Raw genomic sequence first — 133,504 nt, forward strand, 5'->3', positions numbered from 1 at the left:
GCTTCAGTTCCTTATCTGTAAATCAGGATGATGAGCGTGTCGACACACTTAGACGAGGCTTAGACACTGAGGTTGTAATTACCAGCTCCATCACACCCACATGCCCCCCACCCTGGTGCACTCATTCACTCCGTTCACTGACTTAACTTCCATCCAGCAGCTATCTGCCAAGCACCAGCTTTGTGCCAGACCCGGAGGTGGAGGGGTGACAGAGACGGCTGCTCTCCTGGCTCTTAACTCAGCTGATCCACTATCTCATGCATTCATTCATTCCTGGAGTATCCATTTATTTATTGAGTGTTCCTTCGTTCTTTTTCAGACTCACTGAAATTCCTTTTTCATTCATTCATCCGTCCCTTGGTTATCACATTGACACATCCATTCTTTCTTTATTTTTTCAGGCAATTGTTGACTCCCCGCCCCCCTTCCTCCTTCCCTAATTCCTGTTTTGCAAGCATTCTGGAAGCACCACTCAACTCGAGGCCAGGATTAGATGCTGGCATTCTGGCTCAACCCTCCTCCCAGACTTGTGGGTAGGCAGATGGTGAGGACACGCTGTGCTAACTACCATATGCCAGCCATCAGGACCCAGAGCAGGGAGAGCACCAAGAAGGGAGCAACTGACTGCCTGGAGGAGGGAACAGGGGGGCAATCAGAAGAGGCTTCGTGGAGGAGTTAGCATTTAAACAAAGTTAAGAAGGGTGTAGGGCAGTTCTCCAGGGAGGGAAAGACACTCCAGGTAAAGTCTTTTTGTGTGTGTGGTACGTTTGGGGAAAAGTGAGGTACCTGGGTGGCTGGAGTATATGATGTAGGTCATGTGTCCATGACAACATCCAGGTCAGGCTCTCCCTAGGTTCCGGTGACAGTCATAGGCCAATCAAGGACTTATAATCCCTCACCCTTGGGCACTGGAAAACCACCCACTATCGGGGGGGGAGGGGGGCAGGAATAGCTTTAAGGCATTAACAAAACACCCTGTCACCGGGGTCACCTGGCTGGACTGGGACACTCAGTGAGAGAGCCGCCTGGATGAGCAGGCTGTGCAGACAGCAGCAACATTAGTATCTGAAGTGCCTGGCCCCCAGGATCCCATGGTCATCAGCAAAGGTTAACTGTGTCCTTCGTTGTGAGCCAGTCCTTGCCCCAGATGTCGAAATACAGCAGTGAATAGAATGCCCAGCAGTGAATAGAATGCCCATTCTTTAGCTGGTGACGAATACAGGAGAAAACTAGCAAGTGTGAGGACCAGCAGAAATACACCTGCAGTTGAAAAAACAATTGGGGTCTGTTGCCTCTTTTAGGAAAGGAGACTACACTGACTTCAACAAGAGGGTGTGAAAGAGGACTTCTTGTAGCACTTGTGCTTGGGTGAAGTGATTTGGGGGAGGGTTCAAGTAAGTGGATTTAACTCTAGGTGCTGTCAGGAAGCAACACAATTCCATGACTGGCTGTCTTAATATTTAAAGAGAACCGGGGGGGAAAAAAAAGAAAAGAAAAGAAAGAAAAAGGAAAAATAGAGAAAAAGAAATAAAGTGAACCGAGGCTAATGCTTTAAAGAAGCAGTAGTTACTCATAAGAGCCAGAATGAGGTTTCAACAATATTCCTGTTTTCATCTACTTTCAAACATGATTACAGAGCAGTCTTGTTTATGCCTTGTGTGAGGTCGGTGTTCTGGGAAATTGTTTACGTCCAACAGGAGGACATCAAGGTCTAGCTGTAAGTGCCAAGCCAGCTCCCAGACGGGAAGGGCCCTTTTCTCTTTCTCATAAGATTGTCATAAATGGGAGAGTGGACCAGCCCCGAGGAACGGCCAGGACAAAGGCCCGGGGGCAGGAGGGGATGCTGAGAGCCATTAGCAGGGCTCCCGGCGGCGCCACGACACGTACGCGGACTGGAGAGGGCGACTGGGGTCGCACCCTCGGGCGTGCAAGGCCACCTCTCGCATAGGAACTTGGGCTCTCGGCTGCCTCGATTTGTACAAACACAGGAAACGAAAGCAAACAGCTTTGATCAAGACAACCTACTCGGCCACGAGCTCATGAATATTCAGCAGGATGCTTCCGGCTTGCGACTCCGCCCCAGCCCCGCCCTGCGAGAAGACTGCGCTTGCCCCGCTTGCGCGCGGCTCTGTCGTCATAAGTACGCGCCGCCACCGCCGCCGCTCGCCGTGGGGAACTGGAAAGCTGTCATGGCGAGTTCGGCTGCTTCCTCGGTGCGACCGCCGAGGCCCAAGAAAGAGCCACAAGCGCTCGTCATCCCCAAGAATGCGGCAGAAGAGCAGAAGCTCAAGCTGGAGCGGCTCATGAAGAACCCGGTGAGACGAAGCATTGGTTCGACTCCTCCTCTGAGTCCCCTTCCGTTACGGCGCTGCTGGGGACCCACGGGCCCACCTCTCCCACCTCCAGACTTAGGAACTGAGTACCCGAACCCCAGGGCCAGCCCTTAGGAAGGAGCAGGCTACCTCGCAGACCTTGAGCTTCTTCTGTCCTTGTGTTGGAGCCCAGCCCGGATGAGGGTGCTTTTAGACACTTCGAGTTTAACCTTCTGTGAACAGAAGCGTTGACTGGAACGATAGCATTCATGGGTTAGCACAAGGGTTTATTAACTTCTAAACAGCACTGATTGTTAGAAAGGCTTTGGCTGAGCCACCCGGAGCAAATCACTCCCTCAGTCATAAAAATAATTGGGTGAGGTCTCTTACACCTTTGGCTAGAAAGGGTTGACTCCGCATGTAGTAGAGTTAGGGTTAGAAGTTTCCAGCCATAAATGGTGAGTTACGTTTCTGAGTTTTGTTTTGGAAAGTTAAGTGTAGCCCTGGCAAGGCCACGGGCTGTGGTAGACCCCAAAGATGTATGGGATGAAGTAAATCTAAGGCAGCGAAGAAAATCGGCTTTAGGTCCAAGGAGCAAAGCAGCCTTTCTTCACCAATCCAGTTAAAATGCCTTGGTTTTAAGAGATGTGATTGTCAGCAGGTTTGTGCTTAAAAACGCTTTTGTGTTTAAATGTTGCAGGACAAAGCAGTTCCGATTCCAGAAAAAATGAGTGAATGGGCACCCCGGCCTCCCCCAGAATTTGTTCGAGATGTAATGGGTAATGTCGTGTGTGTGTGTGTGTGTGTGTGTGTGTGTGTGTGTGTAAATATAGTTTTTGAAGCGTAGATCTAAAAATCCTGCAGTTAGCATTTAATTAAATCTATAATAGGAAAAAAAAGTTCACTGTTTCAGTAACTTTGTACTTACAGCAAAGGGGTATTGTTGCTTACAGTTTGGCATTAGAGAATTTTCTTCTGCATTTTAAAAAAAAGTTTATTTACTTTGAGAAACAGCGCAAGCGGTATGAGGCACAGAGGGAGAGAGAGAAATTCCTAAGCAGGCTCTGTGCTCAGACCTAGGAACTGTGAGATCCAAGACTGAGCTGAAATCAGGGTCAGGTGCTCAAGCCACCCAGGAATCCCTTCTGCATTGTTTAAATAACATATTTTTTTTAATCTAACTGGAAATAGCTTTATTATTTTGGGTGGTTGTAAATTAACATACTGATTATAAAGAGAACTAAGTAACAGAGGTCTGAAAAATTTTGAACCCCCATAATTCCATCATTCCTCTTGTAGCATGCTGCTACAGCCTTCTAAACTCCCCTAGTCAAAATCACTCATGTGTAAGAAAAAATGATTTTTATTTTATTTTATTTTATTTTTTAATTTTTTTTTAACATTTTTATTTTTTATTTATTTTTGAGACAGAGAGAGACAGAGCGTGAACAGGGGAGGGGCAGAGAGAGAGGGAGATACAGAATCCGACACAGGCTCCAGGCTCCGAGCAGCCAGCACAGAGCCTGACGCGGCACTCGAACTCATGGACCGTGGGACCGTGAGATCATGACCTGAGCCGAAGTCGGATGCCCAACCGACCGAGCCACCCAGGCTCGCCCCGGAAAAATGATTTTTAAAAATGTGGCCATTCTACACATACTATTTGGTAACCTACCTTTTTCCTTTAATATACATGGACATCTTTTCAGCTCAGTAGAAATTTAGCGTGTCAAGTGTGAAGTCATCTGGCAGGGGAGGGAAAGGTCTTAAACGATCTTCTAGGTTTCTGGTCACTTAACTGCAGACTGTTTCTCCTCTTACTACTGTGTTAGGGTGGAATTTTTAGTGACTTCCCCTTCAACATTCATGCAACAATTCTTTAGTGATGCCGACACTCTGCAAGTCACTGCTAGATTCTGGAGTTCAGTGGGGCATGGTCCTTTCCATTACTTCCAGTTTGTTTTTTTGGTCCTTTTGATCAAGGGTCACCCGTGTCGGTAACTGGATTTCATTAAGAACTCTGGACTCTCCTGGCTATAGGTTCCAGCGCTGGGGCTGGCAGTGGAGAGTTCCATGTGTATAGGCATCTACGCCGGAGAGAGTACCAGCGACAGGACTACATGGATGCCATGGCTGAGAAGGTCAGTGAGTGACAAGGCTGGCTGAGCCCTTGGGTTTGGACAATGTACACTTGGGACTTTTAGGAAAAAGCTGCTGCTGCTGTTTTTGGCTTTTTTTTTTTTTTTTTTTTTAAAGAAAGAGAGAGTCCCAAGCAGGCTCTTGCAACACAGAGCCTGATGTGGGACTCGATCTCAGGAACCATGAGATCGTGACCTAAGCTGAAATTAAGAGTTAGGCGCTTAACGGAGCCACCCAGGCTCCCCAGGAAGAGGCATTTAAAGAAGAGAAGATACACCTGGTGTGAAGGCTGCCTTCTTAAGTCAGCATGGGAAACAGACGTCAAGTAAATCCAGGTTAGTGCTAGGTCAGATTCAGCACATCAAGATGCTCCCACTGGGAGATATATGAGAGAAGGGAGACTTCCAGTTGGGGAGAAAGGACAGCAGAGGCCTCTCTCCCTTCCAGGCCATTTGCTGTGAAATGGAATAGAAAGCAAGATGTCCTGCATCACTTGAGTTATTATTTCTAATTCTGTTGTTCTCTTTTTGGCTGAATGCCTATAATTCCATTCAGCTATGTGTTTAGCGTGGATAGTGTGTGTGCGTGTGTCTACTTTGAGTTGTCTAGCGTAGAGACTGGCGTTTGTTCATGACAGGTGTCAAATAAGAATTGGGAGTGGCTTTAGAAATTGAGGGGCACCTGGGTGGCTCAGGTGGTTAAGGATCCTACTTTGGCTCAGGTCATGATCTCATGGTTCATGGGTTCCAGCCCCATGTCAGGCTCTGTGCTGACAACTCAGAGCCTGGAGCCTGCTTCAGATTCTGTGTCTCCCTTTTTCTGTGCCCCTCCCCCACTCATGCTTTGTGTCTGTCTCTTTCTCAAAAATAAAATCAGAAATTGTATCATAAGGGGTGCCTGGGTGGCCCAGTCAGTTGAGTGTCTGACCTTGGCTCGGGTCGTGATCTCACAATTCGTGAGTTCGAGCCCCACATCCGGCTCTGTGCTGACATCTCAGAGCCTGGAGCCTGCTTCGGATTCTGTGTCTCCCTCTCTCTGTCCCTCCCCCACTCATGCTCTGTCTCTCTCTGTCTCAAAAATAAATAAACATTAAAAAAGATTTTTTTAAAGAACTATTAAGGTTTTTGTTACCTGACTGGAAGGGCCAGACACCTCTTTTTTATTGCTCTTTAAAAATGCTCTTTGGACATTTCGCTTATTTTATTTATTTTTCAGAGAGAGTTTTGCAGTTATTTTATCCACACCAAAAATTGTGTTGGATTTTTTTTTTACTAGAATTGAGTTGAATCTGTCACTTAAATTGAATGAGAATGGATGTTATAGTGTTTAGTTATTCCCTCTAGAAACTTTTATCTTTTTTTGTTTAAAAATTTCTGTGTCTCTCAATGATGACTTATGGAGATTTGACACTTATCTCACTGTATTTGTTCATAGATTTTAAGTTTTGGCGGGGCTTGTTTTTAGGTAGGCTCCATGCCCAACGTGGGGCTCAAACTCAAGACCCTGAGATCAAGAGTCGCGTGCTCTACTGACTGAGCCAGCCAGGTGCCCCAAAGATTAAAATTTTTTTTTTTTTAAGTTTATTTATTTTGAGAGAGAGAGTGCAAGTTGGGGAGGGAGGGAGGGAGGGAGGGAGAGAGAGAGAGAGAGAGAGAGAGAGAGAGAGAGAGAGAGAGAGAGAGAGAAAGAGAATGAATCCCAAGCAGGCTCCACACTGTCAGTGCAGAGCTTGGTGCAGGGCTCGAACCCATGAACTGTGAGGTCATGACCTGAGCCGAAGGCGGACACTTAACCAACTGAGCCACCCAGGCGCCCCCAAGATTTTAAGGGATTTTTTTATTGCAGTGGTGCTAGGTGCTCCTTTATATTTTATTCTTGACTATTAGTAAAAATCAGAAAAAATCCTGATGTTTTAGGGCTCTTCTATTTTCCAACCTGGCTATTAATAAAAACCAGATATTATTTGGCAAATTCTTTGTGATTTCCCACATTTGATTTCTCCTTTTTAAATATTTTTTATTTTTTATTTAAAAAAAATTTTTTTAATGTTTTTATGTATTTTTGAGAGAGAGAGAGAGAGACAGAGCACGAGTGGGGTAGGGGCAGAGAGAGAGACACACACACACACACACAATCCGAAGCAGGCTCCAGGCTCTGAGCTGTCAGCACAGAGCCCGACACAGGGCTTCAACTCGTGAACCGTGAGATCATGACCCGAGCCGAAGTCAGACGCCCAACCGACTGAGCCACCCAGGCGCCCCTGATTTCTCCTTTTAACACGTATTAGAGATTGCCTCTCATTCTTAATCTTACAACATGCAATGTAGGACCTTTTCCTCACTCTGACTATGGTGCCTATTTTTTCATGGAATACGTTTGTGTGTTTTAGAGATTCACATGCTTTATTTTTTTTTTTTAATGAAATTTATTGACAAATTGGTTTCCATACAACACCCAGTGCTCATCCCAAAAGGTGCCCTCCTCAATACCCATCACCCACCCTCTCCTCCCTCCCACCCCCCATCAACCCTCAGTTTGTTCTCAGTTTTTAACAGTCTCTTATGCTTTGGCTCTCTCCCATTCTAACCTCTTTTTTTTTTTTCCTTCCCCTCCCCCATGGGTTCCTGTTAAGTTTCTCAGGATCCACATAAGAGTGAAACCATATGGTATCTGTCTTTCTCTGTATGGCTTATTTCACTTAGCATCACACTCTCCAGTTCCATCCACGTTGCTACAAAAGGCCATATTTCATTTTTTCTCATTGCCACGTAATATTCCATTGTGTATATAAACCACAATTTCTTTATCCATTCATCAGTTGATGGACATTTAGGCTCTTTCCATAATTTAGCTATTGTTGAGAGTGCTGCTATGAACATTGGGGTACAAGTGGCCCTATGCATCAGTACTCCTGTATCCCTTGGATAAATTCCTAGCAGTGCTATTGCTGGGTCATAGGGTAGGTCTATTTTTAATTTTCTGAGGAACCTCCACACTGCTTTCCAGAGCGGCTGCACCAATTTGCATTCCCACCAACAGTGCAAGAGGGTTCCCGTTTCTCCACATCCTCTCCAGCATCTATAGTCTCCTGATTTGTTCATTTTGGCCACTCTGACTGGCGTGAGGTGATACCTGAGTGTGGTTTTGATTTGTATTTCCCTGATAAGGAACGACGCTGAACATCTTTTCATGTGCCTGTTGGCCATCCGGATGTCTTCTTTAGAGAAGTGTCTATTCATGTTTTCTGCCCATTTCTTCACTGGGTTATTTGTTTTTCGGGTGTGGAGTTTGGTGAGCTCTTTATAGATTTTGGATACTAGCCCTTTGTCCGATATGTCATTTGCGAATATCTTTTCCCATTCCGTTGGTTGCCTTTTAGTTTTGTTGGTTGTTTCCTTGGCTGTGCAGAAGCTTTTTATCTTCATAAGGTCCCAGTAATTCACTTTTGCTTTTAATTCCCTTGCCTTTGGGGATGTGTCGAGTAAGAGATTGCTACGGCTGAGGTCAGAGAGGTCTTTTCCTGCTTTCTCCTCTAAGGTTTTGATGGTTTCCTGTCTCACATTCAGGTCCTTTATCCATTTTGAGTTTATTTTTGTGAATGGTGTGAGAAAGTGGTCTAGTTTCAACCTTCTGCATGTTGCTGTCCAGTTCTCCCAGCACCATTTGTTAAAGAGGCTGTCTTTTTTCCATTGGATGTTCTTTCCTGCTTTGTCAAAGATGAGTTGGCCATACGTTTGTGGGTCTAGTTCTGGGGTTTCTATTTTATTCCATTGGTCTATGTGTCTGTTTTTGTGCCAGAGATTCACATGCTTTAAAATGATATATATTTGTATTGTGAAGTCACCACCTTGAGATCAAGACCTAAGCTGAGATAGAGTCAGACACTTAACTGACTGAGCCACCCAGGTATCCCTTATTTGCTTTTTATAAAGGAGGAAACCACTTTGGGCAACAGCGTGTGATTTTCCAATAATTTGCTTAAAAAAAAAATAACTCACTGTAGAACTTCTTCCTATATAAAGGAAATAAAATGCTTTAAAAATTTAAAATAATCATTCACAAGGGGTACCTGGGTGGCTCGGTTGGTTAAGCGTCCAACTTCGATGCAGGTCATGATCTCACAGTTTGTGAGTTCTAGCCCTGCATCAGGCTCTGCGCTGACAGCTCAGAGTCAGGAGCCTGTTTCAGACTCTGTGTCTCCCTCTGTCTCTGCCTGTCCCTAGCTCATGCTCTGTCTCTCAGAAACAAACAAACATTAAAATAATCATTCACAAAAATAGAATACTACTTAGCAATAAAAAGGAATAAACTATTGATATATACAACAGTGTGGATGATTCTTAAAACATATGCTGAGTGAAAGAAGCCTTGCATAAAAGAGACCACACTGTAAAATTCCATTTATATGAAGTTCTACAAGAGGAAAAACTAATGTATGTAAAAAAAAAAAAAAAATCAGGGGCTCCTGGGTGACTTAGTTGGTTAAGCGTCCGACTCTTGATTTCCACTCAGGTCGTGGTCTCAACAGTTTGTGGGTTCAAGCCCCACACCTGACTCTATGCTAACAGCAGAGGCTGCTTGGGATTCTCTCGAGCTCTCTCTTGAGCTCTCTCGCTCTGTCAAAATAAACATTTTTTAAAAATCAGAATAGTTGTTTCTGAGAGTTGGATAAGAAAAGGTACGAGGGAACTTTCTGGTGTGATTACATTGTACACTCTAGATTTGATCGTTGTATGTATTACCTTAAGTGGAAGAAAACAGAAAAACCGTTAACAAATATTAAACTCTAGTTGATGATATGCATGCTTAAATCTTTAGAGGTGAAATGTCCTGGTGTCTGCAACTTACTTTGAAATGTGTTAAAAAGAAATAAGATGGATTGACGGAAGGATAGAGGGATAGATAGGTGGACAGGCGTGTGCTAAAGCAAGTAGCAAAATGTCTGTAGGACTTAGTAGTGGGTATACGGACTGTATGATTCCTTCAACTTTTCTATGTTGGAAATTTTCCAACGTAAAATGCCAGGGAAATTATTAAAGGGATAGATATGATACAGAAAAAAATATGTAAAAATTTACTGGAATGGCCAAAAATTGAGTTTGAAAAATACCTTTATGATTTTGGAACAGAAGGGAATCATTGCCGTGGTGGTTTTCACCTGCTGTTTGCTTGTCCTGCGTCTCTTGGCCCCCAGCTGTTGGTGGTTCTTCTCCAGCTACTGCCGTCCTCTGGATGCGGCATTCTCAATTCTAGGGGGGAGTTTCTGGTGGCTGGTCACACCTCTACCTGGTCACTATAGTGGGTTTTCCACTACCAAGAATAAATAAAACTCTATGTAGAAACTATCTGAAGCTACTTTTGCTTCATTTTGAAACTGCTTTACATATTGAAACTACTTTAGAGGGAAGGAAACAGCAGGCTGTTGGCTCAACTACCATCAGCTAGTCTGGTTTTTATACATCGATTAAAGACCCAGGGAAAATACAGAAAAATGTTTCACAGACCTTGAATCCACACAGACACGCAGGTTCTTATTTCACACGGCGAAAGACAGGCTCTGAAGTTAGAAGAAACAAAGAGGCAAGGGTGTCCTCACCTTTCACGGTGACTAACAGGGCATCGCCACTGGAAGAGCTCGTGGTGAGCTCAAGTCCTGCCAAGCCCGATGGGGCTCCGGTGGGTCACTTGTTGGCTGCAGCTGCTCTGGCAGCAGAGTGAGTTTACGGTCCAGCTGTGAACAGACCACATGCTTTTCCTTTTAAGTCGTTTGCTTTCTGGTGCTCTAATCGGAACTGAGTTCCTTGAAAGGAGACCCTTCTCTCTTTTTTTTCTTATTTACTTATTTATTATTTTTTACTTAATATTTTAGAGTGTGAGTGGGGGAGAGGGAGAGAATCTTAAGCAGGCTTCGTGCTCAGCGCGGAGCCCAACTCGGGGCTCCATCCCACAACCCTGGGCCGAAATCAAGAGTCAGATGCTCGACTGACTAAGCCACCCAGGTACCCTGTTTTATTTATTTTATTTTTTTTAGTGCTCTCTGTACCCAGCGGGGGGCTGGAACTCGCCACCCCGAGATCAAGAGTTGCACGTTCTTCGGACTGAGCCAGCCAGGCGTCCTGACTCCTCTTATTTCATGATCTCTACTCTCAGAGTTTCTGCGTCACTCTAAGCAGAGCCACACAGCCCTGGCAGTGCAGGCCAGCAGAGGGGTTGAAGCCACCTTGTCCTCTGCTGGCCCCTTATTTACTCTGTTGACCTTTAAGGCTTTGACTAGAAGAAAGAGATGGCATTTTATTATTTTTTTTAATTTTATTGTTTGAGAGGGAGAGAGACAGCGCAAGTGGGGGAGGGGCAGAGAGAGTGAGACAGAGACTCCGAAGCAGGCCTCCAGGCTCCGAGCTGTCAGCACAGAACCCGATGCGGGGCTCGAACTCACGAACTGTGAGATCATGACCTGCACCGAAGTTGGACGCTTAACCGACTGAGCCACCTACGCGCCTCAGAGACGGCATTTTAGATCATTGTATCTTTGTGGTTTACAAGTGCTTTCTAGTAGGTTATCGTATGTTATCCTTTCTAAAGGCTCTGGGAGAGAGGAATTGGTCTTTTCCCCATTTTATAGGTGAGAAAACGAAGGCTCAGAGACAGGGAGCTGCTAGGAAGGGATAATACAAGGGTTGGCTTTGTATGGACGTGTGTACACTCACGTATTCCTGTGTGACACATGTATGTGCTTAGTAGCAGTGATGGCACTGGGTGTTGTCTTGCTGTGGAATCAGTCACCTGATGACTGTCATCATTAGGACTTGAAAATCCCATGGTTCCACCTCTCTGGCTGTTCCATCTAATGAGCCCAGGTCACCGTAAGGAAAAAACGTGCTCCTGTGTGTCTCCTCTACTCTCAGTTCTCTGCTTCTCTTCTGACACTTCTGGTCACCAAGTATGTGGGGATTTCTCTCACACCAAGCAATTCTGTGACGCTAGCTGAGCATCCTACAGTTTAACTCAGTCCTGATGCCATCCACCAGGCAAGAATGTCCAATGCCACATGTTCAACGGGCTCAGTCCCATGAGACTGCCTCCCCGCCCCAACCACCTCAAAGGCCAGGCCCAGGCCCAGGTGTTGTCCCCTGTCCTTCTGACCGACTGGCTGTGGATTAGAGGTCCCCCACCACTCCCTCCTCAGGTTCAATTAAGTTGCTCAGAGGGACTCACAGAACTCAGGAGAAGCCAGGTGGAAGAAGGGGGCACAGAGTTTCTGTCCCCTCCCAGCCCCTCCGCATGTTCACCAACTCGGAAACCATCTGAACCCCATCTTTTTGGGGTTTTGGAGGCATTACTACTAAGGCACAATTGATCAACTCATTGGCATTTGGCAGTTAGTTCAGTCTGCAGCTCCTCTCCCTCCCTGGAGCACAGGAGGTGGGGCTGAAAGTTACCCCGGTGACCAGCCCTGCTCCTTAAGGGCTTTCCAGAACTCACTCGTTAACTTAAACTCCTGTGGTTGAAAAGGGGCTTGTTATAAAAAAAAAAGACACCATTTCACCTTTCTCTTGGGAGCTATTTCAGAAACTGGGAACATAATTAAGTATTATAATAAAAGGTACCCCTGTGGCTCTTGAATAGGAAATTTATAGGAGCTTTTGGAACCACGTTCCAGAAGTAATGGATGAAGACCAAATACAGTTGACTATTAGCAGGTGATTAGGGGCACCAACCCCTCCACTATGCAGTAAAATCTGTATATAACTTTTGACTTTCCTAAAACTCTAATAGCCTTAACTATTGACCCAAAGCGTGATAATGTAGTCAGTTAACATATTTGGTTACGTGTATTATATACTGTATTCTTCTAATAAAGTAAGCTAGAGAAAAGAATGTTCAATAATAAAGTAAGCTAGAGAAAAGAATGTTTCTCTTCCCAAGGAAGAGAAAATACAGTACTGGACTGTATTTATCGAAAAAATCCGCATGTAGGTGGACGCGCACAGTTCAAACCTGTGTTGTTCAAAGGTCAGCTGTATACGTTTCTTACTATAAATCACAATGTCACACTAGCCAAGGCCCTGGCTACGTAGCCGGTAACTCTTCCTCTGCCTTCAGGGAATACACAGTGTGCACCTTCTCATGCTCTCGTATTTTGTGTATGACTGCCACCCTACGGAACGAAGTAACTTTCGCCATCGGAGAACCAGATACTGGGGGCATCCTCTTAATGGTTACAGTGGCCCCAGAGACCCAGATGTGCCTATGGCACCCCCAGTGGTGTGACTTCCAGAGCTCCCGTACCCAGCCCAGAGTGTGTCTAAATGATGTGTTTTTTCACAGCAAAAATTGGATGCAGAGTTTCAGAAGAGACTGGAGAGAAATAAAATCGCTGCAGAAGAGCAGACAGCAAAGCGCCGAAAAAAGCGGTAAGGGCTTGTGACTTCTCATAACCGATGAAACTTAAAGGCAGAAATGTGAAAGCTGGAGAATGAGTCGTCCTTGCGGTCAGAAGTTCACCTTATGACCTGTCAAGGTCTTAGGTGTTACCCAGTAGAGGCATGGCCTTTCTTCCAATAACCGAGAAGAGATTAAGTCACTTACTACCACTACATCCCCCTTCCCCCGTACAGATTCTCCATAGCTCAGGTCAGCTCTTTGGTGCTCACATGGATTTCTGGGTCTCCTTCCCTTCTGTATTTTAACACCAAGTTTAACAATATGCTGTGAGTAAGGTTCCCTTAGCTTGTTCCTTAAATTAGGGTGTGTGACCTCCCTCAGTGACATCATGTGAGCATGTAGACTGCATGTGTGTGTGTGTGTTTTAATAAATACTCCCTCGACCTTTAAAGAGCTGAGCAGGATTCTGAAAACAGTCCTTAATTCTTATTTATTTATTTACTTATTTAAGTTTATTTATTTATTTTGAGAGAGAGAGCACGAGCAGGGTAGGGGCAGAAAGAGAAGGGGTGAGAGAATCCCAAGCAGGCTCCACACTGTCAGTACAGAGCCCAACGTGGGGCTCGAACTCACTAACCATGAGATTATGACCTGTGCCAAAATCAAGAGTCAGACGCTTGACTGACTGAGCCACGCAGGCGCTCCTGAACGGTCCTTAATTCTTAGTCTGTTTCTGGCAATCTGTTCGTGTAGTGGGATAGTTCTTTTTCTTTTGCTTTCCAATAGGCATAGTAAAGGTAGTTAAAGAGCACATCTGTATGCTGCAACTTGATTACATCTTTTTTTCTGTTTTGTATTTTTTCTTTTATCATGTTCCAGTTTCTGCATGTAGAATTAAATAAGAAACAAAACCTGTAAAGCTGTAACATTTCACATGGAAATGCTGCCCAGCCTTCACCAGCTTCGGAAATCTGACCTTTGCTGATGGCTGCAATGAAGTGCCACCTAAAAAAATAAATAAAAATAAATAAATAAAAACAGTCCCTAAACATCTTGGAATGAAAAATCTCTCCCAATATTTCTGAGATGGTTTTAATCACCTCAAGACTCTGAAAGGTTGTTTCATTTTGATTCAAGAAGAAAACAGCTTGATAATGTTGATGGTGTTGGAGTAGCAGAATCATGAGAAAGTATTTCTTCCATTTCATTATTGTAGTGTTTGTGTAATCGTAAGGTCTTTAAACATTCCATAAGTAGTTATTTGTTTTCTAAAATATATAGTAAGGTAGTGGGGGAATTAATAGATTTATTTTATATTTGTAGCCAGAAGTTAAAAGAGAAGAAATTATTGGCAAAGAAGATGAAACTTGAACAGAAGAAACAAAAAGAAGGTGAGTGGTACCTGCTTTTCTTGGTTGGGATCTTTCTCACCTATCAGGAGTGAGATTTAGAATTTGGAGCTGGTTGGCTGGCCACTGAAGACACGAGGACTTATTTCCATTACTTAGGACTCATTTAATTGCAAGTGTCAGAATGTTAAACTGGTGTAAGCAAAAAGAAAGATGCTGACTGGCATTAAGTCAGGACAGACCTCCCTTCAGGGATGGCTAGTGAATGAGCTCAGTGATGTTACTGGCCTTCTTTGTCTCCCTCTGTCCCCTGGCTCCTTGTCCTCAGGCAGGTGCATGTCCTCCCTGTGGTTGTGGGGTACCTGGGGCTGCACCGTGCCTCATTCTTGTCCAGTAGGAAAGACTGAGGGGATGTCCCTCGCAAAAGTGCTTTTGTGTTTTTTGGGCCCTGATGGAGTCACTTGGCAAGTCAGTTAAGAATGCTTTGGGTTATAAAAAAAACAAACAAACCAGAAAACTAGCAGTAGTTAAACAAAGAAGAGTTCATTTCTCTCACTTAATAAGAAATCTGGTGGTAGGTGGCAGCCTCTTGTGGTTCAGCAGCTCAGGAGTGGCAGGCCCAGTATCCCCTGCACTTCTCTTGGCCTTTACTTTCTGGGTGTGAGATGGCTGCTGTGGCTCCTGGCATCATACCTGTGTCCAAAGGGGAGAGAAGTGCAGGGGATGCTGGTATTTTAACAGAAGAGCAGAAGATCCCCCAGAAGTGCCCAACAGATGGCATTTTATATTTCACTGGTCACTTTGCCATCCCTTGCTGCTATTAGGCTAGACGAATAGAAAACCGAACTGTTGTGACCGTGTTTAACCTGTCATGATTTATCCCTGGGAGCCGGGTACATTGCCACCCTGGACTGGGATGAGATTTCGTTAACGAGGAGGAATAGGGGTGAGTCACGTGTCAGTGTCCCACAGTGCTACCAGTCCTGTCCACCTCTGAGCATTCCACATGGCCAGAGGTGCCAGCCGCTCCCCTGAGAGCCCCTGAGCTGAGAACCCGGGACAGAGGGGCCTCAGATGGAAAGGACCGAAGATGCTAAGAGACCAAAAAACGACAAGTGCGTACACATTACTGAATTGGTGGTTGTTCCCTGATTGACTAGGCATGGTTCCTGGTTAGATGGTTGTGAGTTTTGGTCTTAAGATAAAGTCAGACTTTCACTGACACACTAAATATGATTGGTCCCTTCCAGGATCAGTTTCCTTATGGTTTGTAAATATACTGCGTGACACCCTCTGTATGGTATAGTCTTAGACTCTTCCTCCCCATTTCTTAGAATCATTTCTTTTATAACACTGAAATGTGATTGCTAGGACCTCATCCCTGAAAGAAACCACCTCATTACTTTCCCAGCCCTCTTCCTCCCCCCACACACAGGAACATCCAGTACTGATCCAAGGGCTGGAGGATTGGGCACAGGAGCCAATCTCACGGTTTTTGGTTTTTTGTTTTATTTATTTTAGAGGGAGCGAGCGCATGTGTGAGTAGGGGAGAGAAAGGAGAGAGAATCCCAAACGGGCGTCACACTCAGTGCAAAGCCTGATGCAGGGCTCAATCCCATGACCCTGGGATCATGACCTGAGCCAAAATCAAGAGTCGGACACTGAACCGACTGAGCTACCCAGGCGCCCCGAGCCAGTCTCATGTTATATTGAAGGAGGTATTGTAACTTGGACCCATGACATCAGGATATAGAAAGGTCCTTGGCTCTAGGTGATTTATTTTTTCTTTGTGTTGTCATTGCTATTATTTAGTGTTTAGTGAATTTCCTGAGCTAATTTTGTAAAGCCTGCATTCTTTATCGAGTCTGCTTTGTTAGCTTAGTGGTCAGCTGAAGAGTAGAGATTTCTTTGAACTTCCAAGTCTCACAGCCTTTGCCGAGGGGCTCTATGTATCTGTAGGAACATGCCTTCAACATGTTGGCAGGCGGTTCACAATTTGCTTTAGCCTTCATGCCCTCCTTGCACAGAGCTTCAAGGTCAGCCAGAGGTGAGATTAGGACCATCACTTGTCTTTCTTAGACATGTACACAGCTCTGCATGTGGCTGTCTAAAGTCCCAACTTTTCCTCAGGTTTTGATGGATTTCTTGATTGCTCCAGCTGTTAATACCTTAGGCAGCTGCAATGTTAAACAGTTGCCACTGGTTGTTTTTGACGACCACCCTTGAGAAAGGGCTGTTTGCACTAAGGTTGAATGAAGATAAGCCTTGGGAGTGGAAGTTTCTGGGGAGCAGCTAGACAGCTCACATAGGGACAGTGCTCTGAGTATGGAACTTCTGAGGACCTTCCAACAGTTTTCTTCCTCCAGTGGCTGCCAGGCGGTTGGCTTCCACAACTGCTGTGGTGATGAGGGCTACCTTGGATATGGTGAGAGAGAGATGTTAGAATGCCACAGAACTTGCTGTACTTACCAAGGTTCAGCCGTTTTTCTTGAACAATCCAAGGAGCGTTTCCAGAGTTCTGAAAAAGTTGGTTTTGACAATTGTTGATGTTCTTAATTATTTTTATGGAGGAGCAGATTTTTAGAGATCCTTACTCTGCCATTCTGAAAGTGCTTCCATCCTTTTGGACTTTACCCTGCCTATATTTGAAATGTTTCTTGGGGGCATCTGGGTGGCTCGGTCACTTGGGTGTCTGACTTCAGCTCAGGTCATGATCTGACAGTTTGTGGGTTCGTGCCCTGTGTCAGTCTCTGCGCTGGCAGCTCAGAGCCTGGAGACTGCTTCAGATTCTATGTCTCCCTTTCTCTCTCCGCCCGTCCCCTGTTTGTGCGTGTGCCTCTGTCTCTTTCAAAAATAAACATTTAAAAATAAAATGCACTAATAAACTTAAAAAATTTTTTCTTCTGAATAAATATGTTTCATGTAGATATCAGATGTTTGAGTCATGGGTTTTGTTCCCCCCCATTCTTAGAGTCTCTACCTTTTTATATTGATATGTTTGGATTTTAGGGCTACCATTTTATTTGGGGGTTTTTCTGTTGTTCCTTCTGTATTTCTCTGTTTCTTTTTCTCTGTCTTTTGTATTATTTGAACATTTTTTTATCTCACTTTAATGTATTGTGTTTTTAACTATATCCCTCTTTCTAGCTTTTTAGTTGTTCCTCTGCAGCTTGCTGTATATGTACTCCTTTCACAGTCTACTTAGAATCGGTATTTAAGTGGAATGTAGAAACTTGTCACCATATAGGTCTCTTGACCTTTTATGTTGTGGTTGTCTTAAGTATTACATCTACATACGTTGAAAACCCTAGTGGATAATGTTATTTTTGTTTTCAATCATCCAGTACATTTTGAAGATCAGGAGGAGAATTGTCTAGAATAATAATAGTAACCAGATAGTTAGATTTCTGTTGTTCTTCCTTTGTCCGTGATGTTCCAAGCTTACCTCTGGCATCATTTCCTTTCTGTCTGAAGAACTTCCTTCAGTCATTTGGTTAGAAGAGGTCTGCTGGCTATGAATTTTCTTTGCTTTTCTTCACATGAGGCTGTCTTTATATCACCTTTGTTCCTGAAGGACATTCTCACTAGATATAAAATTTAGGGAGCACCTTGGTGGCTCAGTCGGTTAAGTGTCTGACTCTTGATTTTGGCTTAGGTCATGATCTCACTGTTTGTGAGTCCGAGCCCCACATTGGGTCATAATCTCACTGTTTGAGCTCCGCACTGTCATTGTGGAGCCTGCTCTCTCTCTCTCTGCCCCTCCCCTGCCTGCACTCGCTTACTCTCAATCTCTCCCCCTACCCCTCTTTCAAATAGATGAACTTAAAAAAAAAATTGGGGAGGGGCGCCTGGGTGGCGCAGTCGGTTAAGCGTCCGACTTCAGCCAGGTCACGATCTTGCGGTCCGTGAGTTCGAGCCCCGCGTCGGGCTCTGGGCTGATGGCTCAGAGCCTGGAGCCTGTTTCCGATTCTGTGTCTCCCTCTCTCTCTGTCCCTCCCCCGTTCATGCTCTGTCTCTCTGTCCCAAAAATAAATAAACGTTGGAAAAAAAAAAAAAATTTAAAAAAAAAAAAATTAAAAAAAAAAAAATTGGGGGTTGGCAGTTTTTTCTTCCAGCACTTTAGAAATACCATGCCACTTTCTGTGGCCTGCATGGTTTCTGATGAAAATTTTATAACTATTGAGATTGTTCTATCATTATTTTTATCTGGCTGCTTTTAATATTTCTGTCTTTAGATGTCAACAGTTTGATTATGATGGGTCTGCACATGGATTTCTTTGGTTTAATCCTGTTTGGATTTCACTGAGCTACTCCAGTCTGTAGGCCTGTTTGTCTTTTGTCAAATTTGGAAAATTTTGGAAGCAAAAAGAATATAAAAACAGGGAGGGGGACAAAACATGAGAGACTCTTGAATATGGAGAACAAACAGAGGGTTACTGGAGGGGTTGTGGGAGGGGGGATGGACTAAATGGGGAAGGGGCATTAAGGAATCTACCCCTGAAATCATTGTTGCACTATATGCTGCAAATTTGGATGTAAATTAAATTAAAAACAAATTTTTTTTGGAAAAATTTTTATTCAATCGTTTTTGTTTCTGGTCTTCTTATTGGATAATTCCTACTGATCTGACTTCAAACTATCTCTTTCCTATGCCATCTATTGTGCTGTTGATCCTTTCCAATGGATTTTTTTTTTTATCTCAGTTACTGTGTTTTTTCAGAAAAGTCCTGAAATTTCCAGTAGATTCTTCTTTATATGCCTTCTATTTGCTGCAATTTTCTCTCTTTCCATCATTTCAAGAGTGTTCACTCTTCCCGGAAAGATTTCTAAGCAACTGCTTTAAAGTATTTGATACTCCAGCATCTAAGTCATCTTAGCATTGGCATTTGTTGATTGTCTTTCCCCGTGCAAGTTGAGATTTTCCTGATTTTTCATATGTCAAGTAACTGTCTACTGTATCCTGGGCATTTTGAATATTCTATCATGAGGCTTTGGTCTTGTTGATACTTATTTTAGCGGGCAGGCGGCCTGGTTCTCGCCAGCCTTCCGTAGGTTGTGGTTGCGGCTCCAGTGTCGGTTGGGTTCTCAGAGCATTTGGTATGAGACTAGGGCCGCATCCATACGTGTGCTTGTCAGCGTGAGCCCAGGGATTCGGGAGGTTCTAATCTTTTTCTCCGTGACTGCTCCTGTACTCTCCGGATCCCTAGGACTCTCCTTTTCAGAACTCCAGGCAGAAAGCCGGGGCTTTAGTTACCACTCTGGTTCGTCCTTCCTCCAGTTGCGCCTGCATCCAGGGCGGAGGGGGAAAGCGGCAGGCTTGCCCGGCTATCTTAGGACCCACAGCTCCTCTGATGGGAGAGAAAGGCTCCCCTCTTTTGAAACGTTTGTGCCAGCAGGCCCCCGTTGCCGCCGCAGTTGCTGTTGCCGCTGTGACTCCGGCAGAATGGCCTGGGAGCTAGGGTGTGAGAGAATGGAGAGCAAAGAAGCACAGAATTTCCCTTACTCTGAGCATCGGGAACCCCCTTTCTTACTCCTCAGACTACAAGCGGAGGGTTTCTTGTGTTCTGTCTGCGCCCAGGCTTCACTTCTGCGTGTTGAACATCTGAGTCTGGACTGAGGGATACTGGAGTGGGGAAAAACCCTAGGAATTCAAAACTGTTCCAGTGGCACTTTGTAGGCTGGTCTTTTTCCGCAGTCTGCTTGCTTCTCAAGAGTCCATCATTCTGTCCAGGTCCTGTCACTATATTCAGTGGAGAGAAGGAGTCCGTGTGCTTGCTTTATCTTACCTGGAACCTTCTATTTGTTTTTTGTTTTGTTTTGTTTTTAATTCAAACACGGACTTTAGCTCTTTTGCATTTTAACTTGGTGCTCTTGGCTCTGTTGATTCAGGTTCCAAAATCCTTTTGAATTCATATCCTGAAATCAGCATGTTGCCTACCATGTCTTTCTGATGTTGTCATAGGCAGATTTGATAAACATAATTCCCTTGTCATTGATAAAAATGTTGAACCAGACTGAGCCTGGGTGGGGGCCAGAGCCCTTTAACATCCACAGGAGAGTTCCTCCTTGTAGGCTGGCAGGAACTGGTTTGTTAAAACTCTTAGTGTGGAGTTAATTCTCCCACTAAGAAATCCACCAGACTCCCTCTTCTTTCCTCTTACCAACAGACGTGGCATAAGAAACTAAGTGGTAATATGAGATCATGGAGTGAGTACAGTAGAGGTAAGTTCTAGAGTTAGCTCTCCCTCTGGCTCACCCTGACCTCAAACATCTGGGTTCTCTTATTTGAAATTTCTTTTTTAGCTTATAACTGATAAGCTCTTTCTCGATCTAAAATTCTGTAGTTTGATAACTTTGCCAAATGCCTTGCTGTAATTACTATATTTGGGGGCGTGGGGTGGTCCCTCACCAGCGAGTCTAAAAACTCTTTCAGAACAAGAAACAGGTGTTAGTTTGCACTTAATGAACGAACCTGTATTGGGTCTTTGGAATGGCATATAAACTTTTTAGTAATCGGTTCTATAATTGAAGGGGACCAGTGGCACCATCACAGAGCTGGGGCCTCTTGAATCCTCCTTTTCTAACCTCTTCTAGACATTTGGTACACCTGACCGTACAGTTTTCTGTCGCCTTTCTTTAATTTGCCCGAGGCTATGAAGTGTATTTGAGATCTTACAGCAGGCTTTAGTGTTTTCGGGGAGATTTCATCTGGAGCCTCCAGCCTCTTTATAGCAGCCTTGTGCCCTCTCCCTGGGTCTCCGCCTGTCTTAAACTTCAGTCCTATCAAAAAGACAGGTGTTTGTCATAATGCCACATCCTGGAGTCACACCACAGTAACACGGTGTTTTCTCAAGCCGAGGGTGTGATCTTCACTCGCTATGTCATGCAGTTAGTTTTGAGGCTGCAGCTGTCATTTTTCCAGACATCAATAGAACAGACTAGAAATTGTCAGAGTGCATCACACTCTGGTTAAGTATTTGTGAAATTTTCTTTCAGATTCTGAAAGAATAGTGTCAGCTATGGGCTGCAGACCAACAAATTTGAAAATCATTGTTCAGATTCATGGGCCCTGCTCTTACGCTTAATTGTGAAGTTAGCACCTGTACGTACTAAACAGTGATCAGTAATAATACATGGTTGTGTGTGCTTGGTACCAGTGAGCAGGATAGAGTGCTGGTCATAAAGACAGTGTGTGTGCCTTTTACTGTGCCTTCTCAGTTTCCTTCCTTATTTTTCATATTGTGAAAGAAAATAGATCTTCTTGTCTGATTGAAATGAATAGAAACTTAATGTGGTGATACCGAGTTGTGCCACAAGGTGGCTTCTGTGCACCGCTGTGTTCTTGATGGGCTTGGACTGAAATCGTTCCAGCTTTTTAGGCCCTTCTAAAAAGCAGCAAGGGACAGCTGGTTACGAGTTCCATTCTGTTGTTCACGAGGAAATCTCCCCATTTGTTGTCCTTGCCGGTCCAGTAATTCAGTGAAGACACCCTGTAGTGCAGTCTGAACAACACCACGGGATGGCATTAAGCCAATCTGGATTTTTGAAACCTTGAACTCCTGGAACGATGTGTTCTAACACCAATGTTACTTGTCCTGACATAGGCCTCCCTATCAAAGAAACCCAGGGTGGCCTCAGGTGATTTGTTGTTAGGTATGTCAAGAGCAGTTTCTCATCCTCTGTGCTATCCTGCTATCAACATTTTGGGCTGAAAAATTCTTTGCTGGGAGGGACTATATCCTGTTCACTGTGGGATGTTTAACTCTACCTGCTAGAGGCCAGTAGGACCCACTGTTACCTAGGTTACTGACAATCAAAAAGGTCTCCAGACTGGGGTGCCTGGGTGGCTCAGTCGGTTAAGCATCCAACTCTTGATTTTGGCTCAGGTCATGGTCTCACGGTTTGTGAGTTCAAGCCCCACATCAGGCTCTGCACTGCTGGTGCGGAGCCTGCTTGGGATTCTCTGTCTCCCTCTCTCTGTCTGCCTCTCCCCCACACGCTGTCTCTTGAAAATAAATAAAACTTAAAAAAAAAAAAAAAAAGGTCTCCAGACATTGCCAGTGGGGAAGGGGGGACAAAATTGCCCCGGTCAAGACTCACGTCAACTGGTGTGTTCAGAAGGAACTCAGTATATGTTTTGGATTGAACTGTTTGTTTCAGTGCCAAAATTCTTATACGCGCTATGTTGAGAAACTATTCGTACTGTTTGTGTCTTTTGAGAATAAAGATAATATATGGTCATTTTAGAAATTTTTGGAATATGCAGACAGTTCCTGATCTCAAGGTTTGTGAGCTCGAGCCCTGCCACTTGTGCTCACTCACTCGCTCTCTCTTTCTCAAAATTAATCAATCAATTGATTAAAAAAAAGAAATCTGGGGGCCTGGGTCGCTTCATCATTGAAGCGTCTGACTCTCAGTTTTGGCTCAGGTCATGATCTCACAATTTTGTGAGTTCCCCCACATCGGGCTCTGTGCTGACAGTGCAGAGCCTGCTTGGGATTCTCTCTCTCTCTCTCTCTCTCTCTCTCTCTCTTTCTTTCTCTGCCCCTCCCCAGCTCACACTGTCTCTGGATTTCAAAATAAATAACTTTAAAAAAATAAAAATTTTTGGAATATGCAGAAAAGAATAAAGTCAAAACTTTAATCCTGGGGCTTCTGGGTGGCTCAGTTGGTTGAGTCTCCGACTTTGGCTCAGGTCATGATCTTGGGATTTGAGTTTGAGCCCCGCATTGGGCTCTGTGCTGACAGCTCAGAGCCTGGAGCCTGCTTGGGATTCTGTGTCTCCCTCTCTCTCTGCCCCTCCCCCACTCACACTCTGTCTCTCTTTCAAAAAGTCAATAAACATTAAGAAAACACACACAAAAAAACTTTAATCCTTACTGAAAATAGTGACTTTAACACTGTAATGACATGTTTTTTTTTGTTTTGTTTTGTTTTTTTGTTTTTTTTTTTAATTTTTTTTTTTCAACGTTTATTTATTTTTGGGACAGAGAGAGACAGAGCATGATCGGGGAGGGGCAGAGAGAGAGAGGGAGACACAGAATCGGAAACAGGCTCCAGGCTCCGAGCCATCAGCCCAGAGCCCGACGCGGGGCTCGAACTCCCGGACCGCGAGATCGTGACCTGGCTGAAGTCGGACGCTTAACCGACTGCGCCACCCAGGCGCCCCTGACATGTTTTTTAATCCCAGTTTTTAAGTGTATATTATATAAATCCATTCATATAAATGCTATATTTATAGTTATTCTAATTTTATCACATAACATTGTCTCATAAATATTTTCCCACATCCTTACAATTCAGTAGTACAAGGAAGGATTTTTTTTTTCCTAGTCTGTTCTTTCATTTGTTCTTTTAAAAAGTTAATACTAGTTTTGGGGCACTGACTGGCTCAGTCAGAAGAGCCTGTGGCTCTTGACCTCGGGGTCATGAGTTCAAGCCCCATGTTGGGTACAGAGATCACAAAGACCCATAAACTTTAAAAAGTTGGGGCACCTGGGTGGTTCAGTTGGTTGAGCATCTGACTTCGGCTCAGGTCATGATCTCATGGTTTGTGGGTTTGAGCCCCGTGTCAGGCTCTGTGCTGACAGCTTGGAAACTGGAGCCTGCTTGGGATTCTGTGTCTCCCTCTCTGTCTCTGCCCCTCCCCCACTAGTGCGCTCTCGCTCTCTCTCTCTCTCTCTCTCTCAAAAATAAATAAAATGTAAAAAAAAAATTAAAAAACTAAAATTAAAATTTTTAAGTAAAAAATAAAAAGTAAAGAAGCAAAAAATAAAAAGTATCCGTTTCAGTTACACTCAATGGCATTTACTTAGTATTCCTAAAATATGTGAATAAAGTCAGATTCCTGGATTTTAAAATGTTATGTAAACAATAGTATAGCACTAATGGAAACAGCTCAAATGTTATCCTAGTAAAGTCTCTTTCTGTTCTTTTGCTTCAGTCTCTTGCCACATGCACGTGTCATTTGTATGTAGTTACAGTTTTCTGTTTTGCTTATTTTATTTAATATTGTGAGAATTTCCAGTCCTTCCTAATTTTTTCAGTGACTGATGACATCCAGCAGTTGACGTGCTGTGATACGTCTAACCTTTTTCCCTTTTGTTAGACATTAGCTTGATTTGGTTTTTGTCTTCTTTAGAAGACACTTTAGCGACTATTATATACCTGTCTCCCTTCCCCCTTTATGGTTTATTTCCTTAAGATCCATTTCTAGCAGTGGGAATTACTAGATCATCGAATCTAAAAAGATTCCGTGCCTCTTGAAATACGCTACTTTCCAAAGGAGTAGTTCCAGTTGTTACTGTCACCCACAGAATGCAGTGGGGTACACTTCTGCCATATCCTTGCCAGCGCTGGCTTTTAAAAAATTGTTCCTCCAGGGGCACCTGGGTGGCTCAGTCAGCTAAGTGTCTGCCTGTTGCTTTGGGCTCAGGTCACGATCTCACGGTTTGTGAGTTCGAGCCTCGCATTGGGCTCTATGCTGACAGTGCAGAGCCTGCCTGGGATTCTGTCTCTCCTTCTCTCCCTGTCTCTCCCCTGCTTGCTCTGTCTCTCTCCAAATAAATAAATAAACTAAAAAAAAAGTTTTATGTTCCTCCGCATGGATAAGAATGTGACTTCAAACAAAATTCATCTGAGTCAATTTGAGGATCAAATTGGCTTAATTTTAAGCGATTCATGAAACTGACACCATCCCATCTAGCAAGTGGAGAGATGCCCCCAGGAGGTGTACAAAATGGAAGGTTTTTATTGGAAGGAGGGTCAGGCAAGAAGATACAAGCAAAAGAAAAGAAAGGATTGTTTCAAGCTGGGAAATCTTTGTGGGGAGGGCAAAAGGGAATGGCAGGGTTTTTATCATTCAGATGACCTCTCCCGTGTAGATCTGGAAATTTCAGGTCCACTGTTTAAAAGTCACATTCGTGGCATAGGTTGAAACTGTCATTAAGTCTTGTTTGCTGGGGGGGGGAGGGGGGGGCAAATGACTCAATTTTGGGCTTCTTTTTTCTTTTTTAACATTATGTAATACCAGGGGCACCTGGCTGGCTCGGTCGGTAGAGCATGTGACTCTTGATCTCAGAGTCATGAGTTCAAGCCCTGGGGGTAGAGTTTACTTAAAAAAAAATTACAATAGCTAACGTTTATTTAAAATTTATTATGTACCCCTGGCTGTACGAGCTTTGTGAATATTAACATGATCCTCCCGACGACCCTGAGAGACAGGCACTGTGGTATCCCCAGTTTACAGTTGAGGGACCTTAGGCACCAGACAGTGCTGGCACCCACAGAGCCGGAAGGAGGGAGGGGACAGGGCAGGATTTGACCCCAGGTGATGCGGCTCCACGTTCCGTGTTGGTTTTTTTTGTTTTGTTTTGTTTAATTTTTTTTTCAACGTTTTTATTTATTTTTGGGACAGAGAGAGACAGAGCATGAACGGGGGAGGGGCAGAGAGAGAGGGAGACACAGAATCGGAAACAGGCTCCAGGCTCCGAGCCATCAGCCCAGAGCCCGACGCGGGGCTTGAACTCACGGACCGCGAGATCGTGACCTGGCTGAAGTCGGACGCTTAACCGACTGCGCCACCCAGGCGCCCCTTCACATTCCGTGTTTACCCACGAGGTGACCCTGCTTGAGATCTAGTCAGCAGCTCCTGTGTTCCCAGCTCTTCCTTTCCAGCCTCTCCACCAGTTGGGTCTGGCCACTCCCTTCCAGCGGTTCTCTGCCCTCGCCAGGTGTACCCCTCTGTTCTCCACCTCACTTCATGCGCTCTGGGCTCTGCGCTCTTTCCTTTTTCCCGCCCCCTGAATCCCCCTCTGCCCAAAGGGCTTGTAGTCATCCCCCACCTTCCTCTTGCCATGTTTTCTCTCTTTGTAAAGCCTTACCTAACCTCGCTCCTCAACCTAACCAAACTGCCCCCTCCACCTTGCTCCCAGAGGGTGCTGCACATGCTTACTCGGTTTATAGAATCTGCTAAATCCTGTAATGTAGTTGTCTATTGAAGGAGCCAGGATCGGGCTGTCCCAAGATGGGGCATGTTGGCAGGAACATTATTTTGAGTTTGTTAACCTTAAAAATAAAAATTGCTAGTAATCTGGGGCCCCTGGGTGGCTCAGGTGGTTGAGCGTCTGACTTCAGCTCAGGTCATGATCTCACAGTCCATGAGTTTGCGCCCCACGTTGGGCTCTCGGCTGACAGCTCAGAGCCTGGAGCCTGCTTCAGATTCTGTGTCTCCCTCTCTCTCTGCCCCTCCCCTGCCCATGCTCTGTCTCTCTCTGTCTCAAAAATAAATAAAAACATTAAAAAAAAAATTGCTAGTTATCTTAGCAGCCAAAAGGCGGTTATTTGGAAATAGGAAAGAACCGCAGTCGGGGCAGACAAGCTGCAGAAAACCATAGGCAAGTCTGGGGAACAAAGGCGAGGTAATGCTTTTTTAAGAGGACAGGGGTAAGTTGGGAAGGCCGTTACAAACCGGAAGTCCAGTGGAGTAAACTGAGAACTCAAAGTATGGTGGCTTCTCAGTGGCTGGGCTTTTGGGGGAATACACAGTAAAGCATTTCTTCCTCTGCCTGGGATAGAAGAGTAGTAACCACGTGCAAAGTCAAGCCCATCTCTCCCTGTTGGGTCTGCAGCTGACCTTGAATGGTAGGGTGTGAGACCTCCGCCTGCCAAAACCCCTCAACTCCATTTTGGTGAGGTTTCCCGTTACTAGTTTTCATAAGTTAAAAGCAACCAAAACCTAGCAGATTCAGGAAAAGCTCTGTACCTCCCCCCTCAACTGCCTGCTCTGTCAGGAAGAGAGCTATTAATAGAGATTCCTCATTACCTAAGAAATTATCTGCACAATAGGACAACCTGTGTTTTCCAAACATCTCCTATCACCTTCCTGCTAACGGTTTTCCGCCTCTTTGTGTCCTCAGGCTCCTGCCCTCTCCTATGCTCAGGGTGTCACTCAAGCCTTCATGTTGCGTGTTCTTGGAATTTTGTATCTGTCTGGATTCCCCATACATACGAAACTAAATTTGATTTTCTCCTATTACTGTCCCATGTCAATTTGATTCTTAATCCAGCTAGAGGGACCTTGAAGGGCAGAAGAAATTCTTCCTCCCAACACTATTCAGCTGTAATCCCAGTTCCATGAATGTGGTACAGTGTCCTTTTTTTTTTTTTTTAATAAAACCTTTTTAACATGGTTTTAGATTTACAGAAAAAGTGCAAAAACAGTACAAAGGATTTCCATATACTCAGCTTCCTTTGTTATTAACATCTGAAGTTAACCGTTCCTTTGTCACAATTAATGAACCAATTATTGATAGATATATTAGCTAAAGTCCATACTTTATTCAGACTTCTTTAGTTTTCACCTTTAATGCCTTTTTCTTGTTCCAGAATCCCATCCAGGATATCACGTTACATTCAGTCACAGTTTCTCAGACTTTGCTTGTTTTTTGCCTTTGAGAGTTTTGAGGGTCTGGTGTCCTGTAGAGTGTCCCTCGATTGGGATTGGTCTGATATTTTTCTCATGATGAGACTGGAGTTACTTATTTTGGGGAGGAAGGCCAAAGAGGTGAAGTTCCATTCTTAATGACATCATGTCAAGGCTGTATACTGTCAAGATGACTGGCCCTATTGATGTGTTGACCTCGATCACCTGGCTGAGGCAGTGCTTGTCAGGATTGCCTACTGTAAATTCACTCCTTTCCCCTCCTTCCCATACTGTACATTTTGGGAAGAAGTCACTATGTGCAGCCCGCACGTATGGAGTGGGGGATTATGCACCCTCTCTGTGTGGGTGGGAATGCTATTATTGGAAATCCTTCACAGATTTGTCCCTTCTCCCCGTTTGTCTATTTATATCAATATGGACTTGTGGATATTTATTTTATACTTTAGGTCGATTCCAGTACCACTTTATTTATTTTGTTACTCAAATTGTTATAGCTTTGGCCACTGGGGGCACTTTGCTTTGGCTCCTGTGTCCCTTTTACATACTCCTGTTATTGTGGGATTTAGGTGGGGTTTCCTTCCTTCCTTCCTTCCTTCCTTCCTTCCTTCCTTCCTTCCTCCCTCCCTCCCTCCCTCCCTCCCTCCCTCCCTTCCTTCCTCCCTCCCCTCCTTCCTCCCTCCCACCTTCCTCCCTCCCCTCCTTCCTCCCTCCCCCCTTCCTCCCTCCCCCCCTTCCTCCCTCCTCCCTCCCTCCCTTCCTCCCTGCCTGCCTGCCTGCCTGCCTGCCTTCCTTCCTGCCTTCCTGCCTCCCTGCCTCCCTGCCTCCCTGCCTCCCTGCCTCCCTGCCTGCCTGCCTGCCTGCCTTCCTTCCTCCCTCCCTCCCTCCCTCCCTCCCTCCCTCCTCCCTTCCTCCCTTCCTCCCTTCCTCCCTTCCTCCCTTCCTCCCTTCCTTCCTTCCTTCCTTCCTTCCTTCCTTCCTGGCACTACAAGCTATTCCAGACTTACCTCATGTATTTCCTGCCCCAGACCTAGAAGCAGCCATTTCTCTGAGGAGTCTTGGTTTGTTTTATTGGGGAACGGTAGTACAAACCGAGATCTGGGGGTTAGGTGTGCTCTTCGCTACTGGGGTGTGGTTGTTTGTAGGCCAAGGAAAAGTGCACGTGTACTGACCAGTGTATAAGTGCATTTTTATAGTTATTTCTATATATAACCATCCGTATTAATCTATATTTCACTCAAGGTGAGTTTATCTCGATGTCTCCAACCCTAATTCATTGCCACATGGATCATCCCAGCCTTCTCACTTGTTTGCCTATAACCTCCCACTTGTGACAGTGAGTAACCTGGCCCCTACTACCTACCGTTCAGTTATTCAGTTGTTCAGTTCCGATGGACGTGGATCGTGGCTCAGAATTGGTAACTGGTTACCCGTGCAACACAACTTTTATCAGCTGGTACAGTGTTACGCACAGTTCCTTTGCCTTTGGTCTTACAGACACCGCCGTATCCAAAAGTACGTCGGGGCGGCACCCCACCCCCTTCACAGAGGTTGTTTCCTCCATTTGTTATACAGTTGGATTCATGTGCCACTTTTTGCATTCATCCTGGGATCCTGGACATCCTAAATAACTCTTTACATTTGCACACGTTAAGATTGATTCTTTGTGCTGTGAAGTCCTGTGAGTTTTGACGAAGGCACGACGTCACGTGTTCACTATTACAGTATCACGCGGAATAGCTTCACTGCCTTAAAAAGAATCCCCTGTGCTTCACCTCTCCAGCCTCCTGCCACCCACAGTCCCTGGCAGCCTCGATCTCTTCACCGTGTTCCACAGTACCAGATAGCCGGGGTCCCGCAGCACGCAGCCTTCTCAGACTGGCTTCTTTCACTCAGAGAAATACGTTTAAGATCCATCCATGCTTTGGCCCGGCTCTATAGCTCATTCCTTTATTGTGGAATAATATTCCACCATTCCGTCGTACGGATACACCATGGTTTCTTTGTCCATTCGTCTATTAAAGGACATTTTGGTGGCCTTCTGTTTCTGGTGATCGTAATGAAAACCTCTACAAACACTTCTGTGTGACTTTTGTGTGGATGTGTTTCCAGGTCAGTTGACTGTGTACCTAGGAGGTGATTGCTGGGTCACATGATAAGCGCGTGTAGCCGCATAAGAAACTGACGGACGGTCTGCAGAACAGCTGTTCCGTGTCGCCGTCCCTCCAGCAAGTGAGAGCTGCCAATGTTGCACATCCCCGCCAGCAATTGGTAGCGTCAGTTTGCATAATTGAGCCATTCTGAGGTGTGTGTTGTGGTGTCTCGTTGTTTTCATTTGGGACAGCATCTTTCTGAATTCTTAGGTCCTAGATACTAAACACAGTAGTAATGAGCACTTCGTTTTTTATTTCTTTACTATGTTGAAAGATGGAGCGAGTGAAATAATTTTATTGAATTACCAAAGGACTCGAATGTGCACCAGACTCCTAGGTTTCTCCTCTTTGAGAGCAACGCTTCTAGGCCCTGACATGTTTCCCACACATAGGAATCAGTTGTGTTTACTATTAGGTGAGGTACCACATTTTCAGGGGTTTTTCTGTCACAAGGGATGATTCGAGCCCTCCTCTTCTTGTTAGCATCTCAGGCTTCCAAAACATCCATTGCACAAACACCCAGGTTAGTCAGCATCTCACGGTTTCTTCAAGATCAGAGTTGAAGGGACACCTGGATGGCTCAGTTGGTTGAGCATCTAACTTGATTTCAGCTCAGGTCATGAACTCAGCAGGTAGTGAGATCGAGCCCCGAGTTGGGCTCCACACTGACAGCACAGAGCCTGCTTGGGATTCTCTCTTTCTCTGTCTCTCTGTCCCTCCTGCATATGTGCGCTGTCTCTCGCTCACTCTCTTAAAATAACTTTAAAAAATAATAAAAAGTAGAAATAAAATAGGTTTAAATAGAAATTTTTAAAAAAAGATCAGAGTGGAAGATCAAATCCTGTGCTCCTGTCCTGTGTTCAGACCTGTGCAGGGGTGGTTGGTGGTTCTTAGCCTTGAGACAGACAGAATATGGGCTCCGCGTTGGAGCCCACGTTCTAGAGCAGGACTCCCAGCTGGTATGTGGGGAAGGGGCTACAAGCGGCAAAGACTCTGCCTCCTTGTTCTTCAGGGTGGAGACCGAGTGCCCAGGGTCTTGTAGGCATTGCGCCGTGTGCCATAGAAATAACGTCCTTTTCCGTTGAGTGCTGTGCTCAGAGAGCTGAGGGGTAGCATCTGGGGCTCAGAGCCAGGTTTTCAGTCCATCTCTAGCTTTTCATCGTCTTTCCATGGTATGCGTCTCTCCCTCTTTTTTTTTTTAACTGTGGTGAAATAACATTTACCTTTTTTTTTTTTTTTTTGAGAGTGTGCAAGTGAGTGAGGGTGGAGAGAGAGAGAGAGAACCCCACGAGGGGCAGAGAGAGAGAAGCAGGGCCCAAGCTCACCCAATGTAGGACTCGAACTCACAAACCGTGAGATCGTGACCTGCGCCTAAGTCAGATGCTTAACTAACTAAGCCACCCAGGCGCCCTTAACATTTACCATCTTAACCAGTTCAGTGGTGTTAAGTACTTTCTCATGGTGCCGCCATCCGTCTCCAGAACTCTTCATCTTGTGAAACGGGAACTGTATCTATTCAACCCTGACTCCCCCTTCTCCCTCCTGCCAGCCCCTGGCACCACCCATTTACTCTCGTCTCTGAGAATTGGACTACTCTGAGCACCTCACAGAAGAGGACCCAGAGGTATCTTTTTCTCTGGCTTATTTCACTTAGTGTCGTGTCCTCAAGTTTTCTCCATGTGGTGTCTGTCAGGCATCACGATGTCCCTTTCTAAGGCTGACTGGTATTCCAGTCACAGACCACAGACCACAGACCACACCCTGCTTATCCACTCAGTGTGCTCACCTCACTCCTGTCTCCTTCTCGTTATGCTTTTGCCTCAGTTTCCCTGTGCACTTGCACATGCAAGGTAGGCCGAGTCCTAGAGAATCAGTCAGGTTAGAGGCCTGGGTCTTACCGATTATGACACGTTGAGTAGCAGCTACTTAATCTCTCTGAACCCCGCTCCTCATCCGCGAACTGGATCTCTTGTCGTGGGACTTGTCCAGAGACTTCTGTTAGAGTGAAGCAAGGCGCTGCGTGGAGAGGTGTTCAGTGCTCACTGTTTGTACTTTCGGCAGGAGGTTGAGGAGGAGGAGAAATACCCGAAAGTCATTAAATCTGAGAGGTTTCCACCCACTGCCGTGAGTGCTCTTTAGTGTCGCGTCCCAGGGTGTGCAGGTGAATCGTAGGCTCTGCTGTGTCCTGGGCACCCCACACCTCCTGCCTTGAAGCTCTCTGATACAGTGATGACAGCGTAGCAAAGCTCCGGGTGCCTTGTGCTCTGGGGGTGCTGGACTGAGCTCCTGTGTGTCTGCTGGGAGGAGGTCCGTAGGCGGGCCCGGGGAGCCCACTGTGCCCGCAAGGGGCTGGAGGACCCGGCTGCTTTGGCGGCTCTGGCTCTGCTGTTCCAGCTCTCGCCCACTGCCCTGCTCCCACGGAGAGGGGAGAGGAGGAGGAGTTGGGAATAAGTTGTCTCTCTGCTCTGCTGTCGGCCAGCTCAGCTGCACTGTGGGTACCGGCAGTCGTGCCGGGGAAGCACTGGAATTCAGAGCTGCACGTGGAGTGTCAAGAGAGAAGGTTTCTGGGTCTGTGGGAAGAGCGGGGAAGCTGGCCTGTTTGTTGTGGGCAGAGCCCTCTGCTACACAGTTTTCGAATCCTTTTGTGCACTGTAGTGAGAGCTTGAGACCTCCACAGGAGCATTGTCAGCCTAGTGTTAAATGCTGAAGGGCTGGCCGGGGACATCGCGCTGCCATGTTGACAGACCTGGGTGGCGGGGGGGAGGGGGCATATAAAAAGGCAGACTTCAAGCTGTATTACAAGGCAGTAATCATCAAGACAATATGGTACTGGCACGAGAACAGACACTCAGATCAGCGGAACAGAATAGAGAACCCAGAAATGGACCCACAAACGTATGGCCACCTAATCTTTGACAGAGCAGGAAAGAATATCCAATGGAATAAAGACAGTGTCTTCAGCAAGTGGTCCTGGGAAAACTGGACAGCGACATGCAGAAAAACGAACCTGGACCACTTTCTTACACCAGACACAAAAATAAACTCAAAATGGACGAGAGACCTCAATGTAAGACAGGAAGCCATCAAAATCCTCGAGGAGAAAGCAGGCAAAAACCTCTTTGATCTTGGCCGCAGCAACTTCTTACTCATCAACATGTCTCCGGAGGCAAGGGAAACAAAAGCAAAAATGAACTATTGGGACTTCATCAAAATAAAAAGCTTCTGCGCAGTGAAGGAAACAATCGGCAAAACTAAAAGGCAACCGATGGAATGGGAGAAGATATTTGCAAACTACATATCAGATAAAGGGTTAGTATCCAAAATCTATAAAGAACTTATCAAACTCAACATCCAAAAAACAAAGAATCCAGTGAAGAAATGGGCATAAGACATGAATAGACACTTCTCCAAAGAAGACATCCAAATGGCCAACTGACACATGAAAAAGTGCTCAACATCACTCGTCATCGGGGAAATAAATATCAAAACTACAAAGAGATACCACCTCATGCCTGTCAGAATGGCTAACATTAACAACTCAGGCAATGACACATTTGGCGAGGATGCGGAGAAAAGAGGATCTCTTTCGCATTGTTGGTGGGAATGCAAACTGGTGCAGCCACGCTGGAAAACAGTATGGAGGTTCCTCAAAAAATTAAAAATAGAACTACCCTACAACCCAGCAATTGTACTACTAGGTATTTATCCAAGGGATACAGGTGTGCTGTTTCGAAGGGGCACATGCACCCCAATGTTTATAGCAGCACTATGGACCGTAGCCAAAGTACGGAAAGAGCCCAAATGTCCATCGATAGATTAACGAATAAAGATGCGGTCTGTATATACAATGGAGTATTACTCGGCAATCAGAAACAATGCGATCTTGCCATTTGCAACTACGTGGATGGAACTGGAGGGTATTATGCTAAGTGAAATCAGTCAGTCAGAAAAAGACAAATATCATATGACTTCACTCATACAAGGACTTTAAGATACAAAACAGATGAACATAAGGGAAGAGAAGCAAAAATAATGTATAAACAGGCAGGGGGACAAAACATAAGAGACTCTTAGATATGCAGAAAAACAGGGTTGCTGGAGGGGCTGTGGGAGGGGGGGATGGGCTAAATGGGTAAGGGGCATTAAGGAATCTACTCCTGAAACCATTGTTGCACTATATGCTAACTAACTTGGATGTAAATTTAAAAAATAAATTAAAAAAATACTTTATGGGGCGCCTGGGTGGCTCAGTCGGTTAAGCGTCCAACTTCGGCTCAGGTCACGATCTTGTGGTCTGTGAATTCGACCCCACATCAGGCTCTGTGCTGATAGCTTGGAGCCTGGAACTTGCTTCGGATTCTGTGTCTCCCTTCCTCTGCCCCTTTCCTGCTCATGCTCTGTCTCTCTTTGTCTCAAAAATAAATAAATGTTAAAAAAAATTTTTTTAAATGATAATGTGCAATTAACTTTTTTTTTTTAATTTTTTAATGTTTATTTATTTTTGACAAAGACAGAGAGACAGGGCATGAGTGGGGGAGGGGCAGAGAGCGAGGAAGACACAGAATCTGAAACAGGCTCCAGGCTCTGAGCTGTCAGCACAGAGCCCGACTCGGGGCTCGAACTCACAGACTGCGAGATCATGACCTGAGCCGAAGTCGGACACTCAACCGACTGAGCCACCCAGGCGCCCCAAAAATTTTTTTAAATAAATACCTTATAATACCTTAAAAGGAATTGCCTTTCAAAAAAAGACAGTGAGGCCCACTAGATGGGGTGTTGGGCTCTCTTTATGGATGCTCCTGGACCTTCTTCACAAGGATGAGATCCACCTGCCAGCAGTGGAAGAGTAGTTCTGTGACTGACCCTTTATACCCGAGAAGTGGCGTGAGGGACTGATGGACATGAGGACCCCCTCTGGCCCCTCGCTCTACTGTACGGGAACAACTACAGCTGACCCTTGAACAACCTGGGTTTGAACTGCGTGGGTCCATGTAGACATGGATTTTTTTTTTTTACAGTACAGCACTATAAATGTAGTTTCTTAATACCATTTTTTCTCTCTAGCTTACTTTATTGTAGGAATACAGTATACAATGCACGTAACATACAAAATTTTTTTAAATTTTTTTTTAATATTTATTACTTTTTTTTTTTTAACGTTTATTTATTTTTGGGACAGAGAGAGACAGAGCATGAACGGGGGAGGGGCAGAGAGAGAGGGAGACACAGAATCGGAAACAGGCTCCAGGCTCCGAGCCATCAGCCCAGAGCCTGACGCGGGGCTCGAACTCCCGGACCGCGAGATCGTGACCTGGCTGAAGTCGGACGCTTAACCGACTACGCCACCCAGGCGCCCCAATATTTATTACTTTTGAGAGAGAGAGACAGAGAGCAAGCAGGGAAGGGGCAGAGAGAGAGGGAGACACAGAATCCGAAGCAGGCTCCAGGCTCTGAGCTGTCAGCACAGAGCCTGATGTGGGGCTCGAATTCACAGACCCCAAGATCATGACGTGAGCTGTAGTCGGCCGCCCAACCGACTGGGTCACCCAGGCGCCCCAACATACAAAATATGTTAATGGACTGTTTACGTTATTGATAAGGCTTCTGGTCAGCAGTGGGCTGTTAATAGTTACATTTTGGGAGAGTCAAGAGTTATACAAGGATTTTTTACTGTGGGGGGTGAGGGGTTGGTGCCCCTAAGCTCTGCATTGTTCTAGAGCAAACTGTAGATCCTAATTTTTCCTCAGTGCTCCTCCATTTTTAAAGTGCCCTTTGCTTCTCTGGGTGAATTTGTATGTCTCTAATCAAATGTCATATGATTACAGGATCTGGTCAGTCCCAGGAGCAGCCATCCAGTAGCTCCGAGGAAGCGTCTGGAACGGAGGAGGAGGAGGAGGAGCAGCCCAGCTTCATCATGGGTCGATGACAGTGTTTGCTGTAGCAACTCTCTGCGGCCTAATCCATCCTGTGACCAGGACCTCAGGAAACTGTCCACACAACCCGAGGGAAAAGGAATGTGTGTTTCAACTCAGTTTCCCTCCCAACGCTTTGCTGGAGAGAAGCAAGTGGGATCCCCTCCTGATCATTCCCAGCCCCACCTGTGAGCAGGACTCTGAGCCTGTGGGACAGAGAGGACCGTCTGTTGGACACTGTCTCTTGGACACTCAGGGCTGCCAAGCAGAGTTCATTCATGTTCCTGCTGATGGGGAAGATGTGTAACCTTCTGCCCCTGATCCCTGTTCTGCTATTTGGACAGTGATGAGTTTAGGCTTCTGTGAAAGAAATGTTTAGTAAAGAGCAGAAACATCTTAGATTTTGTTCAGACCTGTGAAATGTTGTTCAGAAGCTATAGGGAAGGCTGGGACATGGTGTGACAGGGATGGTCCTGTAACATGGACCTGTTTTCCACACTGAAGGAAATGGCCTTGGCTCTGGGGCCAACGGTGCACCGCAGGGTGCTTGACCGCCATTTCCCTCAGCTGCGGGGCAGACTGTACCCTGTGATTCGTGCTGCCGCCCGGCTGCCCCCTGTCCACAGGTGTGAATCGGGAAGCCCTGCACGTGTGGCAAGGGGAGATGGGGGGCTTAACCAGGGGGCCGAGCCATAGGAAGGGTGACTTAGAGTGTGAAGAGAGCTTTGAGGAAAACAAGAAAAATAAGCAGGTTGAGAATCCAGGCTGGGCTGAACCAGAGCAGAGTATGGGGAGTCCTGGCACAACCAGAAGTGGCGGGGGGGGGGGGGGGTAACCAAAAGCTGTGTCTTCATCCTGCAGAAAAGGGGGGCTAAGTAAAGTGGGAGGTGGCCAGGGGCAGCCTTTCAGGCCAGCGGGAGGGACAGAGATAGTGTGAATGAGAGCCTTTGCTCACTTTGGATGATTTATCTCCAATTCCAAGTTTCTAAGTATATTTTGTGCCTTTTATGGAGTTTGATAGAATTAAAGATACAGTGGTTTTGAGTGAAGGGAAACTAAGAAACATTCTACTTGTTTTTCATTTCTGCGGTATGGATTTCCCGGCCCCGCCCTGAGCCGGGCGACATCTGTGATAACTTCTGTCCTTTAAGCCATTCAAGCCACAGGAATTTTTCTTTCCCAGGAAGCTGAAATGGAAAATCAGCCCTAATAAATGGGCACGCCCCGTGGCTGTACGTTTGGAGCCTGTGTTTCTCTCATCAGGAACTGGCTGGTTAGTTCTGTGCTGGTTTTTTGTTCTGCTGTCTTTGAGCCGTTGGTCTCCTTATCTCCCCCGCAAGATGTGTGTCACAACTCTCGCTTTGAATCTGCAGCCTGGATCTTGTGGGTGTTCGCTTGCCCTGGAGGCTGTCGAGGGTGCCAGAGCTTGGAACCCAAAGACCTAAGGATTCCAGTTCTGACACCACCTCTGCCCGGTTCACCTGGTCAAGAGCTTAGTGACACAGCAGAGCAGATTGTGTTGGATGGGGCGGCATGTGCCAGAGCAGGTAACAGGGTGCCAGACTGGAGGTTTATGTTCTGCACCTTTACTGCATTTCAGAAGAGGATGTTTAGCTAGGAAATGTCTGTGGCAATTTCTGGTGATTTTTAAGGTGCCGTCATACCTTCGGTTGAATGACTCTTGGTCTTCGGTGTATTGTTCGAGAAAAGAGGACAGTTAGGTGTCATCATTGAGAAGGGAGTGGGAGATACAGAGAGAGACACCCCCCCCCCCCCCCCGCCTCAAAAAAACCATGATGAGGGGAGAATCATTCAGTAATGTCCTCGTTCATTGACTTGTGGGTGGAGAAAACTCTGGAATTGATCGACACAGGTGTGCATAACTTGGTCATGTCAGGAAACCTCAGGTACAGGAATTCGGACTTCCTCCCCACACTTATTGAGCACTTAACGAGACAGCCCTGCGCCAGCCAACGTACTTGTATTAGAGTACTCTGTCCTTCGATTAGATGGCCTTATAGGTTTACCAGAAAAGATTCATGAACACAGGTCTGGAAACTTGCCCAGGTCACCCAGCCAGTAAGTGTAGAGCTGGCATTTGAATCCCAGCAGTGTGACTCCAGAACCCACCATTCTAGCCCCTGCACCACAGCACTGTGCTGCTCTGGGGAGACGCTGTGTGCGGCCCGGACCTAGTGACAAGGGGTGCCCGTGCACTGCTCTCTTAGTGCCAGAGCTATAGGCTGAAGGCCGCTTTTTTTTTTCTTTAATATGAAACTTATTGTCAAATTGGTTTCCATGCAACACCCAGTGCTCATCCCAACAGGTGCCCTCCTCAGTGCCCATCACCCACTTTCCCCTCCCTCCCACCCCCCATCAACCCTCAGTTTATTCTCAGTTTTTAAGAGTCTCCCTCTCTTTTTTTTTTCCCCCTGGTCTTCTGTTAAGTTTCTCAGGATCCACATAAGAGTGAAAACATATGGTATCTGTCTTTCTCTGTATGACTTACTTCACTTAGCATAACACTCTCCAGTTCCATCCACGTTGCTACAAAAGGCCGTATTTCATTCTTTCTCATTGCCACGTAGTATTCCATGGTGTATATAAACCACAATTTCTTTATCCATTCATCAGTTGATGGACATTTAGGCCCTTTCCATAATTTGGCTTTTGTTCAAAGTGCTGCTATAAACATTGGGGTACAAGTGCCCCTGTGCATCAGCACTCCTGTATCCCTTGGGTAAATTCCTAGCAGTGCTATTGCTGGGTCATAGGGTAGATCTACTTTTAATTTTTTGAGGAACCTCCACACTGTTTTCCAGAGTGGCTGCACCAGTTTGCATTCCCACCAACAGTGCAAGAGGGTTCCCGTTTCTCCACATCCTCTCCAGCATCTATAGTCTCCTGATTTGTACATTTTAGCCACTCTGAGCAGCGTGAGGTGGTATCTCAGTGTGGTTTTGATTTATATTTCCCTGATGAGGAAGGCTGCTTCTTTAGTAACCTCCTGGTGCGTGCCTGCACATGCGTACATGTGATTATATATGATAATTTTAAATACAGTTGCCCCCCCAGGGGCGCCTGGGTGGCTCAGCCAGTTAAGCGTCTGACTTCGGCTCAGGTCATGATCTCACAGTTCGTGAGTTCAAACTCGTGAGTTCGGGCTCTGCTGACGGCTCAGAGCCTGAAGCCTGCTTCAGATTCTGTGTGTCCCTCTCTCTCTCTGCCCTTCCCCTACTCATGCTGTCTCTCAAAAATGAATAAACGTTAAAAAAAAATTATAGTTGCCCTTTACCCACTCACAGGTTCTGTTTGTGAAGTCTCCTGTTCATTAACACTTATTTGTAACCCTAAGATCAGTACTCATGGTGCTCTGTGGTCATTTGCAGGCACAGAGTGGTGAGAAATCGGAGTTGCCTAATGCCCTGTTCCCAGCTGAGTTCAAGAAAAAACGTTGTTTTTCTTGTTCAGCTCAAACACATCATTTAGTAACAGTTTTTTTGGCTTTTTCTTGATTTTGCCTTTTTTTTTTTAATTTTTTTTAATGTTTATTTTTGAGACAGAGAGAGACCGAGCATGAACGGGGGAGGGTCAGAGAGAGGGAGACACAGAATCTGAAACAGGCTCCAGGCTCTGAGCTGTCAGCACAGAGCCCGACGTGGGGCTCGAACTCACGGACCACGAGATCATGACCTGAGCCAAAGTCGGATGCTTAACCGACTGAGCCACCCAGGCGCCCCGATTTTGCCATTTTTAAAATGGCCCTGAAGCATAGTGCTCAAAGTATTTTGTCTAGTGTCCTAAGAGCAAGAAGGCCAGGATGTGCTTTCCTTACGTAAGCTTTGTCCGGGCATGAGTTACAGTGCTGTTGGCTGCAAGTTTGTTGTTAATCAATATAAACGAAACCTTTTTTAGTTTTATCTTTTAAAGAGTTTATTCTTAATCTCTTCAGCTAGTGTGGGGCTTGAACTCACATCCCGAGATCAAGAGTCGCGTGCTCTGCTGACTGAGCCAGCCAGCCACCCCCAACCAGGAGTGCTTTTGAACAAACACATAAAACAAGGTTATGTGTTGATCAGTTGACGTGACCAAGTCCCATGTTTCCCCAGATGGCAGCGGCCGGGCAGTCACTAACACTCAGTGCTCACAGTGACTTTGCAGAATGGAACTACCAGGAATAATGAGAACCGGCTGTGTATGTGTCAAATGTGAGCGAGCCTGGGCTTCCAGAGAGTGGTGTTTGCTAATGCAGGGGATTGGACTTGACTGGTGTGTTCCCTGCGTGAACGGTACTTATCTCACTGGGCATCAGGAGCTGAACCCCTCAGTCCCGCTTGGCATGCAAGACCACAGGTGTCACCTGGGAACTGGCACCCCCCCACCCATCCTTAGGTCTTCCTGAACAGGCTCATCTCCCACCATCTGAAAGGTGCTTTTACAGCACCTCCCCCTTCAGCGAGTAGCTCTCTTAGAGCAGAGAGAGCAGGAGTTCAGGCCAAGCCCTCATGCCCCAGGACTTCACACACCTGCCTTGGTCGCCCTCCCTGTCGCTGGAGCCACTGTCCCCCCACCCCACCCCACCCCCGCCCCAACAACCTCCAGCAGTCATGGGGTCTCCCATTTGTGGCAACAGAGCAAAGCTCCAGGTTCTCCTGCACCTACCACGCCATTTATCTCCTCCCTTCTCAGCCCAAATCCCAGAGTTCTTCCGCCTCTGCAAGGTTTCACCCCCAAACTGAAAGCCTTCAGTTTCACCACATCCAGCCCGTGGAGGCATCTGCACAGTAGAGAAGCCTGAACTCTCAGCATCTCTGACAGTGCTGCCTCCTGCCTTTCTTCCTGCCTTTCCCTGGCTGGCTTCTCTGCTCAAACTCTAAATGTTTGGGTGACCCAGTGCGCTGCCTTTTGTCATCGACACCCAGGCCCCAGGAGATCTTAACCTGACCCGGGCTTCAAATACCATCCTCGCTGATGTGTTCTGGGTTTGTGGCTTCAGGTTCCCTTTGGAGCCTCAGCCCGGGTCCGTACCCCACTCCCCTCTCGCTCTGCCTCTTCCTGTGCTGTCGGACCTCAGCTTTCCGCCCACCCTGTTCTGTTCCATTCTCTTCCTAGCATCCATCTCGTTGACTGGTCTGTACCCTGCCCCACTAGCACCCCTCCCCTCCCCACCTCAGAGCACCACGAGAGCAAGGACCTGCCTGTTCTGTCCTCTGCTGTACCTCTAGTGCCAGCACAGTGCCCGAGACACCACGGGTGCTCGATAAATGAGGGGTGACTGAGCAGATCTGTGACGGAAAGCAGGCAGGGAAGTTGCTCATACCGGAAAAATGGCTGCTACGGCAGGAAGAGCCTGAACAGGCGCACGTGGTCGTGTCTGCCGGAGGCCACTGGTGCCATGGCCCCGGCCACCGCGGAGCCCACCTCTGACATCTGGACTCCCCGACCGCGCCCCAGAGACCACCTCGTGGCAGCTCAGGCATTTGGGACAGGCACCCCAGCAGATTCTGCCACAGGCCCCCCTTCGGAAACACTGGTTTAACCTATCAAGGACTGTTGCTAGCTTACTCTCCTGTTTTCAACATTAACCCTTCTGGAAAAAGCGTGTTACTTAATTGAGTTAGAGGAGCGATGTTGCTTTTGGGAATGGGAATATCGCTAAATCAGTTTCGAGGCTGCATGGAAGGAGAGTTGTGAGGACAGGTGTGCCTTCTCCTCCCCCGTGGAAGTTTATTTATGTTTAGTCTTTGGCACACTTGATTAAAGTGAGCTACCGTTACCGTATTTTAATATATTTCAGTCAAGAGAACACCCCGGCGCAAGTCCTGAAGTAGTTTTCTTTTTCCACAGAATATAGCAAATTGTTGAACACGACTGAAAGCTTAATCTGAAGGTTTCCTGAGTGTACCTGGCTCAGCAGTGGGGACGATGGTGAGCAAGACACAGGCCTTGCCTTTAAGGAGCTCCAGATCTGATAAGACACAGACAAGAAAAAGGTCAGCACAGTTGCACACAGCACAGGGTACAGCGTGGCATGTGACCCAGGCCTCGGGGATGAGGGCAGGTCTGAGCTGAGCTCCTGGGTAGCCCAGTAATGCAGGAGTTCTAAGAAACCAAGCCGAGGAGAAGCAGATGCCCTGTCATGGCCCTCAGTCACTAGGTGAGGGGACTGGAGTTGATCTAAGGCCCCAGGGAAAACCGAAGGGCTCAGTGGGGGCAGGGGAGAGACGGGAATCTTCCACTTTGTAGTGTGCAGATTAGATGGGAAGGGGACAGGTGGAAGGCACTTGCAGTAACACAGTGCAGAGGTGACGAGGGCCTGAATTAGTCTGAGACCTGTGGAGACAAATGGGAGACTTCACAGGACTGGATGGGGATGGGAGTAATCATTAATGACAGATCTGTAATGTCACCAGCTGCGTAGCTGCTGGGACTTCCTGACACAGGTAACCCAGGGCGTAGAGCAGGCATGTGAGGGAAGATGGGGAATTCAGCTGTGAGCATGGTGAGGTGGGGGCCCTTGGGCCACGCCCTGCCGGGCTGGGGTGACCATTTGGAGTCAACAGGCTGCTTGGCACAAGGGGAATGGATGAAACCAGTCAGGGGAAAGTGGAGAGACATCCACATCTAGGGGACAGAAGAGGAGGAGACTGCACAGAGGTTTTAAAAAAAAAAAAAAAAAAAAAAAAGGTGAGGTCACCAGAACAAGGAAAGAGATGTTTCTGGCTGGAACGACGGGTTCCCAAAGACAGAAAAGGGCACGGCTGACATCTGTCCCAGAGTCAGCACCATGCTGGCAGGCAGCTGCAGAGGGGCCGAGAAGGAGATGGTAAGGAGAGGTCACTTGAGAAGTTGGGCATGAAGTGGAACGTGGTGGAAGGAGAGGTTGCGAGGGCTCAGGCTGAGTCAGAAAGGAGGCTGGGGGCAAAAAGCGGGTCTCAGCAGAGTCCAGGAAGCGAGGTGGTCGGCTGAGCACTGGGTGAGAAAGGGTCAGAAAGTGAGAAATGGGAACTGAAGATCTCATAAGGGGTAGTGACAAGGACTCAGCCATATGGCCAAGGGGACAGAACTGTCCGGACTGGTTACATAGTCCAGGGCAGCTGAGAGGCCCTCTGGATGAGAAGACTCAGGGAAGGGGACAGCAGGGCCACAGTCTTAGCTGAATAAGGGTATGCATTGATGGGGAAGATGAACGCGATAGGCCCCCGGGATGTGCCTCCAAGAATTGGTCTTTTTCAAACTGAGGCCTTGGGCAAGGGAGCAACTTGCCATGGCCAAACAGCTAGGGAAATCGCAGCCCAGACTGTCACCCAGACATCCCAACTGGGTGGCTGGTCCCTGTGGGCCTTTCCCTCACTTCTGTGTAACTCACGCTCAACTACCTGTGCACCTGAGGGGCCCTCCAACTATTAGTATTGTAATTTGTACCACCTTTCAGCATGGTGCCAGCACCTTCCTTACTCGTCTAGGCGGGGGGTGGGGGGGGAGCCATTTTCTGTGTTTGGTTAGGAAATGGACTCTGAAAAGCACAGGTAATTATGACTTAGATTTTCCTTTTGTCCAGACATGCTGGATAAATGTGCTTGAGGGTGGAGGCATCACTGACTAGTACCGAAAGCCTTCTAAAGGATGTGCAGTCAGATCGGACTCCAACGGTGAAAACTTAAGCAAGTGACTCTGTTGTGGAAAGAATGTTCATCTGTGATGCAATTACTCTAGTTTACCAAGTGTCGTCTTCCTGTTTTCCACATCATTTTACAAAGAGCTATTGCTTTTTGAGGATTTTGCCCTGTGAAATTCAGATGATCCCTTTCCTATAGCCATCTATAATGTGTGTGTTGATGGGGGAAGGTCGGTAATCAGACCCTGGGATTTCCCTATGCTGTGGTCTGTTTTTAAGTGTCTTCCTGGATTAAAAGGTGTCGTTCTGGCTCTCAGCAATGGCCTCTAAAATGCGCCTTGAGAGATTAATGGATTTGGCCTGACATCCGTTAACCTCTCCTCTTACAATTGTCAGAAACCTTGGACTGGTTGACACGAGTGGAATTTTTCTTTCATTTGGATAAATGTGTCACTGTCAGATGATGTTGTGACAGATGGAAAAATCCTATGTAGGGCACGCAGGAAGGACTGTGAGGAAGGACTGTGAGGGGCCCTCTGGCACAGGGGTTGATATGAACCCATCCTGCCTCTTATCGTGTGCACTTCCTGAAAAACGTTCCTGTTTTAGATCTCAGTATAACAGCTTGGTGGAGGTCTATCAGGGGCCCAGCAAGCTGCACCCAGCCTAGGACCCCAAGTGTCTCCCTGGGCCTGTGGGTAGGGGGTGCGGCGGATGACCACCTGACCAGCTCCTGCACCCTCTACGGAGTGCCACGGTCCACCCTGGCGAGCGGGTGTGGCTGCCTGAACCCTTACCAAATAGAGCCTCACCTTCCAGCCCTTTACCGCACTCACCTCACACCCACCCGCCCTGTGGCCTGGTAATGGCATACCTGTCCCCTCTCCCCACGGGGCGTGCCCTTCTGGTCTCTCCCCAGCCCTCCACCTGGCCCACAGCCAGTCCTGGGCATCCTTTGCGGCTCACCCTGGGGATTCTGTGCTCCTTTCCTCTACTCAGACCCACGCACTCGGGCCGAGCAGGGCTCTCACCCTGTCCTGGACCTGTTGTCCAGATCCAGGGACCCAGAGAAGCGCTACCACATCGTCCTGTGTTCCATCGTCAGGGCCGGTCGCCCGCGCGGCTGGGGGGAAAAGGAAGGGAGGATGGTGAAAGCGAGGGATGCCCAGGCTTCCGGCCCCCTTCGCGGCAGCGCCAATCCGAGTGCACTGTGGCCCACGGCACGCCCGCCGGGGAAACGGGAGAGATGCGCACCTTTTACCGGTTTCCGCTCCCCGGCTTCCGGCCGGGTGGTCCTGGCTAGAACGGATCCCCGAAGCCGGGGTGTAAGGCAGGAGGGGCAGCGAGTCCCGCCCCTCCCCTCCCCTCCCCTCCCCTCCCGGCCAGCCAGATCACGTGGTCCGTAGCGCCCCCAAGGGCCAGCCACGTGACGGCGGCTCGCCGTTGCCTTGGCAGCGGCTGCGGTGGCCTGCGGGGGTGGGGCAGCCCGCGGGGGCGGGGCCGGGGAGGGGGGGACCCGGCGGGACGCACGGAAGGAGGGAGGGGGCCGTGCTCAGCGCCCCGGCCGGGCCACGGGGCCACAGGGCAACACGGCCACGCCGCATGCCACAAGCCTGAGTGGGAGCGGAGCCGGCCGGCAGGCAGGGCAGCTCGGTGAGTGCTGGCCGTGGGGGGCGGTTGGCGGAGTGGGGGGGGAGGTACCCCGCCCTGTTGGGGGACCAAAATTGCAATGGGAGACTCGACGCGGGGGAGGGGGTGGGCTTTCTCCTGGGCTGGTTTGGGATGGGGTGGCTGCGGATTTGGAGGGTGGCCAGGTGACCCCAACCCTAAGGGATCCTTGGGAGGAGTGCGGCGCTGAGAAGACTTGGAAGTCCAGAACAGGGGCCGAGTGCGGGTCCTGCTTCTATTGAGGCTTTCCTAGGGGAAGGGACAGAGATACAGGTAGACGCTTCTGGGAGAACCCTGTGGAGGCTGCGGGGGCCCCTGCGCCCCCGCCCCGCGCGCGCGGGTGTGACAGAGTCAGACTCGCCATTGCTCATGCCCCAGATGTTTAAAGGAAGTTAGGACAGGCAAACCCCAAACCTACCGCCTAGAAATGTTTCAGGCAGGCCTGCCAAGGAGAATAAATAGCTCATCTTTAGAGACACCATTATTCTTCAAGAGCTTTTTTTTTCTGACTGCTCCTTACATATAAAAAACAAACAAAAAAGCCTCCGTGAAGTTTAGCCAGGAGGGCATCCTTTGAAGCCTCTGTCACCCGACAGAGATGTCAATTTTCATCTTGTCCCACCCCACCGCTACCCCAGCCCAGAGTGTGAGAACTCTGCCTCTCCTGGGGCAGGGGGAGGAGGCCTGGCAGAAGGTAGGACACCTGGACTGGGACGGTTAGGTGGGATATGAATCCGGTCCAGGCTACTCCTTCAGCAGGAAGTGGCCTCTCTATCTCCAGGACCCACAGGCCTGCCTCAAGACCCAGGCTCCAAGCAGACGGACAGCCTGCCCTTCCTTCCACTCCCTGCCACTCAGAGGACATCTGCAGGGCCAAGACTGCCCGGGCACTACCCAGAGGCCAGCGTCAGCCCTCATTGCCCCCAAAGCCCTCCCTCTCCACCCTCCAACTTGAGCCCAGCCCAGGCCCACTGATGGCCCCTGGGCTTGTCTTTTCACCCTTTGGAGGCAACCAGGTCCTCCTGCTCCTCCCAGGCAGCCAAACATTTCAGCGGACAACCACCCAGACCACACCGACCCCAGGCTGCTGCTCCCTTCACTAGCTCCTTCAAAGCCCCTGCAGCCTGGCACCACCGTAGAGTCCAGCACGGTCACACTGCCTGGGCTGCCTTGGGCTCCACACACTTACCACATCCTGCTTTCCACCTACATTTCCCTGACTCCCTCTGCAGCCAGCCTTCCTGCCACGTCCCTTGCCTCTCAGAACCCTCCCATGAGGGCAGAATCTCGTCTTTGAGGGAGGGTCCCTCTTTGCAAGTACTGCCTTTACTACCTATGCCCTTGACTCCTGTCCTTGCTCCCTAGCAGGGACCTTCTCCCTGCCCAAAGTTGCTCCTTTGTCCTCACACCCCCTCCACGAAAGCAGCATTTAGCTCATTGGGTGAAAATCCCCCCCCCCCTTATGTTGCTTCCCCACCCAACTCACAGGATCCTCACCGTTTTCATCTCTGATGCCTAAGTACCAAATGCAGTCTGACCTTAAAGCCCAGTAAGAAGTGTCTTTTGGATGGAGAATGGAGAGATGGATACTCTGTGAGGGCAAAGGTTGTGCCTTTCACCCATCCACCTGCCATATGCTGTCTTCCTCATACCTGTTGGCTGGCTTCTGTTACGTATGGATAAAGAAAAGAGGAAAAGTCAATTTCCAAATGATGCCATTCTAAATTATTTGGTGCTAACCAATGGATTAGTTAGTGAGCAACGTTTCTCTTAATTCTCCCCGAAGGAAGGGACGGTCCAGTGATTGAAGAGCTGAAAAGCAGTGCTTCTGGCTGCAGACAGGGGCATGGGGGGCAGTGACCAGGGCTCCCAAGCCAACTTTCCTAGAAACGACCTAGTAATTGGTATCCCCAGGGTCCTGTTGGCCAGTAAAAGCTGTACCTCTGCAGCCTAGTAGAGAACAAAGAGGAAGGCACCCAAAAGAGAGAGCTCTTCTCCACCTCTAGGACCCTCCCATAGAACCCTTTCAGAGACTGGTGTGGATAGATCAAGTTTGGGGCATTTCCACAGCCACTGACCCTGGCAAACACCCCTTCTACCACCTACCCACCCCCAGCTCTGCTCCCTAGGACCTAGAAACACTGATCTGTTTGTAATAGCCTTAAGTTGGCTTTTTGTGGGGCCTATGCGGGCCTGAACATACAAGTTCACATCTGATGCCAAGTGAGCTGCGAGGTGCCGATGCCCTTGAAGTCTGCCCTGCAGATTAATTAGAACCGATCCTGGCGTGCTGCTGCGCGGGCCGGTCCCTTGGGCCACATGAGACCGCCAATCCCCTATTTGGATTAGTGGAGATTTGGGTTTAAATTCACAAGTCTTGACAGATCGGCCCTTCTGATCTTCATTCCGTGTTATTGTCAAACCTGGTATCTACCTGGGATGACCGCAGAGGTCTCTGGTCTCTGTTTCTCTGTAACATGTGCTCATGTCAGTTGGTGGATTCAGCTTTTCCTTTTGCTCAGGGTTTCCACCGCAGCCTGGATGTGGCTTTTCCTTCAGTTATATAAACCAAGTATTTTGGGGGGTGAACTGCGCTGATTAAAATTTAAATTGGATTTGAGAAATTAGCTGCTGTTTGGAATTATTTTTTTTTTTTCTTGTGGTTGGACCCTAGACACTGAAAAGCAGTTTTGAGTCTTTGGGTCTGTTATTTTGTTTAAGAGCCTTGTAAGGGTGGGGATGTCCCCCATCTGAAGATGCACAAGGTCAGAAAGTTCAGATGTCGTGCTCAAGATCACATGGTAGATTAAAATCCAGGCCTAGCCACTAGGTCCTAGGGTCTCTGTAAATGCTATAGCTCCCTATTCCCTGAGGATAGCAACAGATTGGAAGGTTCCTTAGGTGCTTTGGGGCTGACCTTAGAATTCCATTTACCCACATTTGACTGGAGCCTTTCTAACATAGGGATGGAAGGCCGGATTCTAGCTTTGTGGAGGGAGGCACAGTGGACACTGTGGTGGTTCGTGGAAGTGTACTCCTGACCCTCCTCTCCCACAGATGGTCCCCACGGTCCTGTGTTAGGGGTCAGGGTCCCATACTCCCACTACCCCCCAGTGTCAGGTATAGACAGCAGGTCCCAGAGAAGGTCAACTTGCTTGGCTTCTGGCTTTTCCAGGTCCCGGGAACCCTCTGGGATGCCTGAGAGTATCTGCCTCCTGCCCCCAGCCTGGCTCCCACCATGAGCGCCGAGCTCAACGTGCCTGTGGACCCCTCCACTCCTGCCTGCTCTGAACCCGGCCACAAGGGCATGGATTACCGGGACTGGGTCCGCCGCAGCTACCTGGAACTGGTCACGTCCAACCACCACTCTGTGCAGGCGCTCTCCTGGAGGAAGCTCTACCTGAGCAGAGCCAAGCTGAAGGCCTCCAGTCGGACCTCTGCCCTGCTGTCAGGCTTCGCCATGGTGAGTGCAGACACGTGGTGGGGAACGCGGCCTGCAAAATGGGCTTTTGCTGTCGAGATCCTATGATGCTTCAGGGAGCAAAGCACTCCCTCTAGGCCCCACTGGCAGACAGGCTGGCTGCCAAGGATGGTCCCCAAGCAGTTACCTGGCAAGGAGGTTGAGAGTAATCAAAATAGCTTCAGTATGCAGGGAGAGAAGTACCCCCTGTGTGCTCCCACCTTGGGCACCCCTCAAGACTTTGGAAAATCTGAAGGATTTGAGCAGGACTCTTGCAATGATTGGGGTTTGCTCAGTTTGGCCCAACTCAGGACGCAGATGCCCCCCAAATGTGGCCTCTGGGGTGACGAAGCAGAGCCTCTGACCTGACTCCTGGCTGCCAGGCCACTGCCTTCCTTCTGAGTCATTCCCCAGCACAGGAATCAGTTTTGGGCCAAACTGCGGGCCCCGAGAAGGGCCATGTCACCTGTTGACCTCAAAGTCCCTGACTCACATGCCTTCAGGGAATTGTCCCAGAAGGTGAAGATGCCAGGATTCAGAGTGAGAACGCAGGGAGGGCCACCCCTCTTTCTTCTCCATTGAGTGGAAATAATTTTTTTCTTTTAAAAAAAAATTTTTTTAAATGTTTATTTATTTATTTTTGAGAGTGAGATAGAGAGAGAATGTGAAGGAGGGGCAGAGAAAGAGGGAGACAGAATCCGAAGCAGGCTCCAGTCTCTGAGCTATCAGCACAGAGCCCGACACGAGGCTCGAACTCACGGACCGCGAGATCACGACCTGAGCCGAAGTCAAATGCTTAACTGACTGAGCCACCTAGGCACCTCCCCCCCCCTTTTTTTTAAAGTTTATTTTTGAGAGAGAGAGACAGAGAGAGTATTAGGGGAGGGGCAGAGAGAGAAAGGAAAACAGAATCTGAAACAGGCTCCAAGCTCTGAGCTGTCAGCACAGAGCCCGACACCGGGCTCGAACTCTGAACAGTGAGATCATGACCTGAGCTGAAGTCGGATGCTTAACCAACTGAGCCACCCAGGTGCCCCTTTAAAAAATTTTTTTAATGTTTATTTTGAGAGAAAGCAAACATGCAAGCGGGGGAGGGGCAGAGAGGGACAGAATCCCAAGCAGGCTCCATGCTGTCCGTCAGCACAGAGCCCCACTTGGGGATCCATCCCAGAAACCGTGAGATCATGACCTGAGCCAATATTAAGAGTCAGACACTTAATCGACTGAGCCACCCAGGCACCCCCAGGTCAGTAGTTTAAAGCAAAGGCTTTATTTATGTGTTGTATTGTGTTATTTATTTATTTTTAACATAACACCAAAAGCATAAAATCATATGGTGCACAACTTTGGCATATAGTTATTTTCTTCCTGTGGTTTCCATCACATGCAAAAGATAGAATGTTTTCTCAAGCTTAATTGTACGGAATGCGGGTAAGAAGTTTAAACGACTCTATGAAGGCTTGTTTTCCACATGGCAGAATTATAGTCTCAGGTTAGGTTTGTCTGGCTCGTGCTTGTGTTTTTAACTCTGGAAAACACACTGTGAGAAGTGCTGCGTGATGTGATGCAGTAAGACAGTTTCCTTTATGCGCGGGCCCGGGTCTCCGAAGTCACTTCCTATCTGCAGCTGTCTTCTTAGACCCCCGCCTTCCCAACACTCAGATCTCCAAACTCTGAGAAGCTTCGCGGTCTTCCCCAGCCAACGAAAGGCTCACCCAAGTTGAAGCCTCCCAAACTGCTTGTTTAAAGGCCCTGTGCATAAGGTTCTAAAACCTAGATCGAATTCTGGAGGACTAGTCTGACACTTACCGGCAGCCCGCAGGGGTACGAAGTGGTCTTAGGTTGAAGATAGTGACCGCAGGCAGAGACCAGGATGGCAGGGCCTGGATGCATCCTGCAGGTTGCTGTCTGTCCTTAGCTCGGCAATGGCAGTCACACTTGCCAGTGATCAGTCGTTCGTTTCTTCAACATTTATGGGGCGTCTCCTCTACCAGTAAATGCTTCCTTAAGCAACCTGGGATACACTTCAGAAGCCATGCGGTGCCCTCACCTTCTCTTCTAGAAGGTTCCTCTCATGGGGGCGGCCACGGCCTAATACGCACCGGACATTCAGTGGTAATGGTGAAAACTGGAAAGCAGCAGAACCAGGGGTGGGAAAGCAGCAGTGGGCCCACTAGATTGACACGCCACCTGCAGGCCAGGTAACTATTCAGACTGTGGAGCAGCTTGCGAGAAAAAAGACCAACACAGATCATCGGATAGGATCTCAACAGTGGAAACCATGGCTGAACAAGGGCGGGCCAAGAAAAAGTGAAGAGTCCGTTTGCTAGGTGTCCCCGATTAGAATTGCAAAGCTGTTTTTTTGCCCCACAGCGAGCATTTATGCCTAACCTTAAGCCCGTTTGTTCATGTTTATCCTTCTGCTAACACAGAGCCAGTGAACCGTGGCCGCCTCATAAAATCTTTGCATAAACACATTGAAAAATGGCCTTTCGGCCTTTTCTCTCCATGAGGCTGAACAAAACTGCTTTCCTACTGCAGGCCCTTTAATTATCTTTGTTTCTTACCTCAATGCCCTCTGTGTTTTACAACGCCTTTTTGTTGAGCCGTGTCCTTTGTGGTAACGAGAGCCTGCCCAGGCCACAGGGGTCACTGAGAAAAGACCACCCCCTCAACGCGTGTCCTGTGGCAACTTGTATGGAGCAGTGGTCAGTTCTGAGCTTCTGTTCAGCTGTGGTCCACTGGCACTGCCGTATCTTCTTTTTACCAACCAAATGTTCCATCTGTGCTGAAAGGATGAGTCTCTCACTCTAGGAGGCAGGACTTGCTAGAAGTTGTGAAGTTGTCTTTCTTGTAAAAATGTAAAAACAGAAGATGGCTCGGATCTAGGAAGCGAACGCAGTGGGTGGAGAAGCCTTCCTCTGGCTTCTCTCTTTCTGCCTCCCCATCCCCCTTCCTTGACTGGTCTGGTTTATTACCTGTGGGCCCCTGGGGGAAGACCCTTGGTGAGCCCCGGAGTCCTTGCCAGGCCTGGACTGCACCATCCGCTGGGGGTGGTCCACTGTGCTGAGGGGCAGGGGAATGCCAGGCCACAGAGGGAGTTCTCGGTAGCCTGGGTCTGCCCTGGGGGAAGTGGGGGAGGGCCATGTTGCCCAGCCTGTAGTGTGAATGCCCTTAGGGCCTGTGGTGAGCAAATCCTGCCTGACTGGCTGTAGACATTCACTACTACAGCGCTAGGCTGGGGCTTCTGGTTCCCTCTGAGGGTCTTTTTTCCCTTTTATTTAAAATTAGTTTTGGGGCGCCTGGCTGGTTCAGTTGGTAGAGCATGTGACTCTTGATCTCGGGGTCATGGATTAAAATTTTTTTTTTTTGTCGGGGGCACCTGGGTGGCTCAGTCGGTTAGGCGTCTGACTCTTGGTTTCGGCTCAGGTCATGATCTCATGGTTCGTGGGTTCGAGCCCCACATTGGGCTCTGCACTGACAGTGTGGAATCTGCCTGGGATTCTCGCTCTCCCCCTCCCTGTATGTTCCTCCCCCACTTGGGCTTTCTCTCCCTTTTGCTCTGTTCCTTCGTCACTTGTGCTCGCTCTCTCAAAATAAATTAATTTTTTTTAATTAAAAAAGTCTTTTTTATTTTATCAAAATGAACACGTGCATGCAGTTTAAAACCAAACTGCTGCTGCAGGGCAGGTAAGCCACCCCAGCAACCCTGGCTGCCCACCCCCCGGCCAGCTGCGGCGCCCTCAGGCTCTTCGTTCTGAAAAACTTTCTCCAGACTGCTGTTTCCCGATTTATCCATCTCAGGCATTACCTATTGGCCCGGGCTTCCTGGGACTGCGGTTGATGACTCAGCTTTTTGCCCAGCCCAGCCCCCTCCCCACAGCCTCCCCCCCTCACCATTGCCCTCGTTTTTGTTTCCATTCCTGGCCTTTGAGATGCGGGCTTCTCCCCCGGGGCTTCTAGGGCTGTGAGCTGCACCCTGTGGCCTGTGTGAGGCTGTCTGGGCGTGCACCTCCCACCTCCGAGTCTGGGAACCTGGGGACCCACGGGAGCCTCCACGATTTCTTTTTTTTTTTTTTTTTTTTTTTACTTTTTGAAAGGTTAGCTTTTAGTTTTTGAAAAACAGCCATTGTCTTGCAGCTAAGTCAGCAGCAAAGCCACCTGTTCCCAGGGAAGGGTGGCCTCCTGGGTCAGAGCTCGGTACCCCAGGTACCCCAGGTACACTCTTAGTTCTGGGCTGGGAGGGCCCCCCCCGGAGGGTGAGCCCCACCGCCCACCACCTTGTGCTTTAATCTCCCCTGCATTTTCTGGATTCTTCCTTAGTGAGATGTGTCCTTCAGCTCATCAGAAAACAGGAGAATTGGAAGTATGTGGACAGTGAGGTGGGAGCCCTCTGCCCCGAGTGAGCCCGGCACGGGGAGGTGGGGGGGCGGCTGCGGGCACCCTGGCCCAGCCTCGCCTGCTCTGCGTTGCAGGTGGCCATGGTGGAGGTGCAGCTGGAGACGCAGTACCAGTACCCGCGGCCGCTGCTCATCGCCTTCAGCGCCTGCACCACAGTGCTGGTGGCCGTGCACCTCTTTGCCCTGCTCATCAGCACGTGCATCCTGCCCAACGTGGAGGCCGTGAGCAACATCCACAACCTCAACTCCATCAGCGAGTCCCCGCATGAGCGCATGCACCCCTACATCGAGCTGGCCTGGGGCTTCTCGACCGTGCTGGGGATCCTGCTCTTCCTGGCCGAGGTGGTGCTGCTCTGCTGGATCAAGTTCCTGCCCGTGGACGCGCGGCGCCAGCCCGGCCCCCCGCCCGGCCCTGGTGGCCACACGGGCTGGCAGGCCGCGCTCGTGTCCACCATCATCATGGTGCCCGTAGGTCTCATCTTTGTGGTCTTCACCATCCACTTCTACCGCTCGCTGGTACGCCACAAAACCGAGCGGCATAACCGCGAGATCGAGGAGCTGCACAAGCTCAAGGTGCAGCTGGACGGGCACGAACGCAGCCTGCAGGTCGTGTGAGGGCGCGGCACCCCGGGCACAGGCCAGCAGCCCCCCCCCCACCCCCCAGGAGCCAGCATTGAGCTGCTTGCCTTCTGGGGAGCATCACACAGGAACGTGGGGATTCCTGACAAGGCTGCCTAGGCACTGCCAGAAAGTTCCAGACCAAAGTCTTGTCCCTGTCCTCATGTCGGAAAACCTGGCTGGATGATGCTCCCGCAGAAAGTGGAAATCTGTAGTTAAAAGAGAGACTCTGTTGCCAAGAGCTGAGAGCAAAAAAAAAAAAAAAACCAAAAACAAAAACCTGAGTCCTTGGGCCTGGGGATTCTCTGCGGCAGGGGACAGGGCTCCAGGCAGCACCCAGGCGTCATGGGCAAGGGCAATCTCAGACACGTGGAACAGGCGGCCAGCAGAGGTGGGAGAGCAAGGGGAGGGCGGAGAGTTTCAGAGAAGGGATTGCCTGGTGACACGTGAGGTGGGTCTCCTGGTGGCTGGGTGTCTGATGAGATGGGGTACAGACCCACAGCTTTGCCTGGTGGTTTCCTCTGCTGCCCTGGGGGGAGTCAGTGGCCTGGCTCACAGGAGGAGGGCAGGAACCTGGAGCACTGGTCTGCTCAGCTGGTGCTGCCGGTGTTCAGCCGGCCATCAGACTTGTCAGGCCCCTGGGAAGACATCCAAGGATGGAGGCCTGCTGGGGCTGGCAAGGCACATCTGTGGGCATCCCGTGTGAAAGGCCCTCTTGAGGAGACTTTTAACTGAGGGGTGCTCTGAGGCACACGGGGCTCAAATTCTTTCTAGCCAGCCTGGAGCCCAGTCACAATGACCCAACAAAGCCACTGGGTCGGGGAAAGGGCCCAAGTCCAGAGTTCTCCATGTTTGGGCTACAAAATGGCCTTGGAGCCCAAGTCAGCTGCCTCTCCAGGCTATGGCTGCCAAAGTCACTTGCTCAGGAAGCAGAGCCTGCTTCCTGTCTCCCTGCTGCCTTGTGACCCCAGGAGGCAGGAGGGGGCAGCCTGGGGGACTTTCTGTTTAGACAAGGCCGTTGGCCGGCCCTGGCCAAATGCGGGTCCCGTTTCTAATGGAAGGCGAATCCCCATATAGTGTTCCCCTGCAGCAACCCCCAGTCCTCCCAGCTCCATGCAGGGGCCCAGCTCCTACATTTCCCAGGCCTTGTGCAGTGTGGGTTCTGCTGTTTTCATTAGACCATAGCCCATGTTCTTGGGTCATGCACATACATACTACAGCTCAGCTCAGGGGGAAGCATGCCACATCCTGAGCTGCTTTCAAAAACCAGGCTCACCACACTGGCCAACAGCCACCTAGAGAGGGAGACTTTTGTTTTCATAGTCCTCGGACGTCATGCTCTGATGGCATTTCTGTGGACAGCTTACTCTCTGTGGGGTCTGAGTCGCCCACGCCAAGAAATCCTGGCTGGCCTGGCTGAGGTTGCTGGGAATGTGACACACTGTTGAGGACACAAACCTTAACACGTAACCAAAATGCCAAGGGGCTGCCTGGGAGCTGTGCCGAGAATCAACCGTTGTTAAGTCGGGACATTGTGGGAGCCTGGACAAGAGCCTGGCATCTTCCAAAGGGCGTGTTCCTTGCATCCTGCAGATGTCTGTCGTTAATTTGCTTGCTCTCTGGTGCATGTCTGTTCTTTCTTGGGGTCTTGTTGAAAAGGCTTGTCTGGCTTACTGTGTATTTGCTTTGTGTCTGCGTCTCTGTAAGACAGCCACTCTGTCCTGGACAAGACAGGCTGGCTTCTCCCCACGGCTGGGAGTGGGCAGTAGGCCCTTCCTCCAGCCTGGGCCTTTTGAGAGGGGCCATCCTGGCCTCACTGTCCTGGGCCATCTGGTGCCTCCGCCCCAAGTGCACCAGATGTGCCAAGCTCCCAAGACTAGAAAGCACCCCCCGGTTCCAGCTAGGAGCCAGCTGTTAATGCCTGCTCCATGGGCAGAGCCTCGGGCCTGACCGCACAGGGCTACACACTGGGTTACCTGTGACTGGCACATGGGCAGGAAAGGTGCCACATCTCGTTTTTAACAATGATTGGAAGAGTGTAATTCTTGCTCTCTTTCATCCAGAGCATTCTCCCAGCTCCCAGAGGCAGGGGGCAAGCAGAGGAATTTCTGTGGGGACAGAGAGGACCATGGTCTGGGGACTGGTGGTCAGCAGGGAACCTTCCTGGTGGCCCCAGAGCTTCTGGGGAGATGGAAGGACCAGCTGCTATTTGGAGCTGCAGACACGACTCAGCGGGGTGGGTTGGGGGGAGGGGAAGGCACATTACAAACTAGAAAGTCACTTTCTGGAGGCTTAACCTGATTGTGAAGCGTTCCAAGTGCAGCGGCCGCCGGGTGGTGAGGCCACGCAGGCCGCCCCGGAGCCGGCGTGGGCTTGCCCTATTTTCCTCTGAGCGGAGCCTCCCCCACAGGTACGCTGGGGCCCTTTCCAGAGCAGAACACGGTCTCCATTTAATACCTGACCAGAAGTTTCAAAACTCCAGGTGTTTCTATTTTAGAAACTGCGAGGGCAGGATGTATCCTAGTGTCTTCTAGGAAAGCCTGCTGAGGCTAAAACCGCGTGAGCCCGGGTGTCGGCGGCTGTTCCGTCTTGCGCTGATTGACTCATTATGCATGACGCTGCCGAGATCACGTGCGGTGTACATAACCCCCGTCCCGCATGTGGGTTTTTAAAACAGTTGCCCTGGAGTGAGCTGAATAAACAGGTAAAGCTATGAAGCCCCTGGCTCTCCCCTAGTGTCTGATGCATCCTGGAAGACTGCTTCTCCTGAAGCCCCTCCTGCCTCTTCCTAATCGCTGGTCACCGGCCATGTGTCTCCCCGGACCAGGGCGGTGGACTTTTCTGGAATGGACAAGTGGGGGGGCCTGGACCCGGGCACGTTGCGAGGCTCCCTTCTGGCGGGGCCCCGGGAGAATGGGGCATCTCTGCCTGCTGCTTCCCTTCCCCAGCGGGCTCTCCCTTTCCAGAAACACAGCAAGAGACGGCCTCAGGGCTAAGTGCTGAAGGGGTCGGTTTGAAGGTCCCCGGATCGCCCAGTTGAAAACGCTGGGGAGCCGCTGAAGCTGTGGTCTCATGGCGCCTTTTCCATCCCAGGTACCTGTGGCTGCGGGGTCCAGCCAGCCAGGCAGCAGGAATCCCTCCCACAGCCCAGTGACACTCATGAGGAAGCTCCCATTCTGTTTTGTAACTGTTTTCCACGGAGGCCTCCACCTAGGAAAAGATGTCTTGTATTATTTTTAACTTGCAGGCCCTTGAACCTAGCGGCTCCTAGGAATCAGGTGTGCAAAGCAACCAACACTGCTGTATGGACAGGTTCTGCCAGCCGAGGGGGGCCCTGCCGCTGCAGCTCGGGAGGATGACTTCCAAGGCCCCCCGGGTCTAAAGAAGCCTGTGTCCAGCGAGCCCACTCCATGGACCATTTCCCAGTGAGTGCGGCCAACCCATAGAAGGCTCATCGAAGTCTTGACTCATTGCCCCCAGTAGGTGGAGAGGTAGGGTCCACAGAGCCGGGTGTAGGGGCTCAGCGGGGTGAGTGGCACAGGACCGAGCCGGGATTCCTTGTTAGACCCTTTTAAAACCTGCTGAACCCGCTTCCCAACCCCGATGTCTCCAGCGCCCCCACGGTTACTGGGGACAGTACAAACAGGGATATCCATCTCAACAGGGATAACCCAGAGGATGCTTCCTGGACAGAGCTCAGCGTCTCCCAGCCCCCAGCTCCAAACAAGCAAATGGCCCTGAGCTTCCTTAACATCTTTCAAAACAAGCCAGGCTGAGGAGTATCAGCTGAGCTCTCCCTGGCTTACTCTGGAAGACCGTGCAGGAAGCCACCCTCAGAGCGGATGCTTCCACAGGAATACAATCCCATAAGCCTCATCCCTTCCTGTCGCCTGAGACGGTCAGACCATTGCAACAGACACGACTGTCTGCACGACACACGTGTGGTGTTTTGAGAGCACGCTGGCTGCAGAAACGGCCACCTGAAATACAGGGTTACTACCCCTCAGGCAGTGGCTGAACCGCCCAACCTGGCCATCCCCAGCCCCATCCTAGTTGAGGGCTCAAGCAGTGGATGCGTAGGTGGACACACGGAATCTGATGGTCTTCATGGTGTAGTTTCAAGAACAAACCCGATGCAGGGTCACCGGTTTGAACGTGACACGATGCACGTCCCGAGGTGGGCTCTGCGGACTGTGTGGACCAGGTGGACCTGAGGTGCGCTCGGTAGGGCTGGAGGAAGGGCCCACTGTCAGATGTCTGGCAAGCACTGGGTGATTCTGGGGGAAGTGGGCTGCTTTGCTTAGTGGCTCTCCCGGCCCTAATGGGCCTCTCCCCAGCAGGCCTGGGTGTGCAGTTTCCCAGACGTACGTTTCCCGTGGAGCCCTTCATTGGCAGAACACCTTGCAGGCTCCGCGTACACGGTGCTCCAAGGCCCAGCCTGTCAGGGCAAAGGCCTCACAGGCCCCATGGGGTAGACCCCCCCCCCTCCCCACCGCCCCTCGCTAGCTTGCAAGCCTACTGCGTTGCTCACCGGCAGGCCTACATCTAAATGCCCAGTGCGGGGTCTGGGAGGGTCATGACCTTGGGAAGAAGATATCCTCTACCCTCCTGCTCCAAGTGAGCTTAGGGAGCCACCCGCCCCGCAGCCGGGCTCATATAGCCACTGGAAACTCAGCAGCCTCTCCATGGGTCTCCAGATCAATGCCACTTCACAGTGTGTGGTGGCCAGTGACTCCCCCAACCTGACAGGTGATAGAAGGTTCTAGAATGAAGACCAGTGCCTACCATGAACCTTTCTGGGCCACGATGGGGCCCTGGTTCCAAAGTTTGGCACTGAGCACGTGGCTAGTGAGTATATTTTGTCTCATAAGCAGAAGAGGGCTGGCTGAGCATCCAAGGTGAGCACCCCACAAAACACCAGCGCCAGGAAGGGAACTACACTGCGCCTTCCCCTACTTTTTAACAGCATGGGATGGGGAGGTGGGACCAGACTCTCCGGAGACTTCCCTCTCCTCATTGCATCGCCCACCTCCCTGGGATCAAGCATGACCTGGGCAGAGCCTGGCTCAGAGGCCATCACCAGCTCTGAAGTCGGACATAACTTCAAATGTTCTGTCGATTCTGTTCTCCAACTCACTTCCCAAATGAAAGGACTGGAGAATGGGCTATCAGGGAACTTCATTAAGAGCGAGGGATAAAGGAGAAAACGGTTTCAGGTGGTACCAACGTGTTTAAGCTCAAACGATCCCACTGCCCTCAAACTGTGACAAGCCACACAGGTGGCCGCGGTGCGGGTCAAAGAGGACTGACCCGAGGCGCATTCCCATCACAACCAGCTCCCGGGCAGGGCTCACGCTGTCGTGATGTCAGGGTGCTGAGCAGTCTTCTCTGAAAAGCTAATCGGCTGGGGAGAAAGCCCCTTGTGCTGGGCTTCCCGCCCTTCCGTCCTGGCAGGCAGTCAACTCTGGAGCCGGCGCCCTGGCCAGGCCCAGCGCCAGCTCCCGGCCCCAGGGAGGTGGCTCACATAGGTCTCCCTTGAAAGGAGAGAGAGATCTGCAGGAGTTCCTGCCCCAGTTCTTGCTGCCTCCCGCCGGGACGGAACTCGGCCGACAGCTCCCTGAAGGTGGCGCACACGCGGCGGGCCTCGATGTGTCTGCGGTGGATGGCGTGTTTCCACTGGTGCCGCGCGGCACCCGTGAGCACGAGCAGAGAGCGGCGGGGCAAGGGGACGGCCACCTCCACCTCCTGGCACAGGACGGACCTGCTGGGAGCCATCACACCCTCCACCAAGGCCTCCGGGAAGCCGGATGGGGCCAGACAGAGCAGCAGGCTGCCGGGCGCCTCCCGGGACATGGACAGCACGGTCGGGGACAGGAGGTTGAGGCTCACCAGCCGCTCCCCCCACAGCCAGGCGTCGTCCAGGTGGGGGTCGATGGCCGAGCCCCGCTCAGGGCAGTAGTCCAGGTTACACTGCTCCACGGGCCGGAAGTCCTCCAGGATGGGGTACAGGCCCATCCTCCGCACCACCTCCCGGCTGAAGCTGGGGAGGCCTCTGAAGCCAGCGGTCTTTAGCTTCTGTTTCCTAAAGTTGACTTTGGGGCCATAGTCCTGAAGGGGGCGGACAAAAAAGAAGCAGAGAAGCGTCTTGAGTTTATAGGAATGGCTATTACAGACCAGGGCTGAAGAATCCGATCGCGGTGACCAAGACAAGCAAAAACTCCTGACTCCGTGGATCAGGATCTTGCTCTCCAGCAGCAGAAGGCCTGCACCAATGACAAACAGCCAACACTCAGACGTTGGTAAACGCTAAGGGAGAAAATAAAGCAGGAAAAGGATGTGATGTGCTCAGGGGGATGTCTTAGACTCCATGCCCCCGAAAGCAGAGCTAAAGACAGAAGGCCCGTATGCAGGTAGGGTGTTTTGGGACGGGAGACCAAGGGGTCGGGATGTGGGTAGGAGCGGCGAGGGAGGGCGGGCTAGCCCGAGGCAGCCTCATCAAGGTGATCGAAGCTGGGGATCAGAACCACGAGAGAGAAGTTAGCACACAGCCCAGGAGTCAAACTCCCAGCTCCACGCCCAGTCCCCAAAACACGGCCATGCAGACACTTGCCACGTGGGCATTCAAAGCAGCACTAGGGCACAATGGCCAGAAAGCGGACAACCCAGTGTCCGCAATCGGACAGATGGATGAAGCAATGGTGGCAGAGCCACATGACGGAGGAGCTGTTTGTCCAGCTGCAAACAGCGTAGCACCGACACAGGCCGACGTTATGGTCAGTGAGAGGAGCCGACATAAAAGGCCACATGTGATACAATCCCATTTGCATGAAATATCCAGAACAGGCAAATCCAGAAAGAAAGTAGATTAGTGGTTGCCAGGGGACAGGGGAACGGGGAGCGACTGCTAATGGGTACAGGTTGCCTCTGGGGTGATGGGCACGTTCCAGAAGTAAGGCAGTGGAGATGGCTGTGTGACATTATGAATATACCAAAACAAACCGTACGTGTTAAATGGGCAGATTTTACAGTGTGTGGGTTCTATCTAAAAAAAATAACCCCAAAACAAGTGTTAGGGAGGAAGCTTCTAGAATACACCTCAGACCTGTGGCCCAAGGGATGAGCATTTATCCACCGCCTCCTGGCCCCTGCAGTCCCCCTCTAGTGGAGGGGGGCAATGTCTGGTGGAAACATCTTTCTCCTGCCGGCTTTGGCACGACTGAGTGGCTGGGTCCCCCGGGCGGTGGCAGGCTAGAAGGGAGGGCTTGACGCTGGAGCATCTCAGGAGTACCGAGCAGGCTGCTGTGGGGACATCCCAGGAGCACCAAGCAGCAGGGGAAGCCCAGGCTGGGGTGGAAGGCCCGGTGGGTTTGTAGCAGAGCAGTGAGTCCATCTGAGGGGGCGTCAGTGGGGGTCACCTTCCTCTCCAGTGGAAAGTGACAGAAGAGGGGTAAGGGAAGCTCCTGTGGGAATCCCAGGGACAGATCTGGGGGCTGGGACCTAAGGGGGTGGCAGTGGTAGGGGTGCTGTGTTCTCAGATCCCGAGTATGTCTGAAGGAAGAGAGCTGACGGGGATTACCAAGGAGACACAGCGAGGAATCTGGAAAGCTCCACGGTTGCCAGCCTGAGCAGATGGAAGCTGGAATTTGCCAAGGTGGGGACACTACAGGGGGGCACGGGGGTGGGGATGAAGACTCAAAGCTCAGTTCAGGTCTGACAAATAGGAGAAGCCGGCCAGAGACACGAACGTGGGAGTCGCAAACACACACTTGTGTCAGAGCCGTGACTCATGGAGCCCGGCGAGGGGGCGTCTGGAAGAGAAGAGGCCCCAGGACTGAGCCTGAAAGTCGGCCACAGGGTTTAGGGCGCAGAGGCCGGGATGGAAGTGCTGAGTACAGTAAGCGGAACAGGAGGAGAGGAGCTGGAGACGGAATAAACAACTCTTCTGAGGAATCGGGCCGCAGAGGAGAGAGCTAGAGCTTACTGGCAGTCTGGTGGAAAAGATCCAGTTGAGGCAAAACTAATGTCGGAGAGAGAGGGGAGCAACACCCGCCAGCATCTTCTGAGTCAGAGGGGGCTCGGCGGAGAGCCGGCAGGGGGGGGGGGGGGAAAGGGAAGGTTTGGAAGGAGAGCCGCAAAAGGGCCACCTTGGGGGAGGTTGGCATGACCTCCAGAGCAGGACGGCCCAGCTCAGGGTTGGAGACCCAGGGCTGGGAGGCGCCCAGCGAGAGGAGCCAGACTTGACGGGGGCTGTGGTTTAGCGGAAGGAGGATAGCGAGGGACAAAAGGGCACAGGAGCAGCAGAGGAAGTGGTGTGATAACTGGCCAGGCACCGAAGTGGGGACGGAAAAGCCCACAGGAGGGGGAGGGAAGGAGAGAAGGCGGCCGATGGATGGCTCTCCGGTCCTGGCTGACAAGGCTGCAGAAAAGAGGGGCTGTCATTCCTGACAAAGAGGAGGCCCAGGACTCGGAGCCCAAGTATCTCGAAACGGATGGGGAGAGGACTTCGGTGGGAAGGCGAGCGGCAGCCTTCCAGAAACCCTCTGAGCTGGGCACCAGTCTGCCTTAAGGCCCGCCTCACCGAGTCTGGTGCGTCTGGGGAAGCGGAGCAGGCTGGGCCCTCCTCTGCCCCTCCCTCCGCCCCTCCCTCCAGCACACCCACGCCCCAGCTGCCAGAGCCCCAAGGTCAGAGGAGCTCGCCCCCTAGCGGCCCTGGTGAGGGGGTGTCACGGGTTGTGGCTGCCGAGAGAGGCGCTGGGAGGGAGGTGAGCAAGGCACGGGGCAAGGAGTGAGTGTGCAGGGGCCCAGCAGGGTGACTCCTCTCTGACCAGCCAGCCTGGCCCTCCTGGAGTCCCCGGCTCTGGGCCGTCCTACCTGCTTCCTCCGTCCAGACTGGGAGAGCTTCCAAGGCTCCCGGTCCATCAGCTGTACCATCTCAGCTTCTTCCTCCCGGGTCACGAAGTCCTCTATCAGCGTCACACCGGGGAACGGGAAGGCCCAGCCTTCAAAGTCAGACTCCTCAGCCCCCACGGCCCAGCCAGTGTCAGAGTAGTAAATGAAGCGGTGTGTTTTCTGCAAAAGAAAGACGAGGGACCTGGAGCCGCCGAAACCCTTCCTCACACTGTGTGTGCACCTTCCGGAGGCCCCTTCTTAGGAGCGGCCCCTGCCGAGAGCTTCTCCCTCCCCTGGTGCCACTTTGGGAAGCAGCTGGAGTCCAGACTAGGCTGAGAGAGGCAGGGATGCAGAAGCCCTGCCTGGGGCCCTCTCCTTTGTCACATTCCTCAGCTGTAGGTGGGAAGAGCATCCATGTAACCATTTTCTGTTCTGTTTTAAAGATGGGGTGACCCAGGACGAATGAAGTTAAGGAACCGGCTGAAGGCTGCACAGCCCAAGGCTGCCCGCGAGTTCACACTGTTCTAGCGTCACTGTGGGGTGTCTCCTGCCCTCCCCAGCGTCTAAAGGAAAGGACCCCGGAGCTGTTCAGAGGGCGAGCACGTTGGACAGCTAGAGGGAGAGGTGGGGAGGACTCCGGGCCCGGCCCTCCTCTGTGGTTGCACAGGCACTGCCTCAATCTCCCTTCGAAGGAGAGAACTTGCCAGTCATCCTGGAGGAGTGCCCGGCTGACCCCCTCCTGCTGCAGTGCCTTCAGAATCTGCCCCATCCGGGTCCCAGGCAGCCCCCGGCCAATGACTCAGCGCAGGTCTGGCTTTTCATACCCAACATGGGACTCCTCTACCAGTCAGTCGTCTCCGGAGCTCCCAGCTGGGTTGGCCATGACTCTGTCCCAGCGGCGTGGCAGCACGAAGCCCTCCCTGCCGAATTAATTCTGCTCCCTCCCCTTTTGCATTTCATGGCCTGTTGCTTCCCACCCCATTGTCCTCTGTCTTCTAGCACTTCACACGGACATGTTACAGTTAGGGAGCCATCCTGGACCTTCTGCTCATCCCACAGACATCAAGTTGAGCAGGTGCTACCCCACAGTGCCCTGTGTCTCCACACCCATGGTCACAGGCAAAGTTCAGACTTTTGGCACTTTTCACGCTTTAATTGCGGTAAGAAAAAAAAAGTATATATATGTACACACGCATATGTACATATATGTACACATGTAAGTATATACATATATATATACACATATATATATGTGTATATATATATAACGTATTCACCGCCTTCACCACCAAACCTTCACGTTGTGCACCCATCTCCAGCATTTTTTCATCACGTAAAAGCAAACCTCTGTACCCATTAAACCACAACTCCTTCTTCTCCCCCAGGCCCAGGCACCCATCATTCTACTTTCTGACTCTAAGAATCTGATTACTCTCTGAACCTCATATAGGTGGAATCCTACAACATTTACCCTTTTGTGACTGACATTTCAGTCAGTATAATGACCTCAGGATTCATTCATGTTGTGTCAGAATGTCCTTCCCTTTTAAGGTGCATAATATTCTACTGTACGTATTGTGTCACATTTTGTTTATCCACTCATCCACTGATGGATGCTTACATCGCTTCCACTTTTTAGCTACTGGGAATGAGGCTGCTGTGAATGTGGGTGTACAAATCTCTCTTCAAGTGTCTGCTTTCAATTCTTTTGGGTGTATACCCAGAATTGCTGGATCATACAGTAATTCTACTCTTAATTTACTGAGGAATCACCATACTGTTTCCCAGTGACCCTTCCAAGCTTTTGCCAGGGACACTGTGACAGTTTCTTCCTTGGCTTCCCAGGCTCCATACTTTCCTATCCTCCCCTCCCCCTTCCAGGATCTTTCTAAAACTCACGTGTTAACTTCCTTTAAAACCCTCAGCAGCTCTCCATGGCCCTCAGGACAAATCCAGGCTATCCAGCAGCCACACACAGAGCCCTCTGTGATCAGGCCCCACTGACCACCCCCCCAAGCATCACCCTCCTTCCAAACACACGCACCTACCCCAGGCCTTTATCTAAGCAGCTCCCCCAGTGGAAATGTCCTCGTCCACCTCAAAGGTTCTAAGTACTTTTTCATTAATTAACAGGAATTAATTTCCTCCTTGCCCACTTCTGCTCAACGGTTTCTAGGACCTTCGCCTTGCCTGGTTTTCGGCATCCTTTCCTCTTTCCGGTTCGTCTCCCCACTCCGTGAAGCTCCTGGCCCCACGGGGGTTAGGTGGAGGTCCGCTGTCACATTACCCCCCACCCCCAGGGTTCAGAGGGGAGTTGCAGTCAGATGGCACCCACTCCAGCCCCTTCCCCAATCCAAACCCCCCTCAAAGCACTCATCTGGTCCTGCAACGCCCCCACGGCGAGGGTCTCTGACACGGGTTGAACCGGGGCCCATCTTCGTAGCCAGTTTGGGCCTCAGTTTCCCTATCTGAAGAAGGGAGTTATGGCACGGCCCCTCCCCCAACCCTCACCTGCGGGGGGTGCTGCCAGGGCGGGTCACCTCCGCGCTGCCGCTCGCAGATCAGACAGGTCCGGATGCCCTTGCAGCCGCATTCCCGGAGGACTTCGGGGGCCGCCACCGCCGCAGCCGCCATCGCCGCGTCCTGGCGGCCAAAGCGCAGGCGCGGGGCCGCGGGGGCCGCTGGGAGTCGTAGTCAGCCCGCGGGGCACGAGGTCCGCCGGGCCGCTTCCTTCCGGTCGTCGCCAGCGACGGGCTCGCGCGGCGCCGCCTCCAGAGCTCCGCCAGCCGCGGACGTTAACTTCGGTCTCCAGGAGGCACGGACTCGCTCGGACGCCGGTGCCGCCGACCGGCCAGCGCGGGTCGCGTCTCCTCGCCATGGGCCCCCTCTCGGCGCGGCTGCTCATGCAGCGGGGGCGTCCCAAGAGCGACCGGCTGGGGAAAATCCGGAGCTTGGAGTAAGAGGCGGGCCGGGGGCGACGGCGGTCCGCCGGGCCGGGGGTGGGGGGTGGGGGGTGGGGGGGCGGGGCGGGGGACACACAGCCCGCCACCCGGGCCTGCGTCGCCCGCTGGGAGTGAAGAAAGTCTGCGACCCATGCCCACTCCCTCCCTGGCCCCGTTATCGCCTTGTCGGTTAGGCGGAGGCTGATCACTCGTGCCAAACTCAGGGCTGCCGTTATGAGAGGGGCCGGCTGGGCCCTGAGTGGCCTTTTCCCTGAAGGGGGCCCGGGCTTAGGGGGAGACAGTCCTGCAGAAAGGGTATTGAGCAACCTGTTGAGCTAATTCCCGAGGCCCAGGGCAGCACAGAGGAGTTCCCATAGAGGATGAGGGAAAGCGTTCCGGAGGTGCCAGCTGTACTCAGTTGTAAAGTAGTTACTAGATTTTAAGAAGGAAAAGCTGTGCACGAAGGTGATCCTCTGCTGGAAAAGGCTTCGGAGGCACCCTGGACTGTCCTGGGGGGGGGGAGGGGGCTCCTCCCCTCCCCTCCGCCCTCCCCTCAGCCCTCCCTGTCTGCCCCCACCCAGCTTGTCTGGCCTGAAGCTGCTCTCGGAGCACTTGGACCCCAAGCTCCTGAGCCGCTTGACACAGCTGCAAGAGCTGGACCTTTCCAACAACCAGCTGGAGACGCTGCCCGCCAATCTGGGCCTGTCCCACCTGCGCATCCTCCGCTGCGCCAACAACCAGCTGGGAGACGTCACTGCCTTGTGTCAATTCCCGCAGCTTGAGGAGCTGAGCCTGGAAGGCAACCCCTTCCTGACTGTAAGTAGGGTACCCCCTCCCCCACCTGCCCCGTACCCAGGGCCGGCACGCTTGGGCTGAGCCACAGGTGGACACTGAGCCACTCTCCCTCATCCCCCAGGTCAGTGACAACCTGAAAGTCTCCTTTCTCCTGCCCAAGCTCCGTAAGGTCAATGGCAAGGATGCTTCCTCCACTTTCTCTCAGGTGGAGAACCTAAACCGGGAGCTGACCAGCAGGGTAAGGGAGCCAGCGGGCTTCTCTGGTGTTTGGAAACGCTTGGGGACCTTGAGGAATGAGCAACACTGGGGGGACCCTGAGTGAGGGTCACGGGAGTGCTCTGCCCTGATACTGAGTGGCCTTTATGTCCTAGCCTGACATGTTGCTCTGAGCATGGCTGTGGTGCTTGGTCTCTCATCCTGAGAGGTCTGGCTCTCCAGGTGTGGGGGCGGGGCCTGGCCAGGGAGGCTAAGACACTTTCAAGTAACCTTCCTCTGGGCCAGCTTCTCCTTGGGGCTGTTGCTCACGTGTGGGTTGTTTAGGACTGTGTATGCTGCAGCTAAGAAGGTGTGGTTCAGGGAGACTTCCAGGAGACAGTGAGGTGGAGACAATTGGGGCCAGAAGATTGGATGCAGAGGTTCCACAGAGGGTCCAGGAGATCTGGGGTGGGCTGGGCTTGAATCTGGTCCCTCTGGTGGCAGGTCACCGCTCACTGGGAGAAGTTCATGGCCACACGGAGCCCAGAGGAGGATGCAGAGAAGGCCCAGGCTGACTTTGTGAAGTCCGCAGTCAGGAACGTCCGCTATGGGCCTGAGTCCCTCAGCGAGTTCACCCAGTGGCGGGTATGGCCTCACCCTGCTGTGCTGGGAGTTGGTTCTCCCAGATCCTCTATGGCTCCCATGCCTTCAGCTGCCCTGGAAGCCTCTGGCCATAAGGATTTATGGGAGAGTGGCATGGGTCAGGGAAGGCTGACTTAATGGTTGCATGGGAAGCACAGGCTGTTTGTCCCAGCAGTTGGGGAGGGGCTGGGGGCCCCTAGGACTGCATGTACCCAGCTTCCTGATGTCCCGGCCCCACATAGGTTCAGATGATTTCTGAGGCGCTGGTGGCCTCTGGTGGGACCCAGGTGCATGAGACCCGCATCCCGGAGAGGCCTTCAAAAGCCACAGCCGCCCAGGAGCCCAGGGTAGGTGTATCATGCAGCTCTCAAGGCTCTACAGGCCTGTCTTGGCCTTTCCCGCCTAGGGAGACTAGAGGAGGGAAGGGGAGGGGTCCTGGAAATGAGCCCAGGAGATGGCCTCTGATGCCTGGGCGAGTTCAAGCTGACCTTGGGGGCCAACCTTGGCTTTCTACACCCGTGGGAGAGTGATGCAGAGGAAGGAAGCCCTGGGCAGATGGGCCCATGGTCACCAGGCTCTTCTCAGCCCAGCCTTGACCCCCTCCACAGGCCAGACTGATGGCCTTGAAACGGTCAGGTGACGTCTCACTCAGCTTGTCTCCCAGCAAGCGGGGATGCCCCTCCCCACCGGCCCACGTGGAGGGCAGCCCCATGGGCTCCGATGGCAGCCAGGTAAGCTCGCAGGGGCCAGGAAGCAGCTGGGCAGCTGGCAGGGAGAGGGCTGGGGCAGCTGTGAACCCCACCTCTGCCCCCACAGCCTGCCCTGGACCTGGAGCCCCTGCACTTTCTGCAATGTCACAGCAAGAACAACAGCCCTCGGGACCTGGAGACCCAGCTCTGGGCCTGCGCCTTCGAGCCGGCCTGGGAGGAGGGTACATCCTTGTGGGGCAGGCAGGGCCAGGGTGACAGCCAAGGGAACAAGCAGGAACAAGCTTTCTGGTCAGGGGGCCGCCTCGGTGGATGGGGGACCTGCGAGAGACAGCTCATGAAGTGTCGTCAAGGCCAGGAAGGAGCTGCTGGGGCAAACCTCACAGGAAATGCTTTTACTTAGGCTGACCCCTCACAACAGGGCAGGCAGGGGCCACATCACAGACCGTGGCCACGTGTGGCGGGGAGGCCGTGTGTGTGATAGACTGCCAGACGGGCATCGTACTGCACAAGTACAAGGCGCCTGGCGAGGTGAGTGCCGGGGCCCTGCTCGTGCGGGACTGTGGGCAGAGTGCCGGGGTTGGGGGCCCAGGCTCGGCCACCCGCTCGCTAGGTGACTCTGTTCTGCCGGGCTTCAGTGCCGCAGGCCTGACCTTGCAGGCACCGTGCGCACGTAGCCCTGCCCCTTAGTGACGCCTTCTCCCTCCTCTCCCCCAGGAGTTCTTCTCGGTGGCCTGGACCGCCCTGACAGTGGTCACGCAGGCAGGCCACAAGAAGCGCTGGAGTGTGCTGGCGGCTGCAGGCCTGCGGGGCCTGGTCCGGCTGCTGCACGTGCGTGCTGGCTTCTGCTGCGGAGTCATCCGGGCCCACAAGAAGGCCATTGCCACCCTCTGCTTCAGCCCCACCCACGAGACCCACCTCTTCAGTAAGACCCTCTCCCACACCCCTGAGGTGTCCCCAGCACCCAGACGCCTCAGTGCGCCCTCCCCAGCACTCCCCGCAGGGAGCTCCTGCGGCTGGCGGGATTCATGGCTGGCGCCACGCTCTGCTCTGGCCATAGAAACAGCGTGGCTTTGCGGACTGACAGGGCGTCAGATCCTGGCTTTGCCCCCAGCTGCTCCATGGCCTTGAAGCTTTCCCACAGCCTGGGCTGCTCTGTGACTTGGGTGGACACCCCTGCTCCCCAAGAGTGGTAAGCCAGACAAGGGTGATGTGTGAGCAGAAGCCTAAGAAGATGGCTGCCTGCCGTGGGGCACATTAGATTAGGGCGAGGTAGGCAGTGTAGGCACTCGAGCCCTCCGTGGCCCAGCTGTGGCCCGGCCTGCCTCGGGCTGGCCTTGCGACCACGGCCTCAGCCTGGAATGGAGTCCGCGGGAGGGAGCAGGGCCTCCTCAGAGCCGCCTCTCCCCTTCCCATCCCCTGCCCAGCGGCCTCCTATGACAAGCGGATCATCCTCTGGGACGTCGGGGTGCCCAACCACGATTATGAATTCCAGGCCAGGTGATGATGCTGAGGGGCGGGGGGGGGGGGGGGGGGGGGGGCCGACACGGGGCCACGGCCTCACACTCTTCCCCACCTGCCGGCAGCCAGCTGCTCACACTCGATGCTGCCTCCATCCCGCTGCGCCTCTGCCCTGTGGCGTCCTGCCCGGAGGCCTACCTGCTGGCTGGCTGCGAGGGTGGCTGCTGCTGCTGGGACGTGCGGCTGGACCAGCCTCAGAAGAGGAGGTGAGGCCGGCCCGGGGGGCCTCGAAAGCCTGGCCGCGGCCAGTCCAGACGTCTGACCCTGAGCGGGTCTGCCGGGGGTGGTACCCAAGCTGTGCCCCGTTCTGGGCAGCCAGAGGCTGTTTTCAGAGGCCTCTTCCCAAGTCTGGTCTGTCCCCACATCCTGCCAGTCTCTCGAGGAAAGCCTTGTGACCCATTCCTTCCCTGGTGTTGGGGGGGGGGGGGGGGCAGGGGGACCGGGCCGGGTCACTTCTCTGAGTTGTGATCACCTCACCTTCGAGGGCAATGGGGAGGCGCGGGGCTCATCTGTACCACCCGGTAGGCCAGAGACTGAGCTCAGCATAGCATCCCTGCCCTTGCGGGGCCCACAGCCTTGTGGCAGAGACAGGCATTAAAAAAGATGGCCCGTTACCCCCAAGGTGTGAGGTCAGGTGCAAAGGAAGACTAAGGTACCATGTGAGCCTAGCAGGGAGTCAGGCAGAGGGAGGAGGTGCTCACACAGAGGCAGCAGCCTGTGCACAGGGTGGGGACAGCTGCCTGACCTGGGAGGTCTGGCCCAGCTTGGGAAGCTGGAGGCGATGGCACAGGAGGTGGTGAGGTTGCTCGGGCCGGGGCCACTGGCCGTCGGCCCCGGTAAGATTGTGAATTTTGTCCTAAATGCAGTCGATGACCTGGGAAGAACCTTAGAGGTGGGTGACCGGAGTGAGGTAGCTGCTACATGGAGGCAAATCCCAGAAGCTTCAGCACGGGCTGGAGCAGTTGTCTGGCCCAGTGCCTGTGGTGGCCCTGTGCCACACCTGGTTAAGCCCTGGGCCTGCCCCCTACCCTTTGCCCACCCACATCTGTCTGGGGTCCAAGCCCTGTGGTGGCCCATGCCTCAGATGGGTCTGCTGCTCCTCAGCCGCCTATCTGGCTCCAGGTGGCACGGGGACCGTGGGCAGCTGCCGGGCGGCCTTTCCAAGCAGCGTCGACCCCATACGCTTCTCAGCTTGGAAAAGTGCAGCAGTCACTTCCCACCACCCTCTGGCTCCCGGCACCGGCCCAGAACTGCCTGCCTCTCCAGACCATTCCCGGCCCCGCCCCCCAGGATGGGGTGGGAGAACCAGCCCCTCCTGCTCCTGAGTTCCCACCACCTGTGGCCGTGTCCCCAGAGGTGCTGGCTCCCCTTCCAGGGCAAAGCCGAACCCCTCCAGGGCCCGGGACAGATCTTGTCACATCTCCTAGTTGGGGCAGAGGGCATGTCTAGAGGCACACGGCTCCTGTCCATGCAGGGGTAGCTGACTGGCATCTGCTGCTGCCCCACAGGGTGTGTGAGGTGGAGTTTGTCTTCTCCGAGGGCTCAGAGGCACCAGGGCGGAGAGTGGACGGGCTGGCGTTTGTGAATGAGGATGTCGTGGGTGAGTGAGCCCTGCTCAGGGACAGCCTGGCTTCCTGAGAACCAAGGAGAGGCCCCGGTGAGGCCTTTGTGGGTCGCTTCTCCCTGGGCTGGGTTTTTTGGTTTAAAATTTTTTTGAGAGAGAGCACAAGGGGGAGAGGGGCAGAGAGGAGAGACAGAATCCCAGGCAGGCACTGCACCATCAGTGCAGAGCCCGACGTGGGGCTCAAACTCCCCAACTGCGAGATCGTGACCTGGGCTGAGATTAAGAGTTGGATGCTTAACCGACTGAGCCACTCAGGCGCCCCTCCCTGGGCTGGGGTTTAGGGGCTCCTGAGGGGTCCCCGCTATGCAACAGAATTGTTTGTGGAGAGGGCCCCCCCCAACCCCAATTCTCGCCCGCAGCCTCCAAGGGGAACAGCCTGGGCACCATCTGCCTGTGGAGCTGGAGCCAGACGTGGGTGGGCCGGGGCAAGCAGTCCACACTAGCGGTGGTGGTCCTGGCTCGGCTGCAGTGGTCACCCACCAAGCTGGCCTACTTCTCACTCAGCACCTGTCCTGGTGAGCCTCCCCCCACCCCCCATCCTGCCCTCCACCTCCCAGAGCTCCGCCCCACCTTCGATCTCAACGTGTGTGTCCTGGCAGATGAGGGCATCGTGCTGTGTGGAGACGAGGAGGGCAACGTGTGGGTCTACGACGTCAGGCACATCCTGACCCAGCAGCCTCCACTGCCGGCAGCTCTGCAGGCCCCGACGCAGGTAGGCACTGCGTGTCCCTCTCCTGCCGCCGGGACTATCGTGCAGGAAGCAGGAGCCCAGCCCCCCTGTCTTCCCCCCAGATCCTTAAGTGGCCCCAGCCCTGGGCCCTCGGCCAGATGGTGACCAAGACCATGGTGAACACAGTGGTGGCCAACCCCACCTTTACCTACCTCACCGCTCTGACAGACTCCAATATCGTGGCCATCTGGAAGAGACCGTAGCCAGAGCAGGGCCTCCTGCCTGTCGCGGAGCACCAGGGACACAACTTAACTTATTCAGCTTTGGGGCTAATGACAGGGAGCTTTTTATCGGCGAATGTTTTTATTAAAGTCTCTACTGTTTAAGAGAAGACTGGAGAGCGGTTTGTGGCCCCGTCTGGCGTTCCTAGTCTGAGACGGGCAGGCGGACCTGGCAGCTGAGGGACTCCTGGAAGCACTGCCTCCCTGGCCGCCCCCCAGCTTTGTAGTTGTTGGTCTAGAATGAGGGATCGCGCCACCTTCTCAGACAAAACTCTGAGTCTTCCACTCTGAAATATAGCCCCAGAGTAACCGTGCAAGAGGTCATCTACCTCCATGGAGCCTCGCAATCCACGTGCTGTGTGGTCACCTTGCTTTAGCCCACATCCAGGTCTCTTCCTGCCACACTTTTATTTGGAAGGTAAAACAGACTCTATGTACATACACATTAGCTCTGGAGGGAGGGGCTCACCAGGATGTCCCCAAAGCTGGGGAAGCAGCTCTCTACTTGGGGCCTGGAGAAGGTTCCAGTGCAGGTGCCAAGCAAGACCCCTCCAGCTTTCTATTCGATGCCTTCTTGCTTGTCTTTGATGGCCACCTGAGCAGAGAGGGGCAGCAGCGCACTTAGCCAGAGAGGCCTGGGGCTGGGTGCCGGGAATACAACCCCAGGGTCCCTGACAGAGGTCTGCCAGGGAACTGCCACCCTGGCCCCTCTCCTGGGAGCCGGGCAGTCAGCAGCGGCCCCACCCCATCTGTGCAAGGTGCAGATGACACAGATGTTAAAATCTGACAAGCCGTGGATGTTTCCCGCTCTATCTTGGGTCTAGACTTTGAGCCCCCCTGCAGGGACAGGTGTGGCCATCCCCCCCCCCCCCCTCCAGAAATGCCCTGGAAGCAGCCAGGCCTTACAAACCAGAGTAGCCGGCACCACAGAGAAGACTTGGGGGAGGAGCCCCAAGGGGCCATAAGAGCACCCAAGGAAAGCCTGGAGCCCTCAGTAAGGTCCCACCCATGCGTGCAGACAGCAGGCTCCAGACCTCAACTCCATAACCCCTTAGTCCGCACTTGCTCGAGACTATAGTCACATCCCTGCTCTGTCACCACCTGCCCCCAATGGTTGCCCGGATGTGGGCACGAGAACATCCCCGCTCCCCTGCACAGCTGGCTCCTCACCCGGAATCGCTCTTCCAGCAGCGAGAGCTCGCTGATGAGGTCTGTGATGGCATTGGTGAAGGCCTCCTGAGGGCTGTAGTCCGGTGTGGTCTGCACCCGAATGATGATCTTGTGCTCCAAGGGGTGGGGGACTTTGTAGCCCGCAAACAGCACCTGGGGGTCCTTCAGCAGCTGTCTGGGACACACAGATGGCCAGTGTGACGCAGGGAGGCTGAGCCTAGCACCCCTGGGGATTACCAGGCCTATAACCAAGGAATCTTCCCATTGGGTTGAAACCTATAAGCAAATACAGCCGGGGGCTGACCCCAGGTGGCTCCCTGCTCTTGATTTCCCCAAAAAAATCCTGAAAGAAAACGCTTCGAAGATAGACCACATAGGGAAGCCTCTCATAAACACATCTGTGGGAATCCCACGTCGTAAGCAGGATTTCCAGAAAACTTCCCTCAGGGGAAGTCAAAACCCTCCCTAGGCAGCCAGGATTCAGTAAACCAGAACACAAAATACGAAGCCTGGCTTCCAGCCCGATGAGAGCAGTAAAGGCAGCAGGGGGAGAAATCGAAGTCCTCTGGGCAACACGGGCTGGCAGCTGCTGTCCGCACACAGAGGGCCCCGTTCTGCAAGGCTGTGGCGAAGTGAACTGAAGCCCGGGGGACGTGCCTCGCCTTGCATGGGAGCAGCGAGGCCCCAGGAGGGCCTGAGCACCACCACCCGGCTCAGGGCAGGACTCGGCCAGAGAGAAGACAGGCGGCCAAGTTCACCTCCTTTCAGCCGGGAGACCGGGCAGGCTCCTGCCCAGGGCCTCAAACCTTGGAAAGACCCGGCCTCACCGATAGTGCTTTTCAGCAGTGAAACTAATCCTTGGGCCAGAACAGCAGTCGCATCTGGCCGGGATCTCACTGGCGTAAACAAACACCCACCAACCAATATCCGCACTCTGTCCACAGGGGCGCCAGATCACCACAGCCTCTCTCCCACCTCTTTCCTTTACTCTGTACGTTACAGTCTCTGGCACGTGTTATCTTTGCATGCCAGGTGTTACTGAGGTCACCGTGACAAACCGGGGTGGCCGGGGTGGGGGGGCCACTAATCCTGACTGCTGCTCCGTGCCCAGCCCCAAAACACAAGTAGGCCTGCTTTCCTCTGGCTTACTGCGCGTTCGCTTCCTTTCCTCAGCTAGATGAGCCAACACAGAAACATGGCTATGTGAACCGACACGGGTCAGTGTCCTGCAGAAAATGCACGTTTACGTGTGAGCTGCCAGAACAAGCACCCAGATCTTCCAGTAGCTCAGAAAGACCAGGAAATCTGGAATTTCTGCTCTGCCTCAGAGAGCCCCCTAAACACTGCCCAAAAGCCTTTGACTTGGAACTTACGATTTAATGATGTTTCCTAGCGTGTGGTCTTCTTTGTTGATGGTGAACAAACAGGCATTGGGTACCTTGGTGTCCTTGTTAATGGTAATCCTAGGAAGAGACAAGAGCAACTGATGGGGAACAGGGTCTCTCCTCCCCCAAGTCTAAACCCTGCCCTTCAACGCTGGCTCAAGTCCTACCTCCTCCTGGAAGCCTTCCTCAATCTCTTCAACCATAAAGACCTCTGACTCAGAGCGCAGGGTGGCTACGCCCCAATTCTGCCGGGACCCTCACCTACTCTGGACTGTTCCTTGTTCCTAAAGCAGAGTTCCTCCACCTTGGCACCACTGGCATTTAAGGGCGGATAGTTCGTTTTTGTCGGGGGCTGTCTTGTACGCCGCAGGACATCGACCGGTATCCCTGGTCCCTACTCACTAACTGCCAGGAGCACCCCCTTCATGACAACGAAAAATGCAGACACTGCCAAAGCCCCCGAGGGGGGCAAAATGGGCCCCAGTCAACCCCTACTCCCAAGGGAGACTAAGTGGCTGGTAAGGGCTAGACCACAGAGCCCTCCATGCATGCCAGGCTGTTAAGAGAAGGAAAAGCCGATGCTTAATTGGCTTTCCGTAAATTACCTCGTTAAGCTCCTCTAAGAGAAAATCCTGTGATTGAATACAGCAAGAAGCCCATTTTCCAGAGGAGGCTTCAAGCAGATTAAGTCACTTGCCCAAAGGAATGGAGACGTTAAGTGGGGGATCCAGGAGCCAAGTCCAGTCTGAGGCCACGAGACACCCTTCTCCTTCCCCCTGCAGGCAAGGGGTCACCCAGGGTTCCCCACGGGCGAGTGAAGATCGGACTAGAGCCTAGGAGTCATCACTCTGGCTGCATCAGGAGGATGAAAGCGGCGGCCAGGAAGAGAAATGAGGAGGCTGTCGGATCCCAGAGGAAAAGCACTCTGGCATCAGGTACTCTGAGCTCCGATACAGACCGCCACTTCCTGTGTGCCGGGGCAGTTACTCAGCTTCTCTGAGCCTCAGTTTCCTCCTCTGCAGAATGGAGACATTCACCACCGCCCGCCAGGGCAGTCTCAAGTTTGGCGTACGCAGGGCGAAGCGGACGGGACGCCCAGTAAAAGCTGCTTCCATCCTCCCAGCAGTGGACGAGCCGGAGGAGCCCCAGACTCTGCCCGCGACCCCCGGCCCGCCCCGCCTCCACTTACTTCTTCTCGCCCTCGAAGAGCAAGAACGACTCGAAGGCGGGAGGGGCGTTCATCCTAGCGTCGCAGCCGCCACCACCGCCGCCGGCAGAATCCTATAACACCACCTCTTCCGGGTTAGAGGCTGCTTCCGGGTTACTCCGGCCGGGCCGAACCCGTGTGAAGACCGGCTGATTGCCCCCTATCGGCCCGGAGGATGTACCGCAGGCACGAGAAAAGCCCATGGGACCGAAGGCGGGGGGGAGGGGGGGGCTGGTGGTTCTGCGCATGCGTAAACCCGGAGTCGGCCCCATGTGTTCGTTCCCCTGTGGGCGCGCTTCGGCCCCCGCTCGCGGTGCTGGCAGCTGCTCTACTCGTGCTGAGAGGGCCTCACCGGGCTAAGCAGCAATGTGCCCCTCTCCGCTTCCCCGTGCCCCTTGATCCTTCTTTGGAGATGTGCCCTCGGAGTACCCAGCGAGGCCCTCGGAGGATGGAGCCAGGGCGCAGTGGGCAGCTGTGGCCGGCGGGGGGCGGAAGACGCCTCACGGGCTCCCGGTCCCCGAGCCAGTGGGTTGTGAAGCCCCGCCAAGGCCGCCTGCCACGGGCCCCCGGCTGTGCCGTCCCTGGCTGGCCAAGGGGGCTTGTGGCCTAATGAGCTTCTTGTTAGCCAGACAGCGGGTAAGGGCTGGGGACAGTTGTATCCAAGGGGGAGAGAGGAGCTTGGAGGGGCAAGTGTAGGAGTCCGTTTTCATTGGTTGGTATTCGGCAGACTACGGTTTAGGGGTTTTTGGTTTTTTAATGATTGCTGTTGAGATCTATCCCAAAGCCAATTTAATCCTTTTTTTTAATGTTTATTTTTGAGAGAGGGGTAGGGGGACAGGATTCAAAGTGGCTCTGTGCTGACAGCAGAGGGCCCCACGTGGGGCTTGAACTCAGGAGACCGGAGCTCATGACCCTAGCCAAAGTCGGAAACTTAAAGGTCAGAGGTTTAACTGAGCCACCCAGGCGCCCCTACTACTGTTTAAAGGCCCTGCCTGAGCTGGCTGAACCAAGGGCCTGGGTCTCCCATAAGCTACCGAAGCCTCAGCATAGGAGGAGCCCCCAAGGAAACCTGGAGCTTCCACACCACTTCCTGGGAGGGGCTGTTTCCTCCTGAGCTTTGGGCCCCTGGGATGAGGAAGTGGAGGCTGGCACTGGCCTGCAAGCCAGGCCACACCAGGCTAAGTAGGTGGGGAGGAATGGAAGGCACAGAGGGTGACGATGCCCTGAGGCTGTAACCCGCCCTTCTGGCCATCCTGGGAAAGTTTGGACCAGGGATTGCTACTTAACTGTTCTGGGGGGGGGGGGGGGGGGGGGGTGAGGGGAAAAGGGGATGTCGTTTTCACCCAAACGGGACCTCATTCCCTGCCTGAGAGACCCTGAGGGTGCGGGGGTACATGGCCAGGCACTTTGTTGTAACCCCCTTTGGGCTGCAGCAGCCGCCCCACCCCAGGACCCTTTTGGAGGAGAGGGTGGTGGGTGACACTACGGGGCCGCGTGTATGCGGTTAAAGCCTGGGCTTCTTGTGGCAGCCCCTTAAGTGCACACCTCTTTCCCCTTCACTCTGCATTAGGGCACAGCAGACCCTGGGGTCCATAGTCCCTGACCACAAGGTTCTTGAAACCCAAGGAGATTCAACAGGTGTGCGGACTTGTGTGAGGCCCTAAGGAAGCAGCCAGAGAACAGACGCTGCTGGGGGGCGCAGCCTCAGTACCCCCTATACCAGGAAGGGAAGGGGAGACAAGTCAGGCTCTGGAGCCTGTGGGGGATGGAGCCGTGGGACCCAAGGGTGTGGTGGGGACAAGAGTTGTGGGGAGGAGGGAATCCCCCCGGGATTTGGGGGTGGGAGACAGAAGGGATACACAAAGGCTATGCTGGTGGCCCCAGTCCTTGGCCACCCACAAGAGCCACTGGAGTCCCCAGGCCCACTCCCTCCACCGACCCCCATCACAAGACCCCAGAGGCCAGGCAGTCACAGCAGGTTTATTGTCAGCGACAGAGCACCGCGAAGCTCTCCCGGGGGGCCCAGGCAGTGGCCGCAGGGGAGCAGGTGGGGGTGGCCAGGAGCGAAGGGGATGCTGAGGTGGAGGCCTGGCCTCCTAGGATCCGTGTCCCCTCCCACCTCTCTGGGCCCAAGGAGCATCAGTCCAACAGGCAGGGGCCATCCTAGGGGTGGTTTCTGGCTAGATCTGTCCTGGGCAGGAGGGGTCCCCAGAGCCTGGGCCAGTAGCAGTGAGGGCTGCAGGGCCCGCGGGGAGCAGCCAGGCTTCACGGAGAAGCAGGAGCTCCCCAAGTCCCCTAGAGACTTGAGGTGGGTGACAATGGACCCCCTGCTGCCTGGTCCCTTCGGACTCACCCAGCCGAGGAGAGCCCTGAGCCTTGCTCCCCAGGGAGGGGGACTGAAGTGAAGAGCCAGAAGCACATGGGGGCGGGGGACGGGGTCTCCAAGCACCGGTCAGGGGGCTCGGCAGGGAGTGTGCAGGCCTCACGTCTGCAGCTCCAGGAGGCAGCTGGGCTCGGAAGGCGGTGAGCTGGCTGGGCTGGATCTGTGGGCCTCCTGGAGGTCCCGGAGCACCTGCAGCAGCTGGGCCAGTGGGTCCTCAGGGGCTGGAGGCAGATGCGGGATGGGGGCAAGGTGGGGCCAAAGGCCAGAGAGCCCCTGAGAGTGGGACCCTGCCCATAGCAGCCCTGAAGGGAGCTCGGGCCCCTGCAAGAGTCCACACGGGGGGGGGGGGGGGGGGGGGGGGGGGGGGGGGGGGTGTGACCTACCTCCACCAGGGCCTGTGAGCACAGAGCCCGCCTCTGTGCCCGCGCTCAGCTCCCGGTGCTTCTCCCTGCGGGGGAGGACAGAGTGAGGGCTCCTGGTGCCCTGGTCAGGAAGGCTGGGTGACCCCCCTGAGCTGGACGGGGTCCTGGGACTGGGGGGCTGACCCTTTCAGTCTGTGGGGAAGAAACAGAGGCCCAGGTCTTGGTCCCCTGGCACTTTTCCTCTTCCAGCCTCCTCTGGTCCTCCCCACTTCCAAAACGGGGCAGCGGGGGGTGGGGGTGGGGAGCAGGGGGCGGTGGTCATCAGAAGGCACCACTCCTATTTCAGAGGGCCCTGAGGAAAGGGGCCAACTGGGGCCTGAAAGTCCCCACTATTAACTGGCTGTGGAACCAGCTTCTTTCTTCTGGAAATAGGAAACTGACAATTCAAGCACGGTTCCTAACCGGGGTCCACCAGACCTGGGCCACCCTGGGCCCTCTCAGGTACAGTCCTGTGAGTTTGCACAGAGGGAGAGTGGGCGGCCAAGTGGACCCCAGGCTTGAAGTTCCTTAGTTAGGAATTCGACTGGCTTGGCCCTTTGGATGGTCTCCCTGATCTGTTTTGGAAGAGAGGTGTCCCTGTGCTAAGATCTAACGGGGTCCTCTTCCTCAGATCCTTTCTAGGTCCTGCGGGGTCGGTCCAGGCCCTCACCTGCTCTGTTCATTTACTTATTCGACATTTACCACGAGAGAATACATCTGCGTTGTTTCTGGCCACCAAGTGTCCAGTAATTGGTACCAGCAGCCATGGTAAGTGGGTACAGCAGGGCTGAGGACAGGCCACCGTGTCAGTGGATCAGAGGTGCGGGTGGCAAGGAGGTGGGCACAATGAGAAGGGTGGCCGAGGCGTTCTGGAGGTGGGAGAGGCTCTCCAGGCAGGGTGCTGTGATTGGGACTACGAGCCCTGGTCCCGTGTTGGGACCACCCGAACACAAGGCTGCTTGGGTTCAAACCTTTGCCACTTCCTGGCTTAAATGGGGGTAACCGTGGGTCCCAGGAACAGAGCAGACAAGGTGGTGGCTTCATCTTGGAGGTGGAAGATGAAGTCCCTGAACAAGGGGGCCAGAGTAGGGGTGGAGAGGGAGCTGGTGACAGGGCCCCACCGGCAGAAAGGAGGTGGCTGCAGGGTGGCCTGGAGGCTACTGGTGACTGTGGCTCACAAGGGGGCAAGTGGTTCTAATCTGACCGTATGAGCTTTGAAGGGTTTTGAGGAAGAGAGTTAACCGCTGGAAACAAGGAAAAGTCGTGAAGGAGCGAGGACCGTAGCCCTCCTCCCCCAGGGCCCGGGGACAGGAGTGTGGGAGAGAAAACCACCCCCATTCCGCAGACTCGGGGAGGCAGTACTCTCAGGAAACACCGGGTTGCTTAAAAATATCGCCATGCTGGCCTTGTCCTCCAGAGCCTCTGAGTCAGTGGGGTAGGGCGCAGGCATCCCGTTGGTTCCTGAGCTGGGGAGCTGGGGCCAGGGCTGGGAACCAGGGCACCACGGAGGTGGCTGAGGAACTCGGAGAGGTGGCCGAGGGCAACCCCTGAGCCCGAGGGCACAACAGGAAGGCTGGACAGGCTGGGAGGCTGGGGCTTCCACAGCCCATGGACCTTTGCCCTAAGTGCCTCATGCCACAGAGACCTATGTGTCCCTCCCCAGGTGTGGCCACCAAAGGCAGGCCCGTGCCGGGCCTGATGCGAAGGGAGAGACCAGCCACACAGAGCAGCCCTGAGCCCGAGTCCCAACTCTGGGCCTCGCCTGGCACATTCCCTGGGGCTGCACGGGCCCCCTCACCGCAGCGCAGGCTCCACGCCCAGCAGGTGCCGGTAGATGAGCTGGGCCTCCAGGTCGTGATCGAGAGGGTCATTCCACTCCTGCAGGGTCACCCGTGACCGGGTCTTGTCACAGCCCAGATCTGGGGGCACAGAGAGGGCAGGGTGTGGGCAGGCCCTGTGAGAGCTTACGTCCAACTTCCTGGGAGTGCAGGTGGGGACACTGAGGCCGGGAGAGGGACAGGAATACGCTCAGGGGCCCCAGGAGGGCAGCAGCTCATCCCTCAGATTTGCTCCTGAGCCCTGGGACACACGAAGGCAGAGCGTGGGAGCTGCACAACCTTCTGGAAGGAAGAAGGGAGTGCCCTGGAATCGTAAGATCACGAGGAGGGAAGCTGAGGGGTTTGTGCCTTGGAATGAGCTGGCCCTGCCACTTGCTGGCTTTACGACCTTGGCAGAGGTACTGGCCCTTGGTAAGCCTCAGTTTCCGCCTCCATAAAATGGGCTACCAGACCCTGCCACCTAGTGCCCTGGGCAGCCCCCCTCACCAATGACGAGGGTTGTCACCAAGGTCAAAGCCAACGGCTCCAGGTCAGGCCAACTGACCAGCGACACCCTTGTAAAGACCCACCACTGCTCAGTCCCACACGCGGGCCCGAGCTAGAGTGGGTGGGTCAGCTTCCGAGGGCCTCCCGTGCCAGGCTCCAAGGGCCCGGCCTGGAGGCGGGGCGGGGGGGAGCTCCAAGGGCTGAGGCTCTTCTGTGACTGGGGAGCAAGAATTTTGTGAAGCAGCCGGAGGTAAGGGAAGATCGTCACAGTTTCAGAACTGAGCTGTGCGACAGGGTAGCCACTAGCCACGCCTGGGGGGCTCAGTCAGTTGAGCATCCGACTTTAGCTCAAGTCACGATCTCGCAGTTTATGGGTTCGAGCCCCACATCGGGCTCTCTGCTGTCAGCGCAGCGCCTGCCTCAGATCCTCTGCCCCCCTCTCTCTCTGCCCCTCCCCTGCTCCCGCTCTCTCTCGATGAAACGTTAAAAAAATAGCAATACTAAAATAAAATTATATACGAGAAAACAAAGTTAAAACTCAGTTCCCGGGCCACACTAGCCACATTTCAAGCCTAGACACACGCTCACGACCAGCACGTACTCAGTACCGGGCAGCACAGACACATACCATTTCCGTCATCACCGAAAGTTCTAGCAGAGGCTCCTCCCGGCCAGCCCTCTAGTGCCCAGGGTCCCCCCGCCCACAGCTCCGGTACCCGACTGCGAACTCCGGGGCCCTCTCTTGCCCTCATCAGCAAGGAATTCCTAAAGCGCGTTCCTTGGAACGCTGGTTCTGCAAGAACCTCAGTCCCTGGGCAAGACAAGGCTTCCTGTCAAGTGAGTTAGGGAGCCCTGGGTCACAGGGTGTTAGAAACGGGATCCCAACTGGGCTTCAGGCCACCACAGGGCCTTCCGTGTCCCCTCACGCGGCACACACACCACACGGCATTTCCCAAACCAGCCAGTCACGAACCCTCCTTGCCCGGAGCACCCGCAGGGGCCGGCCGGCCTCTGGCGAGTTCCCGCAGGTGCACAGGCAGCCCCCCAAGCCAGGCCAGCAAGCCAGGGCTCGAAGGCCCCGCGTGGATGGGTGCAGGGTAGGGGCCCGTGCCTCCTCTCCCACCTGACTTGTCCTTCTGGTGGCAACAGCTCCACTTGTCCCCGCGGAAGACGCCAGGGTGGTAGGAGCCGAGCAGGCCAGGGTTGCCGATGCTCACCTTCCGCAGCGCAGACAGCCACTGGTTCAGCTCGTTCACGCACTACAGGCGACACGGGGGGCGGCGGTCAGAGGTCACCCCCTCCGGGAAGCCCTCCCTCCCTGGCACTCCCAGGCACGTGGGCCAATGCACAAAGCGTGGGCTGGACCGCGGCCACCACCGGCCCCCTCTGCTGTCCCTGGGGCAGCATACCCCCTGCCGACGATACGTGGTGGCCCTGCTGTCACTGTTTCCCCCTGTGGCTTGGGACAGTCACTTCCCACAACAAGCCAAACCCCTCCCACTTCAGCCTTCCTTCCTGGTCCCTGCGTCCCCCCTAGATGGTCCCTCCTTCACAGTGGCCCTGCTCAAATGCCACGCGTCGGGGGTCCTCCCCCCCACCGAAGCCTACTTCATCCTATTTCCCTCCCTAAGTCTCCTTTGTGCTCTTGAAGGCACTGCCACCATTTGACATTTTAAATATTTATTTAACATCCATCTGCTCCCCTGGGACACGAGCTCCACCAAGGCAAGGCTGTGTTCCGCCTGCCGCTGAACCCCCACCGCTGAGAACAGCCGGGGACCTTGCAGGTGCTCACCAGATATTTTTTAGATGAGTAAATGAGTTAATACGTGAAAAGACGAGAGGCGGTTTGAGGTCATGCACTCGGGGCCACACACTTCCGTAAACGTGTGATTATTACGTGTTGATACACACACACAAACACACAGGCACCAACACACATACTCAGAAATCCAGTTTCCTGCAAACAGGTAGAACACGAAGCTCCAAATCATGGGGACGTACACGTCCAGACGCTGGGCCTCGCACACACCTACATGTGGGTAACCGGACAGGCCCAGGGAAAGGCAGGCACGGCACCCCGAGTCTAGGACACAGACACACGAGACGCACACACACACACACACACACACACACACACACGCCGGATCTCACACCCTGCTGGACCCGATGTGGCCAACAAAGGGGTAGGGGACTCCCTGGGGCCTCCGTGTAGCCGCCCCCCAGGTGGCCATTCCCACAGCGCCCCTCCCCTCCAGGGCCCTCCACGGCCCCCACCCTGCACTGCAGGTAGACCGTCTGGGGCTTGCCCGCATCGTCCTCGTAGATGAGCTGCATGACGTTCGAGCTGCCGAAGCTCTTCTCCTCCACCTTCTCCGCCGCCCGGATGTTGGCCGGCTTGATGAGGGCACTTTTCTGGAGTGGGTGGAGTGGGCAGACTCAGGGTCCCAGCCGGGGCCCCGCCATTTCCTAGTTCTGGGCCTTAGTCTCCCTTTCTGCAGCAGCGGGGGTTGGCGTAGAGGACCCAGCTCTGTGAGTGACCTCGGCCAGATGCAGTGCAGACAGATGGTGACCGATGCCTGGCCTCTCGAGGGTTCCTGGCGGCCCCGGGAGGTCTGAGCATGGGAAACATTGTCTGGAATCCCAGCATTCCCCAGGGCTGGAAGGTAGCACCTGCCGGAATCAGACCCTGTGCCTTTTCCCTTATGAATAATTCCCCAACTTGCCTTTACCTTGCCCAGCTCTAAGAGTCACAACCCACCTTCTGGCCCCTTCTCACTCCTGTCGTCATCCAATATGGTAAGACACAGACGGGATGACGGGGAGTTCTGCGCCTAACAGATCTGCATCCCCGAGGGGCCCCCAAGCTGCTGAAACTCCACCTGTGCCAGCAGCCCCCAGCCCCTTGTCTCTCCCATCAGAGCTTGCCGGGGCCCTTAGCACACAAATAACCAGTCCCCGCGCCCCTCTGGAGAGCACCCACACCCCCCAGCCTGGCATCCAAGCCCACCAACCCCTGCTGGCCTCAGTGATGAGCAGCGAGTGGGGAAACCTGGAGGGGAGACTTGGGGACACACATCTGAGCCATCTTGGGGTAGAGCCTCCCAAAGGGCAGAGGATGGAGGGGCACCTGGGTGGCTCAGTCGGTTAAGCATCTGACTCTTGATTTCGGCTCAGGTTATGATCCAGGGTTGTGGGATCGAGCCCTGCACAGGCTCCATGCTCACTGTGGAGCCTGCTTAAGATTCTTTCTCCCTCTGCCCCTCTCACATGTGCTGTCTCTAAAATTAAAAAAAAAAATTTTTTTTCCCTATTTTAAAAAATCAGGGGCAGGGCGCCTGGGTGGCTTGGTCAGTGAAGCGTCTGACTTCGGCTCAGGTCATTATCTCACGGTCCGTGAGTTCGAGCCCCGCATCGGGCTCTGTGCTGACAGCTCAGAGCCTGGAGCCTGTTTCAGATTCTGTGTCTCCCTCTCTCTCTGCCCCTCCCCTGTTCATGCTCTGTCTCTCTCTGTCTGAAAAATAAATAAACGTTAAAAAAAAAATTAAAAAAAAAAAATCAGGGGCGCCTGGGTGGCTCAGTCAGTTCAGCATCTGACCAGCTCAGGTCATGATCTCACGGTTCGTGAGTTCGAGCCCCGCGTCGGGCTCTGTGCTGACAGCTCAGAGCCTGGAGCCTGCCTCGGATTCTGTGTGTCTCTCTCGCTGCCCCTCCCCTGCTCATGCTCTGTCTCTCTGTCTCTCTGTCTCTCTCTCTGTCTCTCTCTCTCAGAAATAAATACACATTTAAAAAAAATTTTTTTTAATCAAAAAAAGAAAAGGGCAGAGAATGTGCTGCCCATTCTGGGGTACACCTGCTGGAGGGGAGACAGGAGGGGGGCAGACGGGGGTGGTGCTGCACAGGGGGATAGGCGGTATGTCCACAACAGGGCAGAGCTCAATGCTGAGCCCAGAGGGGAATGAGGGAAGGTCCTGCTGGGCTCTGCTGAGGCTGAAGAAAATGCTGAGGGGACTCAGTGGCCAGGCAGCTGCTTAGAGTGGAATGCGCTGGAAAGCGAGAGGCCCAGGCTGAGGAGTCACCCAGGGAGCTCAGTTCCCCCATCGGCTGCTCAGGGCTGGATTGGGCATCCCCGGAAGACTGTCCCCAGAGCCTGACTGACTGGGGGCCGGGTCCGCCCAGCTCGGGGTCAGCAGGTCTGCCCAAGAAGCATGCCCTCCGCCCCTCCTGGGAGACAAGCACAGAGGGACCAGCCCAGGGCCTTCAGTCATTCCACTGGCCAGGATCCCGCCCCCTGCAGGGCCCAGGCGCTGCACCTCAGAGCGACCATCTCCTCTACCCTCAACAGCTTGGCACGTAGGGACCGTCATCCTCAACTTGAAGGCCAAGGCAACAGGGCTCAGAGCGACTGAGACCCTTGCTAAAGCTGGAAACCAGGACTCCTCCCAGACCCTCTCTAATTCCTTGATTTCCCGGAAGCACCCCTCAGCCCCCCACCCAATTCATGCACCAGGAAGCCAGGACTGACACTGCAGCACTGTCCCCCCACCCCCCGCCCTTGGGGAAGAGAAGCTTCCCTCCCGTGAGTCTTAAGAGATACTGTGGCTGCCACCCGAACAGGGTCCTGCCGGACCCTGGGATGGGCTCCAAGGGAGGGACAGGTGCCTCCAGGGTGCCCCCGCTTGCCTACCTCCTTCCTCACCCACCTTGGAGTTGGGCGTTTTGGCGAAGCTGAGGGCCTCGGTGGTGAGGGAAAAGTGGAGTTTCTTGAAGGAGGACATGAGGGGACCCTTGCCCTTGGTCCTGTGGATGAAGAGCGGCCCCTCCTTCACCGGCGGCGCCTGCAAGCTCAGCGCCCGCTGCAGGCCCAGCTCTGGCGGGCAAGGGAGGGAGGGCAAAATGTGAGCCGAGACCAAGCTGAAGCAGGGACTCGGGCAGAGCAAACATCAACAGCAGGCAGTGGGCAGGGCCTCGAGGGGCACAGGCGGCAGCGGGCAAGGCCATGGGGCAGGGAGCGGGGCAAACATGACCAAGAGGCCGCGGACGCAACCAGAGAGGCGCAGAGGTAGGTGGGGACCGGAGACACAGGGCGGGGCGACGACACCTGGAGGGCTGTGGGCGGGGCCGGAGGAGGATCCGGTGTGGGCGGGGCCACCAGCCGGGGGCGGAGCAAACGCGTGTCTGGGGCGGTTGCGCGGGGCGCGGGGCTTCTCTCTCCGGGAGAGCTCACCCTCCTTCTCCTCGATGTCCACCAGCTTGGTGATGAAGTCCTTCAGCTGGGCCACGCCCTGGCGCACGGTGGGCTGCAGCGGCTCCATCCAAGCCTCCTTGGCTCTGGAAGCTGGCGCGTCCATGTTGCCCACGTTCTGAACCGCCTGAGGGGGGACAGCCGCCAAGGGGCAGGCTCTGCTGGGTCAAGGGCCCACCCCTGCAACCTCCCCCGCCCCACCACCAAATCTGTGCTACCCCCACTGTAGAAGCAGAGGTGGAGGCGGCACACGCACTGCTCACAGGCCCATTCCATCCCCATTGGGACTCGGCGCCGAGCACCCCATGGAGTCTGAAGCCTTTCGGGACCCGACAGTCGAGGCTACTTGAGCCCAACCGGCTGGCCTTTCACAGCAAGTTTAATATCAGCCTGTTCCACTGGGTGTGACGACCCCAGCCTGGGAGTGAGTAGAGCTGGAGCTACAAGGCCCCCTATTCACACGCAGGCTACACGGCCTTGGGGAACCTCTTGCCCCTCGGAGACCCGTTTCCTCATCCACACGAGATCGGTGCCCGTGAAAACGCTTTGCAAACTATAAAGTGCGGTGCTACAGGTGTTCCTGGAGCCAGTGGGGAGCACACCGCTGTCCAGGCAAGGGCCCCCCGGGCACCCGGTCGGGCATCTCGCCAGTGTCCACGGGCCCGCACCTTGGCCAGCAGGAGCAGGGTGCGGCTGGTGCGGGCATCCGCGTGCCGTTCCCGCAGGTGGAAGAGCTTGGGCGCCATGATGGCGGGAGAGACGAAGCGCAGGCACAGGAAGCTGGTGACGGCGATGAATGGCACGTTCTAGGGGGTGCGGGAGAGCAGGGGCTGGACTCCCCGAGGCCGGGGCTCGGAACAGCCCGCTGGGTTTTGGTGCTGTCCCCGCCTCTCCCTCTCCCCACGACCCCGCCAGGCGCTTCGAAGCCCCACCCCCCCAACACCGCGCCTCCGGGCGCCACAGCTGCCCCCTTCCCCACCGCTTTCTTCCCTCCGCCCGGCCCCACCGGCAGAGGGCGCACCTCGTGCTGGGCGCTGGGGAAGCGCTCGCGCACGCGCCGGAAAAGCTGGCGGAAGGTGGCGCGGACCACGGCGGGGCATGCGCGAACGGAGCGACTGAGCGCGCTCAGCAGCGCCGCCAGGTGGGCGCGCAGCGTCTGCGCGCTCTGCTCCAGCACCTCGGCCTCTGTCTGCGGGCGGTGCAGCCCCGAGCACCTGCGTTGGCCCGCAGGGGACCCGCAAGAGAAGGTCGAGGTCAGCGCCCGTGCACACGGCAGCACAGGGGCTCCTGGAGACAGGCGCAGTAAGGCATCAGCGGAGACAGGGGCACACAGGCAACGCACAGGTGGGCAGAGCGATGAAAAGGTAGACCCAGGCCCAGGCAGAAAGGGCGAAAAACATACATTTGCATAAAGGGCCTGACACCCCCGCCCCCAGAGATCGCCCCCGGCCTCACCCTACGTCCTTGACTTCCACTTTGCTGGGGTCCAGCTCCACGTACTTCTTCTCCTCAAACACCTTGTCAATGATGGGGCCCAGGACGCCGTGCAGATACCGCATCCCAGCCACCTGGGGGCGGCGGTGAGTGGCGTTGGTCCCGTCTCCCACCTCCAGCTGCCTGCCATCTCCCTGCAGCTGACCTCCCAGCCACCCCCTACACCATCTGCCTGCTGTGTCTACTCAGGAAAGAACGGGGCACACGATGGGGACGGCGCGACACACTGCTGCCACAGGATGACTGCATGGACGGATGAAGGCAATTCTTAGCCTTAAAGGGCCCTGGACACTGGAGACTGGAATCTAAGCTCCCACTCTGCTTCTTGGCCCTTCTGAAACTCCTCATCTATGAAACAAAGAGCACATATCACTCAACCTCACCTTCAGAAAAGACTCCATGGACTTCGAGGCCAGAGAGTTGCTCCGGAACAGGGTGTTAGCCTCACCTATGAGCAGAGGTTCTAGTGGGTAGGGGGGTTGAGAGAGGGACCAGGCTTTGGGGGAGGACAGAGGACCTTGGGATCCCCCAGCCCACTGCCCCAACTCTGCCTTTTGCTCTTTCCTTTGCCCCCTAATCAGATCAGGCAGCTTCCTACAGGAAGACTTCCCAGATTTCTCCCCTCTCAGCATCCCTGGAGTCCTTGGCTCCTGGCTCCCCTCTCCACCACACACTCAGACAGGCCACTCCCTCCCAGGCCTCACTGGTACGACCCAGCTCCAGCTGGAAGAGCAGGTCCAGAAAGTCTTTGGCCAGTCCCTGCCCCAGGAACAGTTTGAGCAGGTTGGTGGCCACATCCTGGCGGCATTCGGTGCTTGTTGTCTCCTCGATAAGTGCTATCAGCTGCCCTGGGCCCTGCAGGAGGCAGCAAGGAGAGGCAGGGTCAGAAGACGCACAGGGGAACCCAAACCCTTCACTCTGAGGGCCTGGGACCACCACGGGGAAGGGGGAGGGTGCTTTCCCACAGAATGGCGAGGGGCCCTGGGCATTGGTTAATTCCTTACCATCCTGAGAACTGAGAGTTTTGCTCTTCAGAGCAGGTTTAGAAGGACAGGGAGAACAGGCCTGCTGTCCCTGGGCCCTCCCACCTTCCCCCGGGGCCCCCTCACCTGGGTGCCCAGCTTCACCTCACGGCACAGCAGCTGCACCAGGGGCTGGTAGCAGCCGGAGGGCAGTACCGTCTCGTCCCGCAGCCGCACCTCCAGCTGCAAGGAGCCCAGGTTGCCCCTGGAACGGGCAGCCTGTGACCTCTCCACCAGGGACCCAGGCCACCTGGGCCGTGCCCCCTCCCGCACCGCCTCCATACTCCCCCTTGGGGCCTGCACTGCACCCCTCCCACTCTTTCCCCAAGGTACTCTCTGCTTGGAAGGCCCTTCCCGCCTCCAAACTCAGGGGAACACCACCCATTTTCACCGCCTGGCTCCCTGTCACTTCTAGACGCCTTGAACTCTGCGCTTGACCCATATGGACATGCGGGGCTCCCGGCTTTGAATCTGTAAACTCTCAGAGATCCGCTCCTCCACATACACAATCCCCAACTGTCATAACAACCTGCCAGGGGAAACTGAGGCTCGAGGGGATTAAGCAACTCGCCATAATGGATCTAACTACCAAGCTCCTCTGCTCAGACCCCTTCTGGGGAGGGTGCTGACCAAGGCTTAACCTCTCTAAGGCCCCCACGTCCAGAAGCACAGGACAGTTCACCAAGTGATGCACTAGCACATGGTCTCATACACAGTCGAAGCCGCCAAAACGGCTCGTCCCATGGAAATGCCTGCTGCGGGACTCAGCCCCTGCCCTGCCCCTGCCCCGCTGATGGTGGGGATGGGGGGGTCTGGGGTCCTCTGCAGAGAGACAGAGTGAACCATCCAAGGTGGGGGACACTGCTGATCCCCTACTTCCGGGCTGAGTGGTGAGCGAGGAGGCCAGAGGGCTTCCTTGAGGGGGTTGCCAGATTTACCAAAATAAAAATACAAGAAACCCAGTTAAATCTGAATATCTTTGGTAGAAGTCGGTCCCCGACATCGCACGGACATACTTACACTAAAAATTATTCATTGTTTGTCTGAAACTCAGTTTTAAGGGGACAGCTTGTATTTTATCTGGCAACCTTGTTCCTGGAGAATTTGGGGGGAGAGTCAGAGCTCTGGGGACTCAAACTACGGTCTGAGGTCTGCAGAGAAACCCTTAAAGGGAAAGGGCTGAAGGCCTGTTCCAGAATCTGCCAGAAGGTGGAAAGCAGGAGACTGCCTTGGAGGACAGGGCTGAGTCCAAGGCTGTGAGAAGCCAGAGGCGGCAGGATAGGCCAGGATAACGGAGCCTGGGCCATCGGGCAAGCGCAGAAAGAAACCTGGAGCTGCGTCAGCCCCTCCCCCCACCACACGCAGCCCCGCCCATTGGAGCCACTGTCCGCGCCTCCCTGCCCTGGGGACCCCGAGCCCACCAGCCCCAGGCACTCACTCTCCCCGCTGATTCTTGGACTGGTCGGGCTGCAGCCGGAACCAGCCCTCCTCCTTCTGGGCCGCGCACAGTTTCTGGACATTGAACACCACCTGGGGACAAGGCAGAGGCAGGGGGGCCGCGCTGGGGCTGGGGCTGGGGCCCTCAGGGCTCTTCCTTGCCAAGGAATCTTCCTTTGGGGGAGTCCCTTCCGGGGGTCCCTGAGCACCAGTGGCTGGCCCTGGGGAGTGCCCCTTTGAAGCAGCAGCAGGGCGGGGTGGGGGAGGAGGGGAGGAGGGGAGAAGGGGGGTGGTTCTGGAATGGAGGCGGGGCAGGTGCAGCCAGAAGGGGCAGGGTGCTCACTTTGCCCAAGAAGTCATTCCTGCTGACGAGGTCCCAGTCCCAGGCTTCCACACACAGCGCCTCCGCGGCCCCCTCCTCCAACTCAAACTCAAACATCTCGTTCCAGCGTGGGTAGCGTGATTTCTTCACGATCTGCCCAAAACGGGGTGAGTGGGGTGGGGTGACCCCAAGGGGCCCCCCAAGGCCCAGCCACCCCAAACACCCCACGTGGGATCCCTGCAGGGCCCTTGCAGCAGGAGAGGTATAAACTTCCTGTTCAAACCTTCCCCAAACCGGGAGAAATTGGGGCTCAGAGTGGGTAAGGCACTTGTCCAAGGCCACACAGCAAAAAGGTAGCAGATGGCACTGAGAAGCCAAGACTCCACCCCCTTCTCCTCCCAGGGTTGCGCCCACCACCCCAGAGGTGAGGAAAGCCATGCGGGGAGCTGCTGGACTGTGCAGATGAACCCCGCACTGGTTGTCTCGGCCCAGCCTGCAGGGGTTGGTGCCAGAAGGGCTGGGATCTGTTAACACCCCCACACAGGTCACCCCGCTTTTCCAAGCCTCTTCTGTGGGACCGTAGTCCCAGCCTGACCTCCCGGGTGATGAGGGCCCAGGCCAGACCCTGAGCCTGCCTGCCCCCTCCCCAGCCCCCTCACCGAGGTCTCCTGTGTCCGGCCGCTGTAGCGCACTCGGACAAAGGGGTCAGAGGCACCATTCCGGTCCTTCGGGGCCAGGTCCCTGGGGAAAGTGGAGCATCCACTTGTCACATGACCGTTGCGGGGGTCATCCGGGCCCACCGGGTAACTATGCACAGCACCCCTCCCTTTTCTGGACCCTGGTTCCCACAGCGTTCACCCCATGGGCCTCCGGGGGCACCCACACCAGACCAGGGATCCTCTGACTCGGCAGGACTAGCTGCTGCTCTGGGGACTGGGGGAGGCGAGCGCATCCGTGGAACAGCCCGGGCCGTGCCGCCCCACCCGCAATCTGTTCCCAGGGCAGGACTGAGCTGGGGCCACCTCTCTGAGCCTCGGTTTCCTTGTCAGTGGAATGGAGAAGATCGCCCCAACAATTGAGATCACGGGCTAGAAGGCCTGCCCCACAGGGCCAGGGGGGTTTCATGAGCAGCCCCGATAGGCCAGCCTGCCCTGTCTCCACAGCTGGTCCTTTGCAAGGCCCAAGGGCGGTCAGGCGCCCCCAGCTCAGGACCCTTTGCGCCAAAACAACAAAGCCCATCCTTCTTCCATCTACTATAAATATTAGCTTCTGCTCTTTTTGGTATTTTCAGCTCAAAGCCTCTCATGCCTGGTTTTTTTTCTTCCTCAGAACCGTCTAATAGGAATCCCAGAGCTTGGCCTTGAGGACCTGCCCAGAAAGATGAGAAATGTTCTTTCTGCCTCTGCAGCAAAGGCAGCTTCGTAGGCCTCTCAGGACCCCAGCAGGGTCTGAGCTGGGGGCGGCGGGGGCCAAGGCCCCTCACACTTTACAGAGAGGTCTGGACAGACCACTCCTCCCACCCAGGCACCTGCTGAGCGGAGGCCAGGCTGGAGCCTCGGCCACCCACAAGTTTTCCGTGTGTTTGTGGCTGTTCCACGTTCCAGCCCGAGGACAGAAAATAAAGCCCAGGGGAGCCACAGTCCTCATTGGCAGGAGAGAGATCTTCCTCCCAGGGAAGCCACCCACCCACATGGGGTTCCACTCCCCACCCTGCCGCCCCAGAGGCGAGCAAGGACCCTGTGGAGGTGGGCTGGAGCCAGAAAGGAAGGCGCTTCTCATGGAACGTGTGTGACTCACACTCAGGCCCAGACGGGAGGGGAGCCTGCAGCTAAAAATAGCCGGGGGTGGGGGGGGGAGGGGGAACCCTGTCACAGGTGACTCAGGCCCACCTTCCCACCCAAGCCTCCCTCCTGGAGAGAACCCCGCCCCTCCCATCTGGAGTTTTCCAGCAACTCCTTTCACCCCCCACCCCACTGAGGACCCCGCTACACATCCACGCTGTATCAGGTCAAGTTCATACTGGAGTTAAAGGCAGCAGAAGCCCAGTCTTAGCACTGGGCCTGCACGTTCAGAGTTTGGGGTCCCCTCTGTGATGCCCAAAGCTCCGCCATTAGAACCTCACCCCTTTCTCCAAGAGACATAGCCTCCCGTGTGCGGTCACCCAGGAAACCTCTTCGGGTCCGAGGCCCTCCTCGTGGGAGGAGGTGCAGGGCCAGGACGTGGAGGGGGGGACGGCACACCGGGAGTCCTAGCTGGTGTCCCTAGCTGTGTGGGGCCCTCCGCCCCGCTCCCCCGCGCCTCCCGTCTCACCTGGCCTCCAGCACAGAGCAGCGCAGCAGCCGGCGGGCCCGCGGCCCCGGCACCACCTCCAGGCGCAGGTGGATCTCGCCCTGCACCTCCTCATCGGGATCGACCTCCGTCAGGTGCGCCCATCCGCTGAAACCTGTAGGGCTGGCGGCTCAGCCGGGGGCCTGGCCCTCTCCCTCAGCCCCGCCAGGCGCCACCCGGCCCCCTCTGCAGGCCCCTCGGGGTCCTCTCAAGCTCCGTGAGGCGGGGGCTGTTGTCCCCACTGACAGATGAGGAAACTGAGGCTCAGCAGCTGAGCAACAGCACTTGGAAGAGGCTTGATGAGCATCCAAATCCGGTGACCCCTGTGTCCTTACTGTTGTGTCACAAGGCATGTGACGGCTCTGACCCTGACTCACGACGGGACTGCCTTCTCTGTCCTCAGTTTCTCCAACTTAAAACAATGGCTCTTGTCTAGGGCTGCTGGAGGAGGAACTAAGGCCAGACGGGGAAGCAGCAAGGGAACAGCATCACTTGGGCCACTGGACCCTGAGGGGCTGGTGGGGGCGGCGGGCAGGAAAGGCCTCTGGCCTGGCAGGGGCCAAGAGGCTCCATGAGTCAGCAAAGTCCCCCCCACCCCCGCATGCCTGCCCGGCCTCACAGACAGGAGCAGGTGCGTGCCGGGAAGGCCCCGGGAGAGTCCCGGGGACTCAGACAAGCGGAACCTGTACTGTCTGAGAGCTCCTGGCCTGAACCCTCCCTGGCAGATAGGGACCCAGCCCAGAGGAGGCCCCGGGTCACACAGTGAGGCTGGGAAAGAGCGGACCCTGGAAACAATGTCAGCATCCCGGCAGTCACCAAAGGGGCCCAGCCCAGCCGCAGGCTGACCCTTCACAGGCTTAGGACACGGTAGCACTGGGGCCCAAGCTGGGGGGACTCCAGGGGTACAGAAAGAGCCAGCCCGATTGGGAGGAGGGGGCCTCTACACCTCAGCAATGGAGCATAGAGAGGCCCTTCTTCTGCCTGCCGAGGCTTCAGGTCCCACTGCTAGCAGCCCCCCTCGGCCCTAGGGGGTTGCAGTCCCAGCCAGGGGGCAGAATGGGGCCCAGGGCACAGAGGCCAGGGTGCCGGAGCTGGCCAGAGGCCCTTCTAGGGAGGGCAGACATGGCTCTCCCTGAGCACGGGCCCTGAAGCAGCCTAGAAGCAGCATCTTTGAAATGGGGGAAGGCCAGGGACAAGCAGAGCAGTGGGGCAAGAGAGGAGGGAGGCCAGAGTGGGCCACAGGCTCCCTCCCGGGGGTCTTACCCTTAGGGTGAGCGGCCAGGGTGTCCCTGGTAAGGCAGACCTTCCCAATAACGTCGTCCCGGCTGGAGGATGAAGAGGGAACCAGAGCTGGGCAGGGCTCTGCAGGGGGCTCAGGACCCCCCTCCTGCCCAGTTCAGGGGCCCTGTGGGAAGCAGGGAGGCTGACGCTCGTCACTTACAGGAGCCTACTGCAGCAGGACCCATGACCCTCCCGTAGGCCCTGCATTCTGGACCCTCTCGTGGGTATGTACCCTGTTTCTGTGCACGGATGGACACGTGTGCCCACGCATCTGCCGAGCTCATGCTCTGTGGGTTCTCTAGCTCGCAGCCCCCACGCGCGGCCCAGCACACCCGTGCCTGTGTCCCCGCACACGCACACGTACGATGTGGTGTGAGCCCAGTGAACCCTCCGCCCCCACAGACACCCACACGCTCAAACCCCGATCCCTTCCAGACCCTTCTGGGCTCCCCCTCCCGCCAGGCTGTAAAGAGGATGCCAAGCGACCAGCAGTCCCAGCAGTGAAATGGGCAGGTGGTGGGGTCTGGGCCCCAGCCAAAGAGTGGGGGCCCACCCACCTGAGGGCATCCTCATCCATGACGTAGAAGGCCACCGCGTGGAAGGCGGGCGGCAGGTGCACCTGGTACTCCTCACCCCAGAACGGGCACAGGGTCTTCCACACAGTGGCTGTCCTACAGGAGAGGACCCTCAGCACCTGTCTGGGCCCCCCGCAGGCCCCAGGCCACGGCAAGACGGGGCCGTGTGACCTAAGTCCACCTTTCCCCACATCTCCTTCCACTCCCGGCAACAAGTGCTCTGCCAGTGGATGGTTTTCCTTGTCCTAGACCCTACTGCCCACCATTAATCATTCCTTCCTGACCTTCCTTGCTGCTCTGGGCAGGGCATAGGGCCGCATCCATCAGGCCATTTTCCATCTGGGGAAACTGAGACCACAGGTGGCCGTAGCTGGCCTCAGGTCCCGTGACGGGGCAGTGGCAGAGCCGGGACCAGAAGCCCAGCCTCCCAGCCTCACCCTGGCTCCTGATGCTGAACAGACTTACTAAGGGTGGGAACAGGGGGATGGCCAAGTTGACCCTGGAGCTAGACAATCCTCCTGGGGGGGGCCTGGGAGCCACGGTCCAGAGCCTGACCCAGAGAGGTCTTGCGTGGGCAGAGCCTCACCCAGCTCTGGCCAAACCCCCAGGGCAGCGCCCCTCAGCTCACGGGACTTGGCAGGGCATGTGGGGGTGGGGGTGGGGCAGAGCTGAAACCCCCAAGGACCCGGATGAAGGCTCAGGGCGTCACCTTCACCCCAACCACTTCTCAGGTAACTTGAACTCTGGAGCCTCGGTTTCCCTGTCTGTCACAGAGACAACCAGAGCCATCCTGCCTGCCCCCTCTTGGTATCGTGGTTTGGAGGGAATGAGGCAAAAGACCTGAGGTCCTGTTTGCAGTGGGGGGAGTCTGTCAGCCTTGGCTGGCGGTCAGCCATGGGCGCTCAGGTGGGCGGAACAGGGGGGCGGCTCTGGCCACGAAGTCCGGGACACGGAGGGCACGAGACCGCAGAGGCCCTGCCCAGAATCGTGGAGCCCTTTTGTCCACACCCAGGGGAAGTGGCCCTTCTGGGTACAGGCTGGGGCCCCCTGGCTGGAGCAGCCTTTCTGGGGTACAAGCACTGTGGGAGTCTCTCAGGAAGCGGGAGCAAGGGCCGGGGAGGAGCTCTGGCTTTGGGCTCCGCCAGATTTGGGTTCCAGTCCGAATCTGCCACCTCCTAGGTAGGTGACCCTGGGCAGGTTACTTAGTCTCTCTGAGCCTCCGGGCTCCTCATCTGCAAACGCGATTTAATAATATCACAGCCAGCTCGTTGTAAGTTTTCAAATGGGCTGCAAAAGGTGTAGCACAGGGCCCGGCAGACTGTACTCCGTAAACGACAGCTGCTGGTCCTAATCATCATCCTCTGTCCCTTTTGAGGGCTGTAAAGATTGTAAACGGGGCGCCTGGGTGGCTCGGTCCGGTCCGTTAAGCGGCCGACTTCGGCTTAGGTTATGAGCTCACGGTTCGTGCGTTCAAGCCCCACGTCGCGCCCTGTGCTGACAGCTCGGAGCCCGGAGCCTGCTTCGGAGTCTGTGTCTCCCTCTCTTTCTGCCCCTCCTCCGCTCACTCTCTGTCTCTCAAAAATAAATAAACGTTAGGGGCGCCTGGGTGGCTCAGTCGGTTGAGCTTCCGACTTGGGCTCAGGTCAAGATCTCACGGTCTGTGAGTTCGAGCCCCGTGTCTGGCTCTGTGCTGACAGCTCAGAGCCTGGAGCCTGTGCAGGTTCTGTGTCTCCCTCTCTCTCTGACCCTCCCCCACTCATGCTCTGTCTCTTTCTGTCTCAAAAATAAACATTAAAAATAAATTAAAAAAAAAAACAAAGGGACACATGTGCCCCTATGTTTATAAATAAATAAATAAATAAATAATAAGCGTTAAAAAAAAAAAAAGGGCAGAGTTGGTGAGAAGCCCTTGGATATAATCCCTGGATGGGCGTCAAGGTCAGTCATTAGCATGAGGAGTTACTGGTCGGGTCGGGTCTTTCTCCCCTCCAAGCGGGTCTTTCTCCCCTCCAAGCGGGTATGTCAGGGCATTGGGGGTGGGGGCAGGAAACAGGGGATTAGATGCTCCAAGACCTCCCCCTTCTACCCCCCCCCCCCCCCCCCCCCGTACCTGATGATGGGCTCATTGTCCACCTTCACGATGCAGTAGGGGTCGCTGCTGCCGGTGCTGCAAGACAGAAGGCCAGGGAGGGGCGGACTGGCGTCCAGCTGCAGGCAGGGTGAGGGCAGGGGTTCCCAGCCCTCCCCTCGGTGACCCCAGGAGAAAGACAATCAAGTCTGAGGTACCAGGGCCCGGGCTGGTGCCTGAAGGCTCCTCAGGCCAAAACGTGTGCCCCGCCATCAGTGTGGGAGGCGCCGAGGCTCCCCTGCCCAGATGCAGGGGAAGGGGAGAAACGGCTCACTGCCTCCCCCCCCCACCCCGCTCATGAATGGATGCCTCTTCCTGCCACCCTTTCCTCCCGCCCTGCCCTGTAACGGCGCCAAGGAACAGCCCCGGGCAAGCTGGAGAAACCCCTATCCTCAACACCCAAGTCAGCCGGTTTTCTCCTCTGAGCCCTTGAACCCTTACCCCTTGCTACTGCTGCTCCCCAGCCTGGACAGCGAGGCCCACCTCCCAGCCTCAGCCTCCCCCAACCCCCCCCCCCCACCTACCCCCCCAAGAGCCCTGCCCCATCCCAGAGGCAGGAAGTAAGGTCTCCCCTTGGGTCCCACTGCCTACAAACTCTCCATCTTCTCTCCATCCCGGGACTGCTCGTGAGTACTGTCCTCAGCTGCCATCCCCACCTGACTACCTGAGCGCAGGGGCCACTTCTGCGTCCCCCCAGGGGCTAGGACAGGGGTCCCAGGAATGTTTCCTGGATACACGAATGAATGAACAAATGTAACAGTCTGCCCCCGAGCTCTGGGCCACCCGGGAGAGAAGGAAGGGGCAGACCAACCTGGGACTGCTCAGGCGCCCTGGTCTCCATGGGTGGGGGATTCCTGGGGTGGTCTAGGCCTAGGGCTGGTCCCAGGCAAGTAAGGGGGCGAGGACTGTCTCCAGAAGTGCCTTTCAGGCCCAGTGTCCATTAAAAGGAAGTGTATTTGCTTGTTGGAGGTTGGGGAAATTCCAAGTCTTGCTTCCCTTCTCAGAAGGGGCCCTTCCTGCAGAGGAAGCCACGAGATGCAAACATCTCCAAAGATCCTCCTGATGCTGACCGGAAATGTCTGCCAAGACTCAGTTCCCCACATGGCATGGTGGGGCCACGACGGTGGCTCCCGGCTGCCTCGGGCCCTGACCTTCGAAGAGGGCCAGCCAGTGGGAGAGGTTCAGTAAATGTTGGCACCGCCCTAGACACCTTGCTCTTCTTCCTGTGGCCCCTCCTCTTGTCCTTTAGGAGCCCCCTCCTCCAAAGAGCCCCTGGGGAACACCCCAGCTTGCATCCCACCACCCCAAAGCCAGGGGGCCGTAGGCCTCCAGCAATCAGGGCCCTGTGCGCCCCAGGAGCTGGGCTGCGCGGCAGGGCCCCGGCAGCTGCGTGCATGTTTGCGCCGGAACTCCGAAGGAGGGAGACATCGGTGTGGGCTGAGGCCTCTGGGGGTGGACCCCCTCTACCCCGCCTCTGCTTTCACCCCTGGCACCCCTGTAGCCCAGCTCTGCCCACAGCGCAGTTCTCACTCAGCGAATGAATCTCTGAATGAAGAGTGAGGTCTGTGGCTTGTGTTACAGGCAAGGTCGCTGGAGTGGGCAAAGGCCCGGAGGCTGGAACAGACCTGCGTGTGCAGGGGCAGGGTGAGCTGGGTGGCTGGGTCACAGGGGGGCAGAGGGGCCGGTGTCAAGAGCGGGCTGAAGCCAGAGGCCCGACCACAATCCCTGGCCAGCTGCTGGGACCTGTGGCCCTGCCCAGTGCCCTCTGCCCTGATGAGGCCCCTGGGCTGGTCCCCTGTCTGACTTCTCCTTCCCCAGCCTGGCTACTTGCAGGGTCTCTATATTTAGGCCTTTGGCAGTTTCCAGGCCGTGGAAGGGGAAGGATCAGGGCAAACCCTGAAATAGTTCCGGGCCCGTCCCCAGGGCCACTGGGCGTGGGAGCCAGTCACCAGTCATTATGAGACTTAGCTCCTGTCTGGCTGACCCAGGCACCCAAGGATGGGAGACGGTAGAGGGAAACAAAACAGGAACAGGTGGGCTCTAAAAGCTGTCGGTGATGGGGAGCACAGCTGTGCTCTGTGCCCTTAAGAGAACGAAAAGCCCATGAGTGGAGGTGGCAGGGAGGCAGGCCGCGGCCGTGTGATGATGTCTCCCTCCTTAGAACAGTCTCAGTCAACGTGGGCCACCATAAAGGTAGTGAGCTCCCCGTCCTCAGAGGTGTGCGAGTCCCGGCTGGAAGAGATGCTACTCAGGAGACAGGCCGATGAGGCACAGTGAGGCAGGCTCACCACCACCCCTGCCTCCAGCACTCAGTGCGGGGCCTCCGGTGATCTTCAAACCCCTGACATCCGGGAGCTAAATCATTTGCATGGCATTTGCAAGGCTCAGTCCCCACAGAGCCCCACAGCAGGCCTGAAACCTTGGTCCAGCCAGGATTCTTGGCTTGTCAGCAGCAGAAAGAGTGGGTTTGAATGCTGACTTCCCTACCCAAATGCTGTGTGGCCTTGGCAGGTGACTTGCACACCCTGAGCCTCAGTTTCCCCTTCTACAAATTGAGCAGATCTACTTTATAGGACAAATAAAAGGATTAAATGGAAAGGTCCTCCACACCCCTTATTCCCCACCCCCTACTGTGGACCAGGCGACCCCAGAGCCCCAGGAATGCCAAGATGAATGTGTCCCGGTTCCTACCCTCACCCCCAGGCTGCCCAAGAAGCAGCAGCTGCCACTAAGGGCTTCATCCTAACTGCCCCCAAACTGCTGGAGGACACAAAACAGCAAATGAACAGCCCTGCCGGAGGGCACCAGGGAAAGCCAAAGCGGACGTCTGAGAGGGGTCCTGAAGGATGACCAGGAGTTTTCTGGAGGACTCTGAAGGGGCGTGTTTGAAGGCAGAAGATCCTAAACGTGTGCACAAGCAGGGCCGGGAAGAGCCCAACCCAGAGAGGCTGGCAGGGGATGGGAGCCGGGGTCACAGCTAGATTTAAGAGCCAGGTGACAGGTCAGAGCCACTAAGGGGAGGGCAGAGGAAAGGAGGTGAGGGGAGGTGAGTAGGGAGGGGGGCAGGGCAAGGAAAGAGATCCCGGAGGCAAACCAACAGGCCTCGGTGGCCACTCCCCCGGGGAAGGAGACCCAAGGCCCCTTGGCTGTGCAGAGGCAGGGCTGGCCAGAGAAGCCGGCACCTTGGCCCCCTGGTAGACGAAGTCCACGGCTTCACCACCCAGGGCTGGGGAAAGCCTATGGCCAGGCACTAGGGCCTGCGGGGATGGTGGCGGGGGGGGGGGGGGGGGGGGGGGGGGGGAAGGTGCCAGACGGAGGGGATGCTCCTCCCGGCAGCCACCAGCCAGAGGAGGCCCAGCTGACCTAGTTACCAGTGCCAGCAAGGGGGGGTGCTCAGAGGCTGGGCCTGGAGGCTAAGACCCTCCTCGGAGTTCATTTGCCCGCTCTCCCCAGAGACCACAGGCTCAGCTCCCGCCCCACCTACAAGCTCAGAAACCCACCTGGAGATGGCCCTCGCAGCCCCCTCCCTCACCCATTGCCATAGCAACTGCTGAGTCTGGCCTCGCCTGGCCCAGGGGGCCTTGAACTAGAACTGCTCAAGGCGCTGAGAGAGCGGGGAAATTCACGGGGGCCAGGGGCCACTGCGCCTATGGGAGAGATGTCCGCGCCCCAGCCTGCACCCCTCCCCATTCGCATCCAGGTGCCTGCTGAGGAGCCGGGGTTGGGCAGAGGAGGGGTGTGGAGGGGGGCTCCCGACAGTAGACTTTGGACCCAATGCCGCCTCTGGGCTCCCCTTCCCCCACACCCTGCTCCAGGCAGCCAGCGCACCTGGAGCTTTGTGCTTAAGAGATTTTATTTTATTTTTTTAAGATTTCATTTTTAAGTGAACTCTACACCCAACCTGGGGCTAGAACTCACAATCCCGAGATCAAGAGTCACATGCTCTACTGACTGAGCCAGCCAGACACCCCTGTGCTTAAGGGATTCTGACCTCCAGTCTACAGAAGGGGAAACTGAGGCTTCAGAGATAAGATGCTGTCTAAGGCTGTATGCGAGGGAGGCAAGGATTGGATGGGGCAACTCAGCTCTGGAACCTACTGAGAAAGGGGCTGGGACAAGGGGCCCCTAAAACCTCCTCAAATCTGGCCAGGGACCAGGGAAAGCCCTAGATGTTGGTGTTGGTTAGGAGCTCTGGCCCCAAGATGGTGCTCAGCCATTTGGAGCCAGCATTTCACGTCTCTGAGCCTCAGTTTCCTCATTTGTAAAATGGAACGATGAGAGCGTTGGGTTGGGCCTTGCTGGGCAGTTGTGAGGAGGTAAAGCCACCGCATGGCTCAGCCACCCCATCTTTGCACGGTACCGGCCTCCTGACCTACAGGTTCACCCTCCACGCCAGCGCGCAGCTGGAAGCCCCGGGACAGCCCCCCGCCCTGGGGGCGTGTTTCAGGTGCACACTCCCGGGTACTAAAGGTTTCGGAATTACTGAGGAAGACCCCTAGTTTCCAGGGGGCACCCCCCCCAGCCACACCCCCCGCAGTTCACTGAGGCATCTCCTAGCGAGGTCTCCCCCACGCTCAGCCCCTGTCCTGTTAAAGCTCTACCCTTCCTTTCTTGAGCCGCCGTTCGCTGTCTCCCTGCTAACTAAGGCCCTTTATAGACCCCCGTCCCCTCCCCAGTCCACAGCCCTTCCCTGTCACCCCCTGCCCGGTGCCTGCAACAAATCTTAACTGTCCCCATTTCCCTTCCAGTCCCCCACCGCGGCCACACTCGCCACACCCTCGCCGCTGCTCCACTTGTGGGCGGGCCGTGCGGACCCCAGAAAGGTCAGGCACAAGGGGCAGCGCCCCTCCCCAGAAAGTTGGGGCCCCCACCCGCGGCAGCGCTCACATGTCCTTGGCGGGCAGGTTCTTCCCCTCCACGATGCGGATGGACAGCGAGCTGCGCTTGGCCATCGCGGGTCCGCGACGCGGGATGCGGGTCCGGGAAAGCCGGACGCCGGGGTCGGCTGCAGCGGGCGGCCAGCGCGGGACTGGGCGCCGGGGGGCGGGGGGGCGGGCCGCGCCGGGCGCGGGAGGTAAGCGCGGGGGCGGGGGAATCGCTTCCACTTCATTCACCCCCGCCCCCGCCCCACGTGTGGGGGCCAATGCTCCCCGGAGGGCCAATCGGCGGCCGGGGCTCCCCGGCGTGGGCGGGGCCGGCCCAGGCCGCCGCGCTCATTGGCTGCCTGGGGGGATGGGAGGGGCCTGCGCCGAGATCTGTTGCCCTGCTGGCTCGGGGGCGCCGTGGGGCTAGGGGGCGACGGTCGGCGCCGGTTGGCCCGTGCCACGGGTATGTGTGGGCGGCGGGCGTGGTCCCAATGGCAGTTCCCAGGTGCACGGGGGCAGTGGGCCCTAGTGTGTACTCAGAGGCGCGGGCAAGTGCGGGGACACGCGGGCAGGGGACGCGCGAGGAGGACAGCCCTGGCCACCAGAGCCTGACGCGTGGGACGCGCTGCGTAGGTGTAAGATGAATGAATGAACAATCGGACGAACTTAGCAAACAATATGTGTGTTTATGTTAGAGCCACCTGGACACAGAAGGAGGCAGCCAGAGCCAGGGCAGTCCAGAGCTTTGGGGACAGTGTATTTGAGTCTGAAAGACCAGGATTCTTTTTGAGAACCTGTTTGTGAGGAGGGGGCTTTCTCAGTGATCACCTCACTTAACGCCTCCTCCCTCCCCCGAGGTGGGAACTTGGATGAGGAGCTCAGGTTTCTAGAATTGGCCCCTCGCGGTTTTCTCCCAGATCTAGAGGTCACAGTCCTGGGACTGGCACAGCCATAACTGGCCCTGGGCATCTGTCCCCCCTCCCCCCGCCCTTCCTGCTCCGAGGGCACCGTCTGAAACATCACTGCAGACTTGGATCCTAGACCCAGCTTCACCACTCCCTTGCTGGGTCACTCTGGGTGGCTTTCTGAACTGCCATGAGCTGGTTTCATTTCATCACCAGCAACAAGGGCGCAGTGACACCTGCCAAGGATGCCCAGGAAACACTATGTGTGGGTGCCTAGCACAGGTTCTATTTTCTCTTGCCTTCTGTTTTCTTTTCCTATTTTGTTATTTGTACAACACACGCACACTTTACCAAGTTCAAAAGCCGTTGGATATTTACAATGCTTTCCAATGCTTCCTTTAAAAAAAAAAGAAAAGAAAAAGAAAGAGGGTGCCTGGCTGGCTCAGTTGGTAGAGCATGTGACTCTTGGCCTGGAGGTTTTGAGTTCAAGCTCCACCTTGAGTGTAGAGATTGCTTTTTAAAAAAATGCTTTCAGGGGTGCTTAGGTGGCTCAGTCGGTTGAGCGTCTGCAGCTCAGGTCACAAGCTCACGGTTTGTGAGTTCGAGCCCCACATCGGGCTCTTTGCTGTCAGCACAGAATCTGCTTCAGATCCTCTGTCTCCCTTATTCTCTGCCCTTCCCCCACTTGTTCTCTCTCTCTCTGTCTCTCTCTCTCTCTCTCTCTCCCCCTCTCTCTCAAACATAAAAAACAAACATAACAAAAATGCATTTGGGGAGCCTGGGTGGCTCAGTCAGTTAAGCACCCAAGTTCAGCTCAGTTCATGATCTCACAGTTTGTGGGTTCAAGCCCCACATCCGGCTCTGTGCTGACAGCTGGGAGTCTGCAGCCTGCTTCGGATTATGTGTCTCCCTCTCTCGCTCCCTCTCTCTCTGTCCCTCCCCAACTCACACTCTGTGTGTGTCTCTCTCTCTCTCTCCAAAATAAACATTAAAAAAATTTTTTTAATGCTTTCAATGAAGAGCCAGTCTTTCTTCTCTCCCAGCCACAAATCCCCTCCTCCAGCGAATCCACATCCCTAATTCTTTGTACTGCCTACTGGAGACAGTCTCTGTCACAATGGAACAGCAGACATATATGTTTTTCTTTATTTTTTAAAATTTGTTTTTAGAGTTTACTATTGAGAGAGACTGAGAGACAGCAAGAGCGCACATGTGTGTGCGAGCCGGCGGGGGGCAGAGAGAGAGGGAGACACGGAATCTGAAGCAGGCTCCAGGCTCTGAGCTGTCAGCACAGAGCCTGACGCGGGGCTCGAACCCACGAACTGCGAGATCGTAACCGGAACTGAAGTCAGATGCTTAACCAGCTGAGCCTCCCAGGTGCCCTGAAGCCAGGCTTCTCTTGTCCACTTCAGGATCTAGTCCCTGCTCACCCCCAGTGCTGGGGAGCCCACCTCCTCCACAGGCAGCCCTGTCCATCTGCAAAGACTGTTCCAGATGTGAACAAGGCCCGGATCCCCACCCCTCCGAGCTGCCAGAGTGGCCCTCGAGGCCTAAACCATGGCTGTTCTCCCCAGCCGCCTCAGCCCCAAGCCAGGCTCCCCTCCCCTGCCATGAGTTCTAGATCCCACGCTGCCCCGGTCACTGTCCCTAGAAAGCCTCCAGTTTGTCACAGGCCTTTCTGGAGTGGAGCTTTCAGAGAGGGGCTGGGCCTCCTTGCTGTGCTGTGCCACGCAGAGCAAACATGAACAGACCAAACCCTCCTTTTGTCTGGGCACTAGACCTTTAATGATACCACCCACAACCCCCCCTCCTTAGCTTTTTTGGGCTGTACTGCCCTGGTTTCTACTTCCAAACAACAGAAACCAGCTCTGACTAATTTAAACAGAAAGGGATTCCTTAGAAGGCCATTGAGCGTGTCACAGATTCTGTGGGAGGGCCAGAGAACCAGGCCCAAAGGCCACACCCAGCCGAAAACAACGCCCCAAAGCACATGCCGGAAGTGACTCTGTGCAGACACCCCCAGCGCCGGCCGTAACCACAGACCCCTCGTCTCACACTGACACCGGAAGCCAGGGTGTTGCACTGAACTGTGGCATCCCCCCTGGTCACCACAGGGCTGGGAAAGCCAATGACAGCACACGTCTGTCCTGGGAGAGACCTACCTCGGAAGATGGGTTCGGGGTGGGGGGAGGGAGGAGGGGCTTGCGGAGAGGAAGGGGCTTGAGGGGCTGGGCATCCCCGGGAGTGACGATGTTCACCGCACGGTCTCGAATTGCCATGTTGCACCCGGATGACATCTCTTTAGCACCCACTAGATGCCACCTGGTTCCTCTAGATGCCACCCACACAGGTTTCTCATTTGATTCGCGTGACACCCCGAGCCTCAGGTGCTGTCATCCCCTTTCCCCAGAGACGCCCGCGGGGTGCTCAGCGTCCTGCAGCGCACCCACTTTACAAGGAAGGAGGGGGCTGTATGGGGGCTGCTCCCGCCCCTCCTGCTGACACATGACTGCTCTCCCTCTGCACCACCTTGGCCTCGGCCTTGCAGCCTGGGAGCACAGCTTCTGAACGCGGGGACTCCCGGGGCAGAACATGGTCAACACGGAGGATTCAGCCAGGGAGGCCAGCCAAGCTGTCAGCGTGTTCCCAGAAATCGGTCTCTGGGGAGGGGTGAGTCAGAGGGTGGGGCCGGGAGGGGAGCCCAGCCCTGGCTCCCCCATCGGCCCAGACCCTCCGTCTGTGGAGGCCTGCAGAGCGGACCCCTTTGTGGAGCAGACCACTGCCCTCCTTTCCAATCCTCCTTGCTCACTCACTCATTCATTCACTCGGCCGCCCGCTTATGTGTTTGGCATTCACTGAGTGTCTGCTGTGTGCCAGGCCGCCTGCTGGGCACTGGGGACCCAGAGAACAGCCAGCTGTGTTCTGTGCCCTCAAGGGGTTCACAGCTGAAGGGAAGAAATGGACATGCAGGGGTGGGTAAGTGGAGGGCGGAGAAATGAATGAGAGGTATGGAGGTGGTGTGGGCTCAGGAGATCTCACGGAGGCTGTGACACTGAGCTGGTCTGGAAGGATGGGGAGGCGGTGCATGATGCGGTCACAGTGGGAGGGGAATGCTCCCCGTGGAGAGAAGGTTTGGAGCAGAGGAGCGACGTGGGTGGACGTGGGTGCTGGAGATGCAGGAGGCTGACATTTTGAGGCGTTAGCATGCGGGTCTCCCTCCCACCCTGAACTTCTGTGCCCCTGCCCCACGTGGTCGGGCGAATGGAGTATCTCCATGCACCTGTTTTTAGGAACCCACAGAAATGTTTTAGAAGGACAAAAAAATGAATATAATCTAGTGAATATATAACAAATGAGTCCAGTCAGGACTGTGTTCATCTTTATACCAAAGCAGTCATAAAATATACGTCTTTTGGTTTTTGTTTTGTTTGAGAGAGAGAAGCAGGGCTCACCCCATGTGGGGCTCAAGCTCACCCCGTGTGGGGCTTGAACTCACAAACTGTGAGATCACGACCTGAGCCAAAGTCAGATGCTTAACGACGGAGTCACCCAGGTGCCCAGTCATTTAGGTTTTAATATCTTGACCCATGCCAGTCAAAAGTACCCAGGGCTCATGAAAGCCAATTCACAGCGGATCAGAAAGGTGGGAAGAAGAACGTGTTGGAGTTGCAGAGTCTGGATGTTGGAGCTTCAGAGGAGCCTTGCAAGGGGCCGGCAGGACCAGTGACGGCCTCCAGGCTCCGCAGGGATGGGGAAAGAGCCCTGGACAAGGGACAGCCTTGAGATCAAAAATGAGTGTTCGATCGAGATTTCATTGAGGGATGGGGCGCCTGGGTGGCTCAGTCGGTTAAGTGTCCGACTCCTGGTTTTGGCTCAGGTCATGATCTCATGGTTTGTGGGTTCGATCCCCACATAGGACTCCACCCTGGCAGTAGGAGTCTCCTTGGGATTCTCTCTCTCTGTCTCCTCTCCCTGCCCCTCCTCCACTTGCTCTCTCTCCCTCTGTCAAAATGAATTTAAAAACTTTAAGATGACATTGAGTGATAGAAAAATAGTTTTACTTGGGGAACCCCCCCCTCCACCAGCTTGCACGCTGAATGCCTTGCCCACACACGGGGCTATTTTTACACCTGCCTCAGCCAGGGCTCCACTCCACATCCCAATAAAAACATTTAAAAATGCACCCAGTGCGGGGCAGGTGAAATGAGTGAAGCTGGTCAAAAGTTCCAAACTTCCAGACATAAGGTCAAATAAGCCCTGAGGATCTAACCGTAGGGCCTGGTGACTGTAATTAACAATACCGTGTAGCGTATTTGAAAGTCGCAAAGGGCGTAGATCTTAAAAGTTCTCATCACAAGAAAAAAAAATGATAATTACGTGAGGTAGTGGGCGTTAAGGAAACTTCTGGTGGTGATCACTTCACAATGCGTACCTGTGTCACATCATCGTGTTGTGTACCAAAAACGAATACGAGGTTATAAGTCGCTCACATCCTTGTAAAACTGGAACCAAATCGATTAAACGCACCCATACCAGGTTCCTCCAAAAATTAAAAATAGAATTACCACATGATTCATCAATCCCACTTCTGGGTATCTAGCCAACAGAACTGAAACCAGGGTCTTGAAAAGGTATCTGTACCTTCAAGTTCATTGCAGCATTTTTGGTAATAGCCAAGAGATAGAAGCAACTTGAATGTCCATCGGCAGGAGAATGGATGGAGACAATGTGTTACACACACGCGTGCATGCACACTCACACACGGGAATATTATTCTGCCTCAAACAAAGAAGGGACTCCTAGAGGCTAGAGGAGAATATCAACTCTTTTTTTTATTTTAATTTTTAAAAAAAGTTTATTTATTGTTGAGAGAGACAGACAGACAGACAGAGCATGAGCAGGGGAGGGGCAGAGAGAGAAGGAGACACAGAATCCGAAGCAGGCTCCAGACTCTGAGCTGTCCGCACAGAGCCTGACATGGGGCTCGAACTCGCGAACCGAGAGATCATGACCTGAGCCGAAGTCAGATGTTCAACCGACTGAGCCACCCAGGAGCCCTGAACATGCAACTCTTGATCTCAGGACTGTGAGTTCGAGCCCCGCGTTGGGGGTAGTGTTTACATTAAAAAAAAGAAAAGAAGGAAATCCTGTCACATGCTACCACACGAATGAACCTTGTGGCCATCACGCCCGGTGAAATCAACCAGCCATGAAAAGGCAAACACGGCATGCTTCTAGTTATATGTGATACCTGGCGTCGTCAAATTCTTAGAAATAGTAAGTGGGATGGTGGCTGCCAGGGACCGGAAGCTGGAAGGAGGGGGGATGGGGAGTTGTTTCATGGGTATAGAGTTTCAGTTTTGCAAGATAAGAACGTTCTGGAGATGGGTTGCCCAACAATGTGAATGCACTTGATACCGCTGAAGAGTGCGCTTAAAAAAAAAAAAATTCGTTCAGGGGCGCCTGGGTGGCTCAGGCGACTCTTGATTTCAGCTCAGGTCACGATCTCGCAGTTCGAGGGTTCAAGCCCCGAGTCGGGCTTTGCGCTGACAGGGCAGAGCCTGCTTGGGATTCTCTCTCTCTCTCCCCCTCCCTCTCTCTGCCTGCCCCTCCCTTGCTCTCTATCTCTCTCTCTCAAAATAAATGAAAAAAAAATTTTTTTTAAATAAAAAATAAAAATTGCAAATAGACCCCAACTTTATATGTATATTTTGGCCATAAACATATTTGAAAATAATGTTCTAACTTAGCTTTTGAAGCTATCTGGGTACAAGTAGCTCTTGTGATTTGCTGCTGGCCTTGATTTTTCTACAAACGCCACGCATTCTTGGGAATCTTGCGGATTTTTCCAAAGTGAGAAAATGTGACCTACAAATTGTTTTCACGCGCAGTGACATGTTTTAAAATACCAAGTGTAACAGTGGGTGAGGCTGACGGAGTGTTACTTCTAGAAGAAACTTAAGTAAACATTTACTATTGTTTTCGGTTTTGTGGTTTCAATATTTTGGAGCCATTGCATTTGCCCCAACCAGACCTCGTGGATTTTCCTGAGCTGGAGGCCCACGCCCACAGCGCTTCCTGGAGAAAACTGTCACTGCCCAGAGGAAAGGCCTTGTCATGCCACCCTGCCACCCCCCACCCCCACCCCCACCCAGTGGCTGCTGGCACCGTCCCTTCTACGGGGAGGAGACAGGACGGGGGCGATGGCACTCGGACATTGCAGCTCAAAGGGGGTGCTGAGACGGTGGGTCAGGGGAAGGAGGGGGAATGGGGATCCCAGCAGCTGGGCAGATGTGCTGAAGGCGGGGAGGGCCGCCCCCCACACAAAGGTCAGAGAGGCCCAGCTGGGCACCCGCGAATTCCAGGCGCAGGACTCTGGACTGAGCCCGGGGCCGCAGGGAGCCCTGGCAGGCTCTGGGCCGAGTGAAGCCGTGTGCCAGGCAGTGTGGACTCAGCAGCCATGAGAAGTCTGGGGGGGCGGGGGGGGGCAGGTGGAAGGGCATTCACAGGCCAGATGGGGCTCTGTTCCCAGCTTCCCCTCTTTCGGCTGGCCTTGACACCCCACCCACCCCACGTAGACAGAGGGCGTTAAATACAATTTTTAAGGGGCGTCTGGGCGGCTCAGTCGGTTAAGCAGCTGACTTCAGCTCAGGTCAGGATCTCACGGTTCGTGGGTTCGAGCCCCGCGTCGGCTCTGTGCTGACAGCTCACAGTCCGGAGCCTGCTTCGGATTCTGTGTCTCCTTCTCTCTCTGCCCCTCCCTCACCCATGCTCTGTCTCTCAAAAATAAATAAATATTAAAAAAAAATTTTTTTTTAAATACGGTTTTTAAAACTGAGGCCCGTGGTGAAGAGTGTGGACACTGGAGCTGTAGCACTGAGTTCAAATCCTGAATCCACTACTCCAATAGGACTTGCTGTGTGATTTTAAGCGAGTAACTCTGCTGCTCTGGGCCTCACTTGCCTAATCTGTAAAGTGGGACAGTGGCGGCTGCACCCCGTAGAGTGAGTGGCTGTGAATATGGCATGCTGATGTCACCAGACCTCAGGAGGCACCTTCCAGTGCGGAGCACGTCAGGGACATTCTTTTTTCAGTGCGAGGGGATGAGGAAACCACAGACAGAGCCCCTGAGGACAGGCGCCATCGGCTCTGGATCCACAGCACAACTCGGGCCTAAGTGCTGGCATCACGTCTGCTTTATAAACAAGGAGCTGCAACGTAGCTTTGACAAAGCTGTCCTCTCCTAGCGGGGCCCTGTCCTTGTCCTCGGCAGGACAGAGAGAAGACCCGGCCCGGAGTGAAAGACAGAGAGAGAAACAGGTGGAGAAAAACATTCAGAAACAGAGCGAGAGAGACAGGAAGTCAGAAAGAGAAAATACAGAAAGAGAGGGGACCGTCCTAGCCCCCGGACTGAGGTGGGGACAGAGGGAAGGACGATATGGCCCCTCAATTCTCCCCAGGGACCCCTTGTTGGGGGCTGGGGTGGGAACAGGCTGCGGGTCCCTCTGGGCTTTCCAAAGTGGTTGAGAGTGGTCTCGGGCGAGAAGCCGAGGTGGGCCGAGGCAGGGAGATCCCACCAATGACAGAGGGTGGCTGCCAGCAGGGAGCTCAGAGGCCCCTTTCTGTGAACCCCCTCAGCCTCAGCCCCTGTGGGTAAAAACTACTTTCCCACCACCCCCAAAGTGGGCAACTGAGGCGTGGCAAGGCGAGTGAGAAACCAGGAGTCCTGGGTGTTGCAAGCTGAAGACCAGGAGTCCACGGTCTTGGGTCCAGATCTCCGCCAGGGCCTCTAAGAAAACCAAAGCACACCCTTCCTACACAGGGTGGCGGTGTTCCGAGTGGGCTTCCTGGAAGGGGTGACACCGGGCTGGATTGGAAGGAGTAGAGATGGGGCCAGGAAGTAGGGATGAAGGGGCCAGGCCCAGCTCTCGGGGCGTCCCCTGAACAGAAACGGCCCCCGATTGTGGGGACGGCATGATCGCGGGGAGACCCTGGCCTCTTGGGCCCCGACCGGGCCTCTTCCGGCTCCAAGGGGAGAAGGATGTATGTGTGAGACAGGAACTTGGCTTGAGCGCAGGGCAGCCGCAGCCAGGACATAAACCTGCTGTGGCTTCTGGCGCCGTCGCCTCCCCGCTCCGCTCCGCACAGGACCCTGGCTGGGCTGACAGGAACCGGGGGTCTTGGGGTAAAGAAGGGAGGTGCAGGGTTGTGGGGGGGACACAGGAGGTGGAGGCGGCTCCCGGTTCTCAGCCTGACTCCTGCCCGGAGGCTCCAGCGCACCCCTCACTCCCAACCACGGGGAGTGCTCCCCACCGCCCCCTCCTCCACTCCGGTTGCTCCTGGGGCGTAGCGGGCACTCGGGCCCCCGGCCTCACTGGGGTCTCCTGCCCTAGCCGCCCCCTGCAGGATCTCCACCGTCCTCCTACACCTTCTGTGTGACTGTCCCCTCTTCCCCTGCTGGACCCCACGCGCTCTCTTCCTGGCCCACGTCTCTCTGGCCTGCGCCTGGGGGGAGGGGCAGCCTGGCTGATGGTGAGGGCGGGCGTGGGGGGGGGACCAGCTCCTCTCTGGGTCAGGGCCTCGTGGCCACGGTGCTGTCCGTAGAGGCTCGTGAATAAACACGGACCCTTTCTCCTACAGTAAAACACACAAATCCCTTCTTTCTTAATGTTTATTTACTTTTGAGAGAGAGAGGGAGAAAGAGAGACAGCATGTGCGAGCGAGTTGGGAAGGGGCAGAGGGAGAGACAGAATCCCAAGCGGGCTCCGAGCTGTCAGCACAAAGCCAGACGCAGGGCTCGAACTCACAAACCGCGAGATCATGCCCTGAGCCACAACCAAGAAATCTAACGCTTCCCTGAACCGCCGGGTGCCACCAAACCCACACAGATCTTAAGCGAGCAGCTTAATTTTTCACACATGCATACACCTGGGTAACCATCCCCGAGACGGAGATCTAGAACATTCCCAGCCCCGAGCTGGTTTCCTCGCGCCCCCATCCAGTCACTGCCTCCCCCAGAGACAACAGCTATCCTGACAGTCTTGCTTGCTTTTGACCTTCAGATGGATGCAACCATACAGAATGTACTGTGTTCCTGGCTTCCCACAGTTTCCTCCAATTTCTTCTCCCTTGGCCCGTGGAGAGACACCCGCGCTGTGTTCAGTTTGGGGGCTGTCACGAGTAAGACGGCGGTGAACATAGCTCGTGTGTCTTCTGCTGGACACGAGTGCTCGCTTCCCTTGGGGAAATACCTCCCAGCGGAATTACGAGGTCCTAGGGTAGAATCCTAAACGGGTCAACTCTTAAGGTCCTTCCCAGGGCATTTCACGCCTGTCCCCACCTCTGCCCGGTGGACCTACCAGATGTCTCCTCCACCGGCCCAGATTCTTCAGCCTTGTCTGGCAGAGAAGGACACCTCTGGCATCATTCCGGCCACCTCATGAACCCAACCCCCACCCCAAGCCAAAGGGCCCGCCTGACTGGTCAGCAAGGACAGAGTGCTTCCTTACCCCCAAAAGGACACCCCTCTGTCTTGGCTACCCTCTGCCCCCTAGGACAGGGACTGTGGCCAAGCTGTTTCTGCCCCCGGTGCCCAGCATGCAGCCTGGGAAGGACAACAGGCAGCTGGGGACATGGAGAAAGGTCGAGAGATAAATGTCCCCACCTTGGGGACCAAGCCTGAAGACGGAGACTCAAGGTCCAGTCTGTGTGCCGCTCTTAACGCCTTGGGACCTTAACACAGGCCTGGGATCCCTCCAGGGTCCTGGCGGGATTCCGAACCTGTTCTCCCCTTTACCCCTGTCAACCGGACCTTAGACCCAAGGCAGGTGAGTTGGGGACAAGCAGAGTCTGTCAGCCCTGAGGTCCCACCTCCCAAATAACCCTGATTGGAGCAGGTGCGCAGTGGAAGAGAAGGGGTCTCTGACATTCTTGGGGATTCCGTGGGGGCCCTTGGCTGGTCAGAGGGGCTCAGCTGTGGCCCTGGGACAGCGGGTAGTCAGGCTCCGTGACCAGAGATGCCGTTGGCCACCCCACCCTTGGCCTTCAGCCCAGATCCAGGTTCCTGTCTTCCGAGATGTTCATCTCCTGATTGCAGTTCCGTGCTTGGCTCTCATTAACCTCTTGAACCTTTCCGAAAGGAGTGGAAAGCCCTGCCCCATCCTCCCGCTGAGGAAGCTGGGGGAGGGAGTTGGGTGTGGTAAGGGGACCACCCAAGCTGCTGTCTAGATCAGAGGCAGGGGTGGGAGCCTTGGGCACCCCGAGTCCCCTCCAGGAGTCCTCCAGCCCCATCCCCGCCAGCCAAGCTCTGAGACCCTCCCTGCCCCACCCCAAGCTGGGTTCCCTTCCCCTGTGTTTCCTGCCCTGGTGGCTCTCACCATGCCTCCATTTCTTCATCTGTAAAATGAGTTTATCATGGGCTTGCCTGAGGATTTAGGGGTTCACGTCTGGGAATTGTTCGGCCCGTTCCTGGGACCCAGTAAGTGCTGTGCCATGGGTCAGTCCCTCCTGTGACTCACCAAGCCCTCTGTGGGTGGCATTCACTGGGCTGGGCTGGAGTGACCAGGGGTGGCTGACAAGGGTGGTTTGCGTCTCCTGTCTGTTTCCCCTGCTCCGCGTCTGTCTTTCTTGGACCCTTCACCCCACTAGGGATGGATGGACAACCAGGGAATATTCTTGGAGTCCTTGAGATTCAGGGGGGACAAATAACTTGCAGTGAAGGGGTCACAGGTGGCCGCAAGGAGAAGGGAGACGTACAAGCTGGGCTTGAAGGGCCAGGAGGGTTTGGGGTCTCCATGAAGGTGGCAGGAGGCGGGAACAGCATCAGCAGGGCAAGGGGACCATCACGTGTGAGCCCCTGGGCCATCTTGATAGGAACCTTAGACCTGACTCTGGGCGGCTCAGACCCACCCAGCAAGCAGAGATTCTGGCCCCTGAAACAGCACATCCCCAGGGGGATCCCAGGAGCACCTGCTCCTTGGCCTGGGATTCACCAACGGATCCTGGGAGGGTGGAGGAGACCACCCCCCTGGCTGGACTGTCCTCCCTGGGAGAGGCCTCCCAACTGGGTGACTGGGACCCTAGAGAGACCCCTCTCTCAAGTTGGGGTGCATTTTGGCAGCTCAGGGTGGAAACATCCCCCAGGTTGTTTAAGAGGATAGGGTCAGATGCAGAAGCAGCCCCCTCCCGGACTCTAGGACTAGCTGATTCCCTCCTCTCCGGGGCCTCGCAGCCCTTCCTGCCTGCCTGGCTTCTGGCATCACCCAGGCCTTCAGACCCGTCTGTGTGAGCCAGTGTTCCCAGCGGAGCTGGGTCCTGTGCCAAAGATGGGGTGCAAATACCCACGGGCAGGGAGGAGGGGGTGGAGCTGTCTACATTCCCGTGACAGTCCACGAGGGCCACCTGGGTTCCTGCTGCAGGGGACAGCTGGGTGTCTGGGTGTCTGCTCCATTTTTGTCCTCTTCCTGTACTGAGCCCAACCCGGGAACAGAAGCCAGCTCTCTGATTTTATCCCGTGTCCACTGGGAGACGGTCATGCCCGTCTCTGGGCCGGCTCAGACAGCTTCCTCCAGGAAGCGAGCCAAGTTCCCATGGCTTGTCCTGGGGGGCTCAGTCGGTTGAGCGTCTGACTTCAGCTCAGGTCGTGATCTCACCGTTTGTGAGTTCGGGCCCAGCGTCGGGCTCTGTGCTGTCAGTGCAGAGCCTGCTTCAGATCCTCTGTTCCCTTCTCTCTGCACCTCCCCCGCTTGAGCTCGCTCTCTCTCTCAAAAATAAACTTAAAAAAAAAGAAAAAAAAAAGAAAAAAAAAAGTGAAACAGCTAGCAAGGCAGAAAAAGGCCCCTGCCCGGATCCATTTGTCCGTTTTTCAGCCTGATAGCAGGTGACATGGGGACCCACTGGACATCATTTCATGGCTCAAGACGATTGTCCCCAAGCCCGTGTTCCCCAGGTTTATACCCCTGACAGCAGGCATGCTGAGTGGGTCAGCGGTCAGTGTCACCCCACCAGCTCCTGCTCCGTCACATAAAGGCCCCCTTGTTACCTCTGTGCAGACCTAGCCCCCGTGAGGCCAGGTCTCCCTCCATGTCTCGTGCCCGGCGAGCCTGAAGTCAGTGAGGGTCTGCTGGGCATAGGAGTGAGTGGGTGATCGGGGAAGGGGATGATGGGAGCTTGTGGCCCGTCTCTTCCGTCCTTCTCATGGACGAAAAGAGCCAGGAGGGTCAGGCAGGGGGCCAGGGCTGGGGCTGGGGCCAGGGCACGGACCTTCCCAGGGCCCTGACCGCCATGTGACTCTCCCCGACAGCGGGTTCCAAGACACAGCTCCGGAGCTGAGGTTCCTTGTCTGCTGCATGGGGATCGTGATCAGCAGCTTTACGGGGCCACCCTGGCTCGGGCCTCCCCCTCCAGCCAGCCCCGAGCTCCCAGGCCCCGGAAGAGCTCAGGGAAGCAAACCCAGGCCTGTTTGAGGCTCCACGGGAGCTCGGGTGGGAGAGAATCCCGCCTACACGTGCTGGGCTCTCCGCATCCCTGAGCTTGGGATCTGAGCTCGGCACCAGGCAGGACCCGAGGAGATGGCTTTGGCCTCGGGGCCTGGCTGTGCCTGTCACCGAAAACGGTGCGTGTACTCAGTGGGGGCCTGTAGTTAAGGGGAGAGATTCATCAGGGGCTTCAACATTTGGCCTGAGGCCTGGAGGACCAGGGAACCAGGAGGAGGTGGGGGTCTGGGGGCAGATCTAGGTTTGGCTATGGAGGTTGTATGGTGGCCCTGGGGGCCTCTGGGATCTCCCGTCAGAGGTCCCTGTCCTCCAAGACTCCGGGATGCGCTCCTGCAGCGTCCCCTCTGCATGCGCCCACCCCCACTCTGGCCTCAGGCAGCCCTCTGTCTGGGACAGGACTTTCAGGTCACCTGTTTGCCCTTCTGTCTGGAGACCACAAAGGCGGGGAAGGGTCTGATTCCACAGGCTTGGCACAAAGGCGGTCTGTGACCCTCTCTGATATCATCATGATATTGGGGCGCCTGGGTGGTTCAGTCAGTTGAGCACCCGACTCTCGATTTCGGCCCAGGTCACGATCCGGGGTTCATGGAATCGAGTTGCGCATCGAGCTCTGCGCTGAGCATGGAGTCTGCTTAAAATTCTCTTTTTCTCCCTCCGCCCCTCCCATTCTCACACTTGCTCTCTCTCAAACTAATGTGTGTATTTATTTAATTATCTTTGTTCCTGATTCCCAGCACTGAGCTCCTAAGAGTCTTAGAAGTTTTTGAACGTTAGGGGAGACAAGAAGGTCCTTTGTTTTCAGACAAGCTTCTTTCAACCACACCTGAGCCCATGCTAATGAGGTGACTCTTGGGGGGGCCCTGGGTGGCTTCGGGATGGGGCTGGTCACCAGAGGCACCAGCCATGCGCTTAGATGGTTGGAACTTCCAGCCCCACTCCCACCCCGCGACAACCGCTGGCGAGGATCGAGGGGCTGCAAGTTGAGCCAGTGATTGAATCAACCATGCCTCCATGATGGAGCCTCCAGAAAGACCCTAGTCGATGGGGTTCAGAGAGCTTCTTCTTCTTCTTCTTAACATTTATTTATGTTTGAGAGAAAGGGAGAGACAGAGCATGCACAGGGGAGGGGCAGAGAGAGAGGGAGAGCCAGAATCCAAAGCAGGATCCAGGCTCTGAGCTGTCAGCACAGAGCCCGACGCGGGGCTCGAACTCATGAACCACAAGATCATGACCTGAGCCGGAGTCGGGCGCTTAACGGACTGAGCCACCCAGGCGCCCCTGTTGGGAGAGCTTCCGGGTTGGTAAACATGCTGGGAGAGTGGGGCACCCAGAGAGGGCATGCGAACCTCGCACCCCTCCCCCCATACCTCACGCTAGGCGGCTCTTCTATTTTGCTCTTCAGTTGTAGCCTTTATGACAATCCCGGAATAGCAAGTAAACGGTTTTCCCGAGTTCCGTGAGCCGGTCTAGCAAATCAGCCAATCCGTGGATGGGGTCACAGGAGTCCCTGAGTTGCAGCCCAGTTGGACAGAAATGTGGGTATCCCTGAACTCAGTACTTGTCAGCAGTGTCTGAAGCCGGAGGGGGCAGTCTTATGGGGCTGAGGCCTTCACCCGTCTATACTAACTCCAGGGAGTTAGTGTCAGAATGGAATTAAATCATAGTACACCCGGGCGCCTGGGTGACTCCGTTGGTTGAGCATCTGACTTCGGTTCAGGTCATGACGTCACAGTTCGCGCGTTCGAGCCCTGCTGTCGGCATAGAGCCTGCTTCGGAGCCTCTGTCTCCTTCTCTCTCTGCCCCTCCCCCGCTCTCTCTCTCTCTCTCTCGCTCTCTCTCTCTCTCAAAAATAAACATTTAAGAAAAATAAATCATAGTAGACAACAGAGAATTGGTTGGTGTCAGAAGTGCTGTGAGTAAAACAGATCACAGGAGTCCTCTGTTACCCATTTTTGGTCCTTCTCTGTCCCTCTCTGGTCCCAAGAGGGTGGCACATGGACCACATCACCCAGAGCCCCCTGCCCTGTTGTTTCTGGTTAGGTGTGGTCACGAGACACCAGCGCGAGGTCAGAAGGCAGGAGAAAGAGGGGTATTTACTCGCCGGCTCCCTCTAGTGGTTGCGTCCTTCTATCTCCAGCCCCTCCTGGGCAGACCCGCACCCACGACTCCCGCTCACTGGCCCTGGAGATACCACTCCCTCTTGTCAGCCCTTGAGGTACGGGAGTGATTATGTCCCCGTCATAAACACTGGGTCCGGGCCCTCTCCTGTTGGCTCCCTTAGCACGCTGACCACACCTTTGTAAACGCTCTCGATTGCCCTGCCAGACAGCAGGCCATCTGTTTCCTGCCAGGCCTCACCATACAGGGCGTTGGTTTGTGCAGTAAGGGCCTTAGTCACCCAGTTCACCCTCCCTTTCTACAAAAAGGGAAACTGAGGACCAGAGAGGGCAAGGGACGTGTCCAGGGTCACCCAGGCCCAGGGTTGGGGCTCATGGCTGCTCTGAAAAGGCTCTGGAGAGGTCAAGGCTGACCTAGCAGGGGGCGGAAGCCTGTTTACCCCCCTCCCCACCCTCACCCCTCCCAGCCTGGAACGGGATGTGTCTGCACTGGCTATTAAATCAGGGCCATTTGCCCCTCCCAGAGACAGGCACCTGGGAACCCAGCCAGCGCCCTCCTTCCCTGCCCCCTGCCCCAAGGGGCATGTGGCAAGGGCCGCCCCCCGCCTCCCTGCCATCCCTCACCCCATCCTCAAGCCACCCAATCCTGCCCGCCCACCAGCCCCTAGTTGCTTCCAGGCCTTTGCATAGGCTGCTGCCTCGACCTGTGCCCCCTTCCCGTGTCACCTGGCACAGCACTGCTCCTTTTCCAAGGACACACCTGCCCAGCAAGCCTCTTGTGAAGCCTCATCTGGATCTGGCACCTGCATCCCCTCTAGTCCTCGAAGTGCTGGTGTCCCTCTACTCCCACCTCCCTTCCCGCCCCCCCCCCCCCCCCCCAGCACGGGGCAACTTGAGGGCAGAACCCTGCTCGGGTCATCTCCCGCCCGGCCTGGACTGGGGCTGATGACAACAAATGCTGGGCGCCCTGGCCTAGGTTTGGGGCCAGAGTCAGCTCTGGGCTGAGCCCAGGCTTCCCTAGGAGCCCCGGGGCCACATGCACTTGCTTCCCCCCATGCCCAGAGTGAGCACAGGGCTGGGTGTGAGGCTTAGAGGCCCTGAGCCCTCCAGCCGGGAGGCCAGGTCAGCTGGAGAGGGGGCCACCGGAAGGACACTGGGGGCTGGGACACCCAGGGCCAGACATGCAGGGCAGGGTGAACACATTCATCTCATTGGTGGAGAGTAACCTGGGCCCAGTGAGGCCAGTGTAATCACCCTCGTTTTCCAGATAGGGACATAGAGGCCAGACGAGAGGCTTACCGGGACCCAGATGGCTCAGCTGGCCTGGGACCCTGGGCCTCACCTCCGGTGCTATATCTTCCTAAGAGCCCCCACTCCCACCCTGCTCAGGAGAGCTGGGGACAGGGGTCCAGGGAGACTCCCCAGGTGAACAACAACACAGATGTGCAGGGCTGCTGGGGACATTTATTTCTGACAGAGACAGGCCTAATTTTGGGCTAAGGACACTCTCCCCTCACCCTCACTTGGAAACACTCTCTTCCAGGGCTCCAGAAGCTTCCGGGCATGCTCCCAGCCCGGGATCTGCAGCCTGGACCAGGGAGGAGGCCGAGGGGCAGGTGCGGACCCCTCATGAGGCCCCCACGGCTGGGGGGTCAGTCACGTGGTGGGTGTTGTATCTTCTCACGCAAGTCGACTGCTCGGGGCCCGAAATGGGAGCGCTCCTGCAGGTGTCATGACTTTGGGGAGGGGAGAGAAGATGAGTGTAGGGCCTGATCCAAGTACTACAGCTACTGCCCATGGCTTGGAGCTCGAGGCATAGGAGCATTGGGGAAACTGAGGCTCCACTGGCCGGGCTGGATTAACCTAAGGGAACCGGGCTATTCCTCTAAACCTCACAAATCCAGCTGTGCCCTCCCAGCCCCCACACTCTCCTCTACTCCCCGCACCCCAGGGTCTGCCCCGTCTCCCCTCATCGAGAGCCGCCACTGGCTCCCTCTGGCCTTCAGGACACAGCCCTTTTCCTCAGCTGGGAGTCATGACCCCCGCGCCCCACCCCTTGCTTGGCTGCCAGAAACCCTCCTGCCCCAGGCCCTCCCCCCTCCCTCCTAGAACTGCTCCCCCCTTCCCCAAATCCCACCCAGAGACCAGGTTTCCCCTTTTCTCTAGGAAGCCCTGTGGGCACCCCTGTCCACCAGGCCCCAGCATGCGAGTTCTGAATGAAGTTTTGAGGCAAAGCTCAGCGCTTCAACTGAAAGCAATTCTCCGCCTCGGGGTCTCCCATCTGGAGTGTCTGCGGTGAGCCCCCTACTCGCAATTCCAGCTGTTGCCGCCAGGGGGCGAAGGGTGCCGCTCAGAGAGCGAGGACACGCCCAGGCCACCACCGTCCCGCACCGGCAATTGGTCGGCAGAAAGGGACAAAGGAGGGAGGGGTTCATGCATACACACACACACACGCACACGCACACGCACACGAACACACACTCACAAGCCCTACTGGCTTCTGGGTTGAGAGGACGAGGAGGATAAGAGGTGGTCTGGGTCAGAGACCCCACCCTTCCCAGGGGGCCCAGACCCTGGCCACTTACCAGGTGTAGATAAGCAGAGCAAGGAGGGCAGTGAAAAGGACAGCCAGCAAGACCGACAAAATGGCAATGATGACCACGGTGCCCGCGCTTTGGGGTCCTGGGACAGCCTGTAGTGCCTTGGCTGAGAGGTGTGAGGGGGACCCCAGGCAGGTGGGGGGTTGGGGGGGAGGGAAGAGAGTTCTGACCCAGAAGGGGGACTTGGAACAGCCTCCAGACCAACCATCCCTGCCCCAGCTGGGGGAGGGGCACCTGCAGACAGCAGGATGGTAATGGTGGCTCTGATGGGGGGCTGGTCCATTCTCCCCAGCCCAGCCCGACCTCAGGAGTCCCCCAGGCCCCAGCCCCCCAGCCCCAGTGTTTGACCTGCTGGTTTGGCCCCGTACCTTGCTGCAGGCGGGTCTCGCTGGACCATTCTGTCTCAGCCACAGGTCCCCTGTCACTCATCACCAGGAACTTCACTCTGAGAAGGAGACCCAGGATTGGGGGTGGGGGTCCCCGGAACCTGAAACCCTCTGGCCCCGGCACCTGTCTGACCTCTTGACTCCCGGGTACTGGGAGGTTGGGGAATTGGGGACTGGGCCTGAAAGCCAGCCTTAGAACCCACCAGAAGGGGTTCCAATTCCAGCTGTGTAGCCTTGGGCGCATCCCTCACCCTCTCTGGGCCTCAACATCCTCACTTAGGAAATGTGTGTGGCATGCACTAGCTCCCCAGCACCCCACATCAGTGAATCAAGCCCTGAGTGAGGGGAGACAGGGCTGGGGACAGTTTGTGGATGGGAAAACACCTGCAGGGGCGAGATGGCCCATGGGGGGAGGGGCTCAAGTGGGGGGCCCTCTGCCCAAGAAAGAAGGGAGAATTCACCAAGGCGTCCCTGGTCCCTGCCCCCTGCCCACCCCCACCCCCCAGCAGAAACCCAGGCACTCAGCTTGGAGCTGCCCCAGCCTCAGGTTTGGGCACAGGCAGGAGCTCACCGATAGGGGCCGGGGCCCGGCAGGGGGTGGTTACAGCCTCTCCTCTTAGGGGAGCAGCGGGTATCATTGCCAACGCGTAGGACCCGGAGCTGGTTGCCAGGCTGGTTGCCCGGGTAGAGCAACCGGTTGGCCATCAGCGTGAGATAGTAGCCCCTCTGGCTGAAGTCAGCCGGGACTGGGATGTCCTCCACCCTCTGTGGGGCAGCGAAGTTCTGGGTGGCTGAGGGTAGCCGCAGGTCAGATGGTGGGGGCTGCGAGGGCAGCGCCCCACCCCATCCCACCTGGCCAGACAGCCCTCACGCCTCATCCCCTGCAGACCAGCCTCCCCTCCCCCCACAGCCGCCGCTCCGCCCAGGCCTCCTGCCCATTTCACAGAGGGAACACCCAGGCCTGCCCCTGCAGCACCCACCGTTGCTGTGGGCCACCACCAGCCAGATGGTGTCCAAGTCGGAGATGTTGAGGCGACTGAACTGGCCCCTTGGCTGCTCCAGCGTGAAGGTAGACTGGGTGAGTGTCCCTGCCAGGGTGGGGCTGGAGAGCTGGGGCACGTAGCTGATGCGCTCTGGGGCAGGCGGGGGACAGACAGAAGGGCTCAACAGGACAACCAAGCCCCCATAGCCCAGTGTGAAGTGGGAGTCATGGTCCTGGAAGCCCCAGTCTGAAGGGGGAGGCACAGACTTGATCCGGGGGCCCCAATCTGAGGGAGGAGTGGAGGCTCTTCCTGGAAGCTCCAGTCAGGCATTAACCAGGAGGGTCTGCCCGTGGGGCATGGGCCGGCGACCGAGTCCGGCCCTGCCTCCTGCCTTGCTCGCCTACTAGGGGTAGGAACTGTGGGAGGTCAGGAGGGAGGCCCTGTCCCACCTGAGTCACTGGGGTCTCCGCGGTGGGCAGCGCCTGGGGAAGGCATAGAGACACAGGAGACCCCTTCCCCCGCTGCATACACAATTCTGAAGAAGATGTCTTAGGCCTTGTTGGGGCGAGACTCTGATTTAAGGGAGCCTGAGCCTGAGCCCAAACCTTAGACGGGACTCTTGACCGTGACCTTGAGCTCCGGCACTCTCTGGGCCTCAGTTTACCTGCCTCTCAAGTCCCTCAGCTCCACCCAGATGGTCCAGGTTAGTTTGCTTGAGAAGAGGAATGAGCGGTTTGGAGGGCTGTGAGGGGGTGACACAGGAAGGTCCCCAGCAAGACCCCAGGCCCAGACGTGCCCCTCCTGGAGGTGTCCTGGCTGAGAGCACGGGACATCCTCTCTTCCTGGCCCAGGGCTGTGCCACCTGCCAGCCCACCCCAGGCACCTGGCCCTCTGGATCTTGTGCCCTAACCCCCCACCCCCACCCTCCTGCTTCAGCCTCACTGGGGAAGGGTGGGGACAGGAAAGGACAAGAACCCTGGGCCCCCATGTCAGAGATGGGGGCGCGACGGACTCAGGACCCAGGACAAGTAATGTGGCCACGTCCAGCCTTGCTGCCCAGAAGGCTCCCGAGGACCGTGCCCCTTCTCTCTGCAGTCCCCAGTCCTGGAGGGCAGCAGAAAGGGGAGGCTGGCTTTCACGCAAGTCTTCAGAGCCCTCTCCCTCTTTTCGTTCAGTTCCCCTCAGCAGGATTCATGTCCATCCCATTCGGCTCCCGAGGTTCAGGACTAGACTCTTCCTTCCTCAGAGCCCCCGCTCCTGTCTCCAAGGCCCAGTGCACACTGCATACAGCAGGTACTTAATGTCCACTTAACGAGGGAGGAGTGGAGCAGCCGAGATGGGGCGCTGCATCTCTAAGCCCCTCTAGTGTAAGAGCCCACAGTGACCAGTGCCTGCAGCCCCCCGGGGGGAGCTTCCTTCCTTCCGGGAGTTGCCCTTGTAAACTTGTTTAAACCCTCCTCAGGGACAGAAGGAGGGGAGGTGGTTGCTGAGAACAGGATGGGAGCTCAGGAGGCATGGGGATGAGAACCCTAAAGAGAGGGAGGAAGCATTGCTCACTCCCTTGTCTTGGGTGTGGGGACAGGTGTCTGTCTGTGACCCCTTTGGTGGGCCATCTCCCCTGACCCACCCAGGACCCAGTCCCCAGACTTGGGGCTTGGGAAGCAGCTGGGGAGGGGGGGTCTGTCCTCCTGAAGCCGGAGGCACGGTGCCCCGTCCCCCTTCACTCACCCAGGCCTGTCCCCTGCTGGAGGCAGGTCAACAGCAGCCACAGTGGCACCGGCAGCCGATACTGTCCCCCACCGAGCCCCATGGCCAGGCCAAGTGTCTGACCGTCCGTCTGTCTGCAGTGTCCCAGAGCTTCCGCCGTGCTGTCTGCCGGGGGACTGGAGAGCTTGCCTCCGGTACCTCCTGAAGCTCCTCCCAGGTGCCCCCTCTTCCCAAACAACTGGTCAGACAGGTTTGGGGGCAGAATCCACTGGCCCTACGGATTTGGCATCCCAGGGAGGGGTCTGAAGAGAACAATCAGGCACCGCTGCCTGGACAAGCCCGTGGATGCTCCCACCCCCCACTCCAGGAGGCCCTGGCCGGGGAGGGGCCAAGGAAGGCGGTGGTAGCTCCGGGCTCCCCATGGCCCCCGTGACAGTCCTGCCTACCTAGCACCTGGGGCCCCCCACAGTCACCCCGTGCTGAAGGGAGGTACCCTCATTTTCTAGTCGGAAGGAGCATGGAGACGAAGGGGCTTGTCCAAGATCACCGGCCGGGTGGGGCAGAACCTGGATTAGCCGGTCACACCCAAAGGCAAGTTTAGGGCACTCCCTGCTGTCCCCCTGCAGCCTGGGCCCTGGAGCGGGGAGCTCCCCGACATCGCCCTGCCTCCTCTCCTTATCCAGCTGCATCTGGCCGGAGCGACCCTCCTAAAACTCAGACTCCTTCGTGGAGTACTTAAAAAAACAACTTTTAAAAAAATTATAAATAGTCTCTAGTTATTATGATACATTTACATGCTATTTGATTGCCAGCCCACGTACACTATTTTTTCCCCCCCGAAAGGACTTAAACTGTGCCAACTGTTTATGACAGTGACCTCCAAAAGGGGTAAATACTCCTGCCAACTATGTAACTGCCTGGTAGGCTTTTCGTGACCAACTCTTTACTGGGACATGTTGGCAGAGAGTTTCAGATTTTTCAAGATTGGAAATCACTGTATTTCCTTCATGATTGACTCGGCCCCAAGGGAACCGGGGGCTGAAGCCAGAACAAAAGCTCAGGGAAATCACCGGATTCTACTCCTGAAATCATTAGTGCCCTGTATGCTAACTAACTTGGATGCGAATTTAAAAGTAAGTAAGTAAGTAAATAAATAAATGGGGAAAAAAAACCCCAAAAATAAAATTAAAAAAAAAAACAACAAAGCTCAGGGAAGGGAAATGAGAATGAGGTCAGGGGGAGCCTGGGGGTGTGCGTGGGGGGAGCCTCCTCCGGGAGGACCCTGCTACCTTGCAGTCCCCAGAAGCCTCCTGTCCTACCTACCTCAGGGGCCAGTACTATTAGACATGTGCTCTGGTCGGGCTTGGTGCCCCCCCAAATGCTCCCCTAGCACCCTCGCCCCCTGGCACGCGTCTCCATTTTCCAATCACTGTGATGTCATGTGCTGTCACCTCAAGGGCATCCCTGCACACACCTGTGCCCTGCTCCTGCTGACAGCTCCGTGGAGGGGGCACTGGCCCTCCCGTACCCGCTGGGTGTGGAGGGGAGAAGGGTGGGGGCCAACCAGAGGGTCTGGGCTTTCTTTAACTCCCCAGCTTTTTTTTTTTTTTAAAGAGAGAGAGAGCGAGCGGAAGGGAGATCAGGCAGAGGGAGAGAGAGAATCTTAAGCAGGTGCCACGCCCAGCACAGAATCCGACGAGGGGATCCATCCCCTGACCCTGGGATCGAGACCTGAGCGGAAATTAAGAGTCAGACGCTCAACCGGCTGAGCCCTCCGGGCGCCCCTCCCCAGCTCTTTATTATAGAAATGGTCACACCTTTAGGACAGTTGAAAATATATAGTACGGTGAATGCCCATTCATAGAGCCTCCACCCGGATTCGCAACTGTGAGCATTTGGCTGTATTTGCCCTCCACCTTCTCCCTCCCAGATATACGAGTATATATACGCTATGTTACTCTCTACGTACCTCTGTACCTTTACATACTTATTGTGTATATAATATATATACTTATATATAATAAGTTCTCTCTTCCTTTTTTTTTTTTTTTTTTGAGAGAAAGAGAGAGAGTGTGTGCAAGTATGAGCAGGGGAGGGGCAGAGGGAGAGAGAATCTCAAGTAGGCTCCATGTCCTGTGCAGAGCCCAATGTGGGGCTCGAGCCCATGACTCCGGGATCATGACCTGAGCTGAAATCAAGAGTCAGATGCTTAACTGACTGAGCCACCCAGATGCCCCTTCTCTCTCTCTCTCTCTCTCTCTCTCTCTCTCTCTTTTTGTTTTTTATGAAGCTCTATGTTCATGGGGCTTGAACTCATGACCCTGAGATCAGGACTTGCACGTTCCCACCCAGTGAGTCAGTTAAGTGCCCCAACATGTTTTCATATATTACGTATTTTTATACAATACATATTAATAAATATACGTATTTACTTTTTTTCTCCTCTACCTTTGAAAGGCGTTGAGAGCGAACATCACAACAGGTGGAGAGCTCGCTTCTTTCTGAAGACACGTTCCTGCTCATCGACTCATCTCCTCAGCTCCTCTAGAAGTGAGTAGGGCAGGCATTATGACTAATCTCATTACACAGATGAGAAAACAGAGCCCAACCTTCCTGCAGTGGCCTCTCGAGCTGGAGATTGGCCCCAGGTTGGTCATACTCAGGACTCTCTCCCTGTGGATCTGTGTGGCATTGGGGGCCGGCGGGAACACTGATGTTTCCCGTCTCAGTTCGTGGCCCACGCTGATTACTACTGCTCTGCACAAGGCCCTGAGTTTACTTTTGTATTTTCCCTCTTTGCGCCTGCGTCCCTCTGTCTCCTGCCCCCACCCCCAGGACCCCCACTGTCCTCGGTTTGCTGTGTGTCCAGGATCACTTACCTGTGTCTGCCGTGAGATATACTGTGGTCCGGTACCCGGCATGAGGCCCCTAAAGGGGTATCTTTGTTCCCTCAAAGTGCTCCACAGTAGTAAAGACGAAAATAGTGTTTTTGTTTTTCATAACAAGCCCCTTTCTTTAAAAAAATAATTTATTTTACTTATTTTGAGAGAGAGAGAGAGAGAGAGCACAGCAGGGGCAGAGGGAGAGGGAGGGAGAGAATCCCAAGTAGGCTCCGCACTGTCAGCACAGAGCCTGATGTGAGGTTCGAACTCATGAACTGTGAGATCATGACGTAAACCGAAATCAAGAGTAGGACGCTTAACCCACTGAGCTACCCAGGCACCCCAATAACAAGCCCCTTTCCACCTGAGTTTATGTTAATGAGGTGACATTTGGAAGGCCCCTAGATAACTGCAGGATGGGCACTGGTGGCCAAGGACACCAGCACAAAGAGAGGGTTGGAATTTTCTGCCCCCTCCCCCCTACTTCCCCAGTGGCCAGTGGCTTAATCAATTATTCCTACATCAAGCCTCCATAAAAACCCCAAAACTGAAAAATACTGAAAAAAAAAATCAGTCCTTTCCCTTTGTTGTCATATACCACAGACATAGGCAATTCTCAGTGTCCCCTCTCAGCTTGACCCAGGACAAGCTCCCATAATGTACCAGCGGTATCCACACCCACAGCCCACTTGGGGTGCCGTTGGCTTAGTTTGTCCTGCCAAGGACAAGGTACGAGGGCTCCTCCCCAGACTCACCGGCCTCCAGGGGTTCTCCCCAGTCCTGCAAGATTCATCATGGGGCTGCTGCAGGTGACAGGCTCAGCCAGGCTGGGGGATGCTCTCTGATGTTGGTCAGTGAGCTGATGGCCGGCCCCCACTCGGGCACAACTGGATATCACCAGGGGAAGCAGCTCCCAGCCGTGTGTCACTATGTGGCAGAAATGATGATAGTGACAAGGAGGACCGGGGCAGATCCAAGGCCAGAGACACCACCTCCACCCACTGCCATTTTTCTAGCCTGGGTCAGCCCCGGGACTTTGGCACAAGCTCAACGAGGGAAGGAAAGCCACACAAAGTGATCGCTATGGGACCCACAGCCCCAGAGAGTGGACACCAGGAAGCAGAGTTAATATGATTCAGAAAACAAAGAAGTCTGATGCATCCTATATCTCAAAGGTTACAGAGACATTCATGCCTGATTCATGTGTGTGTTTGTGTGTGTGTGTGTGTTCAGGTCAGCTCCTGGACTTCCTGATTCATTTCTTGGACCAATCTTCTTTTTTTTTAAATTATATTATTTTTTATTAAATTAAAAAAATGTTTATTTATTGAGACAGACATTGTGTGAGCGTGGCAGGGGTTGAGAGAGGAAGACGCAGAATCTGAAGTAGATTCTAGGCTCTGAACTGTCAGCACAGAGCCTGATGCAAGGCTTGAACTCGTGAACCGCAGGATCACGACCTGAGCTGAAGTCGGACACTTAACTGAGCCACCCAGGCGCCCCTCTTGGACCAATCTTCTATTTGGGTATCAGTATCAGGCCATTTTAGTCTTTGTAACTTTGCCCTATGTTCTACTCGACCACGGTACTAACTGGCTGTACCGTTATTTGACGAGTGCTTCTTCTCTTCGTTAACAGTGACTCCTGGAGTGCAGTGACTGGGTCTGTTTGGTTCCCCCACTGTGTCCCCATTGCTGAGCCCAGGGTCCAGCACAATATCTGTGCTCAGTAATTATTTTGACTGCTAATTGGCCACCTCCCTGTTCCATGGATCTGGCCGGGTGGCCAGCGGTTACCATCTTATTTTACAGCATCAGTCTGACAACTAGAATGTTGTGGCTTCTGGGTAGAGGCCAGCTTCTCTGTTGGATTCCCCTCTTCCTGGTCCAGATGTCCCCAGCTCCAGTGAGTCCCTGTGTGAAGGGAAGGGGCCCACGATGCCCAGAGCGACTGGGTGGGGCCCATGCCAAGCCCCAGGGAACAGTCTATTCCCAAGGACCTACCTTGCCTTGTACCTTTGGGGTGACTCATGTGATGAGGTGTGGCTTCCACCCGCACCCAAACACAGGGCCACCAGAGAAATGCTCCCAAAGGCCCACCCCAGCCCCATGTCCCCAGGCAGGGCCCCAGCTCCATGGCAACCATCACAGCCTGTCCCGAGGAGAGGCTCGGGCACCTCCAGGGGCAGCCTGGGACTTTGTGCAGGGAGGGGAAGTACGGGTGACCCAGTCCCTTCCCCCGGCACCAGCTTAGCCTAGGGGCCACTCACCGAATGCTGACAGAGACCCAGCGGTGCTAATCCCAAGGGGGACAGACGCCCACGGCTCATTGAGCCCACCCTGGTCCTTAATCTTTCCACGGCACAGTGATCCAGCCCCTTCCAGTTCTGCTGGTTCATCCCTCGAGACAGGCAGCTCACCACTTCCCTGGTCTAGTGATAGCATCGGACACCTGGAATCATAAAGCAGAAAGCTCTTTCAATAGGGGGGTGCCTCCTTTGAGTGAAATTGCACAACTTTGGGGCCAAGAGGCAAGCAAGCCTGGCTCGCTCTTGATCCACCGAAGCCTGGGGTAGGTGGGCTTACATCTCCCCCCACGGGACACAGGGCCGCTGGAGGTCAGGAAACTGAGGCCTTTTTAGTTTCTATGTCCAGTGCAGCTGCCACACCGTTTATTGAAGGGCTACTATGTGCCAGGACCCCTGCGGGCACAGGTCGTGGGCAGAAGCTCTAGAGGAGAAGTGTGGGTTGGGAAAAGAGTGGGTACTTTATTTTTATTTTATTAAAATATTTTTTTAAATGTTTATTTTTGAGAGAGACAGAGACAGAGTGTGAGCAGGGGAGGGGCGGAGAGAGAGAGAAACAGAGAGAGAGAGAGAGAGAGAGAGAGAGAGAGAATCTGAAGCAGGCTCCAGGCTCTGAGCTGTCAGCACTGAGCCCAACGCAGGGCTCAAACTCACAAACCGTGAGATCGTGACCTGAGCCAGAATCAAGAGCCAGACACTCAACTGACTGAGCCACCCAGGCGCTCCAGGGTGGGTAATTTATTCACTGATCCCCCCAATAGGCCGTCAGAGAGCCCAGCAGCTCTGTCCGCAGAGGACCCCACTTGAAGAGGCACCCGGAGATGTCTGATGAGCTGAGCCCCTTCAGCCCCCAAACCCTCCCACCCACCCCTCCTCACCCCAGCCCATGGCACCCTCTACCCGGGGGGCTCTCCCACTGCCCCAGCCCCATGGAGTTGGGGCTCAGACAAGGACAGGGTTCCAGTCACAGGGATCGGAGGGCAAAGTTGAGCCTGGAGATTCCATTAAAAACATGCGGTGGAGGGGCTTTGGGCCACCTCCACTGGGTGGGGAGGGGAGCAGAGGGACCAGGGCTGGGGACCAGGAGGGAGAGGCCAGGATGACTAATGAGGCATTCCTCTCTGTCCCTCCGGGAGAAAAGTCATGGAGAAGAGTGGTTGTCAAGGGCAACACATTCTTTTCCTGTGGGTAACTCTAGCTTGTGTCATCCTCAGGGAGTGGGGTTTGGGGGAGGCCAGGACTGGAGGGTCTGAGCCGGGAAGCTTGGAGGTCTTCGCTCATTTTACAGAGGGAAACTGAGGCCAGGGGAGGAGGGCGGGGTTGCCTGGTGGGGCAAACGAGGTATAAAGGAGAATGCCAGGCTCCCGTCTCGCTCCTGGGGCTCTCTCTCAGGAGTCAGGGGTGTCCAGGCTAGGACAGGTGCGGGGGATGGTAGGGGAGGACGAGGACACGGCTGTAGTGGCCTCTGGCTTCTGTATGGGGAGGGAAGGGCAAGGCCACCCAGAGAGCTGGGTCGGGGGCTGTGAGCAGATCCTGGCCTACACCCATCCAAGTCCATTCTGAAGGCCTCGGCCTGCCCAGTGCACCCCCCAAGCCCCGTCCTATTTCCGAGCCTCTATGCACAAAAGCCTCTGCTCACCTGTTGGCTGGACGTTAAACGTCTCCCCCTGACCCCTACTCCGTGCGCTCCAGCTCCGTGACTACTCCTGCCCACTCTGCTGTAATGGTGGGTGGGTTAGCCCACTCGGCGGCCACAGCAAAAAGCCACAGATCAGGGTGCTTAAACAAGCATCACAAAAAAAACAAAAAAACAAAAACAAAACAAGCATCATCAGGGCGCCTGGCTGGCCCAGTCGTTAGAACACGCGATTCTTGGGGCTTTGGGTGGCTCAGTCAGTTAAGTGTGCGACTTCGGCTCCGGTCATGATCTCGTGGTCTGTGAGTTCGAGCCCCGCGTCGGGCTCTGTGCTGACAGCTCGGAGCCTGGAGCCTGCTTCAGATTCCGTGTCTCCCTCTCTCTCTGCCCCTTCCCTGCTTGCACTCTGTCTCTGTCTCTGTCTCTCTCAAAAATAAATAGACATTAAAAAAGAAAAAAAAAAGTAACATGTGATTCTTGATCTGGGGGTCGTGATGTCAAGCCGCATAGAGCCTACTTAAAAACAAAAACAAAAACCAAGCATCTATTTTGTCACAGTTCTGGAGGCTGGAAGTCAAGATCAAGTCCACTTGGTTGGTTTCTTCTGAGACCTCTGTCCTTGGCGGGCGGATGGCTGTCCTCTGGTCACGTGGTCTTCCCTCCGCGCTGCATCCCTGGTGACTGCTTGTCCTAATCTTTTATAAAGACACCAGTCAGACTGGATTGCACCCCACCCTAAAAGCCTTACTTGATTACCTCTTTAACTGAATTCCATCTTAGAGACCCCATCTCCAGATACCCTACATTCCGAGGCACTAAGGGTTAGGGCTTCAACATGCAAATTTTGAGAGACACAATTCCATCCCACCCACAATTCCCCTGTGGGTGGGACACTCTCTAAGGACAGGGACGGGATCTGAGGCCTCTGTAAGGACCGGAGGGTCTCTGGGCCGGGCCGGGCCCCAGGTGTGTTGTCCTACCCCGAAGTGGGTGCCCGGCAACGGTCCCCTCCTCCCGCTCCCCTTGGAGGAGCAGGTGGGGGGAGGCAGGCCGCAGGGTGAGGGGTGAGGGCTGTGTCCCTATGCTTCTGTTTCATGGGGACCCCCGCCCAAGAACATGGTGCCTTCCGCCTCAGGCCAGGCAGCTTCCAGGGCTGCTGGGGGCAGGGACAGAGAGGGCTCCCCAGTGGGCTGGGCTGCCGGGGGTCAGCTGCCCAGCCGCGTGGCCAGGAGCTGGCTGTGCCCGGTCTGTGCTCCAGGCCTTCCTACGGACAGCGGGGAGGGACAAGCCCCCAAAGCTTTCTTGTGTCCCCATCCTGGGGGGGGGGGGGGGAGGGGTCTCTGGGGCGGTGGCAAAGAAAGGTCAAAGTGACAGCTCTTCCTCTGGAATAACAAAAGGTATCTCAGAGAAAAATAGAAAAAGTCATTAATTGAACATCTACACGTCAGACCCCTTGAACCATCGCATCTCCCTGCCCCTCACAGCAGCCCTGGGTGACGAGAAGGACTGACCCATTGTACAGACGTGAACACTAAGGCTCGCAGGCGAGGTGTAACAAGTCCAAGGGATCGACCCTGGAGAGGTCCTTGCTCTTCCCCATACTGGCCCTGGGGGTCTTCCTAGAAGGCAGACAGTCACAGAGCCCAGCAAAGCTCTGAATTTAGTGAAACCGGGCCCGGCCACCTTCTGGAGGGATAGATGGCTGCCATGCTGACTGTCTAGCTCCTGCCACACCCTTCTTATGGCTGGGACATTGCCTTCCTGCTACGTGCACTCCCAGAGCCAGCACTGGCCACAGGACGTCTTCGTGAGAATCACACAAATGTGTCCCTTCTCAAGGACGCGGCCCCTCACCCACAGCAGGTACGACACTGCACAGGCCCACTTCTGCTGGGGGCTTGAGTCTGCGCTCCTACTGTAGCTGCAGGAGAGTGTGACTTTCCAGCCTCCCATGCAGCCAGGGTGCCCACCAGTCATGCACCCACACCAGACAAAGAAGTGACCGCCATGCCCAGCTTCCAGAGGCAACCAGGCCAGAAGCTCGCATGGTGGGACCCAAGGAATGCAGCTTTGTTCTGCACTGGGATTCCTGATGTGGTCTCTAGCCCTGGCTCTCAGAGCTCCAGGGGCTTCCTAAGCTCTTCTAGAACATTCCTTCCCCACCAGGCTCACCAAAGTTGGCTCCTTGTTCCAGTTGCTCCCTAGTCCCAGTGTTCCACTGTTTGCGGCTGAGAGCACACTGGGGTGGGGGTTCCCGGGCCCTGTGGAGCCTGAGCCCCCCCTGCCGACCGTTTCTTGGGTGTGTGAGAGAGACTCCACTTCTGGGCAGAATGCAGTTCTGCCCAGTTAAAAACGATTAAGAAGTGATTCAGCCAAATGAGAGGAGCAGTGAGTGACAAAACCCATGACAGACAAACGTCAGGGCTCCTGTTTTCTTTTCCCAAAAAATGACACCAGTCACAAAGGACCATGTTTCTAGGAAATGTTCGGGAAGTAGACAAGCGGTTGCCAGGGACGAAGAGAGGCGACTGCCTCATGGGCACAGGGTGTCTTTTAGGATGATTACAATATTCTGAAGTTGGAAGTACTGATGATGAGTGGACAGGTCTACGAATATGCCAGAATTCAGCAAACTGAACACTGTAAGTAGGTATATCGCATGGTATTTGAATTCTATCTCAATGAAGCTGATTATTTTTTTAAGTTTATTTATTTATTCCGAGAGAGAGAAAGAGAGAGAGAGGGCAGGGGAGGGGCAGAGAGGGAATCCCAAGCAGACTCCATGCTGTCAGCACAGAGCCCGACGTGGGGCTCACACTCACAAACCGGGAGATCATGGCCTGAGCCGAAATCAAGAATCTGACACTTAACCGTCTGAGCCACCCAGGTGCCCCTGAAGCTGATATGTTTTTTAAAAAGAACGTAAACATATCTTTGCCTTTTATAAGGCAGTCAGTCAACAAATGTTCATTAAGCACCCACGGGGAGTCAGGCACTGTGTTAGTTCCAGGGGCACCTTGGTGAGCAAATCAGACATGGTCCCTGCCCTCCTGAAGTTCACAGTTTAGTGGGAGAGATGCAAAAGTCACCCTGTTTAATGTCTAACTACAAAATGGAAAACGTGCTGAGAAGAGAAAGAAGAGGGCTCCAGGAGAGCTGAGGGGTCAGAAAGGGCTTCCCTGCAGAAGCCACACTGGAGCTGATGAATGATCTAGAGGAGCGAGGTGGAGAAGTGTCTTACACTGAGGGGGGAAAGCAAGTGCAAAGGCCCTGTGGCAGCAGGGCTAACCAGGGATCTGTGTGGCCAGAACACAGGGAATAAGGGATGGATCAACGGGGCCTCAAAACTGAGATGGTGAATCTAGACTCTGGTCTTGCAGCAGGAAGTGACTGCAAGTTGGGAGCAAAGGTGAACACCATCAGGTTCACAATCTGGTCCCTCTGGATACTGAGAGGAGGAGGGCTGTGGGGGTCAGGAACGCTGCTAGAGGCAGGAGGGGGCTGGCTGGGGATTGCAGGGACAACGGGCAGGAATAGGTGGCTCAGAGGCACAGACGAAGTGAACCCAGGGGGTGCGAGGGAGTGCTCAGTGCCCCCCCCCCCCCCCCCCCCGCTTAGTTTCCACCTGCTGTCATCCTGATCCTTTCGATTTCTGGTCTGATGAGTCATCTGAGAGTCATCACCCCCACAACTGCTGCTGTTTTTTTCTTCTTAACAATGAACTTGTTTTTTGCCACTGAGCCATTACCTTACACGCCAACGGATTTGGAGGCCCTCCCTCAAATATAGCCCTGGGGAAAAATTTAAAACGCTATTTAATAAAAGATGCACCATCACATGGCTGTCACTACAGGCTCTACTCAAGGCTGTCACGAGCTGGCCCGTGCAGAGCTGGGGTCCGGCTGGTAACCCTCTGGAGCGTGACTCTGGGGCAGAATGCCCCGACATGTTTCCTCAGGGCCCGTGCTGGCCATGACCAATCCTGCCGCCCTTTCTCCAAGTGGCTTCTGTGACACCCTGGCGTGCTGGTCACCACAGCCCTGGGCCAGAACACCCCCAGTCTGGCGGAGTCACAGGGTGGCCTCCCCCTGACCCAGGACAGGCTCGTAAAATATTAATGACTTGTTAACGTTCTTCTGAATGCACCCATCTGCTAAGATGGTGTGCCCAGAACCCCCTTTTCCAGAAGTCTGCTCTGAAG

At 54.5% G+C, this 133,504-nt stretch overlaps 7 protein-coding genes across 17 annotated transcripts; 3 read left to right on the forward strand and 4 right to left on the reverse strand.

The window, feature by feature from the left end:
- Positions 1–2,024: 2,024 nt before the first annotated feature.
- PRKRIP1 (PRKR interacting protein 1) lies at positions 2,025–36,750 on the forward strand. Its single transcript, XM_043559796.1, has 6 exons — positions 2,025–2,315; positions 3,013–3,091; positions 4,353–4,453; positions 12,780–12,865; positions 14,160–14,227; positions 35,605–36,750. The coding sequence occupies exons 1-6, from the start codon at positions 2,040–2,042 to the stop codon at positions 35,703–35,705; spliced, it is 711 nt and encodes a 236-aa protein (XP_043415731.1). The 5' UTR covers positions 2,025–2,039; the 3' UTR covers positions 35,706–36,750.
- A 4,611-nt stretch (positions 36,751–41,361) lies between these two features.
- ORAI2 (ORAI calcium release-activated calcium modulator 2) lies at positions 41,362–56,172 on the forward strand. 2 transcript variants are annotated; one of them, XM_043559807.1, is made up of 3 exons: positions 41,362–41,684; positions 48,153–48,440; positions 52,913–56,172. In XM_043559807.1, exons 2-3 carry the CDS (start codon positions 48,216–48,218, stop codon positions 53,450–53,452), a joined length of 765 nt encoding a protein of 254 aa, XP_043415742.1. In that variant the 5' UTR covers positions 41,362–41,684; positions 48,153–48,215; the 3' UTR covers positions 53,453–56,172. The 2 variants fall into 2 exon arrangements, with proteins under 2 accessions (XP_043415742.1, XP_043415741.1); XM_043559806.1 differs by lacking the exon at positions 41,362–41,684 and adding an exon at positions 44,805–44,962.
- Positions 56,173–58,616: 2,444 nt separating this feature from the next.
- On the reverse strand, positions 58,617–65,015 carry ALKBH4 (alkB homolog 4, lysine demethylase). The gene is made up of 3 exons (XM_043559805.1): positions 64,856–65,015; positions 62,327–62,524; positions 58,617–59,563 (listed from the first exon to the last, which is right to left on the reverse strand). Exons 1-3 carry the CDS (start codon positions 64,976–64,978, stop codon positions 58,976–58,978), a joined length of 909 nt encoding a protein of 302 aa, XP_043415740.1. The 5' UTR covers positions 64,979–65,015; the 3' UTR covers positions 58,617–58,975.
- A 49-nt stretch (positions 65,016–65,064) lies between these two features.
- Positions 65,065–74,579, forward strand: LRWD1 (leucine rich repeats and WD repeat domain containing 1). 5 transcript variants are annotated; one of them, XM_043559803.1, is made up of 15 exons: positions 65,065–65,300; positions 65,868–66,102; positions 66,203–66,319; positions 66,781–66,921; positions 67,161–67,265; positions 67,527–67,649; positions 67,735–67,849; positions 68,047–68,156; positions 68,343–68,550; positions 69,053–69,125; positions 69,212–69,352; positions 70,655–70,746; positions 71,130–71,285; positions 71,370–71,482; positions 71,563–71,826. In XM_043559803.1, exons 1-15 carry the CDS (start codon positions 65,221–65,223, stop codon positions 71,701–71,703), a joined length of 1,950 nt encoding a protein of 649 aa, XP_043415738.1. In that variant the 5' UTR covers positions 65,065–65,220; the 3' UTR covers positions 71,704–71,826. The 5 variants fall into 5 exon arrangements, with proteins under 5 accessions (XP_043415738.1, XP_043415739.1, XP_043415735.1 ...); XM_043559800.1 differs by lacking the exon at positions 71,563–71,826 and adding an exon at positions 74,065–74,579 and having other exon boundaries at positions 65,079–65,300; positions 69,209–69,352; XM_043559801.1 differs by lacking the exon at positions 71,563–71,826 and adding an exon at positions 74,065–74,579 and having other exon boundaries at positions 65,079–65,300.
- Positions 72,111–75,583, reverse strand: POLR2J (RNA polymerase II subunit J). Its single transcript, XM_043559808.1, has 4 exons — positions 75,466–75,583; positions 74,265–74,354; positions 72,892–73,066; positions 72,111–72,316 (listed from the first exon to the last, which is right to left on the reverse strand). The coding sequence occupies exons 1-4, from the start codon at positions 75,516–75,518 to the stop codon at positions 72,281–72,283; spliced, it is 354 nt and encodes a 117-aa protein (XP_043415743.1). The 5' UTR covers positions 75,519–75,583; the 3' UTR covers positions 72,111–72,280.
- A 1,860-nt stretch (positions 75,584–77,443) lies between these two features.
- On the reverse strand, positions 77,444–101,551 carry RASA4B (RAS p21 protein activator 4B). 2 transcript variants are annotated; one of them, XM_043559798.1, is made up of 22 exons: positions 101,311–101,439; positions 97,235–97,439; positions 96,406–96,462; positions 94,278–94,391; positions 93,703–93,764; positions 92,422–92,554; positions 90,771–90,852; positions 90,133–90,264; positions 89,791–89,882; positions 88,440–88,557; positions 88,035–88,185; positions 87,714–87,778; positions 87,292–87,404; positions 86,858–87,050; positions 86,505–86,642; positions 85,819–85,963; positions 85,295–85,461; positions 82,869–83,006; positions 81,715–81,850; positions 80,066–80,186; positions 78,250–78,314; positions 77,444–78,087 (listed from the first exon to the last, which is right to left on the reverse strand). In XM_043559798.1, the coding sequence occupies exons 4-22, from the start codon at positions 94,295–94,297 to the stop codon at positions 77,966–77,968; spliced, it is 2,193 nt and encodes a 730-aa protein (XP_043415733.1). In that variant the 5' UTR covers positions 94,298–94,391; positions 96,406–96,462; positions 97,235–97,439; positions 101,311–101,439; the 3' UTR covers positions 77,444–77,965. The 2 variants fall into 2 exon arrangements, with proteins under 2 accessions (XP_043415733.1, XP_043415732.1); XM_043559797.1 differs by lacking the exon at positions 97,235–97,439 and having other exon boundaries at positions 101,311–101,551.
- Positions 101,552–118,248: 16,697 nt separating this feature from the next.
- UPK3BL2 (uroplakin 3B like 2) lies at positions 118,249–129,645 on the reverse strand. Of its 5 annotated transcripts, none has more exons than XM_043559812.1 (10): positions 129,307–129,645; positions 127,632–127,813; positions 126,965–127,275; positions 126,118–126,289; positions 124,929–125,024; positions 120,771–120,923; positions 120,362–120,555; positions 119,773–119,849; positions 119,390–119,510; positions 118,249–118,540 (listed from the first exon to the last, which is right to left on the reverse strand). In XM_043559812.1, exons 5-10 carry the CDS (start codon positions 125,001–125,003, stop codon positions 118,432–118,434), a joined length of 729 nt encoding a protein of 242 aa, XP_043415747.1. In that variant the 5' UTR covers positions 125,004–125,024; positions 126,118–126,289; positions 126,965–127,275; positions 127,632–127,813; positions 129,307–129,645; the 3' UTR covers positions 118,249–118,431. The 5 variants fall into 5 exon arrangements, with proteins under 5 accessions (XP_043415747.1, XP_043415746.1, XP_043415749.1 ...); XM_043559811.1 differs by having other exon boundaries at positions 124,929–125,493; XM_043559814.1 differs by lacking the exon at positions 126,965–127,275 and having other exon boundaries at positions 124,929–125,493.
- Between the last annotated feature and the right edge of the window lie 3,859 nt (positions 129,646–133,504).

Source organism: Prionailurus bengalensis, chromosome E3 (assembly GCF_016509475.1).
Source record: "Prionailurus bengalensis isolate Pbe53 chromosome E3, Fcat_Pben_1.1_paternal_pri, whole genome shotgun sequence".
Classification (NCBI taxonomy): Eukaryota; Metazoa; Chordata; class Mammalia; order Carnivora; family Felidae; genus Prionailurus; species Prionailurus bengalensis.

What these genes read in the sequence shown, in the direction of transcription:
- PRKRIP1 (XM_043559796.1), top strand. Translation starts at nt 2,040, where the DNA reads ATGAATATTCAGCAGGATGCTTCCGGCTTGCGACTCCGCCCCAGCCCC. An exon ending in TGGATGCCATGGCTGAGAAG is followed by an intron (nt 4,454 to 12,779) that starts GTCAGTGAGTGA and finishes GTTTTTTCACAG; the next exon opens with CAAAAATTGGATGCAGAGTT. An exon ending in ACAGAAGAAACAAAAAGAAG is followed by an intron (nt 14,228 to 35,604) that starts GTGAGTGGTACC and finishes ATATGATTACAG; the next exon opens with GATCTGGTCAGTCCCAGGAG.
- ORAI2 (XM_043559807.1), top strand. Translation starts at nt 48,216, where the DNA reads ATGAGCGCCGAGCTCAACGTGCCTGTGGACCCCTCCACTCCTGCCTGC. An exon ending in TGCTGTCAGGCTTCGCCATG is followed by an intron (nt 48,441 to 52,912) that starts GTGAGTGCAGAC and finishes TCTGCGTTGCAG; the next exon opens with GTGGCCATGGTGGAGGTGCA.
- ALKBH4 (XM_043559805.1), bottom strand. Translation starts at nt 64,978, where the DNA reads ATGGCGGCTGCGGCGGTGGCGGCCCCCGAAGTCCTCCGGGAATGCGGC. An exon ending in CCTGGCAGCACCCCCCGCAG is followed by an intron (nt 62,525 to 64,855) that starts GTGAGGGTTGGG and finishes TTTCTTTTGCAG; the next exon opens with AAAACACACCGCTTCATTTA. An exon ending in AGTCTGGACGGAGGAAGCAG is followed by an intron (nt 59,564 to 62,326) that starts GTAGGACGGCCC and finishes CGCCCCCTTCAG; the next exon opens with GACTATGGCCCCAAAGTCAA.
- LRWD1 (XM_043559800.1), top strand. Translation starts at nt 65,221, where the DNA reads ATGGGCCCCCTCTCGGCGCGGCTGCTCATGCAGCGGGGGCGTCCCAAG. An exon ending in CGAGCCGGCCTGGGAGGAGG is followed by an intron (nt 67,850 to 68,046) that starts GTACATCCTTGT and finishes CCCTCACAACAG; the next exon opens with GGCAGGCAGGGGCCACATCA. An exon ending in CCACGAGACCCACCTCTTCA is followed by an intron (nt 68,551 to 69,052) that starts GTAAGACCCTCT and finishes TCCCCTGCCCAG; the next exon opens with CGGCCTCCTATGACAAGCGG.
- POLR2J (XM_043559808.1), bottom strand. Translation starts at nt 75,518, where the DNA reads ATGAACGCCCCTCCCGCCTTCGAGTCGTTCTTGCTCTTCGAGGGCGAG. An exon ending in CTAGGAAACATCATTAAATC is followed by an intron (nt 73,067 to 74,264) that starts GTAAGTTCCAAG and finishes TGTGTGTCCCAG; the next exon opens with ACAGCTGCTGAAGGACCCCC. An exon ending in TGCTGGAAGAGCGATTCCGG is followed by an intron (nt 72,317 to 72,891) that starts GTGAGGAGCCAG and finishes CTCTCTGCTCAG; the next exon opens with GTGGCCATCAAAGACAAGCA.
- RASA4B (XM_043559797.1), bottom strand. Translation starts at nt 101,375, where the DNA reads ATGGCCAAGCGCAGCTCGCTGTCCATCCGCATCGTGGAGGGGAAGAAC. An exon ending in TCCAAGAATCAGCGGGGAGA is followed by an intron (nt 88,558 to 89,790) that starts GTGAGTGCCTGG and finishes TGCCCGTTCCAG; the next exon opens with GGGCAACCTGGGCTCCTTGC. An exon ending in GCTCACAGGCCCTGGTGGAG is followed by an intron (nt 78,088 to 78,249) that starts GTAGGTCACACC and finishes ATCTGCCTCCAG; the next exon opens with CCCCTGAGGACCCACTGGCC.
- UPK3BL2 (XM_043559810.1), bottom strand. Translation starts at nt 122,583, where the DNA reads ATGGGGCTCGGTGGGGGACAGTATCGGCTGCCGGTGCCACTGTGGCTG. An exon ending in CCGGGCCCCGGCCCCTATCG is followed by an intron (nt 119,850 to 120,361) that starts GTGAGCTCCTGC and finishes TCTCCTTCTCAG; the next exon opens with AGTGAAGTTCCTGGTGATGA. An exon ending in GCTCTGCTTATCTACACCTG is followed by an intron (nt 118,541 to 119,389) that starts GTAAGTGGCCAG and finishes CCCTCCCCAAAG; the next exon opens with TCATGACACCTGCAGGAGCG.